The sequence below is a fragment of the Arvicola amphibius genome, chromosome 6, assembly GCF_903992535.2.
Source record: "Arvicola amphibius chromosome 6, mArvAmp1.2, whole genome shotgun sequence".
Lineage (NCBI taxonomy): Eukaryota > Metazoa > Chordata > Mammalia > Rodentia > Cricetidae > Arvicola > Arvicola amphibius.
This window is the reverse complement of record NC_052052.2, coordinates 35,512,768-35,656,946: the sequence shown is the minus strand read 5'-3', so window position 1 is coordinate 35,656,946 and position 144,179 is coordinate 35,512,768. Positions and strand designations below refer to the sequence as shown.

Sequence of the window (144,179 nt, the reverse complement as noted above, 5' to 3'; positions counted from 1 at the left end):
TAGCAGCCCACCTCTGTTTCCCCCCCTCCCTTGGTCTAGTCCCTTTGGGTCAATTTTCTCAGACCCTGCCTCATCCCTGAGTCAGTCTCGGTCCCATCCCCACTCCGTGGTATTTGGTCGCTCTGCTCCTATTACCGCCGCCCCTTTGGGTCAATCCCAATCACAAATCCACCCATTCAGCACACTCTGTTGCCCTCTCCCTATTTTGTGCCTTCCAGCGGTCAGATACCCCTCACCCTCCCCTGTGCTCCCATTCCCTGTTCCAACCATCTCTGCTAACCCTCAGCACCTTATGTGGCTGATCGGGGAGGTATCCAGCTACTTTTGGGCAGTAGAGAACTAGAGCATGGGTGACAGAGGATAGCACAGGCTACCTTTGTTGCACGGGACGATATCCCTGACTCCAGCCAGACCTTGTGAACTTTCTTTGAAGATATAAAATGGTAAAAAGTGCTCCACCTGTTTTAAAGAGCCCCTCCAAAGGCACATACCCCCAAATGCTTCCACAGAGGGAAGGGCTGAAGGAGCGTCTTTCTGATGCAGACACTATCATTGGGATGGAGAGATGGAAGAGTTTTGTTAAAGTACCATCCTCCACCACCACACACAGGGAGGCAAAGGGTGAAGAAGCCTTCTCTTAAAGCAGACAGACAGACAAGATCAATCGAAGTGGAGGTGGAGCCGGGACCAGAGAGGCAAGTGAAGGGTTGCTAGGCTAAGTTCCAGAGGCTCTTACTGTCAAGGTCTTGTGAGTACAGTCAACCCCTGAGAAAGTTTGGCTCTCCAGACTCCACCGCTGACGGAGTATGCCTTACTCCCCTCCAAATGACCAAAGCTAGCTTCAGGTGATCCGTAGCCTAGAATGTCGAAATCCGAACTCAGACATGGAGCTCAAGGGCTCCCCTCTTAGCTGTACTCTCAGCTGGTGACATCACCGTCACCACTGCTTAGGATTTTGTATTTGGTGAAGACTTTATTTCACTGGCATTTGAGCTTCCCTGGGAGATAGATACTCTTATCCCATTTCTTGACTGCAGAAAGCAAAGCTCTGAGAGGTTAAGTAGTCTACCTAGCCTCACACAGCTAATAGCAGCAGGGCGGGAGTAAAACCCATCACCACTCTTCGAACCCCATCCCTTTACAGTGGAAGCTTTAGTCAACTGTGATAGCACACACGTTATCCCAGCACCGAGAGACCGATGCCACGTAAAGGCTAGGCTAGGCTGTACCTTGACACTCCATCTCAAAACTAAGCAACCAGCTGGGGGACTGCTTGCTGATTGAAGCACTTGACATGCAAATGTGAAGCCCCGCCCTCAGAAACTCAGTCCCCACCTGAAGCTGGGCTCAGCAGCGCCTCAGTAGTCCCAAGACTTGAATGGTAAGATAGGAGGTAGAAAAGAGAATCCGCAGAACCGGTGGGCCAGCTTGCTTACAGTAAGCAGTGGTGAGCAAGAGACCCTGTAGAAGGTAAGGACTGACACGTGAGATTGTTTCTGCCTCCACACAACACACACACACACACACACACTCCTACACATATACACATCATTTACATGATGTACACACACAAAAGAGGAAAGAAAGACTTCAGAAATAAATTACAGTTTGCCCCTACTTTAACTGCTAACCTTACTTCCCTCCTGCTCTCTATCCTGACCCGCTGGTCAGCAGATCCAGCTGTTCACTGGACATAGCCACACGGATGTCTAAGATATCTCGATTCCATGTTCTAAATGAACACCCACCCCATACACATGCAGCCCCAGCCTGCCATCCTATCAACGTCCTAGATCTCAGCAAGTAGACATCTGAGTGAGTCCCTACACGCAGGCCCCTGCCACATGCTGTCAAGGCCACACGGATCCTAAATCAATTTCTCCTTCACTTCTGAGCTTGGTTCAGCCTGCTTCATTCATCAAGGGCTTCTGAGCCAGGCCTTTTGCCAATGCTCAGAGCAAGAGAGAAATGAGACAGTCTGGTGGAGAGATGGACAATTGCACACTGGGAAGTGGATGGGGTGGAACCAAGGAAGCAGAAAGGAAAAAAGAAGCAGATCTAGAGACAGTGTCCCGAACAAAACAAGGACGCTCGTATTAGGACAGACCCTGTTCTTTCTGCCCTCTCCACCCTTCATCCTGTGTCAGCACAGAACCCAAGACAGTGCAGTCACACAACACAGCTCACCACAGAAGAGGGTAAGAGAAGCCACTGTGGCAGCAGAGCATGGCTTCCAGAGCTGTGGGGGTAAGGCCACCTCTTGTTCAAGCCTGTTTTTCCAACCGCCAAGTGCAAGCAATGATACCTCCATAGAAAGGGATTGTGTAGAGGGCCTGGCCTGCTGTGGAGCTTGATGTTTGGTTGGTTGGTTGGATTTTTCCTATGTTAACCTGGGGATCAGGAGAGAGCACCTTTCCAGCCAGGTACAGTGTTATCTGCAGCTGGACTCAAATGCAGAACTAGTATTGATGGAGACTTCCCCTTTCTCACCTTAACTTAGGGATGAAGGCTCTCCAACAAAGCCCCTGCCATAGTCTCTGTGTCGTACCTCCAAGGAGGAAATGGCTGTCATTGCACATTGCATCCTATGACTGACTGCAGGTTTTTTTTTTTTTTTGGAGGGCCCTGAGATTTCCCTGGTCATGTGTATAGTGTGGTACATAATATATGTTCACTAAATAATCCTGATTATGTGGTTGGCTATGCCAATTCCGAGAATAGTGGGGATGAGGAGCTAGACCAAAGAGGTGAGAACCCAGACTTTGCCAGTTCTTTGTGCCTGTCTACCCCCCCTCCATTGGGCCTGCTTCCCAGAGTGGAGCAAGCTGGTGTCAGGGGGCAGCCCAAGGGCTAATTCGTGTTTTCAGCGTGGCTGGGCCCTCTTTTCATAGGCCCTGGGCCGGACGTGATGCGGCTGAGCATCCGGGCATAAGACGGTCAGTGAAGGTGGCCCCTTTCTCATGGGCCTGGATTCCAGGCGGCCCAGAGTCTGAGTGGAGCCCCTGGGGCGGGAGGAACACAGTAGCTGGGCCCAGCAGTCCTTTGTCTGACCACACTGGGTGGATATTCGGGCTGGCAGGAGGGATTAATGGCCAGGGATTGGCCCTGGGGCTGGCCTTCCCACTGCCCTTTGGAGGCCAAAGGCCCAGGTCAGGGCACACACAACGTTGATGGCTCTCTAGATAGGAGTGGCAATTCCCACCCTTGTCCAAAACTGTTTGCACTAGCCTCTAAGGCCCTCTGCCCCAGCCCTGGCTTCATGTGGCATCACTAGCTCAGATAGACTTGGAGGCAAGGAATGGAAGGTGTGGCCAGAACTTACCAAGTGCTCTTGGAAAGAGAGGGCTATGTCTGAAAGTTATTTCAGGTCCTTCCTCAAGATTCTCATCCCATAATTGCCCATCCAGAGCTCTGGGAAACAGCTATATTAGCCCAGAGAGATCCCCAAAGCCCATCAGCACTATTTCCAGACTCTCCTCCACCCTCGAAGACTTCTCAGAATGTCCCCCCAAAGACCCCTGGTTTGAAATCATCTAGTATTTATTTCAAAGCTCTCTGTCGTGCCTGGAGATATCCCGGAGCTCAGAGGCAGCAGCAAATCCAAAGCATCCTCAAACCATCCCTGGCTCCCCAGGTTTCCAACTAAGAGCTATACAGGATGTGGCTTATTCCTCGGGCCTGTAGCTGGGGGGTCACCCTTTCTGACCAGGATGCTCCTGCACCAGAAGAGCAGTATGCCGGGTATCAACCTCAAGGCCTGGCTCCTGAAGGGCTGAGCTGGCTGTGATGAGCAGCAGTGTGGACACGCCTGGCAGGAGCACAGAGGGAGGGGTGAGAAGATGCCCGTCTTTGGGGTTCTTCACGCCTCAGGCTGTCACTCCATGTATCCCAAGGGTGCATGACCAGGCTCCCTGGATGCTGGGTTCCAGTGAGGAGTTAGACTTTCCTCTTCTTCACTATGCCAAGGAGGAGGTAGCCAGACAGATGTTCTATGAACCTGACAGAGAGAGTAGGGGCAGCAGGAATACAAAAGACGTACCTCCCTCAGCTTGGCTGATTCAGGCTTCCTGGAAGGGGTGGAGCTCCAGGTGGCCAGGTGGGGAAGAATGGAGGCTGGATTAGGGAGTCACCCTCACCCCATAATACCTCTGTCACTACACTTACTTACTGTGTCTGTATCTGTTACCTTCACTGGGCTTTGTGTGCACAGAGGGAACATACCAAGGCTCCTATTTGGGTCCTGGCAATTAGCCAAGTGCCTAGCACTTGATCAACAGATGTCTGTTGGATGGCAGGCCCAGACAGAGAACTGAGGCCTGGAAGCGAGAACATATGGCCCATCCCAGGACATGAAAGACTTCATGCTTTCCTTAGCATCACTAGAACGGCCAAATGTGTATGTTCTTAGAGCACAGCCTACATACGCTAGGGCTGGGGGACCATTGCCTGTTACTGTTATTCCCCATGATGACTGCTGTCCAGGGTCACGGGACTGAGATAAAAGAGGCAGACAGGTCAAGTTGTAGCTGACTTTTTGTCCTATTAAGGGAACTTTTAAAAAGGTTCCAGCAAGTAGTCCCCAACACTCTTATTTGGATCCCATAGTATCAGAAGGGATGGGCTTGAGAATGGAGGGCTGCCCTGTGCTGAGCTGTGCACCCAGGCAGCGGCAGTAAGGGAACAGCAGACACTTTGTTCCCGTTGACTCACTAGAGGGAAGACTGGAGCTGTCCATCTACACACGCGTGGGTACACATTCCAGAAGCCACCACCATCCTTGCTCCTTTTTCCCTCCTCCTACAGCCTCTTCCACTGTCCGAGATCTGTCACTTCTCAGAGCTTTCTCTCAAACTCTTCCTGGGTCCGCTTCCACTTCAGTGTCTCCATCTCCATTTTGGCATTTCCTCTGCTGGTCACTAGACTGCCTTGCTAGTCTCTCTGCCTTCCTTCTCTTCCAAGGAGGGGGAGCCATACCTCAACTGCGGTTGCTTAAACATCTGCAGAGGGTCCTTCTCTCTTGGAGTACCATCAGATAAGGATTCCACAGGACAGACCTGTGTGCCCAGACGGGGTCCCCTCTCCCTGCCCTGCTTCCTCACAACACACACACACTGCCGCAGAGCCAGCTGGAGCTCTTGTCAGTGTTGGAGCCAGGTCCTTCTCTACTCTGAGCAAGACAAAAATCACAGCAGCCGAGTTTGGCAGCTGAGATACAAGCACAGCCTCTTCTGTTCTTCCTGAACGCCCACAATCTCCTACATTCTTCCTCTGAAAACCTCCCCTTCCATGGCATCAGATCCCCAGCAAATAAGCATGTGAAGCCCTAGGGGCTTCTCACCCAGGGGCAGAGGAGAAAGGAATCAGCTTTGCCACTGGCCTTCTGACCAAGAGATGCCCTTCTTTCCTGACCTGCTAGCACCTTCCTTTTTTGTTCCCAGAGAGCTACCCTTAGAAGATAGCCCTTTTGTCTTCTAGAAACCATTTCCCAGGTCATTTCTCCTACTGATACCTCTGGCTTGCTAATATTCAAAGAGACTTCTGCACTTGCTCCATGACCACCTCCCAGGGCAGAAAGGTATGGGTCTGGAGTGGGGCTAGGTCATTCTTTCTCTGACGATAGGGCTGCACAGTTTCTCAGGATGCATTTGGTGAGCCCCTTGCTGAATGTAAGAGGAAGAAATGACCACCCATGTCCAGACAAATGAAGGGCCCCTGACTTCCAGCCAGGAATAGCCCTGTCCCTGCTGACATTCTACATAGACCTGTACCCAGGGCCTGAGATCCCACACACAGTCCTGTCTTAGAAGGGTCTATGCTCAGCTCAAGCTCAGATGAAGTTGGCTCAGCCCTGAGGGTGTAATTCCAGCTGCTCCTAAACCACACACACAGCATCTGAAGTGTGTTCTGTGTCATGTGGGACCTGTCAGCATTCTGACATCTACCTCGCCTCTGCAACCTCATAGCCTCAGTGATCTCAGGCCTCGCCTGGTTCTCGTTTCTGGGGAAGCTAGGGGTGTGGTGCTGTCTACTGGGCTGGCTGAGCCATGAGAGAAATAAACTGGAGCCCAGATTGGAGAAAAGTGAGTTTGAGCTACCCGTCTACTCTCCTGTGTTCCATGCAAGTCACCCACCGGCACAGCCAATGTCACCTGGCGGATCCTGGGATGATCTAGGCCAGGGATTACCAACCTCCAAGCCCCTTAGCTAACGGCATCTGGAAGCCATGTGGTACCCAGTGCTGCCTGTAAGCTGGATACACAGTGTGCCCCCCACACCAGTACAGTTGTTTCTCAAATGCATGTAGATGCTGCGGTGATGGATAAATATAACCACATTTAAAGGCTTTGCAGTTGTTTTTGTTTTTGTCATAATTTTAAACCCATCAATGGATATTAAAAGCACAACTACTATCGTATGGGGTAGCGAGGAGGTTGTTTGCAATCCGCATTCTTAAACCACTGCTGGAGTGCAATGTGCTTCTTTATAGTCTCGGACACTGAGGTCCAAAAGGGGGGAAAGACTCAGCTGAAGTCTAAAAACAAGTCAATGAAAAATCAAAAATGAGGCCTCTGACACTCAGAACCTTCTTCTTGCATACATTCAACAGTCCTTATACAGTTTCCAATTAGTGTGGGTTGGACTGGGCATCATAGCCAAAAATGAAGACCAGAGGTCCTCCCTTACCTTCAGGGGCTGGTAGTGGAGTAGGGGGTATCTATGAATTGGAGAAAAAAAGCTGAACAGAGATTTATCCTAATCACTAAAAGAAGCCGTTGAAGAACTTGTGGGGGAAATATAAGGTTCCCATTGCACAACAAGCCCTCAGTTGCCCTGTGGGGCACCGTCTGGAAGTGCTTATCACTTAAGATGGCTTGGCCACATTCAGTAGACAACATAAAGCAATTAAGCTGTAGGGGAATGAAGTTTCTCCCTAATAAGAGGTCAGAGGTAAGGTAAGACAGATAGGATTAGGGTTCTGTCTCAGCTTTCCTTGATGCTCTGGGCTATCCTTCATGAGTGAACCTCATCTTCTGGCTGACACAAGATAGCAATACCCAGATCTGCAGCTCTTGAGTTCAAGAACCAGGCTATCCCTTCCATGGCAATTTTTCAAGAGAGGAAAGTTCCCATTCACTACCCCCAAATATCTCAACTTCCATTGGCAGGCATGTATCAATCTCCCCCTCTTGGACAAGTCCCAATAAGGAGGAGTGAATGACTTGTTAGCTTAGGGCTTTCTTACACCTGGGACTGGGGCTGGGTCATTTGCTCATAAAGCAAGGTGCTCTGTGGAAGAATCAATAGTGACAAGGGAATATATAATCAGGAAAGAGGTAAAGAAGCCCTCAGTGGTGTCTAATACTGCGGGAGAAATGAGGAAGCCAAAAGCCACACTGAAGTTGAGTCAACAGGGAGGTTTTCATGGTGCGCTCATATCTGCCATACTTGAGGTCTTGCTGCTCCGGCTCACCTGCCTGGCTCTCAGCTCCTGGGGAGAGGGCCAAGGACAGTCATTGTGAACCTAGGATGGATCGTTGAGGAAGAAAAGGCAGCACATATCCTCAGTAGAAAGCACCTCCTTCCATTGGAGAAGAGTTCTAAGTAAGGACTAGTGATAATATTCCCAGGAGATTGTCTGAGAGCAGCTGCAGCAGTCACCCCGTTAGGAGAGGACAGTCTTATTCCTTAGCAACACTGACTTCTCCCAAAATAACGGAGTCTCTATCACCTTGAAGAGCCAGAGGGTAGAGGTCATGCAAAGGTATTAAGCCAGGGAGAAGGGCGGTAGAAAGCTAAGAACCCGTGAGTGAGCCAGTCCCAGCTACCTTTTGAGAGTGTATACATCTCACCTGGGCTCTGCTTTTGATGATCTCGTGTTGGTAGTTTGAAATGAACCACATAGGGGTATTCATACCACAAAAATTGGTAAATGCTAAAAAATCAGAGTGCCCCTTACCAAAGATCTAGCTGTTAAATAGTCACCAGCTCACCCCTTGACAATAAATATCCATCAAAAGACTCAAGATGAGATGATACTGAGACTCCTCCCATCCAGCTCAGTGGGGCTCCAAGGGAAAGGCCTAAGGAGGGCTTTGGGATGTGGGAGAGCAGACTCCTGTCCTTTTTCTTTGGCTGCTCAGGCTCACGTTCACAGCTGGAGCATATGTCCTGCCTAGGGTTAGATCAGAACTTGAAGTAATGTCTTGAGTGCTTTCAGCTGCTCTGCTCGTCAGGCCTGCCACTCTTTCATACTAAGCTCCAAAGGAGACATCTGACTCTGCTGGTTATGTAATTACACCATACTAGAAATTTATCCTGGGCACATGGTTAGTAATATGTGTCCAAGAGTAGTAATTTACTGCTGTTTATCACGGAGGAAAGTCAAGCCCAATATCCTGTAGTCAGGATGGATCTAGTCCTTAGAACATTAGGCAAACATTAAAAAGAAAAATCAAACAAAAACTGCTTTTGCCCTGCGTAGCAGCACCTCCTTTAATCAGCATTGGTGAGGCAGAGGCTGGCAGATCTCTATGAAGCTGAGGCCTGCCTGGTCTATATAGCAAGCTCCAGGCTACATAGTGAGACCATGTTTCCCAAACAAGAAATAAAATAACTATTTTTATTAGTTCTTTGAGAGTTTTGTATGTGTTTTGATTGTATCCATGGCCTCTTCTCAAATTTTCTAAGATCTACCCCTTTTCCTACCCTCCCAACTTCGCACACTTAAAAAAAACTTTTAAGAATATTTGGGCTGCCCAAATATTTTTAGATATGTGGTCTTCCATTGGACAGTGGTCTGCTTATTAGGGGATACGCCCTTAGAAAAACTATCTGAACCTCTCCCAGAAGTTACCGCCAATAACTCCAGGGCCCAGGGTGGGGTAGGATGTCAAACCCCCCTCTCCATGCTGGGATTTAGTCTGTCTTGGGCTTGCAAAGGTCTTATGTGTAATGCCACAGCCACTGTGAATTCATATATTCATTGTCCCGCTGTGTGCAGAAGACGCAGTAGCGTCCATTGCCTCTGGCTCTCAGATGCTTTCCACCTGTTCTACAATAGTCATCAAGCTTGGAAGGGGCGGGGGTGGTATACATGCTCCCTTCAGGGATGAGCACTCTGCGGTCTCTTTTTCCCTGCACCTTGGCTAGCTGTGGATCATTGCGTTAATTATGAGGAATGTTTAATGATATGAGGAAATGTGTCATGATAAAATAGTATATCTTAAAGCTATAAAAACTATACACATGGTTGGAAAAAGAATGAGAAAAATACACTGAAATCACAGTGCATTTTATCTCTGGATGATTTAAATTTTTAATTTGCCTAAGGAATTAAAGCTATAAACAGGAGGCTAGGTAAGTAGCTCACTAATACGGCAGTCATGGATTGATCCCCAGCATTGAAAGGAAATCTGCCTTCAAACTATGAACATAGTTCACCAAACTGTGCTCTTGTAACATACACACTTCACTATAAATACATGAACAGTGCCACAAAAACTTTCTAAAACTTAGACACACACACACACACACACACACTATAGCAGATACTCAACAAAATGCCCCCTTCTGGAAAGAACACAGGGTGCTTATTTCATAGTCCACTGACTGTGGTGGCACAGTCTGATGTCCTAGTTACTCCAGCCACTGGAGCGGAGGGGGCTGTCCTGTGCCAAAGACAAAACAAAATACGAAGCAGTAGTTAGTAGGGGACCTTAGCCCTGTGCTGCAGTATTTGCATATCTGAATCTGGGGTCACATTTAGTGTACACCCATTTAAAAGTGACTCGATTCAGAGCTGGAGAGATGGCCAGCAGTTAGGACAACATACTGCTCTTGGAGAGGACCTGACTTCAGTCCCCAGCACTCACGTCAGGCAGGTCACAATTGCCTGCAACTCCAGCTCCAAGAGATCTGACCCTGTCTTCTGGTCTCTGTGAGTACCTGCTCTCACACGTGTACATAGCCACACACAGACACACATGTATGCATTTTTAAAGAGTCTTTTTTTACGTGGTTTGTTTCAATTTTCAAAACATAAACATTAAGTCTACATGAATTAATTAACTAGAAAGAATGTCTATTTTATAATGATCTTCAGTTTACAGATGAGAGTGAAGGTTCATGGAGATGCAAGGAGGTGCCCAGAACCTTCAGCTAGAAAATGGTTCTGACTCCAGGCCTAGCCATTGCTAACACCACTAAGTACAAAGCTTTGACTCTGCAAATCCTGCTTCCCTAGAGACTTCCCACCTGACCAATCAAGAAACAGGCTGAGCGATGGTGGTGCACGCCTTTAATTTCAGCACTTGGGAGGCAGAGGCAGGTGGATCTCTGTGAGTTCCTGTCGCAAAAAGAAAAGAGAACAGGAGAGAGAGAGAGAGAGAGAGAGAGAGAGAGAGAAAGAGAGAGAGAGAGAGAGAGAGAGAAAACACCTAAGTTTTGAGCCCATATCTTTTGGCCCCTGGTACCCAGGACCCTGTCTTACCACTTGAGCACCTCGGCTACCACCAACCTACCTTAAGGCAAGGACGGCCTAGACTGCCCCATAAGGAGGAGACAAGGCAATCGCTTGCTCCAGGGCACACAGTTGGTTCTACATCTCCCAGAAGACGAGAACCCCAGGAAGTGTGCAGAAGCTTGTGTGGCGAAGAGGGCTCTGCCAGAGGCTGTAGGCAGTATGTGGAACAGCTGTGCCTGTAGAGAAAGCATGCAGTCATTAACAGGGCTTTGACATGTTTGGGGGCCAATAACTGCTTGTTGACTCCAGGGCCCACTGTGAGCAGCCACTGCTCAGGATGTAATGAGTAGCTTTCCTACAGGGGAGGGGCATGTCACGCTCCTCCCTGCCCTCCTGCCTGCCTGCACTGCTCTTATGCCGCCTGTTTGTCTGGTTGGCATTAGTGATGCCTGCTTTCCTATTTTTAGACTTATCCCGTGGTCCTGGGACCAGCTGTTACATGCCACTGTGGGTAAGGGTTCCTTGAATGGGCTAAGGACCAGCCTGGTGGGGGTAAGAACCCTCCAATCCAGTGCTTTGCTGTGGCAAAATCTGCTTCCTTTTCTCTCCAAGACTCCACCAAGGGATTTGTCCGTCTCTTCCCCACCCCCATCCAAGAAGCCAGGAAGGAAGAAGAGAAAGCCTAGAAGTGTAGAGATAAGCTTGCAGCTTTATCTTTCTTGCTCAGTCTTTCCAATCTACCTTCTCCAGGAAGCTACCCAAACAGGGATAAGTGTCCTGACTTTGCCACGGTAGCTGCGCGTCCCTCTGTCACAGCTGTTGTCCCTTGAGGATGCGTGCTCAGCACCCTCGCCTCTCCGAGTGCATCCTGACAACTGAAGATGTGATTATTCATCTAGGAAGATTCCCAGTGTCCAGCATTGGACCAGTGACAGAAAGATGTACAGTAACTACAGGTTAAATGGCTGAATGGAGAAAATGATGAATGATAGACTATCAGGGATTGAAAGGGACAGGGCAGGACCACATTGCTTCACAGATAAGGAAACTGCGACGTTGAAAAGAACAGAGAAGGTATTGTAGGAGTCACAGTTTGCAAGTGATAGAATGTCAACTCAAGTAATGAGAAAAGGGAGACAGGGACATAGATTGGCCGTCCACTATGGCAAGGATGGACGTAACCTCAAGGGTGTGTGGGGTAGAGCTCTTGTGAGTCCTCTTCACGCCCCCTTTACTCTCACAAGCTGCCTTGTTCCAGCTGGGGCCCTGGCTGTGAGGCGCTCCCTGTTTCTGAGGAGAGGAGATGAAAGAGCCTCAGCTGGGAGGAAGGCTATGAGAGGCTCCTAGAGAGACCCACACGCTCCTCGGACTCAGCACCAAAAAGGTGGCAGCTTCCAGCCGGCAGAGAAGCCAGTTCTCCAAAACACATTGAAACAGCATAGGCACAAGCCTTTGGGGAGACCCAAGGGGACTAGAAGCCTCCATAACTGAAATCTACCAAGGTCCCTAAAGTTCTTGTTGCATTCTGTACTCATGAGCTGCTACCATCTACACTGCCTCTCACAACGCTGGGGTGCGGGTTTGTTTCTACTATTTTACAGACAGGAAAGCCTGAACTTTAAAGGCTACACACAGGTTTCAGAGAATTACGGGCTCCAACAGGATACTTAGTCCCATCTCCTTTGTATACAAATGAAGAAACTCCAGCTTCAAGAGAGTGGAAACATGCCTGGAGTCACAGAGTAGCTCAGTAGATGACCCAGGATTGGAAAGAGAATTTAGGGACACCTGACGACAGCTATGTACCAGGCATCTTCAGAGCATCTATCCTACTCATGATGGTTTGGTTTCTCTTGAAACCACCCACACATCCATCCACACAACTGTGGGAATAACTGCTACGAACTCTGTGTGTGTGTGTGTGTGTGTGTGTGTGTGTGTGTGTGTGCGCGCGCGCGTGCGCAAGCACACAGCGTATATAGATAGGTCTGAGCTTTAAGTCAAGAAAGAACCTCCCAGAGCCAAGCCACAGGGAACTATAGAGTCTCGATATGCTGGCCCACTCCCTACCCCATCAGTCAGTCTAGTCCCCTGGCGCTGTGGGCCATCAGAAACCTGAAGGCTTCAAGGCCAACAGTGCTGGGCCACGACAGAATCAGTCTAATTTTCTGTAAAACAGTGTCCTCAGTTGACCCTGATAACCTCCACAAACTTGCATTTACACGTAGGGTGGTTAAGGGCCCCACCCCATACCATTCCCATACTCCCAGTAAAGGGAGACAGAATGTTGAAAGGCCTCATAAGAGAACGGTAAGGAAGCCAGTTAGTTTACTGAGTACCAACAGTTGCCAGCTCCAACGGACTGTTCCATTTGCTCCTCCCAGCAATCAGAGGCACTAGCTTTCCTGGTTTCCTTTTCCAGGAAAAAATAAAAATAAAAAAAAAAAACAATGCTCTGGCCCCAAGGTAGCTTGCTCCAGATTCTTGTCCTGGAGGTAGCAGAGGGGGCAGCATACCCATTTTGCAGATGCGCCCTTGGCGCTGAGTCCTGCTGCTCCTAAAGAGGCTGCAAGGGCAACCTGAGCTTCTCCAACACAGTTCCTCTCAAGGCCTCATGGTCCTAAGCCCTAGCCTCTCACACACAGCACTCCAGGGCAGCTTGCACACTGTGCCTGGCCTCACTCAGACCAGTCTCACTGCGCCTGCTCCCTTCTCTACTCACTGTTGGTCATGGGTGCAGTTATCTAGTCTTGTGGGTGATTATCCAATATTTGCTCTGTCTATGAACTGTTCCATCCTTATTGGTACCCCCATTGTTCTACAGCCAGTGTTTCCTTGCAGCCTGCTCCCATGAACCCTCTGTTGTTAGTGCCCCCTAAGGAAGCAGACCAAAAACATCCTAAAGTCCTGGCATCCTAAAGTTCAGAGGAGACACCAACTTCTGAGACAAGTTGCAAATTCTGAGCTAAAGAATGTGAAAAGAGGTAAGGGGCGTAAAGATTGACCCTGTCTCTGTCTATTCCTGAGGCCTGTGAGTTCTGGCTTACACACACACACACACACACACACACTTCATGACAAATACATAGTTAGTCCAAGGCTAGGTTGTACTACATGAGACCCTGTGTCAAAAAACAAAATACAACTGGGCACTGGTGGCATACACCTTTAATTCTAGCACTTGGGAGGCAGAGGCAGGAAGATCTCAGTGAGTTCAAGGCCAGCTTGGTCTACAGAGTGAGTTCCAGGACAACCAGCACTGTTACACAGAGAAACCCTGTCTCAAAAAACAAAACAAAACAAAATACAAAATACAAAAATCTACATTTTAAATCCCTGATGTGTAATCATAAACTATTCAAGTACGTGCATGAGTGTCTGTCTGTCTGTCTTTCTGTCTGCCTCTCTCTCTCTCTCTCTCTCTCTCTCTCTCTCTCTCTCTCTCTCTCTCTCTCTCTCTCTCTCTCTCTCTCCCTCTCTCTCCCTGCCCTGTGATGTTGGGGATTGAACCCAAGAGGTTGTATACACTAGGAAAATTCGCCATCCCTAAATTACATCCCCAGCCCAACTATCAATTCTTTTCTAAAAAATATTTTTTTATTTTTAATTATATGTATGTGTATGTGTGGTTCTGTGCATATTGGTGCCGTGCCCAACAGAGGCTAAGAGAGGGCACAGGATCCTCTCGAGCTGTGGTTGCCGCTGGTTGTGAGCCACTCGACCTGGGTGCTGGGAACCAAGCTCAGACTGTCCAGGAGGAGGATGCAGTCGACCACTGAGGCATCTCTCCTGCCAACTACCAAGTCTCAACACAGTGATCAGAAGCAGTGACAATAAGTGTTTTTGTGAACTAAAATCATGTGGTGTTACTCTGTGTCACCTCTCCAGTGTCTTCCCAGATCAGGACAAAACAACCCTCCCTGTGTCCTGTTTAGCTCTCCTCCCTCAGGCTGCACCAGCTGCCTGGCTATTCCTGGAGGATAGTAAGGATCATGGCTTCTACTTCCATACCTCTGAGGTAGTTCCTCCCACCAATTAGAACACTTTCCCCTCGTGTATCCACGTGGGCACTTCTTAATTTTATTTTTATATTTTTTTAATTTTTGAATGTGCATTGGGGTATTTTGCCTGCACGTATATCTGTGTGAGGGTGTCAGGTGAACCACCATGTGGGTGCTGGGTATTGAACCTTGGGTCCTCTGGAAGAGCAGTCAGTGCTCTTAACTGCTGAGCAATCTCTCCAGCCCCTGCATGGGCCTTTCTTGACCTGCTTCAGTGCCCTTAGTGAACTCCCAAAACAAAATTAGTCCCCTCCTTTTGTAACCCTTCCCTACTTTTATTTCTGTCCCTAGTGCTTGTGCCCTTCTGAGACATATCTGCTGTGGTCAGCATTTAAAGGTCTCCTACAAGCTCTTGTGTTTGCATACTTTGTCCCTAACTGTTGATTAAGTTTAGGGAGGCTGTGGGCTTCTCTGGATGAAGTGGCCACTGGATCGGAGCTGTCTGTGTTATGGCCTGCCTGGATTTCCTCTCTGCTTCCCGGCCCACTGAGATGCAGGGAAGCTGTACCTTATATCCCTCATGCCTTCCCTGACAGACTGTATCCCCTGGACCAGGAGCCAAGATAAGCCTCTCCTCTTTAAGTGACTTCTTGTCAGGCATTTAACTACCGAACAAGAAAAGTCAGTATGTTAACACCATATTGTAAGAATCCCTTTATTTATTTCTGCCTCCTGTCTGTGCACCTCCACTAAGAGATGAGCTCTAGGGAACAGGAACTTTTGTGAACCCCAGCCCCACCCCTATTGTTTCAAACATTTAGCCCAGTGCCTGTAGCATAGCGAGTGCCCAGTAGTAATAATTGTTGTTGTGTCCAGCTAGGGACAGCATTTATGTGTGTCCCCGCCTGCTCTTTATGCCCTTTTAGCTCAGATGTTGCAAGCAGCCTCGGAGGTTGGCATCTACCCTGATCCAAGCCTTCTTGGGGCTTTTGATTCACCTTCCTGTAGGCACGCCAGCCGTAGAGAGGAGGAGCAAGTCTACAAAACAAGAAAAAGAAAAACCACCTCTGCCTGCAGAATGTTCAGAACAGTATTTGGCTGGGGTCAGGCACTCTGCGGGAAGAGTCCTGGGTTCCAGGGAGCCAAGGACAAAGCAGGCCAAGAACTCTTTGCCTTAATTTGTTGCCTCTAAATTCCTCCCAGAAATGAGGCGTGTCAGTCTTCAAACTCTGGGTTTTATGAGGTAATTATAGCGATTACTATAAATCTCCTGTGTGTTGTTTTCAAAGGGGCAATTTAGTGGAGGAACCAGGCACCATTTTCGTTTCTCATTAAGTGATTAGGTTTGTTTGGCAAATCCCAACACCAATGGCTGGAGGCAAAATCTGCTGGACTTGGCTGGGGCAGTTCCGAGCCTGCACACAGTTGAGCATCCAGCACTTCCCCAGTGCCCTTGCCTCTCAGCCCCTAGGAGCTGGAAGACGCCTTTCATTAGGCAAAGGAGGAGGAAACTGACTGCCCATATTACACGGGAAGTAGAGCCAGATCCTGCCTCAGAGCACGTCTGAGCCAAAGCAAAACCTTGCCTCCTTTAAACTGTCCCTCGTATGTATTTGACCCTCAACAGAAAGTCGGACTGACACAGTGAGGTTCGAGGAAAGGGCCACAGCCCTTGGCCACCAGCTACTGCCCTAGGCCTAGACGTGCCCTCTTGACTTGGTGGTAAGCAAATGAATAATGTCCGGGAAGATCAAGGCCAATGTGAAAGTTCAGAACAGGGAGCAAATAGGATTAGAAGAGTTGAGACTTCAAGTGGACCTTGAAGACCCTTTCCAATTCTCAAACTTCCACATCAGGCACTGTCTGGTGCAAGTCCCATTCATGCTGCCACCTGTCGTGGATGAGCCTCTAAGAAAGTTAGCCCGGCAAAACCCCACTTTCCTCAGTGTGAGGGAGAATGGTGACAGCTGCCTGTGGCTTCACGCTGAGGTTCCGGAGATGTGAAAGCCACAATCAGACTTTATCCTGAGGAGGAACTGATATGTGACCTGTAAATCTATTGTCCTTTTTCAACCCTGCTGTTAATTGAGACAAGGGAGGGGAATCCAACCTACTCTGGGCATTCCTGGAGTCACACTGGGATCCCTGAGGGAAAGATTCAGCTGCATCTATACATCCAGCTCCCATCCCATGGGTATTCAAGCAGAGCTGGAGGTGGGGGACAGTGAGGAAGGCTTGCAGACAGCAGTAGCTGGGCTGTCCATCACAGTTCAGAGATGAGGAAGAGCTAGGAGAGCACTGGTGTTCAAGGCTAACCAGGACCCTAAAAAGTTAGCTTAGAGTAGCTAGTACCAGCAGCTGTTACCAAAGCTTCCTCTGTGGAAACTAACTTAGGGCTAGACAGACAGGGGACATGTCCTCTGCAGCTAAGGTAACAAACTTACACTTCTAAATCTTTCTGGATTTAGCACTGAAATCCTCAGACTTAGACAGATCGGGCTGATGGGCCATACCCTGACTTCAGAGGATCCTTTAGGCATGGCCATCTAGGACACATGGAAGCCTGCTGTCCCATTCTTGGGGCATCATCCAGCCCAGCAGATCTGTCCATGAAGCTCTGTGAGATACAGCACTATCTCAGGGTGACCAGGCTTTATGATTCCATGAACAGGAAACAGCAAGAAGCCCTCAGTGGCTGCAGGTTGTGTAGCCCAGTATAAGGACAGAGGACGGAGAGCCAAGCACTAGTCCTTTCCAGTCACAGGTCTCAGCCCTTTGGCAGAGTCAGCTTTGGGGTAACTGGATGTTATTTTACCAAGCATTCTGATGCCTGAGACTATGTTGGGATTATGTTCTGGATGCATCCAGCCAACAGCAGTCTCAGGGTACAGTTCTTTCTGGAGAACAAGTTTTTAAAGGTGAAGGAATGGTGCTTGGGGGAGCCTTGAGTTGTCCCTAGAGAGCCACCAGTGGAATGAAGAGAGAAGAAAGATCTTTGGCCCGTGCCCTGGCTGTGCTAAACCGACTGCTTGCTTTATCACCCTTCCTCTTGAGAGCCTCCAAAAATATTTGAGGAATAAGGAGGTGTCCTGGTTAGTTTTAATTTCCAACTTGACATAATCTAGTGTCATCGATTGATCAGACTGGCCTGTGGGCATGTCAGTAGGCGGGGTGGAGGTTGTCTTCCTCTTCGGTTAATGCAAGAGGACCATACTGTGGGCAGCACCATCCCCAGATGGTCCTGGACTATATGAGAAAGTTGGGTGATGGATGACTCCAAGGAAACAGTGTCCTCCAGACACAAGACCCACACACGTGTGAACTCCCAGAGACTGCAGCAGCATGCACAGGACCTGCACAGGTGCCAGTCACAGGGGTCCCAACACTGAGAAGGGAAAGTGGACAGAGTCACAGAAGCTATCTGCAGTAGGTGCTCACTGGCTAAGGAAAATTTGGTTTTCTCCAGTGCAAGGTATCTGGATATATCAACTCCACTTCAGAGTAGCCAACACTAAATGAACTCAATGGTATTTTGTAGAGTCCTTTTTTCTCATTTTGCTTTGTTTTTGCTTTTTTTTTTTTTTTTGGTTTTATTGGTCTTTTGCCTGTTTTTGATTTTCATTTTTGTGTTTTTGTGGGGTTTGTTTCTGTTTCTTGCTTTTTGTTTCAAAAAAGAGAGAGGTGAAGATGAAGATGAAGATGGTGGTTAGAGAGATAGGGAGGATCTGGAAGTAGCTGGGGGAGAGGAAACATAATGAGAATTGTATGAAAATAACTAATTAAATAAATATATACATTTAGAAAGAAGGGGAGAAAGGGAAGGAACGACCGAAGGAATGAAGGAAAGAAGCTAAGTATGAGCCTATGAACAAGCTGGAGCGTTAACCAGCAAGCAGTATTCCTCCATGGCTCCGGCTCCAGGCTACCGCTTTTGAGTTCCTGCACTGACTTCCCTCAATAATGGACTATGACCTAGAAGTATAGACCAAATAAACTTCTTCTTTCTCCAAGTTGCTTTTGGTCAGAATATTTTATGACAGCCACAGAAAGCAAGCTAGAACAGAAGGGTACAAACTCATAACAATAAAGACGGTGGGTGAGGAGGCCTTAGTTGACAAGTTGTTGTAAGAGATTTTAGGATCATAACAGCGGGTGGTTTCATACAGGAGGGCGGGGTGTCTGTGTCTGCTGTGGGTGCAGAGAAAGAAAGATACAGCTAAAAAGGGGTAATTGACCTCCCTGAGAAGAGCCACAAAGTCCCCAGCTGTCCCCTGAATTAACAGTCTGTCCAGGTAGTCCGTTCTCCTATGCACAGAACACCAACGGATCTGTATTGGCTCTCAAGGGGGGGGGGGATACAGGCTTCTGAAGAACTTGACCGTCCACAGAAGACCTTCCCTGGGTGGGGAGAGGAGAAGGAACTCAGCTGGCAGCTGACAGGAGGTGCAGTCACCAGCTCGAGGAGTCTTGACTTGAGCATTGACTAACAAAGGTGACCACACAGTAGAGGAATGCCTCCAACCCAAAGGAAGACAAACACACGAAAAGACCTCAGGAAACAATGCAAGATGCAGAAAAGAATAAAAGTAGACTTTTAAAATGCTATTAATACCCTCACAGAGGCTCAGTAAGAAACTGGACCCATCAAATAAAAACTATACGGCATGGAAGAGAGGAGAAGTAGCCAAGAATACTTAAAAATGCACACATTTTAAAATTTAACACAATGTTTTAAGACCAAATAACCTTCACATGAAACTTATTTTTAAACACACAAAAGCAAAGGAGGGAAAAGCTGTGTATGGGTAATCAGAGACTGACATATCCTGCCTGTGTATGGGTAATCAGAGACTGACATATCCTGCCTGTGTATGGGTAATCAGAGACTGACATATCCTGCCTGGTGTAGTTGTTTTCTATTGTTGCACAGCAAACCACCAGCGGCAAGCAGCCCCAGACAGCATCGGCTCATTTCTCACTGTTCTGCCTGTGACAAGTTCACTGGATTCCACTCACGAGAGCCCAAAGGCAGGCTTTTATCTGGAAGCTCTGCGGAAGAGTCCACCAGCAGGCTCACCCAGCTACTAGCAAGAATCAGTTCCTTCGAGGTATGGCCGGCTCCCCCTGAGTCTTTGCTGTCAGCTGCAGGCCACTCTCAGCTCCCAGACCTTCTCCCTTCCTGGCACAAGGCCCTGTCTGTCTTCTAAGCAAGCAACAAACAAGTGTTTCTTGTGCCTGAATCTCTTTGACTTTCTTCTCTCCTGCCAACTAGAGAAACTTCTGGTTTCTAAATGGGCTCTTACGGCTTGATTGGGCACAGTACGATAATTCACTCTTTGCCATAAAGCAGAATCGCACGCTCAACGCACACTCAGAGGGGAAAGGACGCGTGAGGGTAAGGCCTGGGCAGAGTTCTGTCATGAACAGACGATCACCCTTAGATATCTCCCTCCTCTGAGAACTACAAGGTAAATGGGACTTAACAGTTGCAGCTGAGGAACTGGTCAGATAACTCGAGATGTGGAGATACTGAGTCCAACCCAATACTGTTACCTGAGCCATTTAATTGAAAGCTGAGAATTTTGTCCAGTTGGCAATAGAGGTAACAGACACAAAACAAGAGGAGGGTTCTGCCTCCTTTGCTGTGCTTAAGATAGAAGGGCACGTGGAAAAGACCTGAAAGCAGCCAAGAACACCTGATGATCATCACTCAGCAAGGGGATGAGGGCCTCTGCCCATCAGCCATAAGGAAGAAGGTTGCAGGTGAATTGCCCAGGTCCTCAGGAAGAGCCTGGATCAGCTGACATCTTGATTTCAGGCTTGTGACACTGTGGGCTGGGAAGCCAGCTAGCTCTACCTGGACTTCTGACCTGTAGAACTTGAGGTAATAAGCGGGTGTTTTAAGTCACCTAGTTGTGGTGACTTATTGTGAAGCCATAGAAACCAAACAACCCAGTGTGCCTTTGGCCTGTCAGTCTCAAGCCCATCCTTGGTTTATGTCATAAGAATCATTCTGGACTGGCGGTTAAACTTTGAGGCCACAGACAAGCAGACCTGGGCTTCCTCTGTGAGGATCCACGAAACAGGGACGCAATACCCATTCCTCAGCTCTCCCTCCTTCAGCCCCACTGCTCCTGAAAGTTCCTCGCAGCCACCTCTACACTTGGTCTGCTGTTGTGTGTCCTGTGCAGTACTGCTCGCATGCGCACAGCGGACCTTTGCATCTTTGGAAGGGCATCACTCTTGTGTTTCCGGAGTTGTGCAGGCCCCGGTGGGAGTGTCCGTTGGAGGAGAAGTCTGAGCTATTTAGTAGGAGGCAAGAGTGCTTCTGCCTGAGAATCTAAAAAACATCAAAGGTTTCATGACTTCTGTTCTTCCTGTCCCTACCTGGGGTGGGGGTTCATATGTGTATATGAGGTGTGTGTACCACAGTGCATGCGTGCAGGTCAAGCAGCCTCATCTTGTTTGAGACAGGGTCTCTTTGTTCATTGCTGCATATGCCATGTCCTTGAGCTTCTGGGGATTTTTCTATTCTGCTCTCCTTTCTCCCAGTAGGAGAGCTGGGATTACAAGTGTGCGCTCTATCACACAGTGCCTCTGTTTAGGTCCTCAGGAGACTCAGGCCCTCAGCCTTGCACAGTGAGTGCTTGACCTCCTGAGCCATCCCCTCAGCCCCTACCTTGTGCTTAGAAACTGACACCTGTAACCCTGAAACACAAAAGGCCTGGTGAGTATTGAAGGCTAGAGTCCTCTTCATCCTGATGGGGTGTGTTTGTGTGTGTGTGTTTATGTTTGTGTGTGTGTGGGGGGCTGTATTTGGATGGGCACAAGCTTGTGTACTCCATCACTTGAGTGTGTATTAGTGACTCTGGCAGTTCTGCAGTCTGGGAGAGGCTGGAAACCTAGTGAGTTTGACAACTGCTTCCAGAGAAGGGTTAGGTAGGAGTTATATGTCTATCAAGATGTGGCAAATCCACTTATGTAAGGTGCCTTGTTCTACTGGAGGGGACTTTGTTTCTGTGGTATGTTACAGGAAGAAGTGCAGGGGACACTGGGAAAAGTCAGGGTTGAGCCCACAAAGCTCTGCCCAGAGAATGAGAACAGGAAGGTGCCGGTTTGTATGTGTACAGAAACTGGAAAGTGCTCTGGAAAGCGCAAGGTAGATGCAGAATGGACCCTGGGCGCCCCTTGGTGGCTACATTGATAACTACACCTAACCCAGCCTAGACACAGCCTGAGCCCCTGACAAAGTGCTTCACTCAATTTCCAATTGTGAGTACCACTCATTTATACAGGAACATTACTCATGTGACTAGAAAAAAAATTTTGTAAATGCCTGTGGGTTTGGTGGTGTGTATCTGTGTGCCTTTGTTGCCCAGATATGTGGATGTTTTCAAATACATATATGCGTGTGCAATTTATGTTATGTACCTTGAGAGCCTGTATAGGTGTTTAATGGGGCTTGTGTGAGAGTTGTGTGCAAATATGCCCTAGGTGCTAGTACGCAAGCATGGATTTGTGTGCGGTAGTGCCAAACCCTGCGTGTGTATGCACTATCTGTTAGTATGATCGTTTCTGTGCTTGGTACACTAGCGCCAAACCCTGTGTGTGTATGCTCTATCTGTTGGTATGATCGCTCATGTGCTTATGTCTGAGCGCATGTGTTAATGTAACTTCTCAGGGCTTGGCTTTCTTTTCTGTTACACATTGAAACAGTTAAGCTCCATAATCTTATTGTTTGTTTAAAGTTTGCTCTTGGATGACGGCCTGTTCTAGAATAACTAGCAGATGCAAAAAGCATCCATTATGTATTTTTGCAATTAGCCAAAAACCCAGAAACTTTTCTTAAATAACAGACACAATTCTGTGGGTTTCTTATTGCTGGGACCCACCTCCTAGCCAGCTTGCCTTGGGCCCAGCCCCAACATAGGCCAAGCCAGAGAGGGTTTTCAAAATGTCCCAAGTGAGATGGAAAAACCCATTAAGGGTTTCAGAATAGAATTCAAGGGAGTTTACAGGGAGAAGGAAGAGAGGGGAGGTGGTGGAGGGGGGTAGAGGAGAAGTGGGGAGGAGATAAACAAGAGAAGTGCTTTGTGGCACTGACTCATACAGCCTACGAGCTCCCCAGCTTTCTAGTCTGGGCTCAGCCACATAACCAGAGGACACCTTCTGCGCACCTTGACCTTTTACTAAAGACTTCCCAGTGCACTCACCTTTGCCGGCTTCCTCTTCACGCACGGACGTTCGCTCTCGCTGCCAGGGGGCTCTCCCATAGCCTTCTTCGCTGTCTTTTTCCAGTGCTAGTTTTCTATGGAAGCACACAGTTCCTCTTCTCCATTACAAAGTTGCCTACCCCCAACCACTAAAGCAGCCTTCCCAGAAGCCTTTGCTGAGCAGGCTGCCCTGGGAGACAGGAGAAGCCAGGGGAACACCTCAGCATTTAGGCTCCTATGAGAAGGCACACATCCCCCTGCTGTCTTGACTCTTTCCCCCACTTCTATAGCTAGGGAAATCCTGCGTCCTAGATCTCAAGAAGGCCTGAGAATATATCTGGGGTCCCAGGTGGACCTCAGACTCAGCTACAACTCAGACGTGATCGCCACTGAACCATGAAACCTCAGAGATAGAAGACTATTTGTATGTGTTTAGGGTGGGGGACCCATATCCTCAAGAAGCTCAACTCACTGCTGGGGACTCTTAGGCCTTCCTTGCACTGCTTCCGAACTATCACTCTGTCCTCAAGCCATGCTCAGTACATCAACTCCACCTCCCTTCAGAGTTTTGGGGTCCCTTGTGCTCTTCCAGCCTTTATCTGACATCCTTTGGGCAACTCCCCTAGTGGAAGAACATCAGAGACCCTCTCACAGCCCTTTCCCAAGTCCTGGAGCTTCTGGAATGGCAGACTAGGCAACTGTTTAATTTGTGAGCTTTCATTAAGTGCCTGCTGATTGTCAACCCACTCCCACTGAGAACCTCCTCTGCCCTGGGCACTGTGGATAGACTTGGCCCCTTGCCCACGGGGCTGCTTCTATCTTGGTTATCTTTAGTACAGAGATTCTCAGAGTACTAACATCATCTAAAAGTTTGTAAGGAATACCAGTTCTAATGTGTGAGTAATCCCAGTGCTGGGGAGAAGGAGACTAGTGGGTCCCTGTGCTCACTGGCTGCTAGTCTAGCCGGCTTGCCAAGTTCCTAGCCAATAAGCGACCTCTCTCAAAACGCAAGGTAGACAGCACCTGAGGAATGATGCCTGTCCTTTGTCCTTCACACGCACGCGTGCGCACATGCACACACACACACATACAGAGAGAGAGAGAGAGAGAGAGAGAGAGAGAGAGAGAGAGAGGGAGGGAGAGAGAGAGGGAGAGAGAGAAGTGAGAGAGAGAGAGGGAGAGGAGAGAGAGAGAGGAAGAGGGAGAGAGAGAGGGAGAGAGAGGGAGGGAGGGAGAGAGAGAGAAGTGAGGGAGAGAGGAGAGAGAGAGAGAGACATTCTTGATCATACACTAGATTGACTCAGAAGCCCACATTGTGGGACACATTCTGGGTTTAGCAACCCTCACAAATATCCTGTTTGAGAACCACTGGTTGGACTCATCCAAGGAGCCTTTAAAATTAAATTAGATTTCCTGGAGGTGGAGCCTGAGGCATTGGGCTTTGTTTTAAACATGATTTAAAATACATAAATTCAATAAATGCTCATGAAGTCCCGTTACACAGTAACAGCAGTTCCGGAGCATCATGGGATGACTGCTTCCAAGTCCTTCACTGGAAGGTGGTAGAAAAAGTGTGCTGGTGCTGGAGGAAGAACCAGCAGACAGGAGAGCACAGTTCTCAGCCCAGCTCTGGTTCCAGCTATCTGGACAGCCTTGAGGACGCTTCCCTCTTTCACTACACAAAAGCTTACTAAGAGTCTGCCCTGACCCCCACCCTGTCAGGAAGAGAATATGCAAGACATATAACTCATTCTTTTAAGCATCTTTCCACACTCAACAACAGAGCAAGATTCAGTGTTTGGGGGCTGACTACATGACTCAGCTGGTAAAGGAAGTAGGTGTCAATCTAACAACCTGACTTGAATCCCTAGGACCCACACAATGGCAGAGGAACAACACTGTACATAGTAATGCTCACCCCCACTCTATAAAGAAATAAATCTATTTATATTTATAGATAAATAAATAAAAAATTTGAATAAAAGGATCACAATGCTAGGTGTTGGAGACATGGCTCAGAGGTTAAGGGAGTTCTTGCTCTTCCAGTGGGCCTGAGTTCAGTTCCTAGCACCCTCTTTGAGTAGCTCACGACCCTGAAGCCCCAGCTCCAGAAATTCTAACTCCACCCTCTCTGGCCTCCATGGGCACCTGCACACATAGAGCATACATGCAAACACACATACACATACATTAGTGTTTAAAAAAAATCAAGCCAGGCAATGATAGCACACGCCTTAATCCCAGCACGCAGGAGGGAGAGGCAGGTGGATCTCTGTGAGTTCAAGGCCAGCCTGGTCTATAAAATGAGCTCCAGGACAGCCAGGGCTGTTACACAGAGAAACCCCATCTCAAAAAAAAAAAAAAAAAAAAAAAAAAAAACCCCAAAATAAAAAAGAAATAAAAGAAGTGCTACCTGGGCATGGTGGTAATCCCAATACTCAGGAGACAATGGCAAGAGGATCATAATAAATTTAAGAGTAGCCTGGTCTACATATGAGTTCCAGACCAGCCAGGATTCCATGGCAAAATACTGTCTCAAAACAAAACAACAAAAATAAATACAACATAACATAAAGGACTAGATAAAGAGAGTTCAGCAGGTAAAAGGTCTTGCCAACAAGGCCAATGAATGACCTGAGTTCATTCAGCAGGGCCACGGAGTAAACGGACACAAACTGTCCTCTAACCTCCACATACATACATGAGCACGCCCCCCCCCCCATAAATTTAGTGTAATAAAAACAGAAACACCATGATGCCTGACTCAAGAGAGCAGGCTGCAAGCATGCCGGTCGGTTATTGCCTAGTTTCAATAAATACAATCATTGTTAAAGCCCTGAGGATATACTATAATTTTATAAGGTTTCAAGCAGACATTTGTACTAAATGGTTTCAACTCTAAACATAAAGCAGAAATTTGCCTTTGTACAGCAGAGATTTTCCATGTCCTAACATAGTAATAGCGACATAGAGGTGTGACGGGTCAAAACGAACTGACCAGTGAGATGGCGGGTCAGGCACTTGCCACGAAAACCTGACCATCAGGGATGGGTCACTAGAATTCAGATAAAGGTGGAAGGAAAGAGCTAACTCCACAAAGCCGCTGGCCTCCACATGTACACTGCGCCAAGTCCCAGTCTCTCTCTCCCTCTCTCTCCCTCTCTCTCTCTCTCTCTCTGTCTCTCTCCCTACCTCCTTCCTCCCTCCCCCCCCTCGCTCCCTCCCTCCCCTCTCCCTCGCTCTCCCCCCCTCTCTCTCTCCCTCCTTACCGTCCTCCCCCCCCCCACACACACAATACATTTTTAAAAAATCTAACATGTATGATATCTGCCAGAATGGAGTTTTCTGGTCGTGGTTCCTTTTCTTTTTTTAACCTCTGAGGGTCACATTTGAAATCTTTCTGAATTGTATGCTAAAAGCAGAGTGGAGCTGATGGTGTCCAAAGTCCACTTCCCTTTCTGCTCCTACTTTATGTCCAACCACTCCCAACCTTCAGGGGCAATGACAATAAAATCCCGAGGGGATCACAAGCAGACCCTTCTGGGACCAAAGTTCAGACATGAACCTCGAAGCCACAGCTACTGCCAATCTAGTTTTCTTTTCGGTGTCTCCTTTCCAACAGTATTAATTGAGTGCCCACTATGAACTGTGTTGGGTCCTGAGAGACAGGACTTATAAACTGATGTGAGTTTGGGGTGTTGGTTTTGTTGTTGTTTTGTTTTGGGGACAAGGTCTCACCATGTAGCTTTGGCTGATGTGGAACTCACTATGTAAACCAGGCTGGCCTAGAACTCACAGGAATGCACCTGTCTCTGCCTCTCGGGTGCTGGAACTAAGGCATGCACCACCATGACCTACCATAAAACTGATGTTTTTGATTGTGGCATAAACATATGGAACTTTCAAAGAATAAAAAATACCAAATAAAAATAATAAAAGACTGGTACCTTTGTTCTCCTGGCTCTTAAATCTGGCATGAAGTCAGCAATAAGGAAAAAAGTTACATCTAATGGTGAAACACATAATAAAGGAATAATACACTAGACCCCATCTCACAACAACACAAGAAATGTGAGATCTTTCTTGGACCGACAAGATAGCTCAGCAGGCAGGGGCAATGACCTCCAAGAATGATGACCTGAGTTTAAGCCAGAATCTACACGGTGGAAGGACACACTGGACTTCCAGAGGTTGTCCTCTAACTTCTACATAAGTTATGGCAGTGTGTGTGTGTGTGTGTGTGTGTGTGTGTGTATGTATGTGTGTGTGTGTACAGCACAACTAAGTAAGACTGTTATTTTTTTTTGAGAGTTTCACTATAGCCTTGGCTAGCTTCAAACTTACAGAGATCCACCTACCTCTGTCCCCTTCCCTGAGTTCTGGTATTTAAAGTCATGCATTACCATGTCCAGCATAATATGAAAGAAAGAAAGGGAGGGAGGGAGGGAGGAAGGGAAAGGGAGGGAGGGATGGATGGAGGGAGGGAGCCAGGCATGGTAGCTCAGGTTTATAATCCCAGCATTCAGAAGGTAGAGGTAGGAGGATCAGAATTTGAGGGTCAAACTCAATGATATGTTGGAATTTGAGGCTGGTTTAGACTACAAAAGACCCTGTCACTCAACCAGCCAATGGGAAAAGATAGAAGAATAAGGGGGTAGGTGGGCAGTAGGTAGAAGAGGAGACTCAAGGTGAATGCATCAATTGTACCTCAGTTCCAAACCCCCAACTGCCCACTTGTTCATTAGGTAGTTTACTTGGATTTCTGGGCCTCACTTTAATTGTTGATTCCAAAGTGCCTCAGAAGTGCTAGAAAAACAAAATAAGACCGTGGAAGGAAAAGCCAGACAGCATTAAAAGCAGACTGGCTGGGTGTGGCAGCTCACAACTCAGGAGGTTGACAGGAAAGAGGACTGCAGCAGACTGGGGTCAGCCTAGGCTACACAGTGAGTTCCAGGCTAGCCTGGACTACAAAATGAGAACTTGTCTAGGAAAAAAAAAAACGAGGGAGAGTGACTCAATGGATAAGGGACTTACATGAGGATGGTTTCAGAGCCCCAGGACCTAGGTAAAAGTCAGAAATGGTGACTGCCTATATTCTCAGCACTCAGGAGGCAGAGATGAGATCCCTAGGGCAAGCTCCAGGGTCAGCAGGAGCTGAGAAAAACCCATCAGCTTCCCACTTTTGCAAGCATATACACATGTGGACAAGCATCCTCATGTATATGAACCCCCTCACATGAGTATGTCTAAGACAGCATTTTCAAAAGTGTGGTTAAGAAACCACTGGACCTGAGTTTGTCTGGTAAGCTTGTAGGGACTGGGTACAGCTGATGGTTTTATCTCTTTTTTTTTTTTGAATGAATAGCAGACCAGTTTTTGTAGCATGAAAATTTTGGTGCTGTTACCATCCGTTGGAACCAAGCCTCGGGACCAACACCCTGAAAACTGGCTTGTGAGTGACCAGCTAGCCGAAACTAAGAGGGTATACTTTTGTTATGAATGTTATTAGACTGAGATAATCAAGCCTATGTGTATATAGTTATATGTGGTCACATAAGACAATGGTTTAGCTCTAAGTAACTACTTTGAGTCGAATTCATAAATATCCATACAATCACTCAAAACATAAACTAAAGAGAAATGAAGACAGACGGTGTTAAGATGAAGTACATTCCTGAAACAGTTTTTGTCACTAAACAGCCAGGAAAGGGGTGGGAATGTGGTCTACAGACACGAGCATTTGGAGGATAGAACAAGAAGTAGTGTCTGGTGAGTGACACTGGGAGGACAAACCAGCCCCAGCAAGGACCGTAATGTAAGTATAGTGGAATAAAATTTTACTCTCCTTGCCCAGTGCCATTCCAGCTCCCGGATTTTGTGTTTTTCCATTAGCAAGCAGCAGCAGACTCAAGCCCATGCCTGGTATTCACCTTCCTTTCTGAAAGAGCACTTATCGAACCCAAGTAAAGGCTCTTAGCAGAGGAAGGGATACACTCTGCTCAGTCATGCTGGACACTGTGTATGACACATTCGGATACTATTTGAGGTAGCTGGCTTTATTGTTCAGGCTTGCTGTATTGCTCAGGTTGTCCTCCTGGACTCATTTGATCCTTTCCTCTTGCCTGAGTCTCCAATATAGCCAGGATGATAGGCACCTGGCTATATATACCCAGCTGTTTTAACCCGGTCATTTTAGTATTTAGTTCTTGTGGTGCTGGAAATTGAACCCAGGACCTTGATCATGCTAAATAAATGCTCTATTACAGCTACACCCTCTAACTTAGTCATCCTAAAGTCAAAGAACTCTCTCCCAATCTAAAAGCTAGGCAGCTATATTTTTACCTTCCACATAATGTAATGAATGTGTCCATTTAGACCGTCACCCCAAATGAGGACATGGCAAGGACAGCATTTGCTGTGCTCTTGGTAGAGAGCAAGCGGCTTGACATCATGAGGCCACTTTGGTACTGTCTTACCAACATCAAGTTCTACCAGGTTCTAAGAGCTAATAAAAATGCTTCTTTATAAAGCCTATAACAGCTCATGTGAGCCAGGGCATGTAGCTTTGTGCCTTTTAAGGTACTGATTGTTGAACCTGGCCAATAGCTTTGCCCTCTGGCCCTGGAAGTCCTCAGAGCCAGGCAGTTGGCAGGAGGCCACTTCAGCTGCATCCTTACAGTGATCCAAGAGTTTAGAACTTCCAACATAACTTAATGAAAAAGTTTTCTTGGAAGCGCATCTTAAATTCGGGAGTCAGGAGTGATGGTGCACCTCTTTTATCTCAGCACTTACTTAGTAGGCAGAGGCAGGCAGGTCCTGTGAAATCGAGGCCAGTCAAGACTACATAGTGAGACATTGTATAAAAAAGAAAAAAAAAATACTGTATGAGTATTTCCAAAGCTCAGAAACATGTTTTTAAGAAAGAAAGAGAATTCTTAACTAGGCAGTGGTGGCACACGCCTTTAATCCCAGCACTCAGGAGGCAGAAGCAGGCAGATCTGAGTTTAAAATCAGCGTGGTCTACAAAGCAAGTTCCAGAACAGTCAGGGCTACAAGGAAACCCCATCTCAAACAACCCCCAAATTTTTTTTATTTATGCATGTGTATGTATCTGTGTGTCTATGCATCTACAGGGTGGTGTGTGTGTGTACACACACCTGTTCACACATGGAGGCCCAAAGAGGAAACCAGATCCCTCAGAGCTGGAATCACATTTGCAGAATGCTAGGATCCAAACTTGTGCTCCTTTCAATAAGTGCTCTTAACTGGTGCTGTTCATGAGCATACTAAAGGCTAGAATATGGTACTGTATTTGGTGACCTACCAAGAAAGACCTCTTTGAAGACAGACTCAAGAAAAATGGGTTTTGCTCTGACGGGCCTGGTAGGCAAGGATCTGCAAAAGCCTGAGCCTGGCAGCCTGGAGCTAGGATGGTTAACCCTAGCATAAAATTCAACTTGAATTTTCCTATCTCCCAACAACAAGAAAAAATGGTGAAACACAGGGTCTGGAGAACACCCAGATTATTACATCAGCATACAACGGCACCTATACCTACACGCAGCTTCAAGGATGAGAAAGGAAAGGGACGGGGGATTAGAACTATTGTTTTTCTTTCTCTTTGGCACATAAGCTTCCTTTTTACTAAAAATAAATGATTAGAATAAAGAAATATTTGATTTAGCTGAAGATACGGGGCATTAGGATACCTGAACTAAGTAACAATAACTGAACCAGCGTGGTGGTACAGATCTATGATCCCAGTACAGAAGAGGCTAAAGCAGGCGGGGGGTGAGTTTGAGATCAGCCTGGCTATACAGCTGAAATTCTGTCTCACAGGAGACAAAAAAAGGTAGAAATTAATATATCTGAACACCTACATCAGTGTTCTAGACAGAAAAGCAGAAGGCAAAAAATGGCTTGTGTCATTAGTACCCATTTGAAGGTGATGACCCAAATCTCCAAGGAAAGGGTGCTAACCTATGGTCTAATCTTTTAATCACCACTATCTCCAGTTACTTCTTCAATGAAAGCAAATACTAAAATGATAACATAACCAGTCTACAAAATGCCCACATTTTGAGACACTCCCTGCTATAAAGTTCCATTCCAAGAGACAAGCAAGAAATGCTTCCCACAGGTGGTAAAACAGGTTCCATGTGCTCTGCCCAGATCAGCTATTGAAGAAATGGGATACTGTTTCATGTTCTGTTTAAGTCCAGACACCCAAACACAAGGCAGAGCAGAAAATTCTGCCCTGAAGTCTGCTTCTGCTGTGTGATGGCTCACATGTTATACTGTCTCATCTTCAATACCCTTAAGAGGACAGAAATTAGGACCAGCAAAGACAGCAAAGGCATCAGCACATTTATTGGGATTATTAAATAATTCATATACACTCAACACTAATAATCAAAATGACATTAACTTTTAAGATACAGCAATGCTCAAAGTAAGGTCCTTCAAGAATCACAAAAGCTTCTTAGTGCATCTTTAACAAACGGAATGACTACACTAGCAATGTTAGATGCATCTCAATCAACTCTAACACTCGATACTGTCAACATGTTTTCTACTTAAAAAAGCAAACAAAAAAGTGCTCATAATTTAGAAATGTGTTTTTTGGTTCGTCTGCAAATGCCAGGGAGATATTTGATAAAGGAAAACACCTAGTCCTCTCAAAACCCAAAAAGGGTGTTCTCGTAGTCATCAGTAAGAATATTTACATTCCCAGCTGACAGATTTCTTCCCTAGCATGAACAGGAAGTCTCACAAGTCTGTACCCTCACCTCATTTCATAGCTGTGTGATTAACCAACAAAGCCTCTCCTCTACTGGGTTAAAATACTAGACACACACTCACTATAATCACCCAAGAGCCAAGGCAGACCCAATGTCAGTTGTGATAGGCAGTCACTACTATATAGTATACTACTGTATGGAGGGATACTTGGTTTTCTAATGACAAGTATGTTGAAATTGGTCTCATTAGTAAGTGAATTTTGTAAGACACATAGCAGTGTATTATTAAAAAAATCTGTTTACATGTTCCTACTCTTCTCAATAAATTTAAATATAAAATCTAATTATGCAAAGTCTGTGTTCTATTTAACCCTGTGTACCAAATAATGTAAATGCCGAAAATGAGGAACATTTAAAGAAATCTCTCTATAAAGAACCTCAGATACAGGGCTGAAGAGATGTGAAGAGATGACTCACTCAGATCAAGTGCAGAACATTTGTTACTCTTGCAGAGGATCTAGGTTGTTCCCAGCATCCACATGGCAGCTTACAACTTTCTGTAACTCTAGTGGCAGGGGATCTAACACCTTCTTCTGACTTTTGTGGGCACCAGGCATACACATGGTACATAAACATTCATAAACATAATTTAAAAAAAAGAACTTTAGGTATCACTCAGCTTTAGGGATAGACAGGACAAAAAGAAAAAGAAAACACATTTTTAATTTTTTTAAAGAAAAACAATCATTCAGACTCTCAGACTTCATTGAACAAAGCAGGCAGGAAGGGAATCAAACATTTATAAGATATATTTATTATTTTTCTGACCAAAGTGCAATGATTTTTAAAATCTTTTTAAAACAAGTAACCATGAAACAATGTATTCCAGAAAATAAAATACAAATGGGAATTTTAACTATTAGATTGTTTTTCCTAATTTCTTCTAACTCTGTATTTAGTCTAAGAAACAAAACACAAAAAACCCTGAAGTATTATTATAATAAGGATGAATCATATCAACATAAACTAGCACATGCATGTCGGGGGTCTACTACTAAGAACCGTGTTAACATCAGTTAAATAATGGCTAGCCCTATGTCACAGGGCACAGGAACACAAGTCATTTTCCCTTACCCCACAGATTATGTCAGAAGAAAGCTGGCAATCTTGTCAGGCTCTGAAGCCCCATCCCGACTCAAACCTTGAAAGCAAAGACTATGCCCTGTCATACATCTTTGCATATGCTGTAATAAGTCAATGCCTAAGTTTTAACTTTCGACAAAAAATGGTCAGTCATTTGATAAATACATTTCTAGGAATCCATTTTGTGAGTTCGTTTACTAAATACCTTGTGCAAGAACTGACTAGACATAAAGTTCCTTTAAATTTGGTCCACGGATTCACTTAACAGGTTGGAAATCTTAATGTGCAGCAAAAGAATTTCCAAATCCTAACACGGTGCAATTACAAAAGGGATATACATGCATACTAAACAATTTTGCTCACAGAAGGCACAAACAGAAAAGGGACAGTCTTGTAACACAAACAACAACTAGCTGAAACCCTTCATTTGGTGAGCACCATAATACCTAAGATGATCAAACCTGAATTTACTGTGTACTGTGACCACAAATTAAAAATAACACATAATTTGTCTTACTATATATTTCTAGACATTAATTGAGATGTAATTTTGAAAGAGTAAAATTGCCTTAAAAGGGGGCTGTGATAGCAGCTATAAAGCAATATTCAAGCATGATTTAAAGATGTTTTCTCAGGGTTAGTTAGCCTTCTTTGTCAAAAATCTTCACAACTTCACCAAAAACCTATAAAGGAAAAACACAATTTTAAAAGCAGATATTGTTAAAAAGCACTGTATAGCATATGTGAGATCCTGAGTTCAATTCCCAACATCAAAATTAAAGTAAAACAAACTACACATAAAAGATTGTACAGCTAGGTTCCTGTTGAAAACATCAGTTTTATATTAATTTTAAACATTATAATTTCTTAATCTATTTTACTTTATCAATAATACAAATGAAGCACACAAAATTATGAACATGTTGCCTTCAATTTTATTAATGCTTTCCTGACAAAATGCACTTCTTGATGGGCTGCTAGTAGTCTGGTAAAGTGTAAATCAAGAGGCCAATCTCATTTTTGACTTTAAAACTCTAAGTCCTCTCACGTGCTGCCTCACCACTGTAGGAAGTGCCAATGGGTGAACTACTCAGTGAGCCCGCCTCTGGGCCTTGCTTTTCTGTCCCTTGATTACAAGAGGAAGAAGATGGAGAGGATCAGGGGAAGGGAGAGTAGATGAACTCAGAAGCACTAGGGATACCTGCCGACAAATTCACAGACACGGAAGCACAAGCATGAAGTATGAGCAAGACAGAGGCCAGAGTCCTGGGAGCCCTGTACCTCTGAAGCTCTATGTTCTGGAAGAGAGAATAGCTGGGCCCTTGGCTATGACATGCCAGTTGCACTACAGATCTGAACAAACACGATCAGTGTACTGAAAATATCAACCTTCCACTGAGGAAAGAGGTTTGGAATTAATAAACCACCCACTTTTTCTAAAAAAAAAAAAAAATCAGGTCTGAAGTTGTAAAATCCATTTTAGACTTTTAAAAATGAAATGGGGGAAAAACAAAAACAAAAACAAAACAAAACCCAAAATCAGAAAGACTACTAATTTCACAGTTTGCCTCAAATGTTTCCCACCTACCCCATGACCATACTTCTCACTTCTTTGTGCTACAAAGGCAAGCTTGGTGCACTTACTTCATCAACAGACCTAGAAGCATCTATTTTCTTGACTTTCCCCATTTCTTCATATAAGTCAATAATTGGTTTTGTTGACTGAAGATACGTCTGAATTCTGCAAATGAAACATGTATTTCAAGATTGTAGGTAATTTGTCCTTCCTCTTCCACATTATAGAAGATGACGACAAAGTCTGACTCAAATACTTTTCTTTTTACAAGCCACCGTGCCTATACAAGCATGATGTTCTTTTCGCCTATACCAGGACTGAGGTAGAATAAAATCTGCAAAGTACCTCTTTTCCAGGCTCTCTCTGTTGTCGTCACTTCTACCACTGCTTTTTCCCCTTTCAAGACATCGTTCAATACAGATCTAAAAAGAGACAGAAGTAAAAAATTATGCTTAAAAAAACTCAAAAGGAAATATTTTGAAGAGACTAAAACAAAACAGAAAAAAAACATCCTACATTAAACTCAATGTGTCTAACTCATTAATCAACATGCAAATCTTTTTAAATTTAAACATGTGGTTCAATTTATATAAACTAGGTTAAATAAGTACAGATCATAATAAGGATTCATTCATGACTCAGTATTTCCTGTGTATTTTTTTTCAAACTGCAATGAAAAGAAGCTCTGTGTGGGTGTGGCTTCATCTAGGACATATTATTAACTCATTAGGTATGAATTACGTTCCTCAAACTTTGTATCATTTTTGGTTACTTTATAATAACTCCATAAATATCCAAATATTTGAGTCAACACATTTGAATAAAGCATTTCTTATTAATCGTGAATAAACATTCCTTAGTTATAAAGCTGTGGTGACATTCTAAAGTTAACTTTGAAGAATAAGTGAAAACATATTTTTAAGAGTTGGGAGAAGAGAGTTACATTTTTAAACAACTCAAAGCCTGTGGCAAGTCTTTACCAGAGGCACATGTACAATCCAACCTAAGAATAGCCAACTTCCTTCAAGGCACTACTTCAGATTCAGACTGTTGGCATTAATTTAATGAAATTTATAGCATAGTGGTTGTCAGAGTCAAGCTTTTTAATTAAATGGTTCTGAGAAATTTACTTACTCAAAGGTATATCTGGGTATGCTATTAGAAGTGTCGGCGGTGGGGGAAGGATATGTTCTTACTATTTCCTAGTAATTTTATCCTTAGAAGATAAATTCTCCTACATTTCTTTAAAATAGTAGGCTTCTCCACTTTTCCAGATATGTATCTTCTAGTAAACAATACACTGTTCCAAGTGTAGTGCAAACTTCAGCTTACTTGACATTACTATGTATGTCAATGCTTACTAAAACAAAAGTCAACTCTTATTATATTGAAAATAGAGCAAGCCTTAGGGTCGCAAAGCAGCCAATGCCAAGAGCCCTCAATATTCTATTAGCAAGAAGGGCTGCTCTGCCCGCCCAATCTTTTCACTTACTAAATATATATACTGCTGCCAACAAAAAATGTAAATTAAAAAAATCAGTTTTTCTCTAACCGCTGATCATCTATAGCTTGAAGCCCATGTGGGCAGATGAAGATGTTTATTACCTCATTATTACAGTCAAAAAACAGAACAAAAGATACATCTGCCTTCCCATCCATGGTCTTGTTCCAACCTTGAAGGTTATCTTGATTTCTTGGGAATCCATCAATCAAGAATTTATTCTTCTGAGCATTGGCAGCCATTGTTTGGTCCATTTCCTAAAGAAAAAAAGACTTAGGCTCAATACTGTATCACCAAACGACAATTTCTTAAGCAGCATAGTGGGCACAGGACTATTTGCTATTATTCCTAAGACACAAAAGTGGAAGGTACATAGTAAAACAGACTAGACAGAAATGAGCCAACTTCTTGACATGGTTGCCTCAGCTGGCAAGACTACAGCATGTGCTCCCCTATTCTCGCCACCTCCCCCTCTGCAGCTTTTGTATCTTATGAAACATATCCTATAGTGTACCTGTTGATTGTCCTCTGAAGGTTCATGTGTTTGCCAAAAGCTTGATCTTTAGGACAGTGGCCTCACAGATCATTAGGAATACATTTCGTTTTTTTTTTATTTTCAACTCAGTTTATCGCCCAGATTTTTTTTTTAATCTTAGTGAGCCACATTGATTTTGTTTGTTGCTTTTGTTAAGATTTATTTATTTACTTTATGTATATGAATGTTCTATCAACTTTATGCCAGAAGAGAGCATCAGATTCCACTACAGATGGTTGTGAGCCACCATGTGGCTGCTGGGAATTGAACTCAGGACCTCTAGAAGAGAAGTCAGTGCTCTTAACCATTGAGCCATCTCTCCAGCCCCTGGGGAATAAATTTCTAAAGAGGACTGTGGGATCCTGGCCCTTTTATCTCCTTACTTCCTGGCCAAGAGGTAAACAGTCTGCTTCACCATGTATATTACTGCCATCTAGCACCAGGAGGCTGAACCCATGTGTCTACCTAAGGAGAATGATGGTACATTGACAAATGATCAGCACAGTGAATACCACCTTCTCATGCAAATTCCCACTAACCCAGAGCTTTGCTCCAGCATCTGGAGATCCCGTGTTGCCCTCCTGCTTCCCTCTCTAAATCACTGTGCTGTAGGAGGTGCAGGCAAGGACTCACTATGTAACTTGGGCTGGTTTCCAACTTGAAATCTTCCTGTCTTAGTCTCTTGAGAGCTAGGGCTATGGATGTGTACCACCACCCACTGCTGAAAGCACACTCCTTCTATAGGAGCTCAAATTCACTATACTTCAGATCTAACAGTCAGAAGCTGGGAAAGCTCTCTATTACTGCGCAATATACCCAGGCCTTTTTTTTTTTCTTCACTTCTCGATTGTTTTGAGACAGGGTCACAATTAATTCTCCAAGTTGGCTTTCAACTCTTTTGGTAGCTCAGGTCAGTCTTGACTGAAATTCCTCTGGCTTTGGCTTCCTGAGCACAGGCCTGTGTTACTAGGCCTGCCTGGTTTGTTAACATTATTTAGGATTCAGTATCTTAAAAAAAAAAATCTGGCCAGGTGTGGTAATGCATGCCTTTAATCCCAGCACTTGGGAGTCAGAGACAGGCGGATCTATGAGTTTGAGACCAGCCTGGTTTATATAGAGTTCCAAAACAAAACAGTCAGTACTATATAAACGAACAAACAAAGTAGAAAAAAAAAAAAAAAAAAACCTCAAACTAATTTTATCTAAATGGAATTGGCTGCACCCAAACACAGACGCACAAGATGTAATACATTCAGAAAGACTGCAAAAACACTCTCACCATCCTTTCCCAAAGCCTGAACTTATGCAGAATATGGGAATAACACGAACAGAAGATGTAATCTCTAATCCGTCTAAATCCTTGGCACCTTTGCCCACCAGCTGCACACCTCTGACAAGCTTTAGAGGGTTCTTAGTCCAAAGCAAACTGACATGCACTGCTCTCCAGGCGCTGTTTCCTTGTTCCACAAGAACATTGCCAGGGCCTATTTTCTTTAAGAGTTAGCTTTATCTCAGAATCTAGCTGCTCTAATTTCACAAAACTTTTACAGTGTTAAATTCCTGCTACAGAATTTCTACCCCAATTATGATAGAAGGCCTCTAGAGAAGCCACATCAAACATGTTCCCTTAGTATACATTCATTTGAGATCTACTATCAGAGTGAGGTCACTGCCCTGGCCCCTGGAGGGTTCACAGTTTACTGGGTAACAACTACATATTATAACCTGTCAAGTCCTAGGACAACAAAGGATGTTTTTAAAATAAGAAATACAAAGTGCCTAGAGACTATGAGAAAACTTGACCAAAGAGCTGGCAGTGGAGTTGTTTCCTAGAGAGTAAAGCAGCATGCCAACAGGGATGGATCACTTAGACAGCTGGAAGCAGGGATATAAAGGTTGGGAATGAGAAAGCATGACGGCTTTGATGAATCTGAAGCAAGCTGGTATAAATGAATCTTAGGGCATGCATAGAGTGGTGGGAGATAAGATGGAAAGGAAAGAGGGTTTAAAGGCTCAAGTGATGGTAGAGATAGACAGGAGATGAACAGGAGTGGATGAGAGAGCCTCTCACTAAAGAGCTGGGTAGTTAACCCAACCAATAGCCAAGACAGGCATACTTTAAATGACACAGTTAACCTCTGGCATGACTTTGACACATATATGAGAAGTTCAGATAGAGGCCTGATAGAAACATACCTAAAACCTAGAACAAAGGTTTATGCGTACTGTAGAGTTCACCAGCATTGGCACAGTGAAAACATAAGACATAGTTCAAAACAACCCAGCAAGGAATATATGAAATGAGAGCTGAAGAGAACCAAATTCTAAGAAGCATAGTGATTTAGAAAACTTGCAAAAGGGGGGAAAATCAAGAGGCTGAAAACAGCAGCTCCTATAGTAGGAAGAGAATGAACAGATGATGTTATAAGAAACGGGTAGAGGGCTGGAGAGATGGCTCAGTGGTTAAGAGCATTGTCTGCTCTTCTAAAGATCCTGATTTCAATTCCCAGCAACCACATGGTGCCTCACAACCATCTGTAATGAGATCTGGTGCCCTCTTCTGGCCTGCAGACATACACACAGACAGAATATTGTATACTAAACAAACAAACAAACAAACAAATAAACAAATAAACAATTTTTTTTAAAAGAAACAAAATTAGTTTCAAAGAGACCTGCTTTGTTTTTCAAGACAGAGTTTTTCTGTGTAGTCCTGGCTGTCCTGGGACTCTCTTTGTAGACCAGGCTGGTCTCAAACTCAGAGATCCACCTGCTTCTGCCTCCCTTATGCTGGCATTAAAGGCATGAGCCATCACTCCCAGCTTGACAGAGACATTTATTAAGATTTAAATGCTACAGGAAAAATAAAGACTAGACGAATTTTCTGGGCTACACAGGCAAGATCACTGATACATACAAGAAGAGTTCTGCCTGTAATCACAGCTGAGGTTGAAAATGAGGTTGGAAGAGTCCAAGTTTAAGGACTACCTGGGCTACAGACTGATGTTCAAAGCCAACTGGGCCACCTGGTAAAAGCCTGTCTCAAAGATAGCAGGTATAAAAAAGGTTGAGGACATAGCTCACTGACAGGGTGCTTGCCGAACATACTCAAAACCCTATATTCAATCCCCAGTACTGCACACAAAATGAATAGTTTTAATGGAGATGTCGACTACCCTTTAATAATGCTCACCACCTATAATGCATTGGAGCCAGACGACAGGACTGAAGATTTATTTACTCTTGAAAGGAAGTTGTTCTCCAGACTGAGGCAAGAGGCAGACTATGTAAGAGCCACTCTATAATGGTCTGCTCTGTCCCTTTAAGAGACAAGCCACACCCATTCCCCCACTTAGGCAAGCTGATCTTCAGCTTCCAGCCTGAGTCCTTCTCCCTCTCAGCCTGAGTCCTCCCTCTCAAAGAGGCAGCTTCTGTCTTCCCCCACTTCTCCCCTTCTGTTTCTCTCTCTCTCCATCCCTCCCTCCTTCCTTCCCTCCCTCTCTGCTCTTCTCCCCTTCTCTCTTTCCCCTCCATAACCCACTAAATAAATATGCAACCTCACTCTGTATGGTGTGCCCATCCATGTCTCTGTCTCTCACCCTCCCTGTGGCTCCCTGCAGGGGACCAGCCACCTTTGGAGACCTGGGGTCTTGTGACGTGCCCATCTGTCTGTCTCTCCTTGTGGGACTGGCTGCCCCATCAAGGTCTCTCACCCACCATGCGGCTCCCTGCCTGGGACTCGCTGCCCCTTATGGCCCCCTGCAGCCACTTGGGGACACGCACTGTCCCTGCCTGGGACTGGCTGCTCTTGGGACCCGCTGCCCGCTGCCCCTCGGGGACCTGCGGCCAGCGTTTTTACTTAATCCATTACACACTCTACACCCCAAGTGTCTCCAGTTATTCCCAGGATTCACTACTGGGATCTGCTTATTGCTTCCTGTTTCTAACACTGCAATTCTATCTCACTGGTTCTTTCATGTCAAGATACTTGTTACTGACTAGTGTTGGGGATCTACAGAAAAGCACTACCCACCAACATGTATTTTTTAGATCTCAGAGTGAAAATGGCAATGTGTTCATCAAGTAAAAAAGGAGACTTCAAAACAGAGAACATCAACAATGAGAAAAACACAAGTGGGAGGTAACGAAGGAGAGAACAAAGATTTCCAGGAAAACAGAGGAAAGTGCAAGGAAAAGGGGTAAATAACCCAAATGGAAGAAGAATAACTGAATAACTGAATGCTGGGACGGATGGGTCAAGTACCTGTAATCCTAACAGGCAGATATAGGAAGATCCTGGACGGAATAACTTCCAGGCCAGCCTAGGCTACATGAGACTTTTTCAAAAACAAAAAATTCTACAAGTACCTTAGACTGGATACAGCTAGTCTTAGACCAAAGCAGAGAGTACATGCTACTGCCAATTTTGTCACAGTGAAAGCAGTTCCCATCATTTTCAAAGACCACAACTACCTTCCATAATCAAGAAATTTAACATTCTAATTTTTTATTATACAAATGAAGGTAGATTTAGCTTCTTGTATCCTTGGTAGTTCCTTACCCTCTTTAGTAAACTGATGGTTATCTCAACTGGCACAATCTTTCCTTCTTTAATGTACTTTTCAATAAGTTCACCATACTGTGAATCTGGATTCTTCCTTTCATCACGAAGAAGCTCTCCAGCAGAAAGGTGTGTGTAGCCATATTTCTGGAACAAACAACATATAAAAATATCAGAATTCATTCAATTCAGTGATAGGAGTACACATAATTTTGTGTTAACTTCTATATTAGAATTTCTCTTCAATAAGGTAGTTTTGCTTATGGGGCAAATAATACTAAGAAATAATTTAAGAGATTTCATACAGTCCAGTTTGCCTATTAGTAAATAGCCTAGCCCCTTAATAACCATGTCTGCACAATGAAATTATCTCAACATTTATCTAACTAGTCGAAGCACTGACATCTCACTATATTCCTTCACAAACACAAAGTTTAAATGTAAGAATGAAAATGTCTACCAAAAATCTGAGGCTCAAGTCAAAAAAGTCAAAAAGTCTAAACTGAATTCATCTCCACTTCTCCCAACTTCATTCTTCTGTCCTCTTTCTTTTCCCGCAAACAGCTCATGGCCACCTATATACCAGGAGAGGAGCTTCTTGACTACTCGGAACACCTAAACAATCTGTCACACCACTCAGGCCAGTCTCTTCAAATCTATTTCCTAACTTTGTACTCCTAAGTAGACTCAATAATAAAACGAGAATATAGATACCTATTTTGTAAGCTTGTGGTCATGGCTAAATAAGATAATTTATATAAATCACCTAACATATATTATAAAAGGATAAGAGCCATCAATTGCTTCCTTGCCATCATAATTACTGCGCACACGAATCTGTGTGTGTGTGTGCACACGCGCACGCAGGTTAAACATGCAAGTGGTACACACATCCATGTGTAAGCTAGAGAGTATATAGACTAGAGAGACCTATCATACACATACATTCTATGCATTCATGTTTACCTTTTCTGCAGCAAGGTTCTATCTACCTTGCTTTCTGGGACAGGGTCTTTCACTGGCCCGGAGCTTGCTATGTAAGCTAGGCTGTCTGACCAGTAAGTCCCAGGGATCTGCTTGTCTCTGCCTCTCCAGTGCTGGGATGACAAACATCCACCATTATACCCAGCTTTTTTACCTGGGCTCTGGGGATCAAACTCATGTCCTCATGCTTGTACTTTACACTGACCAAGCTGTCTCCCCAGCCCAAGATACTTAGCTTCAAATAATGTTTTTATATTATACAGTCATATACCTCATATCAATTATCTATCTTAAATAAATTTTTGAGACAAGGTTTCTTTGTGTAGCTTTTGTTCCTGTCATGGAACTAGCTCTTGTAGACCAGGCTGGCCTTGAACTCAGAGATCCACCTGCCTCTGCCTCCCAAGTGCTAGGATTAAAGGCGTGCGCCACCACCATCACCCGACTTAAATAATATTTTTATATTATATAGTCATATACCTCATATTAATGTTTTGATCAATAAGAACCACATATACAATGGTGGTCCCAAAATATTATAATGGAGCTACAAATTCCTATCACCTAGTGACATCTAGGCTGTCATAGCACAATATACACTCATATACTGTAGTGATGCCAGTATAGATAACACTAATGTACTGCCAGTCATATAAAACTATTGCATACAGTTAGGAACAGAGCATAATACTTGATAGCAAATGCTCTATTACTGCTCTTTCTGTTTACTATACTTTTATTGTTATTTTATATTGTTATTATACCTTCTAATTATAAAATGAAGAACTCCACTGAATAATAGCATGTCACATTACTCAAGCATCAGACTCATGTATCTCATGCATTTCATTTACTGCAGCAAGGGACCACATCAAGTATTTGCCCTATCTATCATATGGGTTTGTACAAGTTCAAACAATCTTATGATGTTTGAACAAAATAGCCTAGTGGTGCCTAGCTCCATCATGAAATGACACACGCTATAAGAACAAGGAGAGAACGGAAATGTTGCTGAGTTAAAACCATAAAGTATATCTATAAAAATTAAATGATGGAACCAATCGAAGAGAGGCAGGAGGGAATATATGAGCAAGGGAGGTCAAGATCATGATGGAGAAATCTACAGAGACAGCTGAACCAAGCTCGTGGAAACTCAGGAACTCTAGACTGACAGCTGTGGAGCCTCCATGGGACTGAAGTAGGCTCTCCATATGTGGAAGACAGTGGTGAATCTTGGACTATCTGAGGGGCCCCTTGCAGTGGGACCAGGATCTATCCCTGGTGCATGAGCTCACTTGTTGGAGCCTATTCCCTATGGCAGGATGCCATGCTCAGCCTTAATGCAGTGGGAAGGGGCTTAGTCCTGCCCCAACTTAATGTGCCAGACTTTGTTGACTTCCTAGGGGAGTTCTTACCCGTTGGGAGGAATGGATAAGCAGTGGACTCGAGGGAGGGGAGAGAGAGGAGGTGAGGGTAGGAGGAGGTGTGGAGGGAAGAACTGTGAATGGAATGTAAGACGAAATTAAAAAAATAAAATTAAATTCTTTTAAAAGGAAAAAAAAGAATAAAATTAAAATGACTATAATACCACTAGGTGATATGATCTTCTGAGGCTAAGTTGTACATGTGGCCTTGTGACTAACTGAAATTATAATGTAGTACACAGATATACACACATACATACACACTAAAGGTTTTACTAAAAAAAAAAATCAGGCAATGGGCTTCGGTTAGACAATGTCAACGGCAATGACAAAAGACTCATAATGAGATACTAGGGGAGAGTGACAACTATGCTAAATCACAGAAGAAGGTATTGAACTGTGCTTCTTTGTTTTATTTTTGTTTGTTTGTTTTTGTTTTTTGAAACAAGGTCTCTCTGTAACAGTTCTGGCTGTCCAGGCTTTGTAGATCAGGCTGACCTTGAACTCACTGAGATGCTGGGAAAATGGGCACTTCCTGAGTACAATAAGGAGCCAACAGTCTTACGTGAAGATCCTGAATAAGGAAAAGCTTCCCCACAAGAATTTACATGTTGGGGGCTGGAGAAACAACAGCTCAGTGGTTAAGATCACTGACTGCTCTTCCATAGAACCAGGGTTCAATTCCCAGCATCCACATGGTAGCTCACAACTGTCTGTCTGTAACTCCAGTTCCAGGGAACACAATCTGACTCCCATGGCAAAACACCTATGCACATAAAATTAGATAAAACAAATTAAAATAAAATTTAAAAAAAGAATTTGCCGGGAAGTGGTGGTGCATGCCTTTAATCCCAGTACTCGGGAGGCAGAAGCAAGTGGATCTCTGTGAGTTCAAGGCTAGCCTGTTCTACAAGAGCTAGTTCTAGAACAGCTAGGACTGTTACAAAGAGAAATCCTGTCTCAAAAAGCCAAAATAATAAAAAAAATTTACATGTCTACTATTAAACCAAAAGAATGACACAACCTATTCTCAATATTAGGATATTCATACTCAGTACATATTCATACAACACATCTCACTCCAAATCTTAAGACCCCTTCAATGAGGTTTTATCTTGCATATATATAACTTAAATGAACATTAGGGTGTGAGGCAGCCCCCACACTATCACCCAACTTGTGAAGTGTCAGTGTGGTAGTATGTATCTGTAATTCTAGCTACTCAAGAGACTGAATCGGGAGAACACTGAGTTTAAAACGATTTTTTTAAAAAAGCATTTCAACTGAATTTTTAAAAAAATCTCCCAATGGGGGGCTAGAGGGATGGCTCAGTGGTTACGAGCACAGGCTGCTCTTCCAGAGGTCCTGAGTTCAATTCCCAGCAACCACAACCCCAGTGGCTCACAACCATCTAGAATGAGATCTGGTGCCCTCTTCTGGCATACCAGCATACATGCAGACAGAACACTTTATATGTAATAAATAAATCTTTAAAAAAAAAATCTCCAAATGACCAAGGTTATAAATGAGCTTTCCAATACATCTTTATTCCCATTCCATTTCCCAAAAGTGTTGGCTAAATTTCTTGCTCTCAAAATAGTAAGGTAGCAATAACACTGTCAGCAAAGGAAAATAAACTTTAAACAGGATTTACTAACTAAACTTGGATATAAAGTTGGATGAAAATAAATAAAAATCATAGTATCACGTTTCTGTCTCATTCCTTTAAATGTTTCTGGTAAGAGAAATTATCAGAAGTATTAAAATTGCAATTGGTTTAAAAAAAAACTCCCATTATTCACAGAAACTAGAAATATAAAATTGTTCAATTACGTCCATACTGGTTGCTTGATGTCTACTTGATCACCCAGTATACAGGCGCAGGACGTTATGAAAAACAAACTGTGACCTACTTTCCCACTTACTATGTACAACTTTCAAAAAGCATTGTGCAACTACCGTCCACAGAACTTTAAAGCAGCTTCAGTGCCCACTCTTTATTTTGGCTTTTACTTGGAAGCCCCTGCTTGCCGGATGCTTTCTTCTGGACTAGAGCGTCTGCACATGGTGATACTGAACAAAGGCAGAGGCCAGCAGCCCTAATGATGGCAAGTGCTCAGTGACAGCACCACAGTGCCAACCATCCAAGTTCAGAAACCTGGCTACTGACACTGGAGAACTCAAACTGGCAAGATTTATATTGTCTTAAAATGGGATTACATCATTTTTTTGGAAAAAAAACTAGCTATAAAGCAGATCTACAGATATATATATGTATATATATATAAAATATGCAGATAAATAGTATTTGTAAAAAAATTTTTAATTTTATTTTTAATTTTAAATTTTGTGTGTATGTGTGAGTGTGGCTTTGTGTATGTGAGTGTTGTACCTGCAAAGGCCAGAAGAGTGTTGGATCCTCGTAGTTGATGTTATAGACGGCTGCCAGCCAGTCAACATGGGTACTAGAAACCAAACTAAAGTCCCCTAGAAAAGCAATAAGCACTCCAGCCACCAATGTAAGAAAACTTTATAGTTTGTCTAAAGAAGAAATACCATTTTCTACAAAGTCAAAGTACACAAGAAATATAACGGCATAACCATGTCAACCCTGCGGGCCCGTGTTTCACTTCCTCGTGGATATTCTATTTTGCAGTCTATTGAACAGGTTTGTTTGTCTACATTCTTCATACAGATTTTGCAGAAGCCATCCTCTTACCGGAGTTTCAACAGCAGCAAAGTAACTGTCACTTAAATACTAGTTACCATGGCATTTTAATAATAACTGGGCTTTAAAAGGCACAACTTTCAAAGCATTCTGCTATCATTAAGTTCGCTATGCCATCTTTAAGAAAAGCAAGAATAGATATTTCCAGTCTTAGCCATTTTTTTCTCACACTCTCTGTGATTTTCTGGCAGTTAAAATCGAGTGGTTCTCACAGGCAACGCTCAAAAGCACATCAGCTTATAAATCCTATAGATGACAAGGACTGTAATTTTAAGTTATTGTTCAAGATAGTTTTCTAGTGACCAATAACCAAGCCCAATTTATTGAGGGTATGTGTCTAAGCTTTAATTTTTCATTTTTCTTCTTTAAGAAAATGAAAAGGGGGTTGGTGAGATGCCTCAGCCATTAACAGCACTCGCAAAGGACCTGGGTTCAATTTCCAGCCCAATATAGAGGCTCACAACTGTCTGACTCCAGCTCCAATGGATCTGATGCCCTCTTCTGGCCTCCACAGGCACTGCATGAATGTGGTACACAGACACATAAATTTTTTTAAAATAAATTTAAAAAAATGAAAAAGCCAAGCGTGGGTGAGAGTATAGCTCAGTTGGCAGAGTGCTTGTCTACCATGTGTGAAAGCCAACATTCACTACAGAATGTCCTGTAAAAACAAGGTATAGTGATAAAGGACTCTAATTTCCACACTCACAAGGTGGAAGCAGAAGAATCATAAATTCAAGGACATCCTCAGTAAGTAACAACTTTGAATCAAGTCTAAGATACATGAAACTCCGTTTCAAAAAAGCAAACAAAAGGTCAGCTTATGACGTGGCTCAGTGGGTAACAGTGCTTGTCATCAATCTTGCAGACCGGAGTTTGAATCCAGGATCTACAAGGTGGAAGGAGAGAACCAACTACCACAAGCTGACCTCTGAACTTCACGCATGCATCATGTGCAAACACACATACACACACACACACACACACAAGTCGGACATAGAATCACTTACATTTATAATCTCAGTGCTCAGGAGAAAGAGGAAGGAGAACCACTACAAGTTTGAGGCTGACTTAATTACAAACACAGTAAGACCCTGTCTTAAAAAATAACAACAAAAATTAGTTGAAAAGCAACATTTATGAAACAAGAAACAGGGTTCAGAAAGATGAAAACGCACCATGGTCTCAGTAAGAACAAAACAATATTCTCTTTTACCAAAGCAGGCAGATGTCAATTTATGGCATGTACTCAAACCACTATGGCTTAGTCACTGTCTACTGCTGTGAAGAGACACCATGACCAAGCCAACTTTGTTAAGAGAAAACGTTAAATGAGGGCTCGCTCACAGTGTCAGAGGGTTAGTACAGAATCAAGGCAGGAAGAAGAGAGAGAGGCATGGCATTGAAGCAGCAGCTGAGAGCTTTACATCCTGAGGTGAAACCTCAAAGCCATTCCCAATGCCACACTCCTCCAACAAGGTCACACCTCCTAACCCTTCCCCAAATAGTCCCAACTAGGGACTAGACATTCACATGCACGAGCTTATGGAGGCCACTGTCACTCAAGTCACCACACATTTTGATACACATTTCTCACTTTTTAGCAACCGCCTTGCTTCCCTTTAAATTTAGGTAATGTTGGGGCCTGGGATGTTCTTCAGAGGTACAACACTTAAGCTGGCATGTACAAGGCTGTGAGCTCAACCCTTAATACCACACACTCACACACAAACATACATACACACAAAATCTAAAACTTGGATAATATAGTTCTATATAAACCACAAAAACAATCAAACTAAAAAAAAATTAGTTGTATACACCTGTAATCCCAGCACCCAGGAAGCAACAGAAACAGGAAGGATCCAGAGTTTGAAATGAGTACTGGCAATATAAAAACACTGTCTTAAAGGAAAAAGAAAAAGCCGAGTTCAAGGCACAAATGATGGATAAACACAAGGACCTTGAAAGCAGGAAGATCCAAATGCCAAGCACCTCTTCTTCCTGATAATGTGGGATTTAGAAAGTGCCACTAGATTGCTACAGGGCCTCTCAATTACACAAAAGAAAATCAGCAGAAATATAAGCTACAAATAGAGCTTTAAAGCAACTGAGCAAATAAAACTATTCATTGTCTTAAAAAAAACAAAAAATACTTCTTGCTTGATATAGTTGTACACCCCTTTAATCCCAACACTTAAAAGATAAAAACTCAGTTGGGCTCTGTTGAGTTCAAAGCCAGTTTGGGCAACAAAGAGAGACCCCCATCTCAAAAAACAAACAAACATAAACCATTTATTATATCTCTATATATGTATGTGGCAGGTGTGTGCAGATCAGAGGACAACTTGTGAAAACTGGTTCTCTTCTTCTACCATATGCATGCCAAGGATCTAACTTGGGTCAGGTTTGCGAGCAAACACTTTACCTACAAGCCATCTCTCTGACCCTCAAGTCCTTATTATTTTGGGGTCTGGAGAGAAGACTCAGTGAGCAAGTGCTTGCCTTACCATCAGGAGGACCTGAGTTCAGATCCAAAGTACCCACATAAAAGTGGGGCTAAAAACCCCACTACCATGCAGAGTCTATAATCCTAGCATGGGAACCAGAAGGCAGTCACAGTCTAGCCAAAACGGCAAACTCTAGGTTCAATGAGAAACTATCTAAAAAGAATAGGCTGTACTCTGAGCATGGTGGCACACACCTTTAATCCAGCACTTGGGAGGAAGAAGCAGGATTTCTTTGAATTTCAACCATCTTGGACTACACAGTAAGACCCTGTCTCAAACTAAAATCAAAACCAAACAAAAGTCGCAAAAAGCCTTAAACATAAAAGTTCCAAAAACTGGCATCATAAATATTTTGTCTTTTTGTAAACAAACAAAAAACATGAGACCCAATGAGAATTTATTCCTCTTGTTTATATTTTCTGTTTATTCCTTTCATAGATGGTTCAAGAGCTCTTCAATGAACTAGCAGTGATTAATCAGAAACTATTCATCTGGAGAGGGGAGCAGTGAGTTGGCTCACTGGATCCTAAGTATTTGCTACACAAGCCTGACAACCGGGGTTCAGTCTCCAGAGCCCATGCTGGAAGGAGAGAACTGATTCCTAAGAGCTATCCTTTCATCTTCACACTTAGGTCTTTGGATTTATGCTACATATGTGCACAATTGTTTACCCCTGTCACACACACACATACCTTAATAAAAAATAAAAAAGTTAAAAGAAAATATACATTTAAAAATATCTCATTAGAGCCAAGTGGTGGTAGCACATCCTTTTAACACCAGCACCAGTGGAAGCAGGCAGATCTGAGTATGAGGCCAGTCTGATCTACAGAATGTGTTCCAGGATAGCCAAGGCTACACAGAGAAATCCTATCTTGAAGTAAAAAAACAAGACAAAACCATTTCATTAAAACAGCAATAAAAGAACAGTGAGATGGCCCAGTGGGTAAAAGTGCTTGCTGCCTGAAGCCCTGAGTTCAATCTCTAGAATCCACTCAGTGGAAGACGAGAACCAACTCCAGCAAGTTGCCCTCTGATTTCTGCACACAAGCACACAGACATAAATAAATTTTAAAAATGTGATAAGAATAGTGATTAAAAAATTAAATTTAGGAATAAACCTAAAATGTACTGTGTAAGAATTACATGAAGAAGCCAGGTGGTGATGACACAAGCCTTCAATCCCAGCACTCAGGAGGCAGAGGCAGGAGGATCTCTTTGAGTTCAAGGCCAGCCTGGTCTACAGCACAACCTCTAGGACAGCCTGGGAGTGCTTCATAGAGAAACCCTGTTTTGAAAAGACACACACACACACACATACACACACACACACACACAAAGAAATTACATGAAGAAACAAAACACTGTATTTACTGGCATGAATAAAAGCCAAATCATAAAAGGAGCATTCTCCAGCAGCTGATACCGCACTCCTGTTCATATGGCAGCAAGTATATTCAGTAGACTACTCAAAAGAGAGGGGACATGAAGTTGGGAAGGAGATGGGTTAGGGGACTATACCAGGAAATTGAAAGGAGGGAATCAGATACATTGTATACATGTGTGAAATTTTCAAAGACTAAAGAAAGAAAACATTCTGTATCCTAGGAAAGATTCCTACTGAAGCATTTGGTTTTCTTGTTTTGTTTTGCTTAGTTTTCTTAAATAATGAAAAAATTTTCCAGGCAGTGGCGGCACACGCCTTTAATCCCAGCACTCGGGAGGCAGAGGCAGGTGGATCTCTGTAAATTTGAGGCCAGCCTGGTCTACAAAGCAAGGTCCAGAACAGCCAGAGCTGTTGTTAACACAGAGAAATTTTTTTGTCTCCAGAAAAAAAAATTACCTCCTGCTGGGTGAAGGCAGAGGTGATGGATCAATATGAGCTCCAGGCAAGTGACGGCTACATAGTCAGACCCTCTAAATAAATAAATAAAATTTAAAAAGTAAAAATCTGATTAGAATTGTCTATGCTTGTTATTTGGTGCTGGGGATCAAACGTAAAGCCCCTGAACATGGTAGGCAAGGGGCTCTGCCACTGAACTAGCTGCACACCAGCCATGTTTGTTTATGAAAAGAAAAAAAAACCTGGTGAGTTTAGTGTCAGGTTAATCAGAAATAAGCATGAGTAAAATATTCAAAATTGAAAATAATAATAGCAACTACAAATGAGGACTTGCCTAACTACATGAAATAAAATATTATACACTACAATAACCAAAATAGTGTTACTGGTATATAAAGTAGGCATAAAAATGCAGTCCTGAAACAGAACCCAAAAACAGGCCCAACTACAAATGGGAATTCAGTAAGTGATAGCCAACATCCGAGATACAGACAAGCATTGCTAAGAAAGCAAAAAGCTATGGTTTGTGTTTGATCCCAGAAAAACTTTTGAACCAAGCAAGGCTTCAAAAGTATAAATAATTTGCTGGGGGTATGGCTTATGATTGCCTATGATACCAACACTCAAGAAACTGGAGCAGAAAGATCAATGGTTTAAGGCTACAAAGCAAGAATGTGTCTCAAAAAAGCAAAATGAGTTTGGTGTGTTGGCTTATAACTATAATCCTAGTCCTAAAAAGGCTGAAGCAAGAAGACTACCTCAAGTTTGAGACCAGCCTGTGCTACCTAGTAGGCTCAGGTCAGCCTGGGCTAAAAAGTAAGTCCCTATCTCAAAATAAAAGCAAAAACAAACAAACAAACAAACAACAAAAAACAAAGGATAGGTAACAGCTTGGAAGAAATTTTATATACAAGATATATTTACTATACAGTACAATATATACAATGTATATAAAGAAAAACTAGTAATAAATTAAAATATTATATAAAATAGGCAAGCTGGTAATGTGCCATCCACCTATAATCAGAAGCTAAAACAGGAAAACCACTTCAGCCCAGGGTTGGAGATCAGTCTGGGTCTTTAAAAGAGGGAGAAAGGGGGAAGCATTAAAAACAAACTATTCATAGGAGAGTTAAAATACAAAAATAAAAACACGGAGCTAGGTGGTAGTGGCAGATGCCTTTAATCTCAGCACTCAGGAGGCCAAGGCAAGTGGGTCTGTGTGAGTTTGAGGCCAGCCTGGTCTACATAGTGAGTTCCAGGACAGCGAGGACTACTCAAAAAAACTCCACGCCACTAGTAATCCTGAAAATGCAAATTAAGACAAAATGATTCCAGTTTCTACCCATCATATTGGTCCAAGTATTTTAAAAAGCAGTAGTGGCAAGAACAGGGAGACACTAATATCAATATAATTTGTACAAGTATTCAAGCTTTAAAGAGGGTCAGCATGTCTAAGGTTCAGTTTGCACATTTTTTTTTTTTTTTTTTTTTTTTTTTTTTTTGGTTTTTTGAGACAGGGTTTCTCTGTTTAACAGTCCCGGCTGTCCTGAACTCAATTTGTAGACCAGGCTGGCCTCGAACTCACTGAAATCCATCTGCCTCTGCCTCTCAAGTGCTAGGATTAAAGGCGTGTGCCACCACCGCCCAGTAGTTTGCACCTGTTTTGACTCAATCATTCAACTTCTGGGCTGGTGAGTAGGCTCAGCAGTAAAGCCACTTGCCGCCAGGCCTAAAGACCTACCTGTCTATTCAGTCCCTAGCACCAGCACGGTAGAAGGAAAGAACCATCTCTTGCAAACTGCCCTTGACTTCCACATAACCACACCCTACACAATAAAGTGCTTTTAGAAGTTAACAGCTCTCTCACAGCAGCAAGTTCAGCTCACCAGTGTTCAATGGTGCATCCCCAAACACCACCTGATTCCCAGAGAAACGGAAAATGAGCCTGCACAATGAAAACTTACTTCAAGGTGAAAGCCGATTATTTAGAAAATGACAGCTTCAGGGTCAGAGAGATGGTTCAGCGGTTTAGAGTATGGTCTGCTCTTGCAGAGGACCCAAGTTCAGATTCTAGCACCCACATGGTGGCTCATGACTTTCCTGAACTCCAGTATCAGGGGATCTGACATCCTCTTCTAATTTCCAGGGGCACCAGACATGCACATGGCACACATGCATATATGCAGGCAAAACACTTACACATTAAAATAAAAAAATAAATACAACTTAAAAGAAAAGAAAATAACAGCTTTAGAGAAAGGTCTCCATGAACTTCCCCCAAACCAAAAATCAACTCAAATGTTTAGATAAAATTTTCTCTGAAAAGTGATCCATCCCATAAACAAAGGAGAAACCAAAGTATAATACTGCCACACAGGAACACACCACATGGGCGTGGAGTCAAGAGTTACAGACAGAGACAGAAAACAGTCCAGTTTCACAGCCCAGAAACAGATGAAAATTTAGAATTCAGATTACACAAAGGTTTAAAAGGAAACATATTCAATGAAGCCTGACTCCAGACACTAGAGTTCAAAACTATAAACAAAACATTTGAGAAATACCATGTGTATGGAGTGGACAATATACCCACACCACCTTAAGCTCCAAAATGACCTATCAGAACAACCGTGTATTGTCCTAAGCAACCTTTCTCAACAACAACAAAATAATCAAACCCTACTTAGACAGTAAAGAATCACCTTCACTTTTCGTTCAAAACCTCTTACCAGAAAGTATGAAAAAAGTCATTTGGCTTTGAGAAACTGTACATATTTACCTTCATAAATACATTTTTTCATTCTAAAATTAAAGTCAATTTAGAAATATATGTTTTGTTTTGACACAAGGTGTCAACATGTAGCCCTGACCATCCTGGAACTCTCTATGTAGACCAGGCTGGCCTGACTCACAGCAATTCACTTGCCTCTGCCTCCCGAGCGCTGGGATTAAAGATGTGCACTACCATGCCCAGCCTGGGAATATATGCTTTTGTTTACACAGCAATCAGTCCTAATTCAATCTAGGATCTAATGTTGAATATAGATAACTTTGTCTACTTTTATACTGCAAACAGGTTCTTGATTGGAGTCTCACTTCATCAAGTGAAATGCCATAAAGTGTGATAAACTCATAGAAAATGTTTTCTATAAAATTTCCTTCCATGGTTACACACTGAAAAGATCTCTGGAAACCATTTGTGAAATGGACACCATCAAACTGATCTGACGTAACTAACTTGAACCTACTCTACCCCCTCTTCCTTTCTATATATATTATCCCTTCTCTATCTGTCCCCAGCTCCAACACAAACACTTATCAGTTATTATCTCCTTTGTAGTCCTGGGCTAACTTATCAAGTTTTTAGAGCCTGCATCACAAGCAGAGAGGCAGAGAGAGAGAGAGAGAGAGAGAGAGAGAGAGAGAGAGAGAGAGAGAGAGAGAGAGAGAGAGAGAGAGAGAGAGAACCCGCAGGATGAGATCATGTTTTACAATTTAAAATTTTAAGTGCAGCAATGGTGAGATGGCTCAGTGGTTAAAGACACTGGTTGCTCTTCCAGAGGACCCGGTTCTATTCCCACCACCTACATGGCAGCTCACAACAGTCTGTATCCAGTTACAGGGGAACCTGAGACGTGCTGATTTCCTAGTTAATACAGGGAAAATTTGATTCAAGTCTCCTGACCTCCATTGAGTATTTTTCCTTAATGGACCTCAGTGGTGACCAATGCAGATATGTAGTCTTTAGCCTTCAAGCTTCTATAACCTGGGTGGGAATTGATAGAAGGAAGGAGGGAGGGAGGGAAGGAGAGGAGGGAGGGAGGGAGAATATTTACTGAGAAAGAAATCCCAGGAGGAAAGCTTCCATAAATGAAACTAGGGTTTATGAAAAGTCCTTCCTGTGCTTGGATGATACTTCTGGTACAAGTGCTAATGCTGGTTTTAGCACCTAGCAATAAGTTCCCAGACACAGGAAAAGAATCAAGAATGAATTAACCAGAGTAGTTCAGGGATTGTTCTAGAACTCCATTTAACAACTTACCTTTCCAAAGGAGTTTGCTTCCTCATCATTAATATTGTACTCATACCTGTAATGCACAGGTGAGACCAATATACACTCTGTATTAATACAGTAAAGCCCTTAGCAATGAACTGTCTGAAAGAAGGTGAACCCTCCCAGTTGCCAAGCTGTGCATATGTACTACTCAAGTTTGGCTAGGTTCTTAGTTGACAATCCCCCAAACTCAATGGCATAAAATAATGAAGTTTTATTTCTTGCTCACACTACCTATCTGCAAAGAATGGATGGGTTGCTATGACATTTGGATCACAAACTCTGCTAGTGCACATTTAAAAGGGACTTAAAAGTCAACAGAAATGTGTGACATGGGGATGAACCCAAGAACTCCACCCACACACAAAGAACCAGGTGTATTTGACCCATGTTGATCCTGCCAGACTCTGGACAACCTCACTGCTTCTGGCCAGTCTCCTCATTTGTTTCATTCTTGCTTTTCTCCACTTCTGAAACACAGACATCCCTACTTGCATTGCCCAACAGACGTTAAATTAATAACAGAGACAATCTTCCACCATCTGATAATCTAGATTAACCATTAAGTCAATTACATGATCAAACATCTTCTAAAGTGCCTTTATGCTCCCAGCAGACACCAAGAAAATGGAAATTCATATTCTTAATGACCTAAACCATATGTAACTATGTAAGTAAATCCTGTGGCTTTAACACATGCACTTTTCAATAGTACACACCAACGACTATCCATTCTGGAAGCTCCAAACAAAGTGGGAAGGAAGCAGTCTTCCACCCACCCCAATATGAGTACATCTGCTTATTAGTATGGGATATACTCTAATGGTGAATGGAACCAACTTACAAATCTTTTGGAAAAGACAGACAGAAACCAGGCATAGAGCGTACGTTTCACCACGGACCTGTCCACTCAAAGTGACAGATTCTGGGAGTAGTAAACTACAACTAGTGCTTTTTCTTTTATTCACCTGATGTTTTGTTAGCTTTATTTTCCAGGCAGAACAAAACTGTCAGCAGAGTCTTTCAGGCTACACCTGCTCTCTATTAACTTTCAAATGCTCTTATCACATGTTTAGTCTGTAAAAATGTCCTTGATTTGACAGGTTAAAGCAACTGAATTGTTACAGTAAATACACTTTCATGTAGCAGCTGAGCTAAGGTATTAGCTTAAAAGTAAGAAGACCTGGAACACAGCATAAATAAAACAGCTAGGCTCTGCACTTGTGCGCTCTCTCTTTCTCTCTCTCTCTCTCTCTCTCTCTCTCTCTCTCTCTCCTGGTCAAGAGAGAGAAGAGAGAGATGTCTAGAGTGATTTCTTTTCCTTTTTTAAAAAAGTTTATTACTTTTTATTTCATTTGTATCAGTGGCTGCTAGCACACGTATGTGTGTGCACCATATCATGTGGCTTCTTGGCCTTTATAATTTTGAGTAAGTTTCCCAAATAAAAACACTTTTATATGTTTATGTCTGTATCTATCTCTTAATAGCCCTGCTCCTCTGGAAAATTCAAATGTTTCCCCCAAGTTATCATAACTAATTATCAATTAAAATAAAATACATAGTTTGAGGAAACAGTCCACTTTTAAAAACCCTATAGACAAAACATCGATATGCAAAATTATATTTACAAGTAAGCTCACTGAAACAGTTAACATCAAAACCACCCCTAGAAACTGTCCTAAATAACCACCAAGTGAAATGGTTCAACTATGCTGTGACAATATCCAGAATAGTCTGCAACAACAAATAAAAATCTATTAAATATGTAGGAAAAGCACCGAAAGAATAGACATGATTAGTTTGAAAAAAACTAAATAGTGAATAACCTTACCAGATATAAAAAATTTAGCTGGGCGGTGGTGGCGCACGCCTTTAATCCCAGCACTCGGGAGGCAGAGGCAGGCGGATCTCTGTGAGTTTGAGACCAGCCTGGTCTACAAGAGCTAGTTCCAGGACAGGCTCTAAAGCTGCAGAGAAACCCTGTCTCGAAAAACCAAAAAAAAAAAAAAATTTAAATTTGTGGATTTTGTGATATTGAGAATGAGGAGACTAAAGAGATGGCTCGGCTCATTTGCTACTCTTGTAGAGGACCCCAGCTTGGTTCCAGCACCTACAGGGCGGCTCACAACTGTCTATAATTCTAGTTCAAGAGACAACATTCTTCTGGACTCAAAGGCAGCAGGCCTGTATGTAATACACATATATACATGCAGGCAAACACTCATCATACACATAAAAATTAAAACAAGAAATAGAGATGGGAAAGCAATTAATAACTATAACCTCCAGATGAGAAGAACTGAGCTTGTCTCAATAGATATGTGACTTTTTTTAAAATATTTATTTATTTATTTTGTATACAATATTTTGTCTGTGTGTATGCCTCCAGGCCAGAAGAGGGCACCAGACCCCATTACAGATGGTTGTGAGCCACCATGTGGTTGCTGGGAATTGAGCTCAGGACCTTTGGAAGAGCAGGCAATGCTCTTAACCTCTGAGCCATCTCTCCAGCCCCGATATGTGACTTTTGTAACTTAAAATGGAAAGAAAAAAAAGTATAGTAGATAATCTGAAGCTCTTCTGGTCTCTTCTAAAAACCCTATGTTACAAGCATCCTTAAAGAAATAGTGGTTCAGCACAGGGAACCACTTCCTAAATAGAACCCCAGCAGCACAGACACTGAGAGAAACAATTAATAAATGGGACCTCCTGAAACTGAAAAGCTTCTGTAAAGCAAAGGACACGTCAACAAGACAAAACGACAGCCTACAGAATGGGAAAAGATCTTCGCTAACCCCACATCAGACAGAGGTCTGATCTCCAAAATATACAAAGAACTCAAAAAATTGGACACCAAAAGATCACATAATCCAATAAAAAAATGGAGTACAGACCTAAACAAAGAACTCTCAACAGAGGAATCTAAAATGGCTGAAAGACACTCAAGGAAATGTTTAACATCCTTAGTCATCAGAGAAATGCAAATCAAAACAACTCTGAGATTCCATCGTATACTTGTAAGAATGGCCAAGATCAAAATGATGACAACTTATCCTGGAGAGGCTGTGGGGAAAAGGGTATGCTTCTGCATTGCTGGTGGGAAGGCAAGCTGGTACAACCCCTTTGGATATCGGTATAATGATTTCTCAGAAAATTAGGAAACAACCTTCCTCAAGACCAGTAATACCACTTTTGGGTATATATCCAAAGGATGCTCAATCGTGCCACAAGGACATGTGCTCAACTATGTTCATAGCAGCATTGTTTGTCATAGCCAGAACCTGGAAACAACCTAAATGCCCCTCAATCGAAGAATGGCTAAGGAAAATGTGGCACATTTACACAATGGCGTACTACTCAGCAGAAAAAAAATAACAACATCTTGAATTTTGCAGGAAAATGGATGGAGCTAGAAAACATTATTTTGAGTGAGGTAACCCAAGCCCAGGAAGACAATTATCACATGTACTCACTCATAGGTGGTTTTTAGACATAAAGTAAAGAAAGCCAGCCTACAAACCACAATCCCAGAGAACTGAGACAACAATGTGGACACTAAGAGAGACTCACATAGATATAATCTACATGGGAAGTAGAAAGTAGAAAAAGACAAGGTCTCCTGAGTAAATTGGGAGCATGGCGACCTTGGGAGAGGGTTGAAGGGAGGAGGAGAGAGGCAGGGAGGGGAGCAGAGAAAAATATAGAGGTCAATAAATATCAATAAAACAAACCAAAAAACCCCAAAAAACAAAAAAAGAAAATTTTTTTAATTTATTTATTTTATGTGCATTGGTGTTTTGCCTGCATGTCTGTATAAGGTTGTCAGATCTTGGAGTTACAGACAGTTGTGAGCTGCCATGTGGGTACTGGGGATTAAACCCGGGTCCTCTGGAAGAGCAGTTAGTGCTCTTAAACGCTGAGCCATCTCTCCAGCCCCCGAAATAGTGGTTCTTTAATAGAGTCAAGTTTTGTTGCTTTTTAAATTCACACGGGTGTTTTTCCAGCATGTATGTAGGTGCATGTCTAGTGCTTGTGGAGGACAAAACAGGATTCAGATCTCCTGGAACTGAAGTTACGGATAGTGTTAGCACCATGTGGGTACCAGGAATCTAACTGGGTCCTCTGACCGTGCTCTTAACCACAAAGTCATTTCTCTATCCCCAAGAGGCAAGTATTTTGTAGGCCATATCTTTTATAGAGTCTTTAAAGCTTTTAAATTGTCCTTTAAAAAATAAATCTTTAACTATACCCTCCCAAGAAGAAAAAGTCCTATCCTTAAAAGGCCAGACCTTAAGGTTGACCAGACTTTTCCTAGATCATTTCTTCTGAGGGTACAGGATGAGTTCCAGATTTTGAAACTGAAAGTTCTGCTCAGCATACTCACCATTCATTCACTCAGAGTAAACAAAAGCACCCCAAAGACGGGCTTCATTCATGCTTGAGGTCCAGAAAGCTACTTGGGTGCCCCCTAGGATCAAATTTTTAAGATGTATACAGTTTCATGTATATGTATCTCTATCATCAATATTTACTCAACAAGTACCTACTATATGCTAGGTACAATGTTCAACAACAGAGACAAAAAGATAAATAAAATCAAATTTCTGATTTCTGATGCTCAAATTCAATCTCATTCAAAACTTTTTAAAGCATAGTATGAGTCATCCATTCAGATAATTAAATATTCTCTCCAAAAAACAATGCAAAACTGTGGATGTATTTTTGAAGAGAAGTTAGGTTACAGAATTCTAATTTTTTTTGAACCAAAATAATATAAAGCTTACTTTTTAAAAATTCACAAATGAGGCCTGATGACCTGATTCCCATCCCTGAGCTCACATATAAGTTAAAGGAGAAAAGCAACTCCACAAAGTTATCATCTGACTTCCACACATGTGCCATAGCATATGCACGCATACACATATGTATACACAACATAAGGAAGTAGGAAATTTTTTAAATGATACAGCATCCCTGAGTTTTAGAAATATATCATTATTCAATAATTCCACCGAGTATTTAATTCAAATAAAAGTATTACACTGACTTAGAAAAGGGCTAATTAAAAAAAATAGTACAAGAGGACATGGATTTCAAAATAATTAGAAAATAAAAATTAAACTGAAAAGGACCATTACAAATAAATGAGTTAAGTCAATTCCCAAAGCTCCCTCAAAATTTCTCTTCCAATTAGGAGATACCTTAAAAGGTTCTCAATCAGATCTGTTCTTTTCTGCCTGTGGAGCATTAAAAAAGTGGAGTGACTCAGAAAAAACTATCAGTTTCCCTCCAACACACCCCCTTACCTAACTCCAATCCTCCATGACACCAGGGCAAGATACCCTCAGACTGTGAATCCCTAAAACCAAGCTGTACTTCTGACAGCACCCGGCAGCACAAATCCTAGCAGGAGGAAGGCTGAGGCAGGAGAACATAAGGAGACCATTCCTCAAATTAGACAAACAATACAGCACAACTTCTGGCAACCTGAGTCAGAAACCAAAATAACTTCTCTCCAAAAAACAATTCTGTAATCGGCCACATTTCAGGTACCCTGTGAACTAAATTCGCTTTGGCATGATAGTTGGAGAATTTAACATAGAGTTATATAACCTTTTCCCTACAGAAAAAAAAATTAATTTTAAAACTTGCTGTCTTTGGGGATTAAGTCCATAGCTGCCTACATAATGAAACAGTGAGTCAAAATGCAGACTCACAGAGGGGAAAACACCTGACTTACCCAAACCACAGGCATTCCAGTGTTTATTTAATCAGCTAAGGAATAGTGACTCTTAAATTATACATTTGAAATTGGCAGATTATCAGTTGAATGTTTATGGCAACTAGAATCAACAGCAAACACTTCAAAAGAGTTTATTCTAGATGGTTTGGTAGAAGAGGTCTATAATCACAGCTATTTATGAAGTTGAGCCAGGAAGACCACAAGCTCAAGGCCTGCTTTGGTTACAGAGTAAGTGCAGGGACAACTTTTTGAGAACTTTAAAGTAAAAAGTACAAAGAGAGATGCTCTGTAGCAGAGTGAATATCTTTCATGTTTGAGACCTGGGTTCCAAAGCTCATATAGCTGCCATCTTAAATAGTAAGTAAAAGAAGCATTCAAGAAAAAAAGAACAATCTCATCATAGACTCTTGTAATTGATAATGAGCAGGTTTAAGTATTGCCAGCTATCAATTCATGAAATAGAAATACTAATTACTGAACACAGAGACTTTGAATCCAGTAGAGTAACTGGGTAGTTAGGCTGAGTGTGGCCCTTTAAAGACACATTATAAACTCAGAAACAAAGTATCTGGGTGCACTCAAAAATGAAAGTAATATGTCAAGTTTTAGAATGTTAACGCACTTACAAAATAAAAATTACCAACTTCAGATAGTACTCTTATTACTGCCCAGCCTGCTGCCCTTACAGTGCATTAAATAAACCTGTTGTCTTTCTAAAAATAAATGAAATGACCAATATAATAAAACCAGGAAGCTTAAAGGAGAAAACATCTACATCTATGTGCCAGGTGTCAGGCCTCATTTAATAGTCACAAATACAAAACAGATTCTATTTTCTCCATTCTTAAAAAGGAACTCAAGCTAAAAGTAACTTCTCTGGGGTTAGAAAAACAACAGTAGCAGAATCAAGCCTTGAACCGTTATTTATTTTGACTATAAAGTTCCTGCTCCTTCTTTTACCACGCTATTTATATTTTAATCATCGTGCTCATTTATAACGGAAACCTGAAACTATCCACTGGTCATTTTGCTTTTAAAAAGTGAAAACCAACAGAAAGAAAAATAAGGAGGAAAATGCCATGCACTTTTTGACAGAGCTGGTTTTCAGAAGGTGCCTGTAATTATAGACCCAACTTTTAGAACACACTCTATTTGTGGGTGTTCTTTAGAGAATAGAGTATAGGACAAGAGTTGAATGCATGAACGTGGAAAAATCCAAAGCAAATACAGGCCATAACCTAGGAAAAGAAATTATTTATCAAGTTCCGGGTCAAAAACTTTTACCAAGCACTCCATTTAACGGTGAACGTTTGGTGTTTCACCCCAACTCTGGTTGCCTGTTGTTTCTAACTGCTTTGTTTTCCTTCCAAACACTGCCCAAGACTGCCCATTAAGCCTTCCTCACCGTATCATTACTGCTCCCAGAGGATAGAAAAACGGGGTGTGAACCCAATACCTGTCTCTTTCCGGTACATGCCAGCCAGACCTCAAATACTAACAGAATGGAACTGGCAAACTTATGTCAAAACTTTTATTGTATTAATTTATTTGTGTGGGCAAACTCTCAGCCACAGCTCTAGTATAAAAATCAGAGGACAACTCGCGGGGGTTGGTGCTCTCCTTCCATGTGGGTCTTTAGGATGGAACTTTGTGGCAAGCGACTTAACCCGCTGAGCCATCGCACCAGTCCTACAGCAAACTTTTTTTTTAAATAAGGAGATTTTAGACTTGGGTGGTGTCTTACTTTCTCAGTTAACATGAGAGCAGAGTTTCTTATTTGATTAGATAACTAAGGTTCAGAGAGCGAGTGACTCACTCACGCAAGGAAAAGTGTGAGCTGGCAGTTGGGCCAAAGGTTAGCACCTCGGCTCACACGGCTCCGGTACTTTAACTACCACAAGATCCGGGTTAGGTTCCTCGAAGCGGATTAGCCGAGGACTGACAGGCCGGGACCGAGCGAGGAGACCCCGGTCCCGGGAGTGAAAGCAAGAGCGCGCGGGAACAAAGCGGACAACGCGGCGCGCGCCCGCAGACTCGACGCCCCTCGGCCCCGGCGCGCGGTGGCCGTCGGGATTCGTAGTCCGCTGGCCACGGCGGGGGGCGCGGCAGCCAACGCGGCAGCTCCCGCTGGCCCGGGCCCGCTCAGCCCCGGAGCTCTCCGTCGCCCTCCCGCACGGCCTCACCTCGACAATGCGCGCGCACTGGGTCCCCTTGCCCGCACCGGGCCCGCCCAGAACGAACACGACCAACGGCTTCATGAGGTGGCCGGGACAGAGCCGCAGTCCACGGGTCAGCGGCGGGAAGCTCGGGACCAGGACGTGCAGCAGCCGGCGACGACAGCTGCTCAGCATACACCGCGCCTCTGACAGCGGCCGGCGCGGCGGGGCGGGCGGGGCAGCAGAGAGGGGGCGGGCTGAGCGGGCGCCGGGCCCCGCCGCCAGCTGCGGGCCGCCGCAACCGGAAGGGGCGGGGCCTCCTCCTAGGCGCCAGCTTCCGCTCGCGGTTCCGGTCCTTCCCAACGTGTCAGGAAACCCGGAGTTTTTGGGTATTGGATGCTGGGTGAATCCATAGCCGGACCCGTCGTTTTGTCGTTCAGAAGTTCCCTTTCCCACGAGATGTGGCTGAACTGAATATAAGCAAACACAGGAATCAATAGGAACAACCGCACTGCTGGGAACGAAACCAAGGGAGAAACAGGAACAGATTGGTTGAAGTCTGCAGAGATGGCCTCTGAAGAGGTGACCTTGGAACCAAGACTTGGAGACTGGGAAGAGCAGAGACTAGGATGCAGTGGCCCACCAAGAAAGGAGGGCGTGTGGGAAGGTTAAGACTCGATAAAGGGATTGGAAAGTGATAGATGGAGAGTTGAGCCGGCTATGGAAAAGCATTTAGGTTACATTCTAGCCGCAGTGAAAGCCTTTAAGCATAGCCCTGTTACCCTGATCCTGGCCATCAGGGAAAAATCTTAACAGAAAAGGAAGAGTCTAAAAAGTGAGTCTGGATGAAGACAAACCTTTGAAAGTTGGAAACAACAGTGGTAGCGTTTTCATGAGGCTTTTATAGCAGAACAAAGCTATAACTCACGGCTTTTTTCAAATAAGTTAGTGGAGATGGTTTATAGCAAAGCTGGTAATCTCTACCATAGGCCTCACGCTATAGGATGGCATTCCTAGCGTTTGGGTTTGGAAACTAGGGTTCTGTTTGTACATTACAAAAGGACTTACCTAATAGTCACAAGAATGTTAGGTCACACAAGAGGTGGGCAATAAGTGGCTGTTTAGGGACTAAGATAGCCTGGGTTTGGCTCTGGACCTGCAGCAATCCAGTTCTCCAAAATCACTGAAGTTGTTAGCCTTGTAGAATGTTTAACACAGAAATACCTCTTTTTCTTCAGACTTCTGTTGACAGGAGGAAAATCTGGAGAATGTGGTGTTCCCAAAAAGCTCATGTGGGGTCTGAGACCATGAATTCACTTAACTGAAGATGTTTGGTAGTTCCGTTGTAGGTAGAGAAAGCAGATGGTTATGTTCTTTCAGGGTTGAGTTTCCAAGGTAAGTACAACAGAGAGGGTCCAGAGGTTCAGAGAGTTGAGGGTGTTTATGATAATGTTTAATGGAAAGCATACAGGAAAGCAAACAGTGGCATTTGTGGAGTGGGAGTGGAAGGTGGCAGGGAAAGGAACCAGGATATTTGAACATTGGCTAGGAAGTGGATACCGTGGCAGGTGCTCAGTCAAGTGAACTAGCGGCATAGAGGCCAGCGATCTGTACAGGATGTTGGGAAATGAAGCTTCAGAGATTGTGAGTTTGTGTGGTGTCCATCCAGCGTGTGACCATGTGACTAAGACTAGAAGGCTGAGGAAGAGCTCGTGTCCGTTTTTAGAACCCAGTGACCAGGGTGGGCATCAGCTTTATCGTCCAGGTGAAAGGTGGTATCAGTTACTGTTGTGAAAAAGGTGCCCAGAGGTTGAGCGAAAAGCTGGCAGGCGTGAAGGTGGCAGTGCAGCCCTCTGATTACCCTCTCTCTTTGTTCCTTCTGTTGCCCCTTTCTCCGCCCTATTCCCCGGCCTCCTACACCGCTCCTGCTGTCCTTTCCTGCCTGCTGTTCCCTGTGTTTTGTTCTCCCTGACTTATTCCCTTCACTCTCCTCGTCCCCTTTGTGACTTTCTGGCATCCTCCCTCTCGCCTTCTGTTTTCCCTTCTTCATTTCACTCTCTTATCTCTTTCCTTTGGTGTTGAGGCCGGGACAGACTATAACCTTTGTTGAGCTTCTCCACCAGAATGGAGGTAAAGTCTATAAAAACCCAAACGCTTGTTACTAAACTTCTCCAATACAATTAAGATTCAAATAGTTTTTTAAAAAGTCAACTCAATCAAAAATTACTTCAGAATTGGCTGCTTCTTTGATGACGCAGGAACATTTAAATATGGCATGCACTCAGTGCAGAGATTTGGTTGGTTAGAAAGCAAATTAAACTTCCAACTTTCTCAAAAAAATTACAAAAGGCAAAATTTGTGGGATTTGCAGAGAGGCTGGAATCTTCAAAATTAGGCAGCTGAGGATAGCAGTCGTGAGGTGATTAGAGATCCAGCATCCTCCCACAGACGCTCTTCTGTGCTCCTTTCTTCCTACTCTGCTCTTTGTGCGTCTTTCAAGTTTCTTCCTCCCTCACTTCCACGATGTCTCTCTTTTCCTTCCAGCAAGGAAAGAGGAATGGGATATTCCCATTTATTGCCAGAGAAGAAGTATAATTAATACTTTATTGTTGATATTTCTCCAATATATGTCATATTGTTTATGGAGTCCTATCATCGCTAAATCTCATGGATAGCAACATGACTGTTGTTCAGTAAACTTATCTTACAGAAGAAACCTGAAGTTAAAAGCTGAAGCAGAAAGATGATGAGCTTGAAGCAAGAACCCTTTATATTCCCAGGACTCGGGAGACAGAGGCAGGTGGATCTCTGTAAATTCAAGGCCACCCTGCTCTGGTCTACACTGTTAATTCCAGACCTGCTAGAGCTACATAGTGAGACCTCCATCCCCAACTGGAGAGCTTCATACACAATTGTAACAGCTGGGAGATGGAGGTAAGAAAAGCAATTCTTCAAAGCTACCTTCTATTATATAGCAAGTTCCAAGTCAGCTTAGGTTACATGACACCCTGCTTTAGGAAAATAAAAATCAGCAGTGGTGGTACAGGCCTTTAATAATCCCAGCACTAAGGAGGCAGAGGCAGGTAGATCTCTGTGAGTTTGAAGCCAGCATGGTCTATAGAGGAAGTTCCAGGACAGCTAGGACTATACAAAGAAACTCTGTTTTGGAAAAAAAAATTAAAAAAAATCTAAAGCCAAAATCAGCCCAAGACTATTTAGCAATAAGAAGCTAGGAGTTTCTAGGTCTGTGTCTGTGTTCGTGAAAAAGCAGAGCACATGAAACTTGAAAAAAGCAAAACTAAGTCCAGACTCTTCGTGTCACCAACAGAAAGTTGGTGCCTTGTCTGGGGCATTGCCCACTTTTGTACCAATTTTGGGGCAGAGAGGATGACTGGAGAAGCAGCGGACCAAGAGCGTGAGGCGTTGCTTTAAGTCTATTGCTACTAGTTACTCACTCTGGCCTAAGAGAACTACTTTGATGCCCTGCACTTCAGTTTTCTTTAAACTGGGAAAAGTAAAATGAGAGCTTTCTTGTCTAGAGCAGTGATTCTCAACCTGTGGGTCGTGATTCCTTTGGGGTCAAGTGACCCTTTCACAAGGGTTACCTCAGATCATCAGAAAGCACAGCTATTTACATTAATGATGAATAACAGTTGCAAAATTACAGTTATGCAGTAATAATGAAAACAATTTTATAGTGGGGGTCACCACAGCATGAGAAACTGTAGTAAAGGGTCGCAGCATTAGGAAGGTGGAGAACCAGTGCTCTAGGGCCATCGAGAATGCTCAGGGCGTAGCCAGGCCATGGTGACATACACCTTTAAATCCCAGCACTCAGAAGGCAGAAGCAGGTGGATCTCTGAACTTGAGTCCAGCCTGGTCCCCAAAGTGAGTTTTAGGACACCCTGTCTTGGGAAAATAAATAAGGTTCAGTGGGGAGAGGTCCCTGCCTCCAAGCCTCACAGCCTGAGTTCCATCCCCAGATCCCGTATCATGGAAGGTGAGAAATGGCTCCTGAAAGTTGCCCTCTGAACTCTACTTATGTGCCACACCCAAAATAAAAGTAAATTAGTACTTGTAATTTTTTTTAGACTGGACATAAGGCATACTACTTAATGTGATAGGGTGGGGTATAGGAGAGCACAGTGGAAGCCCTCAGTTCAGGGTCCACCGCTTGTCCAGGGGACCATGATTAGGGATATATTTGACTCAATAGCTGTCAAGGATGAGCAGCTTCTCAGCTGCGATGTCTTCAAATTAGTATACATTAAACATGGTGACACCCAGCTTCTTTAAGATGGATCTTCTGGTGTCCAGGAAACTTGAACTTGGCTCTAGGCATGACTTCATTCACATGTTCCTTATTCTGAAGCTTGACGCAGATGGACCGGATGACCTGGCCAGTGTGCACTGAGGCTTTCCAAAGGCACCCTGCCTGCGTACCTGTCTAGAGCCTAGATTGGGAGTGGCATTGCGATCAGAGATGATAATAGCCACCCGAAAATTGTTCCCAAGGTCCCTTAGAAAAACTGAATAGGCTATGATGGGCTGTGTACTTGCCCATGGAGCCTGCTGTTTGCAGACACTGCACACCAGATAGATGTCATTTTTAAAGGTTAAAAAAGAAAAAATAATATGGTCTAGATGGCCCCTTGGGATTAGACCATGTCTGGGTTTTTTTTGTTGTTGTTGTTGTTTTGTTTTGTTTTGCGTTGCTTTTTTAGAAAAGGGGCCAGGCAGTGGTGGTACACACCTTTAATCCCAGCACTTGAGAGAGAAGCAGGCAGATCTCTGAGTTTGAGGCTAGTGTGGTCTACAGAGTGAGTTCCAGAACAGCTAGGGCTACCTAAAGAAACCTTATCTCAAAGAAGTAAATAAGAATAAGTCTTGACTTGTAGGCTGTAATTTTACTGACCAATTGTGACCTAGAACACCTGTGGGAAATATAGTGATATATTATTTATGTTTTAATAAATAAAGCTTACCTGAGGATCAGAGGGCAAAGTACCACACTAGTCCAGGCCAGGGAGTGGTGGCACACACCTTTAATCCCAGGACTTGGGAGAGGCAGGCAGACCTCTGTTAGTTCAAGGCCACTCTGATTGAATCTGTCTAAAAGAGAAACGGTTCACACAAAGGTGATTTTAGCACTTTGGATCATACACCTTTAATCCCAGCATTAGGGAGGTGGAAACAGGAGCGATATGGCTAGACAGAGAGGATTATAAGGGGGAAGAGTCTTCAGGATTTGTGCAGACAGGATCTCACCCATTTTTGGTCTGAGGTAGAGATAAGAGCCAGTGGCTAGCTGCTTTGTTTTTCTGATCTTCAGGTTGAACCCCAGTGTCTGTCTCTGGGTTTTTATTTGTGCTATAGGGAAATTCCAATACAAGCTCAGAAGGTTCCAACCCTCCAGCTAAGACAGGGATTTCTAAGAATAAGGACAACCAGTCATACTAGAAAGAGGTAGCAGGCCATGTTGAGCTGAACATGGTGAGCCCTACCTGTGATCCCACTTCTCAGGAGGTAGAGACAGAAGGATCAGGAGGTCAAGACCATCATCAAATAATGAGTTTGAGGCCAGCCTGGGCTACATATGACTCTTAAAGACTTGCTTGCAAAATGGCCTTGACAATAAAGGTACTTAACTGTGCAAGCCTGGAAGCCAGAACTCCGTCCCTTTGGAATCCACAGTGGAAGGAGAAAAAGTTGAAGGTTGCCCTCTGACCTTCACTTGTGTGCTATGGCTTGCAAACGTACACATGCATAATACAACGAATGGTTATAGCTCACCATAGTTCTAGGTTCTAGGCTGGCCTAGAACTTGCTATGTAGATTAGGCTGACCTCCAATTCACAGAAATCTGCCTGCCTCTGTCTCTGGGTTGCCTTTTTAAAAAGTTACTTAGGCAGCCGGGCGGTGGTGGCGCACGCCTTTAATCCCAGCACTCGGGAGGCAGAGGCAGGCGGATCTCTGTGAGTTCGAGGCCAGCCTGGTCTACATAGAGCTAGTTCCAGGACAGGCTCTAAAAAAGCTGCAGAGAAACCCTGTCTCGAAAAACCAAAAAAGAAAAAAAAAAAAAAAAAAAAAAGTTACTTAGGTCCAGTGAGTGTTTCAGCAAGCTAGGCTACTTGCGGGCAAACCTGGTGACTTGAATTCACTCTGTGGAGCCACATGGTGGAAAGACACAATTAAGAAATGTTTTAAAGAATATTTTCCTTAAAATGGAAATAAAAGGATCATATCAAAGTAAATGGCCTTTCTTTTGTGCATATTCCCCTGGGTGACTGTCTCTTCTGGTGACTGGAGCTAGCTTAAGGGTGTGAGGTATGTGAGGAGTCTAGGACGCCACTGGCTGACTTGTAAGGAAGACCTTGTGTCAAACATAAAAATGCTTTATTGTTTTCATAGTAGAACACCAGAACAAAGAATTCCACACAAGGCTTTGGGTCCAAAAACTTGCTTGAATACTTACATATGTCAAAATGTAGTGGGTTTTTTGCTGTCTCTCCCTGAATGGTTAACCAAATACAGTAAATTGAGTAATGGTTTCACATCCTGCCTATTACCTGCCAAATATGCTAAGCAACAGAAGAAAATAATATTTTATGTTGAAAGACAGAAAAGAAACCCAGATGCCTGTCTCTGACAAGGGTTTTACAAGGAGTCATTTCTAGGAAAGATCAGTCTGGCAAAGGCATACTTCATTTCTAGTTGGTTCTTTGAGCAGGTTAGTATCTTGCTATTTAGCAAAAGTTAATAACTTAAACTGTAAGAAAAAATTTACTTAGGACCTCAAATTTGGGTTACATCTTATCTTTGTTCCATATAATATCAGTTAATTTCTTCCAAAAAGGCTCATTCACATGACTGATAATTTTATGTTGGCTTCTCTCCAGGTGCTCTGCTAGAACTGAGTTTCACCAAAAGTTGCTTGGATTTCTTTCGACCACGTGATGGCTGGTTCTGATAGTAAACATTCTAAGCAGTGGAGAATGAAAACTACAAGAGTTTACAAGCTGGACTCAGGAACTATCACAGTAATACTTCCACCACATCCAGTCTACCAGGCACAGAAGCCTCACAGAGAGAGCACATAGATCTTTCTTGTTGATAGAATAGCATCAGAGAATCTTTACCTGTGTTGTTTTCTTACTCTCTTTGTGCATGGATGTGTGTGTGCAATGTGGAGGCCAGAAGTTGACATCAGGCATCTTCCTCAATCACTCTCTACTTAGCTATTTATCTACTTATTTTTTTTTAAGTCCTAGATGTATTGGAACTCTGTATAGATGGTGCTGTCCTCAAACTCACAGAGATCCACTTGCTTCTGCTGGGATTAATGGTGTATGCCACTATACCCAGTGCTACTGTATTTTTTGAGGCAGAGCCTCACTAAACCTTGAGCTCACAAATTCAGCTAGACTGGCTAGTCATTGAGCCCCAGGGATTCCCCCCAGTTCTGGGATTACAGGCAGGGTACTGGCAGTTGAACTCAGTTCCTCACACTTGCATAGAAGCACTTTATTGCCTGGGCCATCTTTCCAGTCACAAACCATGCTTATTAAAGCTGCCACAAGTTCCGAAACTGTGGTACCCTGGCTTTGCTAAGCTGTGCTGGATTATGCAGTATGTAGAGAGATCCCTTGTGTAATCAGAACAGACTCAAAAACCTTCCTTCCATGAAACAAGATTCATGAGACACCAGCACAGGCTGGTGCTTAATATTTAAGCCATCTGCTTATCCACAGTGAAGGGTCAACCTCAGCACCTTAGTCTTAATCTGTCCCCAAAGAATCCATATTCTCTTACAGATCCCTTTTATCTCAGTCTTGGAGAGGAAGCAGTAAGCTAAGTGCAAACAATTAGATGTGCAGTAACGTTAGTACCAAATAAATACAGAATAGATGAGTGTCCCTCATAAAGGGTCATTCCCTATCTAAATCCATAGGATAAAGAGGGAGGGAACTCTGTGATCAAGTCAGATTTATTAATAAGTGCCAAACAATAAAACCCACAATACAGAACGAAGCTGCTGCCACTACAGATTCTTCACCGTTTCCGTAGTCACTGCTCGTTCCCAAAGGGGATCAGAACCCAGCTGCCAGCCAGCCATGCATGCTCTATGACTCGCTGCCAACTCACCGGCACCCAAGAGCATGTACCTCTTCTTTCCGGATTTTATCATGTCATATACTTCCAGAGAAGACCACACCCATTGGGCCAAGCTACCCCAATACCATTGGCTTATAGGACCTAATTCCCACATTTCCCTCTTTTTGTCTAATTAAGAAGGTTGTAATCCTAGCATAAAACTGTATGCAATAAGAACTATTACCAAATATTGTCCGGTAGAAAGAAAAGGTAATAACCTAAACAAAAATGAAACTACAAACAAGAACAGTATCAAGTAGGAAACAAATTCTAGATGTCTAGACTATAGGTAATTGGCAAATTATAGAGATATTTCAATAGTTCTTTTATGAAAAATCTAAGTTTTCTACCTAAGATGTCCTTTGCTAAGATTTGGGAGAACTGTGCTGGAGAGGCAGCTCAGTGGTTAAGAACACTGGCTGCTCATCCAGAGGCCCTGAGTTCAGTTTCCAGTAACTACATGGTGGCTCACAACTATCCATAATGAGCTCTGGTTTCCTCCGATACGGGCTGCAGTCATATATGCAGGCAGAACACTGTTTTCATAATAAATAAATCTTTTATAAAAAAGATTGAGGCGAACAGTAACTGTAGCTGTCTTCAACCCCATCAAAGACCTGAGAAGGGAAATAATATTATCTGAGTAAGCAGGACGTGCCAATAGCAACTTCTAAAAAATGCAAGAAATGATAGAAGTATCAGAAACAGCTGGCTGACTGGAGAGTCACCCAAGGTTTCTTTGCAATGTTGGGACATTAAACTTTGGCTATAGGCCTAGAATATCTGACAGACCATTTTCAGAAGCAGGAAATTTTAAAGGATTTTTCTACCCTGTCTTGGCAAAGTTTGGCAGTCTCTTTTCTTTGTGTCCTGCTGGCCCAGATTGGACACTGTACTTAACTGTCAGCAGCCAAAGCAAGGGCAGTTTCTTGCCCAATAGGACAGTTTTGCCAAAAGAGAAACAAACTCCATATAGAGTATCTTTGGTGCCCAATCATCCTCTTGGAAGTAGATTGGTGCTGCTAGGAGCAAACATGTCTCACATCTAAAGAATTCTAGCCAGGCAGTGGCACACACCTTTAATCCTAGCACTTGGGTGGCAGAGGCAGGTAGATCTCTGTGAGTTCTAGAACAGCCTGGTCTACAGAACTATTGCCAGGACAGGCACCAAAGCTTCACAGAGAAACCCTATCTTCAAAAACAAAATGGAAGAATTCTAAGTTATTAAAACATTTTAAATGCCATATTCTGTAGGTCTTTGAAGATCACCTGTCTATTTGGAACATATCTCTGTATGCCTCAAAACCGTAACTACCACGACTTTAAGTGACAAATGGGTGACCATTAACCTGTAGTTCTTATTAACCTATATAGCTTAAGGACTAAAGCTTCACATAACAAAATTAAACAAGCTGGAGAGGTAACGCTTATGCAAAAATAGAAACAGATGGACAGTATAAGGACAATAACTTGGAATTTATGACAATATACAAAAATATCTTAACCAGAGGTAGAAATAACTTTAGTTTGGAACAATATGCAAAAATATCCTAAACAGAAACATATACAGTATAACAAAAGTAATCTTACATTTGTATCAATATACAAAAGTATCTTAAACAGAAGTAGGGACATATCCCACAACAATAATTCATAAATTGACAAAAATACACTTGAATATTTTTGAATACCCATTACATACCAGCTACTTTGCTTATGTTAACTATTTCTGAAACATAAACTATACTGAAACATAAAATATTAGTTGGGCAGTGGCGGTACACACCTTTATTCCCAGCACTTGGGAGGCAGAGAGAGGCGGAGAGTTTGAGGCCAGCCTGGTCTACAGAGTGAGTTCCAGGATATGTTCCAAAGCTACACAGAGAAACCCTTTCTTGGAAAACAAAGCAAAACAAAAGCCCATGAAATATTAAAACAATCAGGATTCTGTCATATTTCTGTGACAGACTTTTTCTCTACCAGATACTCTTTAACTGCTGAGTCATAGGAAGGTCCAAAGTGCAGAGTGTAGTGGTGTTGGCAGCATTCTTGAAGGAGCTGTATGTATATCAATCCATACATAAATGTCTGCATTTTAGTTGTTTTTGAGACAGGGATTCTGTATAGCCTGGCTGCCCCGGATCTTAATATTTAAGTTTAGGGGCATTTTCATTCAGATCACCACACTCTTCATCTCAAGATGGGGCCCTGTGCGATTTCTACTGTGTTGGCATATCAACTGGCGTTTTCATTGTGCAGCTCTTGTCTAGGTGACTATATCTTTTGAGATTTTATTGGTGCCTCTTCCCTGTAATATACACGATTTTATCTCACAGCAGACCGCCTTTTGGCTTTTACAGTCTGTCTCCCAGCCCTTACTTCCGTGGTGTTCCGAGTCCTGTGGTAGGGTTGTGTTGTAGGTGTGTCAGTTACTGTTGAGCACCCGGTACAGTTTTCTCAGTATGTTGATTAGTTAGGGATTCCTGTAAAGGTCTTGGTCGGCTGAGAAAGGCTTCCTTGGTGAGGGGTGAGGTCTACACTTACATGTGGATATAATAAAAAGTACTTAGAATGCAGTTAGAAAGTATATCGGTTCAGGAAAGAAGAACCTCCCATTGAAGCAGGAGGATGAAGAGATCAACCCAATCCAGGAAGACTCTGTATCATACAATAACATTTTAAAAGGGCAATGTAGCAGTTGCGTTTATTGTTTGTTTGTTTGTTTTCCAGGACATGGTTTCTCTGTGTAGCTCTGGCTGTCCTGAAACTCTCTCTGTAACCAAGCTGGCCTCGAACTCAGGGATCCACCTGTCTCTGCCTCCTTAGTGCTGGGATTAAAGGTGTGTGTGTGCCCCAATGGCTGGCTTGCTTTTTTTTTTTTATTACAGTGTGTGTGTGTGTGTGTGTGTGTGTGTGTGTGCGCGTGCGTGTGTGTGCATGTGTGTGTACACATGGGTGTACATGCCACAGTGCAGGTATGGTCACAGGACAACTTTAAGGAGTCATTTGTCTCCTCCCAACATCTGCGGCCCAGAGATCAAACTCAAGCCGTTAGGTGCGGTAGCAGGTGTCTGCCCACTGAGCCATCTACAAAGCACAAGTAGTTGTTTTTTAAAAAGCAGTAGTAAAACTTAGAAGTCAAAACTGAAAGGGGAAAGTTGGGTGTTGGAGGTTTAGAAGAGTGCATAAAAGAACACAGAAAAAGAAAAATCATTGATTCCAACTTCCTCTTTCCTGATGGCAGACGCCTTTATTCTCATGGTGAGAGTACCTTCAGATAGAACACTTACCTGGTCTCATCATGGTGACCATGCTACAGATATGTGTATATGGTTAGGGCTGACCACTTGGAACTGGTGTCTGTTCTAATCTGCCTCTCTGCTGCTGTGATAAACACCAGGACCAAAAGCAACCTGGGGAGGAAAGGATTAGATGCAGTGGCGCATGCCTTCAATCCCAGAAGGCAGAGGCAGATGGATATTATGAGTTCATTGCCGGCCAGGAATACATAGTATGACCCTGCTTTTAAAATGAGCAAAAAAAAAAAAAAAAAAAAACAGAACAGTGGTGGTGCAGGCCTTTAATCCCAACACTTGGGAGGCAGAGGCAGACAGACCTCCATGAGTTTGAGGCTAGTCTAGCCTACAGAGTGAATTCCAGGACAGCCAGCAACACAAGAAAATTGTCTAAAAAAATAGGTAAATAAATAAATGGATTTCAAGGCTTACACGACACAACAGCCCATGAGCAAGTGAAGGCAGAGGCCGGAACTAAAGCAGAGGCCATGGAGGAAAGCTCTTGTGGAATGCCACTTACTGGCTGGCTCAGCTACCTTTCTTCCAACCCAGGCTGACCTGCCTAGGGATGGGACCACCCATAGTCGGCTGGGCCCTCTTACCTTAATTAAGAATTAATAAAATTCTTCACAGACATGGCCTCTGGCCAAACTGAACAGAGCAATTATTTGAATTTCCTTCTTTCCAGGTGACTGTAGGTTAGTGTAAAGTTCACAGCTAAAACTAACTATGGCAGGATGAAAAGAGATTTAAAAAAATTCTTAGCTAAGCATGGTGATTCGGGTATTTAATTCCAGTCCTTGAGAGGTTCGCTGTGAGTTTGGGGTCAGTCTGGTCTATATATGACAGTGAGTTTCAGGACAGCTAGGGCTACACAGAGAGACCCTGTCTCAAAAAAGAAAAGAATTTCCAAACTGGATATAGCAGATACATGTCCATAAGGAGGCAGGAGAAGCAGCTGTTTGAGGTTGTCCTGCATCTGTTTGAGGAAAGCCTGAGAAAATCCATGCTCCAAAATCCAAAGCTAACTGATGTTAGTATCTTTGGCCATTTGGGCCACTATAATAGATACCACAGACCGGGTAGCTTTTAAATTATGTTTCTCATTTATGGAGGAAATGAAACCTCAGATGATGGCACTGGCCAATTCAGTATCAGGTAAGGGCCAGTTTCCATGTTCTTGTGACTTCAGAGGTTACCAAGGAGAAGGAAAGTACTCTGAGGATCTTCTGTAAGAACAGGACTCCTCATAAGTGCTGTCGTTCACAGTCTATTCATCTGTCTCCTGCCACCACACAGGAGGCTAAGATTTCACCGCTCCTTCACCCCAGCACTTAGGATGCAGTAGCAGGCAAACTCTGAATTTCAGGCCAGCCAGGGCTACGTAATGAGACATTGCTCAAAAGACATCTTTTTAACATGAATTTTGGCTTGGACACAGTTACTCTATATCAGGGTATAGAACTGTGGATGATTTTCCCCTTTATAATTAGCCTTGTACAGTGTATAATTGTAATACCTTATGTATACAATTAAAAATTATAATTTGTATTTTAGTTTTTGTTTTTTATCCAGTGCTTCAGCATTTCTGGCCTCATGCATGCTAAGCAAGTCCTGTATCACTAAAGTATACCTACAGACCAAATTAATACATTTTTAAAAGTGTGATGCACGTGGAATGGTTCTCTATGAAGCAAGTTAAAGCATGAAGGCAGTCTTTCTCTGTAAAGGTCAGGAGCCATAGGAATGCCAGCGTCTCGATGGACAATGCATATATAGACAAGGATAAAGGAACAGCACAATATGAAGTCATTCTGTTTAACCTGGCAGGCAATCCACGAATAATTCCTATTGGTTTTGGATAATTACCTCCTATTACCTAGTCTATAAACAGTACTTTCCTTGTTTCACTCTTGCCACATCATTTAAACGTCCCCTATCATTTAACACAGGGCTTCGTGCCTAACAGGTTCCTGGTAGCATTTGTAACTCTTATTTCATTAAATTTCTGCCTTTTCTAACTTGGCAAATCAGATCGCTTAATCTCTGCAAATATAGGATGGCGTTGCTCCTTTATTAGTAACGTTCACTACAGTGTACCTAGAGTAATAGCATCTGGCAGCGTTTTACTGACACACTCACTCGGTCATGATAGTGTACAATATGGAGACAAAGACAATGAATTTCAGAAAGACTAAATGGCACAATTGGGGCTTGTTGCACTATACCATTACTCTAAGAAAATGTCTAAAAAATACCTGGAAATACAAGCTTTCCTAAATATAAGTAGGGTCATCCCATTTCTAAAATAAAGCTATTATTAAAATTTTTATTTTTCAGAAGCCTTTTATTTGGCCTCATTTTGCAACACAAGGGGGCAGCACAGAAGAGTGCCTTCACAGTTGATTCAAAAACTGAAGAGACTATCCTGGTTATAGAGCAAGGAGGAGTGTGGGGAAGTGGCATGCAAAGGAAGAATTATATTGGCACCAGTCACAACAGTATTTCAAGTTCCACCAATCACAGGCCTCATTTTGCACCAATTATAAGCTTTCTGCTTAGCCATAGAGGAAATGCCTCCCCATATGACCTAGGTGAGCCAGATCTTTGGTGTTCTCTGAGGTTTGTTTTAAAATATCCTCCAGGGCTGGTACAGGTTCTCTGGTGCAGTCATGCTGGAGAAAAGCTCTCTGTGTTTTCCAGAGTGGCAGAAAATAATCTAAAAGAGATGGGCCAGATGGGCATGATGAAATATGCCAGGAACACAGCCACTCAGGAGGCTGAGTCGAGACTGCAAGTTCCGGCCAACCTAAGAAATTTCCCAAGATCTTGTCTCGAAACAATAAAAAGGGGCTGAGGACAGAGCTAGCGCCGGAGCACTTACTTAAACATGCCCAGGGTTCCGAGGCCAATCCCCAGGACTGTAAAGAAAACTAAGTAAATAAAAATGAGCAGCATGGCTGCCTTCAGGGCAGTCTTCTTGTTTGCCAAGGATGATCAGTTTTCATTTTGGTCAAGAGTATTTATGCACTGGGGCTGGGTATGTAGCTCAGCAGGCAAGAATGCTGATATACCATTTACACTAGCCCTAGGTTTGAGCCCCATAATGGCATAGACCAGGCATGGGGGCCCATGCCTATAATCCCAACACTTGAGAGGCAGAGGCAGGAGGATCTAGATCATCCTTGAGTAAACAGTGAATTCAAAATCAACCTGGGCTATATGAGACCCTGTCTCAAAACAACTATTTATGCATAGCATTAAATACACATTCTTCTTAGAAATCCAGTGTTTTAGTTGTTCAAAAGATAGTAATATGCTTCAGCTCCTCCTTTATTGCCATCTATCTGTCTGTCTGTCTATCTGTCTGTCTACCTATCTACCTATTTATTTATTTATTTTGGTTTTGCAAGGCAGCTTCTTTTTGTGGCATTGACTATAACTAGCTCTGTAGAGCAGACTGGCCTCGAACTCACAAAGATCCACTTCCTAGTGCCTCTGCCTCCAGAGTGCTGTTAAAGGCATGCACCACCAACACCCGGCTTTTCTTTTTTTTTAAAAAAGATTTATTCATGTGTATGTGTGTGTTGCCAGTCAGGGGTGGGGGTGCCCAAGGAGATCAGAAGAGGTCCCCTGGAGCTAAAGACAACTGTGATCCACCCAGTCAAGCCCAGGTCCTCTGCAAGAGCAGCAAGTGTCCTTAACCACTGAGCCATCTCTACAGCCCCAGATTTTACATTTTATTTTGTTTTTTTTGAGACAGGGTTTCTCTGTGTAGCTTTGGTGCCTGCCTGGCCTCAAACTCACAGAGATCACCCTACCTCTGCCTCCCAAGTGCTGGGATGAAAGGTGTAAACCACAACCACCTGGAAGATTTTACTTTTTAAAGTGTTTACTTATTACGTGGTGCTAGTGACTCAACCAAAGACTGCGTATGCTGAGCAGGTACACTACCACTATGTTGCATAGCCAGTCTGCATTCCAAAACACTCTCAGATTTACAGGGGAAAAAAAGAAAAAAAAAATGAGGATACAACTCCTCCCAACCATTTCCCCCTATTTTTAGCATCCTATATTAGTATGTACATATGTTTCAATTAATCCAATATTGATACATGATTGTCTACAATCTTTAATGCATTTAGGTTAGTTTTCACCTGCCTTTTAAAAGATACACAAATCTAAAGTTTAATGTTACATGAACTAATCATTAAGCACATGCTTGCTACCTTCCCCTAACATTATATATTTTCTTCTTTTGATCTTTAGATTTTTATTACAATGCCTGATCATCTCTTAAAAATAGCCAATATGGAGCCAGGCTGTGGTGGCGCACACCTTTAATCCCAGCACTCTGAAGGCAGAGGCAGGCGGATCTCTGTGAGTTCGAGACCAGCCTGGTCTACAAGAGCTAGTTCCAGGACAGGCCCCAAAGTTACAGAGAAGCCCTGTCTCAAAAAACAAAACCATTATCAAAATAGCCAACATGGACGTCTGGCTTCCACGTATGAACACAAAGGTACACGCACACAAATCACACACCACCACTGTCCCCAATATTATTAGCACCGGAAGTAAGTATAAATTCCACAGGTTTTCTTGTTCAACGAGAAAAATTTCCCAAAATAAATGAGTCTACTTAAGAAACAAATTGAAACAGACATAACCTTCTTTATTCTTATCTCTGTCCATTAAAGGTCTTGAAAACACTTTTTTAAAAATTCTTGAGACAGGGTTGTAAACCAGGTTGTTCTTGGATTTGCTACGTAGATGCTTTGAACTGCGTGCAGATCCTTCTGCGTCCACCGACCTCTTGAAGGCTGGGATTATCGCGGTACACTACTATAACCGACGCTAGTCGTTTTGAGGCAGGGTCTCTAAAACAATCCAAATCTCAGTTTGTCTGGAACTCGCGGCGATCCCCCTGTCTCAGCACCTGACTCCAGAGAGTGCAAGAATAACAGGAATAGAACCACCAAGTTCGGTTGAGAGGATCCTAGCCATTAGAGCACAATCAGTGCAGGAAGCACTTCTAGCTAGTCAGCTGGGATTTTTTTTTTTTTTTTTTAATTGCGCATGCGTTTGGGTTTGGCCAACCCATCCCGGAACTTAACCGTTGATGAAATGCAGGTTTAAATCCTCGGAGTTGTGATCCCATTCTTTCGTAGCGCCCTCGGTTCTCCAAAGAGCCTTGGGATTGGGCAAACGAATCCCAGGCCTGGATCCGATTGGTTGTCACAGCAGAAGGCCGCAGAGACGTTGCGTGACGCTATTAGACCGCCCTGTCGCGGGACTGGCCGGGCTTCTAGCCAATCAGCAGGCGCGGCGCGCCCTTCGGTTTCCTGCTGCTGGCATTTGCCGCCTGGGTTCCCGCGACCCCAACGTCCCAGAGGCGGGGCCACAGTCATCTGGGACGCTTCTTGGAGCCGGCCTTAGGGTGCCTAGAAACAAACCCCGGCTTGGCGGCGGCCGTGACGTTAGCCACGGTGGATCTTCGTGCTCCTGGTCCCCTGAGGCGCCCGCCGGGCCCGGGAAGCACGGTGAGTAACTAGCGGCCTGGGAGGGACGGTCCGCGTTAGCGCGCTGGGACTGGTGACCACAGGGCGCCAGGGGAGAAAGAAAGCGGACGTCAGAACCTTGCCTCTTGTCTGCTGAAGAACGTGAAAGAGGTTTACATTTGTGACGTGCCTCAGATTGCTTTCACTGTAAAGAATTTCTTGGGGACTGAAACCTTGATCCTTGTCCTTGCATTCTTGACGTTATCTGGCCCGGACTGTTAGTGTTTATAGTCGGTGATCTACAGGAAGTAGACCTCTGTCAGAAGCGAGTTGTGAAATACCGTGTCAGAACACAGGGGCGGTGATGTCACCATAAGGGATTTAACATTCGAGGTGGAAGTTGGATAATAGGGTTTAGTAGGAAATTCGAAGTAAACGGGGAGGACCGCCTGTGCAGTCCTATCGATGACTGCTGATAGATGGAGGATGAATGACGAGGAGTTTCGGGTGCAGATTGGGTAAGGCCTAACTAACTATGAAGGCCTTTTTAGTCTGTATATGAAGAAAAGCCACTGACTTTCTAAGCAGGAGAAAACCTGTTGTTCATAGACACATTTGTGTCTGCACTGGAGGGACTTGTCCTTGAATCCGGCAGGCTGATGTGGTCAACTAAGGGGGGAGGTTGGAAAGAACTTACTCTGGGTAAGAGGGAGAAGAGGTGAGGACGGCCTAATGGTTCTTGTTTGCTGTATGATAGCATCTACCTGAGGAGAGTATTTTTATACTCTATTTTATAGAGCTAGGTATATGTTTTGTGCAGTTTTGGCCATTAGCTTTACATAATACTGTCAAGGTAAACTAGTTTATCAAATCTCATTTGATCGTTTTCAAATGAAAAAGGCCTAATGCATGAAAGGAGAGACAGACAAGGCCTTTAAAAACACTCCTGTTAGTGAAGGAAAGTGGCACTTTATATACTTTGTGGAGGGAGAGTTATCAGTGTGATTATTGTTGCCATGACAACCAAGTGCTAAAGAAAGGCTCTTCCTCTTCTCCTCCTCCTCCTCCTTCTTCTGTTAAAGCTTGTATTTCAAGAAGCTGAAATATCTCTATGGGGGACGTTTAGTTGTTCTTTAAAGGTCATATACTGCAGAATTTTGTTCTCTCAGGTATTTTCAGCCTTGGATGTTATGAAAAAGGTATCTTCTAAATGACTTAACTTTTGTGTTAGTAATTGAGTCAGATAATTCCTTTAAAAATTCTTACTAGAGTTTAAAATTTACTCTGTGTGTGTGTGTGTGTGTGTGTATGCCTGTGTACCGCTCGCATACTACAGTGTAATTGGGAGATCTGAGGATAACTTGCAGGAGTTGGCTGGTACTCAGGTTTCCAGTTGTTTTGGCAGCAAGCACCTTTATCCTCTGAGCCATGTTATTTGCCATAGATTTTTATCTATTGTTATCATTACTGTTGTTGTTGTAGTTGTTGTTGTGTGTGTGTGTGTGTGTGTGTGTGTGTGTGTGTGCGACATGTGTATGTGAGAGCAGGAAACCATGTCCCACAGAGTCTGTTCTTTGTTTCCATCTCTCAACAGACTCATTCTTGGGACGATAAGCAGGAAATCTCTGTCCCCACAAACTGACTTGTGAAAGAATCTGTGTTCATAGTTTGGATCCAAATGCACACTTGCTGGGTATTCTCACTAATATTTTGTGCCCTCTCATCCACACAGCAAACCTTTAGTTTCTGCCTCTCTTGGGTTTCAAATCCATATATCTAAAAAAATCCTACTGGATAGTTTAATTAATTACTAATGAAGCAAAGAACAGACTGTCTAGTCCTTTCTACATAGGTCAGCATTTACTATTTTGCCTTTTTTTTTTTTTGAGCAGGGTCTCTGCATAACACTGTGTCTTGGAACTCACTATGTAGACCAGGCTGGCTTCAAACTTACAGAGATCCATCTCTTTCTGCCTCCCAAATTCTGGGATTAAATCCTGTGCACCGTGAGACCTTGTTTTTGTTTGTTTGTTTGTTTGTTTTTCAAAACAGGCTTTTCTGTGTAACAGCCTTGACTGTCCTGAAACTCACTCTTTTGACCAGGCTGGCCTCAAACTCACAGAAATCCACCAGCCTCTGCCTCCCAAGTGCTAGGATTAAAGGCATGTGCCACCACCACCAGCAAGATCTTGTCTTAAAAAAAAAGAAAATGATTTTGGGATAAAATATGTACATCGTTTAATGAATATGTATACCTAATTAAATATTAAAGTTAGTGTATAGGCTGAATGACTTAAGTATGAAAGCAATCAAAACCTATTACTGACATTTAATCTTTTATTTTTCTGTGTATTGAACATAGGACCTTGCATTTGTAGGCAAGTACAAATATCCCAAGACTTACAGTACTTAATTTTATTATTCCATAGTTACTTTTCTTAGAAGCAGCTTAATTTTGTTATTATGTATTTAAGTAATGTTTCTTCTTCTATGTTTAACAATATCCTTTTATTTTTGTAGGGTACTGAGTGCCAGAAATTGAATAAATCACTCACCAAGTATAGAGCCTGTAGTTCCTCTATAAAAAGTACCAGATGAATACCAGGTATAGACACGTTATTTGATTGATTATGTATTTAACTATTTCTTTTTATTTATATGTATGAGTGTTTTGCCTGTATGTATGTATTTGTACCACATACATGCTTGGTGCCCAAGGAGGCCAGAAGAGAGGATCTGTTCCCTTGGAATTGGAGCTACAGATGGTTGTGAACTGCCATACATGTGCTAAGAATAAATCTGGGTCCTCTGCTATTTGAAGCAAGAACTCTTAATTGCTAAGCCATCTCTCCAGGTCCAATTTTGTTTTTTTGAGTCAAGGTTTTGATATATAGCCCTAACTGGCCTCACACTCACCCAGTTCTTCTCCTTCATCCTCCCAGATGCTAGGATTAGAGGCATGTTTCACTGTGCCTGACTGCTTAGTTATTTGAGATGGAGGTCTTGCTGGGTTCCTCAGGCTGGTCTTGAAATGCGGGACTCATTTAAATACTCTTTCCTTAGCCTCTCAAGCTGTGGGACCTCAGGCACATGCCCCCATGCGGGCCTTCAAAATGCTTTTCACGCAGTGTTTTACTGCAGCTGCCCAGGTTAGCTTGAGACAGAATACTGGAAGAGAAAGGAGAACACAGTCTTCGGAACCAGGAATACCTGGTTCTACTTTAATTAGGTGAATCCCTTGATCTCGTTCATTTACTGTAAGATGAGGATGGGGATCACTTTTTAATCGATTACCAGGAAGGTATTAAATATGCTGATTAAACTAAAGGAATGGGCATATAGTAAGCACTTAGTAAATATTAGCTCTCTTTTCTCTCTCACTTAATGACATTGATGTTTTATTGGTGAGAAATCACTTGAACTGAGGTTGTAAATTAGAAGATTGCTTATTTCCATCTTAGAGGAATGGAAAAGTGTTGGTTCCTTCTGTCTGAGCACTGAGTCCTTGCAGGTAACCATCTCACATTGGTTATCCCAATTTTCCTCATGTTTTCCTAAGCGGAATAGGAAGGAGGAACTGGCCACCTGTCCCTGCTTTTCTTAGTCTGTTATTACATGGAGGACCTGACACACTGACTTGGGTGATTTAGTTCTTTGGATCATTTTATTGCCCCTAGAGAGGAACAATTAATGCTGGCATATGGATTTTCTTTTTCTTCTAAACTACAGTTATGCCCATGGGTAGCTTTTCTATTCTCTGTTGCTTCCTTTGTGCCAGATGTTCTTGATAAAGACAATAGGAAACATGATCAGGAGGCTATCATATTCCTTTTACTTTAATCTTGACCCTTCTGTCGTATCACACTACTAAAGTATTTTTATTCGTTCTTTCTGTCTCTCTGTCTCTCTCTCTGTGTCTCTCTCTCTCTCTCTCTCTCTCTGTCTCTCTCTCTGTCTCTCTCTCTCTCTCGTATTTTGAGATTTTGAGCAGAGTCTCCCTACATAGCCCTTGCTCTGTTGGAACTTACTATGTAGACAAGGCTGGCCTTGAACTCATAGACCTTCTTGCTTCTGCTTCCCAAGTGTATGCTACCATGCCTGGCCCTATGCAGTATTTTTTAATTAATAAACTACAACATAGAGGTATTGATCAATCTGTTATATAGTTAATAAGAGTTATAGTTGGGATTTCAGCTGGCATGACCCTTTCTTTACTGTGCTGAGGAAAGAATTATTATAGATTGATCTTTAAAGGTCCTGTAGAGTGGAAAATGAAAGAAAAAGACATTAAATACTTATCAATGAATTAGAAATTATTTTTGAAGCATTTTACATATGTGTTCAACATTCAACATAACTCTTCAGAGAAGGTTCAAGACCTTCACATTGCTCCCTTCAGCTGTTTTTTAGGCTGGCCTGGAATTCCCAGTCTTGGCCTCTTAAGGACTTGGAATGCCTGGCAAAGAGAATTAACTGTTTCTTGTAAAATTTATACTGTTTGCTTTTCCTTGTACTTTAATTTTTTTTTAAGGTTTTCTTCAAGCAAGATGGTACCTTTTCACTTCCCCCCATCAAAACTGGCTCTTTGGAACCCAATGCCAATTGGAGATTTCATCTGCTTGCATCTCTGTTACTACAGGTATGGTTCTCTTTTCAAATCAAACCAGTATAGCATGAATCATTAAAGAATATTAAGACAGACTTGATTGTTATTACTAATTATAAGTTGGATTGCCTAAATCCAAAAGTCCACTGTTTTTCCTTTTGATTTGTGTGTGTGTGCACTTGTAGAAGCCAGAGGTTGGTGTCCAGTGTCTTCCCCTGTTGCTCTCCATTTTAGCTTTTGAAACAGGATCTCACTGAATCTGGAACTTGTCTTTTCAGCCAGACTGCTGGCCAGCTTACCCCCGCTCCCCACTCCTCCAAATACTGGGTGATACAGATAGTGCCACTGTTCCCATCTTTGTGAGATCCAAACTCAGCTCTTTCTGCTTGCCTGGTAGGAACCATTTCCCCAGACTGTAAAGTCTGAAACTTGGACTGAGAGATGGTCGAGCTGGCAAAGGCACGTGCCCTCAAAATCAGAAACTTGCTGACTGTCAACAAGATACTAAAGTGCTCCATTCTGCATCCTACCCATGTATAAAATACAGCCGTATGAAATTACCTTCAGACTATAGGTGTTTATAAACATAAGTGAATCTCATATTTAGATTTGAGTTCCATCGCCAAGATTTTGTATATGCAAATACTCCCAAACCTGAAGTACTTGTGGTCTCGATGATTTTAGATAAGCTACGTTCAACTGTATTCATTTTTCTTTACTTTTTCACTAAAAGCTCCTATCAGATAAAAAGTCCATCTCCGTGTTAAATCTTCCATATATTTTTGAGAAGGAATCCTAATTTCATGGTTAAAATGTTCTGCAAATGTAAGGTTCTAAATATCGTAGGAATTGTCTCTTGTGCTTCAGCATCGCATTTGTGTGGAACACGGAACTGAGCCGGAATTGATCAGGTTAGAAGGCATATAATATAGTCCTCTTTGGGACCTTTTGGAGGAAATTTAAACTTAAAAGCAATAGTAATCAATTGAGATGTTATGTCTAAGGACTTACTTGCTAAAAGAAGTGTCCTCCAGCATATAGGTTATAGTGTAGAGAGCCAGATCTGTCTGTCTGTAGGTACTTATCCGTAATCATGGGCTGGTTTTGTTTTGTTTTTTTTCAAGACAGGTTTCTCTGTGTCCTGGCTGTCCTGGACCTTGATATGTAGACCAGGCTGGCCTGTGCCTCCAGAGTGCTGAGATTAAAACCATGTGGCACTGCCACCCATCTTAGATTTTGCCTTGGTGATTTAAGGTATTCTCAACTGGAGTCAGGCTGTCTGGACCCTCAGTTCCTGAGCCTACCAATTTTTTTTTTTCAAAACAGGGATGATCCTAACCAATTCTTACTTAAATAACTTCAAAAAAGTAGTCAGTTATCAGTTTACTTATTTATGAAATAAATTTAAAAGTGCCATGAAAGGATCACGTGTAGCCTTTGGAATGTTTCATGTACTAAAATAAACACTCTCCTATAGGGGCAACATATGATCCTTTCCTGGTACTTTAAATTTTTTTTCCAGACAAGATCTTACTACACATCCCCAGGTGGCCTGGAACTCACTATGTAGACCAGACTGACCTTAATTATTAATTAAGCTCACAGAGATCTGCCTGTGTCTCAGGGTGCGTGCCACCATCCTGGTCTTTTAGTTTGTTTTTATGAGACAGGATCTCACTATTTAAGCTAGAGTTGAACTTACTCTGTAGCTCAGGCTGACCTTAAACTTTGATCTTCTTGCCTTGGCCTCTTGAATGCTAATATTATAACATGCCCCACCATTCTTGGCCTCATAGACTTTTACGAAGATTAAATGAGAAAGGCTTTGTAAAATAGTTAGCACAGTACCTGGAGTATAAATTACGAAATAGTGTTTATTATATGTAATAAGAATAGTCAGCAGTATTCAGATCAGAAGAAAAAGTAAAACAAGGGTTTTGTTGTTGTTGTTGTTGTTGTTGTTTGTTTGTTTTCTGAGACAGGGTCTTATGCAGCCCACGTTACACTCGTATTTTCTATGTAGCTAGGATGACTTTGAACAGTCTCCTGCCTGTCTTCCAGATGCTGGGACAGGCATATGTCACTATACCTGGCTAAAACAAGGTATTTTGAAAACGTTTTATGGCATTTGATGATTGATTGGAGAAAGAGGATATACAAGTCAAAACATTCAAGTTCTGAAGAAGTTTGCAGGGAAGAATGCTACCATTGACAAGAAAAGAAAGGGCTTTGACCCAGTGGGATAGCACAATATAAGAGCTTTTGCTCCCAAGCCTGATGACCTAAGTTAGATCCCTTGGACCCACATGGTGGTGGGAGAGAACTAATTCCTGCAAATTGTCTTTTCCCCCCCTCCTTACACATTATATTAGATGTGCAGGACCACCCCTTCCCCAACTCCACAAATAAGTAAGTGTAATAAAAAAATTAAGGAGGGTCTTGGGGCTAGAAAGATTGCTCAGTGGTTAAAAGTACTTGCTGCTCTTACAGAGGACCCTGTTCAGTCCTTAGTACCCGTATCAGCAGCTCACAACCCTCTGTAACTTCAGTTCCAGGGCATCTGTTGCTTTATTCTGGTCTCCATGGATACCAAGCATACACATGGCTCACAAATGCATACAGCCATTCCCACACACGTAAAAAACAACCTGTAGACGTTTAAGTATTTGTTATGCTTGCCTTCCCCCATTTTCTTTTTCAAGACAGGATTTATCTCTGTAACGGCTCTGGCTGCCCTGGAACTCACTTTATAGACCAGGCTGACCTTGAAATCACAGAGATCCACTTACCTCTGCCTCTTGAGTGCTGAGACTAAAGGTGTGCATCGCCACCACCCAGCTCCCCTCATTTTTAAACCTTTTGTCAGATTTTTGTGCTAATGTATTTTGAATAATTTATTTTTAGTTCTTCTGATTTTTCTCTTTAGTTGTGCTTTATACATACATTGTGCCTTACTCTCTGTTTTTCTTGGCATCTTAAGTATTCCACCCAGAGCCTTTACAGGCTAAACAAGTGTTCTACCATTAAGTTTTTGGTGGCTTTTTTTTCTTTTTCTTCTTTTTTTAAGATTATTTGTTTATTTATTTATTTATTTATTTATTTATTTATTTATGATGTATACAGAGTTCTGCCTGCATAACAGAAGAGGGTACCAGATCTCATTACAGATGGTAGTGAACCACCATGTGGTTGCTGGGTATCGAACTCAGGACCTCTGGAAGAACATCCTGTGCTCTTAACCTCTGAGCCATTAGGTTCAAAGCCCCTTAGGTTGCTTATTAAATATGGAAGTATATATACCATATGTATGAAGAAATGTTTATAATATATATGTATAGTTTATCAAATAATAAACAGTTGTATACCTGTTTCCAGTTGATTATGTAATCCTTTGAATTTTTATTTTATGTGCATTGGTGTTTTGCCAGTGTATATGTCTGTGTGAGGGTGTTGGGTCCCTTGGAATGGGAATTACAGACAGTTGTGAGCTGGGAATTGAACCCCAGTCCTGTAGAAGAGCAGTCAGTGCTCTTAACTGCTGAGTCATCTTTCCAGCTCCAACCCTTTGAATTTTTAATCAATTTAATCTTTTATTTCTATAAGTTCTGAATGATTCTTTTTCAAGCATGTCTAAACTTGGCTGGGGTGTTGCTCATTTGGTAGAGTGCTTTCTTTACCCACGCAAAGCTCTGGTCAATCTGTAGCACCACATAAAGCACCTGCTGGTGCATGCCTTAATCTCAGGAGGAGGCAGGAGGATCAGAAGTTCAGGGTCATCCTTGGCTACACAGGGAGTTTGATGCCGGTCTGGGGTATAGATACCCTGACTCAAAAAATTAAAATATGAGAGAAAGAAAGTAAAATAAACACTATAGAGTTCATTTGTTTAGGACAGGGTACTCACTCTGTAGACCAGATTGACCTTGAATTCAGAGATCTCTCTGCCTCTGTCTCCTGAGTGCTGGGATCAATGGTATATGTAACCACTGCCTAGAGATTTATTTTATTTTAATCATGTTAGTGCTCATTTTTAATCCTGTTAGTGCAGTTGCCAGAAGAGGCTAGATTGCTTGGAACTGGAATTACAGGTGATTGTGAGCCACCTGATGGTGCTAGGATTGAACTCAGGACCTCTGGAAGAACAGTATGATCTCTTAACCACTGAGCCATCCCTACACACACACACACACACACACACACACACACACACACACACACACACACACACACACACACACACACACACACCTTTTTTAAAGATAGGGACTACATAGCTCTGCCTGGCCTGAACTTACTATGTAGACCAGCTTGGCCTCAAACTCACAGAAGTCTGCACCTCCTGAGCTCTGAGATTAAGGGTGCATGCCACCATGACCAGCTCTCTTGTTTTAAATATATTTATTTATGCTTGGTATTCAGGAATATTGTTATTGGACATAAATGATATGTAAACAAGTGAATGTGACTATTTCTCTTAAACTTTATTTACAGAAACCTGTTGGCCTCTTGGTTTATCAAGAGCCTGGGGATCGTTTGTACCTTTCTTGTCTGTTTATGGCCAATATGGTTTTCAGGTGGCCTTGTCTATTATAGGGTTTCTTGGCAATAACTAGGGATCTCCTGGTGGTAATCTTTGTATACAGTTTTTGATTCTGTGTTATATTTTAGTCAGTCCTTTATAGAAGGGTTTTATTTTTAGGGCATCAGGTATACCCCATTCATAAGACACTTTCTTATTTTTCAGAAAGCCAAAACTTGTGGTAACTGAAAAGGCCATCCGACTTGCTTATCGTCATGCTAAGCAGAATAAAAACAATGTGCTATGCTTCTTACTTGGTTCTCTTACAGTGGATGAAGGTAATATGTTGTAAAAAAATATTGTGTTGCTATTATAGAATTACATTTGTTTCAGCCAGCTGCTATATATGCTTTTGCTAATATCTTTGCTACACACCATGGGTATGAAAATGAGTAAACTACCCATTACAGAATTCATGGTGTAGTCATCTGTAGACTATAAGCAAATCATTTTTTTAAATGTAAGATTTTAGTATACTACCAGTATGATCAAAATACTTTGCTAAAATGTGGTTTGGTTTGGTGTCTTCTGTGTTTAGTTAGCATGCTGTGTAATGGTTGATATTGTGTCTGCAGATGAAGAAGGTGTGACACTGACAGTGGATCGCTTTGATCCTGGCCGAGCAGTCCCGGAGGGCTTAGAAAGAGCTCCTACTGCATCTCTTCCTGGAGATTTTCTGATCCCCTGCAAAGTTCATACTCAAGGACTTTGTTCAAGAGATATGATAGTTCATAATGCAGATGACTTCAGTTCAACTTTAAAGGTGAAATTCACTCATAACATTTTTATAATAATTTTTATTTTTTGAAATTATAATTGCATCATCTTCCCCTTTCCTCCCTCCCATGTACACCTCTCTTGCTCTCTCAAATTTATGGCTTTTTAAAAAATTATTTTACAGATCCCACACACATAGACACACACAACTTCAACCTACTCCATCTGTATAATGTTATCTCAGGGCCAGCCACTTAATATTGGATAACCAGTTAGTGTCCTCTTCCCTGGGGAAGACTCCCCCCCCCCAACATTCTCAGTTGCCTGTAGCTCTTTGTCTAAGGTTGAGGCCTCACGAGAGTTCTGCCTTCCCGACAGCATGTTCACTGGTGGTGGTGTCATTCTGTCGGACTTATTAGGTGACCATGTTGGTGAGACTTCATTTGTATAGCCTCTCTGACATTTCTAGTAGAGATAATCTCACAGCAAATGTCCTGTTTTCTGGCTCTTACAATCTTTCTATCCTCTTCAACAATGAACCCTGGGCCTTGGGTACAGGAGTTGTGTTATAGAAGGACCCATTGGAACTTACTCTCTGCATTTTGATTGGTTGTGGTTTTCTGTAATGGTCTCTTGTTACAAAGACAAGTTTCTTTGATGAGGGTTGAGAATTACAACTTACCTATTTGAGGAAGGATAAATATTTAGATTGTACTTGGGAATTATATAGTTCAGTAAACTTGAAGGTTTTCCAGAATCCATGACTTTTCTATCCCTGGGCTCTTGGCCATGTTTCCAGTACCAACATCATTTCTTTCTTGAGTGGGTTTGAAGTCCAATTAGAAAGCTGTTGGTTACTACCTTGATGTGTGTTCCACTAGTGCTTCTGTATGGTTAGTGTGCCATGCTTCCTTGTGGTTCATAGGTGTCATAGGTGGGTAGGACTAATTGCTTGCCTCTCTTGGAAGTTTGCATGGCACCTCTGGTAGTGTGAAAGCTGGTCCTCTGGGAGGAGGCTTTGGGTCATATCCAGCTCAGGTCCTCTGGGTCCTGTGTCTGAAGTGCAGATGACGTTTTTAATTACGTATAAGAATCGTACTGTGTGTGGTTTATGGTATTTTAATAAGTCTGTAATGAGAATTATTTGTAATGATCTGTGATTGAATTATTATGGACATAAAAATCCAAGGTAATGTGGTTTCTGAGGCTAGAGATATGCATAATATTCCAGAAAAGGAAGAGATGTGATCAAGACAGGAAAGTTCGGGAAGTGCTCAAGGTTGCTAGTAGTATATAAACTTTTGCTAAGGGCTATTAGACTGGAATATTTGTTTAGTCAGATTATAGAGAGCTTTTTCTAGGTAAAGGAAATTTTTGTGTATTTAGTTATTAGAGGTTTCTGAAAAGACGATTCTGTCAAATCTGATCAAGAAAGCTGACTGACGTCAGAGAGAATGATCTAGGTTGGATGTGTATTAGGTGTGTGTGTCTGTGTGTTACACTAATAATTTGAATATTAATGAAAAAGGAACCAAAAAGGAATGATTGAGATTCTCTAAGGCTGAGTCATAATTAATTTACATACTCCACCACCACCTACCCCCAGTATAGTAAAATTTATTAGAGGTGATAATTGCCCAGCAAGAATTTGAAGAGTAGTTAGGCAGTGTTAACACATGCCTTTAATCCCAGCACTTGAGAGGCAGACAAACCTCTGTGAGTTTGATATCCAGGGCTGCACAGAAAAACCCTGTCTCAAAAACAAAAAAAAAAAAAAAAAAAGAATTTGAAGAGCTGTTAGACATCCAAGTTGGAAACTTCCGTTGGAGCTTAAGACTGTTGGTTCAATTACTCACATAATCTTTTGATCATGTGGAAGAATTGATAATTGAAATGTTAATTAGAACTAATTTAATTTTGTCATTGTAAGATATTACAGAGGTGTCTATAACAATGTTAAGAACTTTAAAGCTATGGATACATTTCATAGTTATAATTTTATGATATTGGTTCCTCAGGCTTTACAGTACCATGTATGTAGCAAAGATTGCTTGGACTGCGGAAAGCTGCTTTCCCTGAGAGCTCAGATCACCCCCAGGGAGAGTTTGGATGGTGTGGATTTTGACTTGCATTGGGCAGCAATAACGCTAGCAAATTCCTTCAAATGTGTGCCTGTGAAGCCTATTCCCATTATTCCTACAGCTCTGGCAAGAAACTTGAGTAGTAATCTGAATATTGTTCAAATTCAAGGAACCTATAAACATGGGTAAGTAAAAAAAAAATCCATTAGTCTAAGCTCATAAATATTGATTGAATTAATATATTTCTCCAGATACCCACATAGTACTAAATTCTGTAGTCTTTTTCATGTCAGAGATCCAGCCATTTGGTCAGTAATAAGGGGAGATAAAATTACTTATTTCTTTTTTTTTTTCCCACATGTGATTTTTTTTATTGTTTTATAATTTCATTCACCTGCACAATGTGTTTTAATCAAATCCACTCTCTACTCCATCTCTCCCAATTCTTTCACTATCCCACACACCACTTTTTACTTCTACTCTCTTTTTTCTTTTTCTTATTAAAAATTTCCGCCTCCTCCCCACCTCCCATTTACCTCTCCCTCCCCCCTCCACCCCCTCCCTCTCCTGTCCAAAGATCAGTAAGGGTTCCCTGCCCTGTGGGAAGTCCAAGTTCCTCCCCTCTCCATCCAGGTCTAGGAAGGTGAGCATCCAAACAGGCTAGCCCCCTCCCCCCAAAGCCAGTATGTGGAGTAGGATCCAAATCCAGTGCCATTGTCCTTGGCTTCTCAGCAGCCCCCATTGTCTGCCATGTTCAGGGAGTCCGGTTTTATCCGGTGCTTTTTCAGTCCCAGTCCAGCTTGCCTTGGTGAGCTCTGATTAGATCAGCCCCACCAACTCGGTAGGTGGGAGCACCCCTCGCAGTCCTGACTTCCTTGCTCATGTTCTCCGTCCTTCTGCTCCTCATTTGGACCTTGGGTGCTCAGTCTGGTGCACCAATGTGTGCCTCTGTCTCTATTTCCATCCATTGCCAGATGAAGGTTCTGTGGTGATATGCAAGATATTCATCAGTATGACTATAGGATCTGGCCTTTTCCGGCTCCAGCTGCCCAAGGAACTAGCTGGGGGCATCTCCCTGGATACCTGGGAACCCCTCTAGAGTCAAGTCTCTTGCCAACCCTAAAATGGCTCCCTTAATTAAGGTATATACTTCCCTGCTCCCAAATCCACCCTTCCTATAACCCAACCATCCCATTCACCCAAGCTCTCCCCATCCTCCCCTTCCCACTTTACTCTCTCCATCTCCCCTTATCCCCATCCCACCCCACCCGACCAAACCGGACTCTCTGAATGTGGCTGACGGTGGAGGAGGACTGAGAAACCAAGGACAATGGCAATGAACATGTACTCTACAGCATGGACGGGCTCACTGAGAGCCTTGTCAGTTTGGTTGCTCACCTTCCTGGACTTAGGGGGAGCTGGGAGGACCTTGGACTAAACATAGTGAAGGGAACCCTGATGGTTCTTTGTCTTTGGAGAGGGGTGGAGTGAGGGTACAGGTGGAAGGGAGTGGAGGGAAGGGGGAGGAGAAGGAGAGGAGATGGAAATCTTGAATAAAAAAATGAGAAAAAAAATTGAAAATTACTTATTTCTAAATATTTGTTGTTGGGTATTGAATCCACGGTTTTGCATATGCTAAGCATGCAATCAGCTGTTGTGGTATAACAGTTTTATTTTTGTTACACAGTTGTGCTTCACCCTATAAAATGTTGGTAATTAAAAAATTAAATTAAAGTAGATTTCAGGGCATGATGTCAGGCTCCTTTAATCTCAGCATTTAGGAAGCAGCAGCAGGCATTTCTGTGCATTTGGGACCAACCTGGTCTACATAGTGAGTTCCAGACATAGCCAGGGCTACACAGTGATCCTCTCCAAAAAAAGAAAGAAAATATTGGCTGTGGAGTTAGAATTATGGCTCACCGATAATGTACTTGTATGTGTAAGTCTGAGTCTAAATTCAGTCTCCAAGTCCCCGACACCACACAAAATATATCAGTTGATATATAATTTGATTTCTTTAAAAAAAAAGTGGAGGGAAAAATAAGTTGTATTATGCCTACCTTATAAGTTATTTTCTTTTATTAACAAAGATCTGATAGAACTAAAAAATGCTGGAGAATTTATGCATAGTGTGTGCTTTAGCTGTTGGTAATGGGCACTGCAGGTAGAGAGCAAGGCCAGGAAAGATCTGCAGTGCTCCTGCTCAGCACATGCTCACCTGCTGAGGGGTGGCCTTCCCTTAAGTAGCAGAACAGACTTCTGTGACTCTGTCCCCGAGTGTCCCAGGTCAAGATGCATGCTTTCTGATCCTCCGCAGGACTGCTTCCCTGGATTGTCATTTACTTAACTTCTACTGAGCAGGGTTCCACATTGGAAATACTTGGGCTTGAAAGTTTGAGCAGAAGTGGCTGTAAGCATTCATTACACTTTTGGCTTTATTTCCCATTGACTCCACCCTAGTTCCGGTTAGGTTTCTAGAGCCAAAACCGCTTGCCATGATACGCTCTACTGTTCTACAGAAGAAGAAGAAGAAAAAAAGGACTTTTTCCTTTGAGTAGCAAGGACGTCTTATTTTGAATTCACATTCTGACTAGAATCATGCCTGCTGGTTGAAATGGCACAGTAGGAAATGTATTAATTATATTACAAATAATCAGAAGCCACAATGACCAAAAACTATTTGAATGAAGCATTTATATCTTCTGGAATAATAAAGTGTTCTTTAACATGAGAATTTTTTCTTTTAAATTGACCATCAAATGATTTTCCTTTTATCTGTGCTCCTGTCCATTTGCTCACACAGAATGAATTGTCTTTGCATTACCCATCTGCAATCTCTTGGTATTCTGGTAGCAAGCAGGACATGGGATATTCAGTTTTAGTTTGTTTGTTTTTAATTATGTATGTTTGTGTATCTAAGAGTAGGTTTGTATAAGTCAATGCAGGTGCTTGAGGAAGCCAAAGGATGTTGGATCCTCTGGAGCTGGAGTTGCAAGTGTTTGTGAGCTGCCCAGCATGGGTGCTGGGAACCAAACTTGGGACCTTTACAAGAGCAGTATGGGCCCTCAATCACTGAGCCATCTCATCAGCCCCTCGCTTAGTCTTATATCCAGCCCCAGGTTTTAGAATGTCCTCTTGGGGAAGTGGGTTTTGAGTTTTGTTATCATATGCTTTGGCAGTGGCTGGAGGCGTGTGTCTGGAGGATTCATTATCTGCAGTCTTCTCCCTGAGAAGTCACAGTTCTCTTACCAAGTTGCGGGATATTTGCACACTTCCAGTAACAGGAATTTCACTTTTCCCAGTAACTTAATAGGTTCTGAGATTGTCCTTTTTAATATTAACATTATTTAAAAGTAGCATGTAAGTAATGTTAAGGAGTAAAATATTTTAAGTATGAAATCGTAAATGACTGTTTTAATAAATGGAAAGTTTTACATATTGTCTCTGTGGTCTCTCTTTCACCTGTTACCTAAAATATGATTCAGGACTCAGTTTGCCTGTTTTGGGGTGAAAACATGTACTTAAAATTATTCTTACATAAGTCTGTTCTGTTTAGATATATCACCATGGATGAAACACGAAAATTGTTACTTTTGTTGGAATCTGATCCCAAGGTTTATTCGCTACCATTAGTGGGAATGTAAGTATTATACTCTTAAGAAATCCTTTCAGCCTGGTGTGTATCCAGATGATAAGAAAAAATTAAATGTATTATGAATATTGAGCTCATCTTTTGTTGTTGGTATTTTTGTGTTTGTTTCTTTTCTTTTTGAGGTAGGACCTTTCTATGTAGCCCTGGCTACCTTGGAACTCACAAAGATCCTCCTGCCTCTGCTTCGAGAGTGCTGGGACTAAAGGAGTATGTCACTGAGTCTGGCTTGAGCTCATTTTATAAAGCCATAAAAGCTGCTGATTCTTAAGCTTCTATATTTTACTATTAGAATCAATTAAAATACAGTATTTCTGAATTCTAACTGAAGTTGAAGGTCTCTAGTCTTCTCTTATTACCTTGTCTTTATGGTATCTTGAAGAATCCAGGGCTCAATGTAATAGAATTAAAATTTCTTGATGTGTAGTTGAACAGAAGTTCCTTTAGTGTTAATATTTTTTTCTCTACAGCTACTGGGTTAATGACATTGAGAAAGACGATTCAGAAACTCAATCTTTCTATTACATGCTTTTTGTGTTCATAGCATGTTTAATTGTGTTAGGGTTTAAAATCCCTTTATACTCAAACTGAAGTGCTAAGATATTTACAAATAGAAAAAAATAGACAATAATAAAGTATATGATTTACCTATGAAATGACCACTATAAGAAATAAACACAGTGTAATATAAGTAATTATGTCTGGGTGGTTGTGGCACACACCTTTAATCCCAGTACTTGGGAGGCAAAGGCAGGGGGCAGTTCAAGGCCAGCCTGATCTACAAAGTGAATTCTCCAGGACAGCCAAGGCTATAGAGAAGTCCTATCTTCTTTTTTTGTTTTTTGGAATTCTTGTGGCATTTGTTTATTTGTTTTTCAAGACACGGTTTCTCTCTCCTGGAACTTGCCCTGTAGACCAGGAACTTGCCCTGTAGACTAGGATGGTCTTGAACTCAGAGATCCATCAGCCTCTGCCTCCCAAGTGCTGGGATTAGAGTTATGTGCCACCCTGCCTGGCAATTGTGGGGATTTTCCTATAAGTATCTCTATATTTTGGGCTATCTCTATGTATAGTTATAGCATTTGATCATCTTCAATTTTAATTTTAAGCCACAAACTTTAGTTTTCTCTAATCTCTAACTCAACTCTTTTCTAGTCCAGGCTAATTTATTCTGACATCCTACTTTTTCCTTTTTTTTCTTTTTTTTTTTTTTTTTTTTTTTGTTTTTTTTTTTTTGAGACAGGGTTTCTCTGCAGCTTTTTTAGAGCCTGTCCTGGAACTAGCTCTTGTAGACCAGGCTGGCCTCGAACTCACAGAGATCCGCCTGCCTCTGCCTCCCGAGTGCTGGGATTAAAGGCGTGCGCCACCACCGCCCGGCTCTGACATCCTACTTTTATCTCCACAACCGGTTTACAAAGAGCATGTTCTCATCTCTTTATCTATGTAGATGGGATATGATAATGTTGCCTCTGTATTATCAATGTGGTTTCTTATTTGTGAAGCTTTGAATGTGCCGTTGTTGAGCATCAAGGCCCAATCTTGGAAATGATGTAATCTAAAGCATGTTAATTTAAAAATTTAAAAATAAATTTCCCTTTATTAAAACAAAATTTTCTTTTATTTTTATTTTGTTTTTATTTTTAGGTAAGATCTGCCCTAGAATTTGCCTCAGCCTCCAGGTGTTGGACCACAGGCATGTGCCACCATATTTGACTGATGATATACTTTGTCTTTTTCTTTTAGTTGGCTTTCTGGAATTATACATATCTACAGCCCTCAGGTCTGGGCTTGCTGCTTGAGATACATGTTCAGTTCTTCTATTCAGGAAAGGCAAGTGATATTTTATCCTTTAGTGTTTTAGTTTATTTCCCTGCTTATTTTGTATTAGTTTATATTATAATGAATCGTATAATACATAGACTGCTTTAATCTTTTATAATACTTAATAAATGCATACTTTAAGAAAAATAATCCTTAGAATGGAGAGATGGTTCAAAGGTTAAGAGCACTGACTGCTCTTCCAGAGGTCCTACATTCAAATCCCAGCTTCTACATGGTGGCTCACAACCATCTGTAATAAGATCTGATGTTCTCTTCTGGCATGCAGACAGAACACTATACATAATAAACAGATCTTTAAAAAAAGAAAGAAAGAAAAATAATTCTTTTATTAAATGAGACTACAGAGAGGGGAGGTAAGTTGTAGCTATCGTGGGTAGGCATAGGCTGTGTTAACTCCAGAGGCTCCGAATGAAAGATCACACTTAAGGATGCTAGTCTGGCCAGACAGAAGGACAGAGAAGCAGGATATGAGCTCAAAACAGGTAAGCGGAAAGCCTTTGTTTGCTTTCTCTTCAGTCTTTTGACACATGGTCTTAACCTCTAGCCAAAATGGCCTTGAATTCACTGTGTAGCCCAGACTGAATTTGAACTCAGGGTAGTCTTGCTGCCCCGGCCTCTGAGTGTTAGAACTGCAGGCATAAGTTGCTGTTTCTGGTGTCTTGGGCTAGTTTTTCTTGGATTGTGCTTCTTTTTCATATATTTGTAAGGTCATGCACTTCCCTCCTTTTTCTCTTTCCCCATTTCTCTCTGCCCACATAGCATATAAATACTTAGAGCAAACCTTTCTTCCCTTGAATTGTTACTTCACTTCATTTTAGTTACAATATTTTCCCCCAACTGTATTCTTCTTCCTCATTGTGCTGGGTCTCCAAGCCAAAGCTTTGTACATCTCTGACCTATACTGAAGCTTTTATTTTGTGGTGTTGTGTTGGTTATTTTGTTCTAAGTGTGTTTTGCTTATATGTATGTCTGTGTACTGTTTGCATACTTGGTGCCCACAGAGCTAGAAGAAAGCCTTTAGACCAAGCACTGGAGTTCCAACTGGCTGCAAGCTGTCAGCTGGGAGCTGGGAATCAAGCCCAGGGCCTCTAGAAGAGTAGCAGCTATAGCACGAATTCTAATTGTTCTTAATAGTAGAAGTAATAATAAAAATGTCAGCTATCAGCGTGAAAGCTGAAGGAGCAGAGAAGCAGAGTGTCCAGCCACTAGACCTTTTATTTCTACCGATGCTCAGACCAAAGGAGTGATGCTGTCCTCAGACTGCCTCCTCAGACTGTTGCCTCAGACTGCATCCATCTCTACCAAACCTCAGACTGCATCTGAGCTTCTTTCTCCTCCTGCCTTATATTTCTTTCTCCACCCAGGCATATCCCTTCCTGTCTCCACCTTCCTAGTGCTGAAATTAAAGGCATGGAACTCCCAAGAACTGGGAATAAAGGTGTGTGCCACCACTGCCTGGCCTCTAGTGGCTTAGCTCTGCACTCAGATCTTCAGGCAAGCTTTATTTGTTAAAGCACAAACAAAATATCACTACAAGCAGGTGCTCTTAATGACTGATTCATCTCTAGGTTGAACCCCAAGATTTTTTTATTTTGAGTCAAATTTACCATTTTTCTTTCTTGCTTAGGCTTTTCCCACTTTTGGAGTATTACTAAAATAAAAGAATTCCTTTATTTTTTCAGATGCTTTTATAATTATACTTTTTATATGTTCTCCTTTCCAAGTGAATTTTTTCCTTTTTTGGGGGAGGGGGGTTACTAAAACAAGCCAGACATAATGAGGCCTACTTTACCTATAATCCTAGCACTGGGAGGCTAAGGCAGGAAGACCAGTTTGAGGTTAGCCTGGGCTACATAGCAAGTTCCAAGCCAGCGTGTATTATGTGAGTTCTTATCCCAGACAGAAAAAAAGAGAAGAAGGGTGCTAAATATTTTCTTTTTTAAAAAAAAATTTATTATTATTTATTTTATGTATATGGGTATCTCTATATGTATGTCTATGTTTCACATGCATTCCTTGTGTTCATGGAGGCTAGAAGAGGATTTCCCGTACAGATGGTTGTGAGGCACCATGTTGGTACTGGGAATTGAACCTGATCCTCTGGAAGAGAAGTGAGGACTCTTAACCACTGAGCCATCTCTTTAGTCCCAGGGTGCTAAATGTGCTTTGTGGGCTCTTTTCTGTGATTTAGTACAATTTAGCTTTATTATCAGTTACTCATCTTTTTCCCCCCTCTGGGTTTTCAAGGCAGGGTTTCTCTGTATAGTCCTGGCTAGCCTGGAACATGCTCTGTAGATCAGGTAGCCTTGTCAGATCTGCTGCCTCTGCCTCACAAGTGCTGGGATTAAAAGCGTATACCACCGCCACCTGGCTATCAATTACACATCTTGTTTTTAAGTTTTGATAGACAGTAAATATTCAGTAAAAGCTCAGGTGGGTGTTGAGCTCCTGGACTCAAATGACCCTTTTCCACTCTTCCGTGTAGCTGTAGGTGTACACCATTGTGGGCATAGTCTTGCTGTGTGTGTGTGTGTGTGTGTGTGTGCTCATTTTTGAAAAGGAAGTTTTTTTCCATTTTATACATATCTATTTTGATGTTTTGCAAAGATTGTTTATATATTTTATTATAGAATTTTTTAAAATTTAAGAACTTTGGGGGCTGGAGAGATGGCTTAATGGTTAAGAGCACTGACTGCACTTGCAGAGGACCCTGGTTTGATTCCCAGTGCCCACATACTGGCTCTGCACCTCCAAGGGCAACCGGAATGCGCATCGTGTAGGTGCATACATACTGACAAACACTTATACACGTAAAACAAAAATAATCTTTGGGGGCTGGAGAGATGGCTCAGCAGTTAAGATGCTCTTCCAGAAGACCTGGGTTCAGTTCCCAGCACCCACATGCAGCTCACAGCTGTCTGTCTCACAACTCCAGTTCAGGGAATCTGACATCCTCATACTGATGCACATAAAATTAAATATATTATTAAAAAATAAACAAATCTTTAAAAAAATAACAACAAAAGGTAAGCACGTGTACTTTAAGCAGTTTGTTGACCAGATTGGGAAACTTTCCTGGGAGATCTTTCAGTATAATATCTTTAGCACTAGATTTTAATTCAATGCCTTTTTTTTGTTGTTGTTCAGGGTTTTTTCAGAATCTGGAAATTTCATCATAGTTCTTTATTCACTGACGCATAAGGAGCCTGAATTTTATGAGTGCCTTCCTTGTGACAGTAGGAAGCCTGGCCTTCAGTTTCAGTTACTAACCAACAAGGAGACTTTGCATCTTTTCAATGTAAGTGCTCAGACTCGCCTGTGTTCCTGTTATTTTGCTCATCACTCTGAGCAAAGAATGCGAGCTAAATAAGGAAGCAGAGGTTTCTTAGGTCTCCCAGTTTCAGAGAGCTCGGGCCGTGGTAGGTTGGCCTCATGTGCTATAGCAGAAGAACATCATGGTAGTAGGACTGTGTGGTAGAAAAGAGCTACTCACTTCATGGCTAACCCGGAAGCAGGGCAGCAGAAATACAGGTGCTTCACTGTGTCTTTTTTACACCCCTTGCTTCAGTCAGGGCTTCAGCACATGCGATGGTACCACCCACATTCTGGGTGCGTCTTCATCAGTTAGTCCTCTCTGGAAACACCTTCACCAATAATATGCAGCGATGCCTCATCCCTATAGGTGAATGTAAGTCTAATCAAGTTGATAGTAAAGATTAACCATCATTTCTTGTTTTTCTAGTCACTTCGTCAGTAATTTATACATTGTATTATTTTGTACTGCTGAGAATTAATTTTTGATGTTAGTGTTTTCCTTGTTACCACTTATTTTTAAAATATGTGGGTGAATTAATATATAAAAGATTTTCTTGGGAGCTGGAGACATGACTTAGTGGTTAAGAGCACTGGCTGCTTTTCCAGAGGACCTGTGTTCAGTTCCCAGAATCCCCATGGTGGCTCACAACCTTTTGTAACTTTAGTTCTAGGAGACCCAACAAAGTACATAAAAATGTATCTAGGAGCCAGGCGGTGGTGGCGCAAGCCTTTAGTCCCAGCACTCGGGAGGCAGAGGCAGGCGGATCTCTGAGTTAGAGGCCAACCTGGTCTACAAGAGCTAGTTCCAGGACAGGCTCTAGAAGCTACAGGGAAACCCTGTCTCGAAAAACAAAAACAACAACAACAACAAAAAAAATGTATCTAGGAACCAGGCCTAGTGGCTCAGTCTTTTAATCCCAGTACTCAGTAGGCAGAGGACGGTGAATATCTGTGAGTACAGAGGTCTATGTAGTGAGTTCCAGGACAGCCAGACCTGCATTTTACCTTTAAAAATAAATGCTGCAGCATCTAGATGACCATTACAGAGAAAGTTAATTAAAATTGGCATATAAAAACTACATTTAAAGGATAAGCCAGATATGGTGTCTCATGCCCAGCACTCGTGAAGCAGAGGCCGAATCAGACAGATCTCTGAGTTAGAGGCCATCCTGGTCTACATTGTGAGTTCCAGGCTAGCCATGGCTATATAGAGGGGCCCTGCTCAAACAAACAAACAAACAAACAAACAAATAAAAGAGTAAAGAACAACCTCTCCTTTTTGCCCAGGCTGGCTTCAAACTCCTTTCCTCAAATAATCCTCCTGTCTCAGCCTCCTTGAGTACCTCGGACTATATGTGTCTACCATTGTTTCTGGTTTAAACACTACTTTTTAAAAATTAATTACTGTTTATCTTAGGTCTTAAGTAGCAAAAGTATATTCAGTATTTTATTATTATAAGAGTACTGAATAACTCCAAATAACCATGTGGTTCCACTCATCTCCACTTGTTTTCTTTGAATTCATTTATAGATTAAGTTCATGAGTTTTTTTTTAATGTTTTTACATATTGTTACATTCACCGAGTCCATGGTTACTGAGTGAGTTTCATAATACAGGGTTAGGTTTTTATTTTCACGTACAAAGCAGGAAGCCAGGCATTCTACAGAAGCAGGTCACAGAAACTGAAAGTGTTCCTTCTGGCAGTGATCCAGAGCTACTGTTCAGATAGAATTCTTTGGTATTGTAAATCAGATCTCAGAATATGACCTACTCCATTTCAGAATGTTGAACCTTCTGACAAAAATCCAATCCATTTCGAACTAAGTGCCGAAGGTCAAGATGCAGAGGCAGAGTTTTTTGGCAAGATTTCCAAGAATCTTTCAGTTAAGAGGTAAAAGATAATCTTTATTACTATGTATATCTTTGTTACTTATTAGTTTTTATTGAGTAATTAAAATATTTTCAGGGCCAGTAATATTTACTCAGTGGGTAAAGTCACTTGCTGTTGACCTGAGTTTGATCCCTGGATCTCAAATATAGCTGGAAGGAGAGAAATGACCCTAAAGTTGTTTTCTGCCCTCTACATGTGAGGGCATGCAAACCTCTCACCCCAAAATAAATAAACATAGCTTTTTTAAAAAAGACCTCCAATTATTTTTGGTAAAGTTATTTGATAAACTCAGTTCAAAGCTGTCTTTCAATGCTGGGGATCGTTTGTTTGTTTTTTGTTGAAATCTTAGTTTGCTCAGTGATTCTTTAGTAAGAAACTATTTTTTTAAATTCTCCTAGCAGCTGTCTTGTCTGTTTCTTGAATTTTTATTCATTTGTTTAGTAGGAATACAAAATGATACGATTTATGGATGTTTTCACACACGCATGCACTGTTTTTTGCTCATATCACACTGCACTCCCCTCCCTCTTCCTGTAAATAGTCCTCTAGTGATGTTTTGTTTGTGCTTTAACAAAGAAGGCTTGTCTGAAGAGCAGAGAGCAGAGTGTAGAGGTGAGAACACTCTAGCGACTGTCAGCTCTGCTTCTCTGTTCTCTCAGCTTTCAGCCCCTAATATATGACTCTGGGTTTTAATTATTAATAGGAATTAGAATTTGAGCTACATCTTCCCACTTGGTTTTTCAGGCACACACGTGTATAGCTAAATCTATGTCCTAATATCAGAGAGAACATGTAACATTTATCATTTTGAATCTGGTTTATTTCAGTTAAATTATCCTCTGTTCTGTCCATTTTCTTGAGAATGTCGTTACTCCATTCTTTGTGGCTGAGTAAACTCATTTTCTTTATTCATTCTTCTGTTGATGGACATTTAGGTTGTTCTTATTTTGACTGTTGTTACTAGTGCTAAGGTAAGTTTTGTTTTATAATTTGATGATGATGATGCAATACCAGGGATCAAGCCGCCCTGGGCCTCTTAGATGTTAGTCAAGTAGTCTACTATTGAGCTACATACTTTTTTTTAATTCAAAAGATTTATTTATTGTATATGTATGAGTGTTTTGTCTGCGTGTCTTTATGTGCACCATGTGCATACAGTGCCTTCAAAAGTCAGAAGAGGGCATCAGATCTCCTGGTACTGGAATTGTAATGGTTATGAGCTGTCATATGGGGACTAAGATCCAAAGGAGCCCTTTACAAAGTAACCATGGAGCCATCTCTGCAGCTCCTTAGCTTTTTAAACTGAAACCTGAACCTGCCTTTCAGTTCTGTTTATGTTATGTGTTTAGAATACTGCATGAGAAATAAGCTGATACAACGAAAATTTTCATTGATTGTTGGAATGCTTTGGTTTTATTGAGAAAATGGCTGGTATCAGATCTATCTGTGTTCAAGTATTTATTTACAGTTCTGGGGATCAGAAATTAAAAATGGTGTTTGGATCTAAAAACCAAAGTATTAGCAGGTTTTGTTCATTCTGGAGTTTCCTTCTATTCTGGGGACAATTTATTTTTGGTTTTGTTTGTTTGTTTGTTTACTTTTTTAGCTTCTAGAAGCCATTTGTATCTTGTCTGAAAGCTCCTTATATTATTTTCAAAGCCAACAGCATATCTTCACATCTTTCCCTCTCTCCCCTTTTCCTTCTCATCTTCTCCCTTACACTTAAGATTATGTTATGTTGTTAGACAGCAATGGCACACCTTTAATCCCAATTCTCGGAGGCAGAGGCAGGAAGATCTTTGGGTTTGAGGTCAGCCTGATCTACAGAGTAAGTTCCAGGACAGCCAGGGCTACACAGAGAAACTTTCTCTCAAAAACAAAAAATAAAATAAAATGAAAAATAAATGTAGTAAAAGTATTCCACAGAGAAACTCAAGTATGCAAAGTAATGTGCCCTGTTTTTCTTCATGATTGAACTGTCTACCTTAAACCTCTATTCTGCTTGTTCTTTTATTCTGTTCAGATTATAGGCAATTCACCATCTTTGTATCCCCTTTCTTCTAAGATTTTATGTACAGGGGATTAATGGTGTATGGTTACTGGTTAAAAAAAAGGTGGCATGATTCTCATTTGTCTGTTCTGCGGTTTGCTGAAATGTGTCCATTTGTATCTAATCTTTGACAGGTTGATGCAAGTTCTTTTTTTAAATTGTCACTCTCTCTCTCTCTCTCTATATATATATATATATATGTGTGTGTGTGTGTGTGTGTGTGTGTGTATTTAAGATTTATTTTTTTGTATACAGGTACTTTGTCTGCATGTACGCCTACAGACCAGAAGACTCTGGTTAGACTCTTCTGATTGTGATCTACCATGTGGGTTCTGGGAATTGAACTCACGACCTCTGAAGAGCAACCAGTGCTCTTAAGTGCTGAGCGATCTCTCTAGCCCTATTACAAGTTCTCTGAGCCTATTGGGGCACTGACTTTCCGTGTCATGAGCAGCCTTCACTGAGCACATGGAATATCATTGTGTAGTCCACATGTCCCTGTATGTTGTAGGAGAGCCGAATGGGGCTGATACAGACCCTGCCTATCTGCTCCAGCACATCATGCAGACATTGTCATTGCTTTGCTACAGTATCTTGCACAGAAAACATTTGTGACTGTTTCTCTCCCTAGACCACCAGGATTTGGGAAGGTCTTGTCTTCTGTAAGAGCTTCAAATCTTCTTTGTGGTTTCTTACTCTTTTTCCTTTTGAGGAAGAATTCAACTTATGTAAAACAGGATACTTTTTAGGTATCTCACTAATTCTAAGCTCTCTTACTTTATTATTGCTCACTTTTCCCTAAAGCATCCTAATGAGACTTTTTGTCTTTTTAAGATGAAACAAACAACAACAAAACCCTTATGCACATACATTCTAAATCTTTACCCCGCCCCCAAACACAAAATCTTTGATCTTAAACCTTAATTTTAGCTTTTGATACTTGGAGCCAACATTAAAATTTTTTCTTCCCTCCTTCCTTCTCATTAGTGCTGGGATTGAGCCCAGGGCTTTGCACGTACTAGTCAACCACTTTACCACTGAACTATATCCCCAACCTTATCAGAGTTCCTTTCTTTGGGTAGAGCATGCTCTCTGGGATACAATTACAGCTGACTAAATAGGAGGTGTACTCCATTTCTAAGTATGTTCCCACTGTATATATTAGCACACAGGAAAAGGGGATGAGTAAAAACTGGTATAATGACATCTATATGAAAATGCTATAAAATAAATTATTACTTTGTATAATAACTTAAAAATTAATTTTAAAAAGAACTTAGGAGCCAGCAAGATGGCTCAGTGGATGAAACAAGTTGTGGCCAACTCAGATAATGTGAGTTTTGATCTCTAGGTTTTACTTGATGTGAGAGAACCAATTGTTGGGCAGTGGTGCCTCACACCTTTAAATCCCAGCCCTTGGGTGGCAGAGGTAGGCGGATCTCTGGGAGTTCAAGGCCAGCCTGGTCCACAGATTGAATGCCAGGGCAGGCTTCAAAGCTATGTAGAGAAACCCTCTCTCAAAAAAAAAAAAAACAAAAAACAAAAAAAAAACAAAACAAAAAAAAACAAAGAGAGAGAGAGAGAGAGAGCAAGAACCAACTTCTGAAAGTTGCTCTGTGACTTCTGTGTGTTGCACATACATACACATGATGCACAAATAGTTTTTTAAATGTAATAATGCTATTTTTTTGTGACAAGTAAGTTCTTACATTGCTTAGCCTGGAAGTCACTATGTAGAGCATAGATATCTGCCTTCTGTGCTGGTATTAAAGTCATGCACCATCCCACCCACCTATGTTTTCTAGAAGTACACAGAAAAACATAATTCAGTGGTTTTCCTTGTTATAACAGTGGATATTTAATAGTATGTTGAATATTGTTGGAGTGTGTCTTAGTTACTTCTGCTATTGCTGTAACAAATAAAATAGCTGATAGAACAGCTATTAGGTAAAGGTTATTTTGGCTCATTGTTTCAGAGTGATTTCAGTTTTTACTGGGGAGGCATGGTGACAGGAGTGGCTCCACCCAACGGCGATGGGACTTCACATGGGGGGCCAGGAGACGTAAGGCAGGACAGTATCAGAAGCAAAGGTGACATTCAAAAGTCTGCCCTAACCGACTTATTTCCAACAGCCACTACCTCCTGAAGGTTCTGTGGGCTTCAAAATACTACAAAAGTACTATGGAGTACATTTCACGCTATAATGCACATTCTTTCTATGTTGTTGAGTGTGGTCAACCAGAAGGTGTTCAGTGACCACTGATGTACTGTAGCATTTCAGAAAGTAGGGCTACTTCGAGTGATTGGGTAAATGGGGCAGTTAATAACTAACCCTGGGTAGACCAGCTTTCCTGGTAAACTAACACTGATCTAAGAAAGTCATCTGCAGCTGTCAGGTACTAAATTGTATGTATTAGTATTTACTAAATGACATTGTCACATTTCAAACAACCCTGGCTGACTGAAGGTTTTTTTTTTTTTTTTTTTGTCTCCTCTTCTACTCTTTAGATCTCCTCAAAAAATATCTCCTGGGAAAATACCCACAAATAAACATGATGCTGACTTTGAAGATGACTTTTCTCCAAGACCGATTCCCAGTCCTCACCCAGTGAGTGAGAAGGTAGTGCTCTCAAAATGAACTCACCTTCAGCTAGAAATCTTACATAGTAAAACACTTAAATACCACCGCATTCTTATATATGGATCGTCCTAGCTATTATATGATTATATCTCTATGTAGGAATGTATGTATATATCTCACAGGTACATATAATTAAGTAATGGTATATACATCATATATTCACATATAGATAAGAATGTGTATGTAAGTATAAGGAAACGGAGGTTTCAGTTGCTTAGCTGTCATGATCACACACTAGTAAGCAGACAACTGGGATTGCCATTCTGGGGCTTTGGCTTCGGCATTGGTGCTTCCAGCACACAAATGGACTCTGCTTTCTCCTACCCGCTCCTGACGTTAGCTTTGTTATTGTACTCAGAGAAAACATCCTGCTTGCATTTAGAAGTGCCAGTAACTCTTGCTATTGCTATCTTGTCATTCTAGTGAGCTATTTTAGAAACATTTACCTTAATTGGACTTAAAGGAAAAGAAATGGAAAAGATTTTTAAAAATTAGTATGGTTGGTGACTTTCCCTTGAGAAGTCCACACCCACGCTGTTGGTGTTTTAAATTTCTTCCCAAGCATCACTTTCTCCCTCTCTCTCTTTTTAAAGGTTTATTTATTAATTTTTTAATGTACATTGGTGTTTTACTTATATATATTCTGTGTGAGGGTATTGGATCCTCTACAACTGGATTATAGACAATTGTTAGCTGCCATATTGGTGCTGGGAATTGAACCTGGTCCTCTGGAAGAGCAGCCAGTGTTCTTAACCACTGAGCCATCTCTCCAGCCCTTCATCTCTTTCTCTTAACCCTCAAGCTTAAAATTTGTATTGCAATTTCCAACACTGCTTCAAAAAAATTGTAACAGATTTTATGTTAGCTCCCATCTCTTTTATTTAATATAAGTAAAAGAACTAGTCGAATGACTTCAGTGGAGAGTATGCTGAAGTATTTATTGGAGTAGGTTTTTTGGTTTGTTGTTCTTTTTTGATTGTTTGTTTGGCTTTTTTGTTTTTGGTTTGTTTGTTTGTTTCTTCTTTTGGTTTCTCTGTGTAGTCCTGGCTGTTCTGGAACTCTCTTTGTACACCAGGCTGGCCTCAAACTCAGAGACCCACTGCCTGGCAGAGTGTTATTTCTTTAAGAAACATTACATGGGCTGCTGTATTTGTTGAAGCATTCTGCCTGGTAATTTTTTTTTGGCAGAGTGAGGGTAAGGAAACTGTAGTATAATACACTTTTTCATGTTTTTGTTCTGTAATCTAGACAATGTCAATTAGTGTCATAATAAAGGAGTTCCATTTTAAATAAGTTTAGGAGCCTGGGGTAAAGTAGGGGAGTTGGGGATGTGGCACATGCCTTTAATTCCAGCGGGAGGCAAAGGCAGGTGAGTCTCTTGAGTTAGCCAGCCTGGTCTACAGAGTGAGTTCCAGGACAAGCAAGGCTATGTAGAGAGACCTAGTGTTTTAGTTGGGGTTTGTATTGCTGTGAAGAGACACTATCACCATGGAACCTTAAAAGGAAAACATTTAACTGGGGTGACTTGCTTGCAGTTTCTGAGTTTCAGTCCCTTCTCATCATGGCTGGGAGCATGGTGGTATGCAGGACAATTTTGCTGGCTCCATCTTGACTTGCAGGGAACAGGAATTTGACTGTGACACTGGGCAGTATCCTGGTCATAGGAAACTCAAAGCCCAGTTCACAGAGACACACTTCCAGCAAGGCCATACCTACTTCAACAAGGCCACACCTCCTAATAGTGCCACTTCTATTCAAACTACCACCCCTGTCTCAAAAAAAAACTCAATAAGTCAAGGGAATATTTTTCTGTGTTCGAGGAAAACAGCCTTGTTTATTCTCACAGTTGTATCTCTGCCATCCAGAAAATATTTGTTGTTTGTCTAAATAATGAATAAATCTTAATATGTAATTGGATATCACTTGGGAAATGCGTGTATAAAGGAAATAGAGCAAATAAGTTTCCTAAGAATTTCCTCTTTGCGTCTATTTCCAGATTTCTAAGATCCAGCCGTCTGTCCCTGAACTCTCGCTTGTGTTAGACAGCAGCTTCACGGGCTCGAGTTCCCAATCTAACCCGCTGGAAACAATGACTGTGGAGAATCCTTTGTTGATGAGGCCATTGCATCCTGAGCTTTGTGATTACAAACACAGCTCAGAAGCTGACACTGCGGAGCCTTCCCTGAAGGGACAACCAAATCAGCTAAACCAGGACGCTGTTCTGAGACAGTCCAGAGGGAAGCAATCACCTACCTGCAAAAAAGAAAGGCCCCATCTCGGGAACACCAATGTTAAACCATTTCTTAATGCACTGTCTCCTGAGGTATCTGAGAAACTTCCAGCAGTTTCTGCTGGAAGCATACAAAAAGAAGACTATCCTGTGAGACCCTCCACAGTGAATTCTAGGCAGCCCTCACTTGCTTCACAAGCCCACCCACACAATTTTATTTTTTCACCTCATAATTCAGCAAGACCAATGGAACTTCAAGTACCTACGCCTTCACTGCCATCTTACTATTCCACAAACATCTGCAACTGTTGTCAACGTCACGGTCATATTCAGTATAGTACAATAAATTCTTGGCAGGGAAATACTGTAGGGTCCATTCAAGACCTCCAAAATGAAGCCCTTCCAAAACATGCTTTATTTCCTTCAAGTGGATGCCCATCTCTGTGTCATAATGCCATCTACTCTTCCAGCAGCCCTGTGGCCATGAAACCTCAGGAAGGCTTGGGTGGTTATTCTCCCCACAACAATGGAGAGCCATCCCCTGTGGCAGGACCTTCACATATGGACTCATGTGTGCCACAGACTTGTGCCATGTGCATGCACACACCCAGCACGGTGCCAGACAATGGCATGATGGGATTGTCTCCTGATGCGTATCGCTTTGTCACAGAGCAAGACAGGCAGCTGAGACTGCTGCAGGCACAGGTTCGTGAAGCTTTCTTGATACTCTTAATTTTTTTTAAAGATTTATTTATTATTCTGCTTGCATGTATGCTTACAGGCCAGAAGAGGGCACCAGGTCTCATTATAGATAGTTATGAGCTACCATATGGTTGCTGGAAATTGAACTCAGGACCTCTAGATGAGCAGCCAGTACTCTTAACCGCTGAGCCATCCCTCCAGCCCCCATGTGCTCTTAAATTATTAATATATTTCCTTAATATCTGGCAACTCTACAGTGAGTTATACTTTATAGCAGTGTAGAATACTAGGACCAGAAAGGCCTTAGAAGCTGAATTCTAGTCCTTCTTGCTTTACAGATAAAATGAGGATTAGAGAGAATAATTTAACCCTGCTCCGTTTTGCTGGTTAGTAGGGTAGGATCAGAGAACAAGCCTTCTGTTTGTAGATCTTAACCTATAACTTAATTTCATTTTCTTTCCGTTTCCTCTGATTCTTTATATACAGTTGAATACAAAGGCTGGCATGTCTCTAGTTTGTCAGCCAGTATATATACTCACCTTAGCCAGTGGGTCTTTAGGACCTTGCTTGCTACTGTATTGAGACCAGTTAACAACCTCTGTGTGTCTGCTTGTTTTTATTTGTGTTGGTTTTTGATATACAGTCTCATAGGGCCTAGACTGGTCTTGAACATTTAATCCCTCTGCACACACCTCCAGGTACTGGATTACAGATGTGCTCCCTCTGTGCCTGGATAAGACTTGTTCCACTCATTTTGTTGGCAATATTTCCTTTCTTCAGGACTTTTAATTGCAGGGTTCTTAATATTATAATACAGCTTTATTCAAAGCTTAGTCTGGGTTTGCCTTTCCCCCTCATTTCTCATCAACATCCCTCTTCTACATAAATCTTCCAAACCAGTTGTTCTCTTTGCAGCCAGTGCTAGTGAAAATAACTTGATGTTTTTTCTTGGCCCTGTAACTATACAAACACATGAGTGCTACGCATATTGTGTAATCTAGGGAAATCGTTGTTTTAAAGTCTTTTGAGGCCATCCCAGGCTAATATTCTGTCTTTAAAAAAAGAAAGATAGGTGGAGAGATGGCTCAGTGGTTAAAATAAAAATAAATAACATTTAAAAATTTTTAATAAAATTGCATTCTATGAAAAAAGACAAAGATTTTCAAATCCTACTTCAGATTCTTTGGATAGGACCCCCTGAGAAATTTCTACTTTATTTTATTTTTAAATGACATTATTATTATTTTTTTTTTCGAGACAGGGTTTCTCAGTAGCTTTGGAGCCTGTCCTGGAACTAGCTCTTGTAGACCAGGCTGGCCTCGAACTCACAGAGATCCGCCTGCCTCTGCCTCCCGAGTACTGGGACTAAAGGCATACGCCACCACCGCCCAGCTTAAATGACTTTTTAAGTGTATGTGGATATATACCCACAGGAGTTTATGTGTACCATATGCATGCCTGTGCCAGAGGCGGCAGAGGGCATTGTATCCCCTGGAACTAGAGTTATAGGTGGTTGTGTGCCACCTGATACAGGTGCTGGGAGCCATCTCTCCAGCCCCAGCTTTTCAGTTTTGTTGTTGTTGTTGTTGTTTTGTTTTGTTTTAATTGTTTCATTTTTGAGTGCTGGGATTAAAGGTGTGCGCCCCACCACCACCACCCGGCCCAGCTTTTCTGTTTTTTAAATAGAGGTAAATTTTTGAGATTTACATAAATTTTTATTTTAATAAATCATTAAATACTAAACCAAAAATGTTAATATAGTTAAATAACTAATATTTTACATTGAAAATAATTATTATTTATTTTGTCATGTTTTAAAAAAAGGTTAATCAACCTAAAGAGATTCATTAAGCTATTTAAAAACATTAGCTACTTATACTGTATACTTACACTGTGAGCTATCATCTAGATTATCATTACACAAAATAGAAATTTTTCTGTAAGTACACATTATTTTCCTCATAATTTCTTTTTCCTTTTTTAAGGAATCTAGGTATGGGTGCACATGTGTGTGCATGCATATGGGGGCCTAGGGTCAGCCTTTCATGTTTTTCCTCAGGAGCTGCACACCTTGTGTTTACCATTATTATTAATTAGTACTGTTATTCTTAATGACCAAGAAGAACAAGAAATAGTTTGCATATGATAACAATTTCAGAGTAATACATATAGGAGTGGATTAAAGCCTTATGCAAATGTGTAAATGTTCATTGAAGGAACAGGAAACACACAGAAGAAACATGGAACTATGGATAATAGCTTCCTCTAGAAAGGATTTGAGATATCTCAGGAGGATAATAAGGTGACGAGTAAATATGTTTTGATGTTATTGATGCATATAACACAATGTAGCTGTTTAAAGTGTACAACTCAGTGGTTCTTTGTGTGTTTAAAATGTTTTTGAGACAGTCGCTCAGTGGGACCTAGGACTTAGGCTGTGAGTGAGCCTGAGGGTTCTGCCTGTCTCCACCTTCCCAGTGTTCCCATTACAGATGCACATCACATGTGACTCTTACTTGGGTGATTGGGATCAAGCTCAGGTCCTCATGTTTGCAGAGCAAGCACTTTACCAGCTAAGCTGCTTCCATTGTGAGTCCATAGAGAACTTTATTGTTTTGGGTCATTTTCTCAGAGTACACGTGGGCTTTCTAATTGTTTTGTTCTGTTCTGACAACACTTCCAACTTTGTTCTGTTGCAGTCAATGCACCAGTGGACATCCTGATACTCGTAGGTTGTTTTTTCTCCACTGTATTTAACTTTATGTATTTTTTACATTTTTTGCTTCTTTCGCTTACATACTTATACACAGCTGAGCCATCTTTCTAGCCCACTTACTTGCATCTTTTATTCACATTTTAACTGCATATATGCTAATAGCAATGTGCTGTAGATTCCTAGAAGAAAACTTAAAAATTTTTATTATGTGTGTGCACGGGCGCTTGTGTGTACATGTGTGCTTGTGTGTGTGTTCCTGTTGACCATGGTATGCAAGTACAGGAGTCGCTCTCTCCTTTCACCATTTGGTCTTGGAGAAGGTCATGAAGCTTGACAGCAAGCATCTTCACCCTGGGAGCCGTCTCCCTGGTTCTCCAGAAGTAAATTGTGAAGTCAAAAGAAATGTTTATCTAGAAAGTTCAGAGATACCCAGCCTCGGGCTAGAACTGTAGCTCAGAGGTGGGGCCCTTGCCCAGTCTACCAAAAGATACCTAAACTTGCCCCTCCTCTGGCATTCACAGTAGTTTTGGTGTGATACTGAATGGAGTGGCAAATGAACTGGATGGGCAGATTCCTTAGATTACAGTTCAGTTTCCAGCCAATGTAAGTTATGTAGCCATGGAAAAGCAACCTTATTGATAATTATATTAGTTCACTAAAACTAACTAGATTATTTAATCATAATTGTACCATTTATAGGAAAATAGAAAATCAAAATATTTAGGGAAAAAAACAAAAAGAATCAACAACAAAACAAATAAAAGGAAATGTTCCTCACTCCAGTATATATTCAAGAAAGTGAGAAGCCTTGTAGAAGTGTGCTGCTGTGGCGGCACAGCCAGGAGATGCAGGGGGAGGGGAATCAGGCTGGGACCCAGCCTGAGCGGTAGAGCGAGGCTAGGTCAGCTGGGACTACTTAGCAAGACACTATCTTAAAACAAGAAGACAAAATCAAAATAAAACAAAAAACTCTGTGCATAAATGTCCATAGCAATATCGTTCACAAGAGGCCAAATTGTAAACAGCCTGGTTATCCATCAGCTTGATAGATGGATAAACTCAGTGGTCATATCCATACAGTAGAATATTCAGCAGTCAGAAGCATTGATAAATGCTTAAAAGCTTTGTGTAAAGAGAAAGAAGCCAGACTCGAGTCTTAGTTCTATCTGTATGAAATGCCCAGAATCAGCAAAAGCAGAAAGCTAGGTGTGTTAGTGTGTGCAAAGGGCAGGAGAGAGAAGTGGTAAGGAATGACTGTGAATGACATAGAGACTTTTAGGGTTTGAAAATGTTCTGGAATTAATAGCAATTATTGTTTCATATTTTGTGAATATACTATAAACTTCAGAATTGGTAATTTCTAAGGTTCATAAATTACCTCTCTGTTTGAAAAGGAGGAGGGAAGACTTTTGGTGTTTGGAGCTCAGTTTTGCTACTTGTCAAAAATCTTTTTTTTAATGATATATTTATTTTTATTTTATGTTCATTGGTATTATACCAAAGTCTGTGTGAGGGTGTCAAATCCCCTAGAGCTGGAGTTACAGACAGTTGTGAGCTGCCATGTGAGTGCTGGGAATTGAACCTGGGTCCTCTGGAAAAGCAGACAGTGTTCTTAACCACTGAGCTATCTCTCCAGCCCCTTGTCATACAATCTCAACAGGTAACTGTAATGTTTCAAGTTTTTCACCTGTAAAATGAATTTTAATAGTATACCGTTGACCGAGCTTTCTGTCCCACCAGGTCCCACATCTGTTTAGTCCTGAATAAACATACAGAGGCCTACACTAAATATAAACTGATTGGCCTATTAGCTCAGGCTTCTTATTAACTTTAATAACTTATACTAGTCCATAATTCTTGTCTGTGTTAGCCACGTGGCTTGGTACCTTTTTCATCAGTGAGGCATTCTCATCTTGCTTGCTGTGTGATGACTGTGGACTGATTCTTTCCTCTTCCCAGAATTCTCCTGTTCTCATTACCCCGCCTCTACTTCCTGTTGGTCGCCTGCCTCTACTTCCTGCCTGGCTACTGGCCAATCAGCAGTTTATTAAACAAGTACAAGAAACAAATCTTTACAGGGTAAAACCATTGTCCCACAGCCATATACACTTCATGGAATTGTAAAATTCACATAAAATCTGTGGCATAGGGCTAGAGAGATGACTCAGCGGTTAGTAACCCTTGCTGCTCTTCTGAAGGACCCAGGTTCAATTCCTAGTAGCCACATGATGGCTCACAGCCATGTTAACTGCTTGTAACTGAAGCCTCAGGAAATCCAATGCTCTCTTCTGGTCTCCATGGACACCAGGCATGTAGGTGGTGCAGACAAAACACTTAAACAGCTAAAATAAATAACTTGTGGTACAAGTGTTTTGCAGACAAGAAAGAACCAGTCAGTGTCAGCTCTTGTTTGTTACTATTCTGTTTCAATGTGGCCAAACATGAGAACTTTTGACTAAACTTCATAGAAAGCATCTTGTGAAATATGCTCAGTATTTGGTGCATGAAGCTCAGGGTATGCCTCCGTCTCCATTCTTACTTGATGTATAATGAAATAGGAATAAAATGCATTGATTTGAAGTATTTGACTAAAAAGTATGATTTGAAGCCATTCAGACTTTTCTGTGTGTGTCAATTTATGAATACTAATCTAACCACCTGTGTGTTTTACTTTTAAATTTATATCAGTGAAAGTGGCTTAGGAACTACGATAATGGCTGTGTGCACTGAATAAGTCTGTGCTATGATTTAATTGTATTGTTAGAAAATGTAAGTTAAAAATCATCTCTAATAACTAGAGTATTTGAAATTTGTTGCTAAACTCTTCCACCAGTTTTGTTGATTTCTTCGTTGTCTGTTTATGCATGTATTTAATTGATACAGATTCAGCGCTTATTAGAAGCCCAGTCTCTAAATTCTGGCTCCCCTAAGACCACCACTGTGGAAGACACTGTGAAAGCGGCAAGACAAGTGGAGCTGGTTTCCATGGAGGCACAGTCTTCGCCTGGCTTGCACACGAGAAAAAGTGTAAGCATCGCTGTGGGCACAGGTAACTTTAGTCTTTAATGCTTCTCACGTTTGCCTTTGGAAAGAAAGCCATGGAGGAGGGGATGAGGAGATGCTTAGTACGGTGCCTGCCGTAGAACCATAAGGATATGAGTTCAGCCCCCAAGTAAAAAGCCAGGTGCAGTAATTACATCTGTAATCCTAGTCCTGGGGAGGCTGAGACAGGAGGACCCCTGGGGCTCTCTGGCTGACGAGTCTTGCCCAGCCCGTGAACTGTAGGTTCAGTTCTCAAAATACAGGGTGGAGAGTGGTGGAGAAGGACACCTGACAGGGACCTCTGCTATCCATATGTATTTGTACATATGTGTTCACACCTGCATACACACATGTCCACACTCACATATACCAAAGGGGAGAAAGTGTAGTGTTTTTCTGTCTTATAAACTTTTTGGTTGGTTTGGTTTTGGTTTTTTCAAGACAGAATTTCTTTGTGTATCCCTGGCTGTCTTGGAACACTCTGTAGACCAGGCTGGCCTCAAACTCGCAGATATTCACCTGGCTCTACCTCCCAAGTGCTGGGATTAAAGGCATGCACAACCACTGCCCAGTTCTAAAACAAATTAATAGTCATTTGAACTAAGAGACTTTTAGAAGCTTATTTATTTTTTGTATACTTAATCTAAAGGTAATAGAATAAGCAGGACCTAGTGCAACTTTTTAAAATGCTTTTTTCCAAAAAAAAATATGAGTACAAAGTTAATCCTTGATCTTAATGATTTATCTCATAAAGTCACTCAGAGTGGAAAATGTTTTCATGGTGGTACATGCCCATAGTCCTAGTGCTGTGGAGAGTCTTGAGTTTGTGGCCAGGTTGGACTCTGTACTTTGTATCAAAAATAAAAGGAAAGGAAAGGAAGAAACCATTTCAACTTACATTTTTTTTATTTCTTGAAACCATTGCATTAAAAGTTACATGTATCATGGTACAAAAGATTATTTGAGGTAGTGTACAGATGAGCATCTTATTTTTGTAAATCTATTTTTTTTATTTATGTGTATGACTTTTTTTTACCTGTGTGTATATATGTATGTTCGCCAGCTAGATGTCTGATGCTGGCAGGGGTCAGAAGAGGTCGTTAAATCCTGTGGAACTGGAGTTAAGGATGGTTGTGAATCACCATATGAGTGCTGGGAACCAGTCCCGTGTCTTCTGCAAGAACAAGTGCCCTTAACCAGTGAGCCTGTTTTCTAGCCCTAATTAATTTTTCTTATGTGTAATAGAAAAGGAATGACTAGCATACCAAACCTGTGACTTCACAGAAATAGTGAAGCCAGGCAAAAATAAAGTGAGTTTATGTAACAAAGTATAAATGAATAGTATGTAGGTTGGCTCGGAAAGCATGTACAAATGGCTCATTATGTTAGAGAAGCACTGGGTGTTTGTTTTTGGTTTAAGCATGTATGTGTTTTATGTGCATGTGTGCACGTGTGTGTACAGGTGTGCTGAACCTTGTGGGCATAGATGCCAGAAGTTGACAGCAGTCTGTCCTCTCATTTGCTTCTCTGCTTTATTTTTTGAGACAGAGTCTTTCTTAGACCCGAAACTTGCCGTTTCAGGTAGGCTGCTGGCCAGCAGGTGGCATTTACATGGGTATTCAGGATCCAAATTCAGGTCCTTGTGCAAGCAGTTCACACACTGATCTGTCTCCTTATCCCCAAAGCACTTGATTTTTAAATACCTGCCTGCCAGTGTGTGCCTTGTACACCTCTAGCACAGTTTCTTAGCACACTCTACTTAGGGTCAAACCAGAAAACCTGTGAATTTACAGATCTTTCTTCTGCATGTGTACTCTTTTCTCCTGAGGTATTTCCATTTTACTTTGAGACAGACTACCACTAATGTAACCCACATTGGCCTTGAACTTGCTACATAGACCAGGCTGCCCTCCATCCAAGATCCTCCTGCCTCAGCTTCTTGAGTGCAGAGAGAGACTCCTCTCGAGCAAGCAGGATACAGGATATTCCCTTTCCCTTTGCCACTGGTTTTCTCTCTTCCTGCCTTTTACCTCTTTCTCTTTGTGGCATTTCTTTTTAATGTAATTTGAAAGAGTGTAATTTTGTTAAGATAACTAGATAGTCTTTACAAGCTTTTACATTTATTTTTTCTAGTTGAATCTTTGTTCTAGTATCTGAACTCATTTGACCTCCAGGTGCTAGCTTGTTTTGGAATGCAGACGGTAATCATCAGGAGCCCCACTCACAGCTAAAGCAAGATGACACCAAGATTTCCAGTGAGGACATGAACTTTTCTGTTGATATTAATAATGAAGCGGCAAGTCCTCCTGGTAGCGCATCTTCATTAAAAGCAGTTGACATTCCCAGTTTTGAAGAAAGCACCGTTGCTGTGGAAGAGTTTAATCATCTGCTTCCTGAATCTAAGTAAGAGCCTTTCATTAACTGTTTCACCCTACACACACACACACACACACACACACACATATTTCTTTTTTGCAGTGCTAAGGATTGAATATATTTTATATTTGGGGGTTGTGTGTATTTTTTTGGGGGCGGGGTTGGTTGTTTTTTGTTTGAGACTGGGTCCCTATGTAACCCTGGCTGTCCTGGACCTCATTATGTATAGACTGGCCTTGAACTCACAGAGATCTACCTATATCTGCCTCCTGAGTGCTGGGATTAAAGGTCCATGCCCCTTTGCCTAGCTTAGGATGGGATTTCTACACTTATATACATAGTATAGAATACATAAATCTGGCAATCAAAATTATGACCTCATATACTTTTTGTGGTGAAAACGTTTAAAATGTGCTCTGTAATTCTGAAATACAGAAATCACTATTATTTATTTTAGTCACCAATGTGTACATTTTCTTCCTCTTTGAGAGATTCATATATTTACTGTATTTTCATTAATGTCTGTGTAATAAGTGTCAGTATAATAGAGAATTTTCAACTTTCTTCAACTATATTCAGCATCTGGACATATTAATCTGAATGAATCACAACATCCAAAGAAAGCTTCAGCATTCTCTGTACTCAGACCTTACCTCAGAGAGTCTGATAATACAGGGTTCCAAGTGGCAGTGCAATTATATTTGAAAGTGACAACTCAATACTTACATATAAAATATCATTTTATATGTTTGCTTCAAAATAATAAATGAACTGACTAAATACAGAAACAAAACAGAATTGATAAGATGGTAATTTTTGCTGGTTTTGTTTTGTTTTGTTTTTCAAGACAGGGTTTCTCTGTGTAACAGTCCTGGGTGTCCTGGAACTCACTTTGTAGACCAGGCTGGCCTTGAACTCACTGAGATCCACCTGCCTCTGCCTGCTGAGTTCTAGAATTAAAGGCATGCACCAACACCAAGGGCTAAAATGGTAAATTTCAAAACACTGTATATAGTGTTAAACAATTTTCACTTATTTGAAGTTTTTCCATTATGAAATTTTCTACTAAATTAGAGAAATTTAGATACTCAGTAAATTTGGCAAAATATAGCAAGTGTTCTTTGAAATAGCATGGGACAAGCAGCAGATTTTTTTTCACGTTAAAAGCCTTGTGATACTAATTAGTATTCTAAACTATTGATTATGTAATAGTTAAATCCATGAATATGTACTTCTAAAAAGCTAAGAGAAATGTGTTTTTATTTTATAACACTGTTTTAAATCAAAGGTTTTAAATTAAAGGTTCATATGAGTAGCGGTTTATTTAAAAACCTTTTGCATACATCTCCCCCGCAAAATTGAATTCCTGGGTCATATTTATTTCTCTGTCTTTAACATAATATCTCCCCATATTAGTAATTCATTCGTTTATTCAGTTCAGCTGACCTAGAACTTGATATGTAGCACAAGTTGGCTTTGAACTCGTGATCCTCCTGTCTCAGCCTCCTGAGGGTTGGGATTATAGGTATACACTACCACGTCCAACTCATGTTAGCTTCTAAATAAATGTTTCCTGACAGAAAAAGCCCCAAGTCTGTATACATTTTATTTCAAAAAATGTTAGAAACTCAAAGAATGAACCGTGATTTACCTTTTATCTGTCTTGAATTAATTCTCTTTTTTAATTAATTAATTTTTATAAGTGAATGTTTTACCTGCATGTATGTATGTGCATCATATGCTTGCAGAGGTTAGAAGGGGCATCGAATCCTTGTAGACAGACGTTTCTGTCCCACCTGGTCCCACAGCTGTTCAATCCTGAATAAACACACAGAGGCTTATATTAATTATAAACTGTTTCCCTATTGCTCAGGCTTATTACTAACTAGCCCTTGCAACTTAAATTAACCCATAACATTTATTTATTTTGGTTTTTAGAGACAAGGTTTCTCTGTAGCTTTGGAACCTATCCTGGAACTAGCTTTTGTAGACCAGACTGGCCTCGGACTCACAAAGATCCGCCTGCCTCTGCCTCCTGAGTGCTGGGATTAAAGGCGTGTGCCACCATGCCCAGCTTAACCCATAATTCTTATTTGTGTTTAGCCACATGGCTTGGTACCTTTTCTTGTGAGGTATTCTCTCGCTGCTTCTGCGTCTGGCCAGTGACTGCCTCTCTCCCTTTCCTCTTCCCAGAATTCTCCTAGTCTAGTTGTCCCGCCTATATTTCTTGTCTGGCTACTGGCCAAGCAGTGTTTTATTACCTATATGAGTGACAAATCTTTACAGTGTACAAGAGCATTATCAGCAGGTCCTCTGGAATTTAAGCTACAGATGATTGTGAGCTGTCGTGTGGGTGCTGGGAACCAAACCCAGGTCTTCCAGGGAAGAGCAGCCAGTGCTCTTAACCACTAACCTATCTCTCCAGCCCCTTCTTTTACTTAATTCTGTAACTAATACTGAATACTTTCTAGATTGGAAATCTGAAAATCTCCAATCCTTTGATAGTTTCTAACTTCAGAAAAGGAACTAATTTAACTGATAGTCTGAGGCTAATTGCTTTTTCAGAACAATTAATCAGCTTTATTGATTGTAACACCTAACAAGATGTAGATCTAGTCCCCTTTTTTCAGCATATAATATATTGATTTAGAATCAATACTATCTCTAGGCCAAATATGGTGGCACTTAGAATAGGAGGCAAGACAGTCATGAGAACAGGCCAGCACAAACTAAATAGAAAGACCCTGTCCTAAAAAGAAATCATTTCCAGCTCCGTGCACAGTGGACTTGTGTTTCTCTGCACCCTGGCTGACTGCTGGCTTGTGCTGTGGCTTTCGCTGCTGAGTATTCATTGGTGGCACTTAGCTCCCTGTGCTCTGGGCCCCCTTGAACATCTGCTTGATCGGTCTGTGTGGTGTTGGAGCAGTCTCTGAAGATAAGTTTGTTGGCTGTGCAGCTTAATTGGTTATTGATTACTCTTTCCCAATGGAAAGTGACGGTATACGGCATCTATTTACAGCAGTTCTATGAAGCCATGCTTCGGGTGCTTTTGGATGCACTAACATATTTTTAACGTTACATTTTTGTTTTCATCTTACATTTTTTGAGGTTTAAAGTTTTTCCATGTCATTTTTTCCAGCTTTTATTTTTATTTACTAGTTTTGACACCCAGCTAAATCTTTTTAAATTCTTGAGCACACAGTGTAGCCCATTGATTATGAGCACACTCTGGTTTGAGCAGAATAGTTGATACTATAGAAGACAGAATCTTCAACTTTTTTTTTTTAGACAGGTTTCTCTGTGTAGCCCTGGCTATCCTGGAACTTAATTTATAGACCAGATTGGCCTTGAGCTCAGAGATCCACTGGGATTAAAGGTATGAACTACCATGCCCAACATATCCTCAACATGTTTAAGAGTTGAGTCTTTTGATTTTTAATGGTCAGTGCTGAGAACACCACTGCACATAAACATATAATATAAAATGACAAATATATTTAGGGCCATTTCAAAATCAACTCTTCAACACAATACAATCCAAAAATATACTAATTTAATACTTACACGTTGAAGAAGGATAATAAGAAAAGTCTTTGTTTAAACCATTATGTTTCTATAGGAACAGAAAACCTTGTATATACAATACAAACACTGTAGTTTATGACATACAGTAATCTTGGGTCTGAGCCACAGCATTTCAACAGCTTCCATTGAAGTAACAAGGTGTGACGAGTGTGCACAATGCAAAGTGTGTGTGATGTGTCCAGAACAAAGACCTAAGTGAGGTCACATGATAGACAATGGGCAAACACTGCCAGAAACAACTCTGATTTTATCTTGGGATGGTTGTTAGCCACCTGGAACTCAAGATTCTCTTGTTTCTGTCTCCTATGGGACAGGACTACACCCATGGGGGTTGGAGAGATGGCTGAGAATTTAAAAATTCTTACTGCTTTCTCAAGGATCTGAATTTGGTTCCCAGCACCCATGTCAGGCAGTTCACAAGGGTCTGTAACTCCAGCCACAGGAGGATCCAGTGGTGGCTCTCACGTCCACAGGTGCCCATACACACATGCACATACCAATACACACATATACACGTAATGTAAAAATAACTCTTTGGTGTCTCAGGAGTTAAGAACACTAACTGAACTTGCAAAGACCCTGGTTTTTTTCCTAGCTCAGACATCTAACAATATCTAGAATTCTAGTTCCTTGGGCTTTACCTCCTCTGGCCCCCTTGAACCCCTGCATGTACATGGTGCATATAAACTCACAAAGACATACAAACACAATTAAATAATTAAAAGTTCCAGTCCTGTGCCACCATATCTAGCTGCTTTTTTCTGTTTTCTGCAAGAGCCACAGGCTAGTGTGCTAACAAGAAATGAGCTTATAATGCTTCTTCCAGACATTTTATTTTTTTAATTTTGAAGGTGATAAATGCTCTAAATAAAGTTAAAGCATAAAGAAGAAATGCTATCAACTAAATAATGTGATTAATAATTGTGGTGTGTGAACCTTGAGTTGACAAGGATCAATTTTATTTTAAAGTTCGAAGTGAGCAAATTATATATTTAAAATGTTTAGATATACTAAAAGGTTTTGCTGCATCTAATGTAGAAGATATCACCTTGTTTCTGGCCTTCAATGAAAGTCATCTTAATTGGGACAACATAACTTAATAAATTGGTAACAGGTAACTTAATAAAACAGTACTGTGGTCTGGTTTATGAGAAGCCTGTCAAGACGATATTTATTTGCCTTGCTAAGAATTGAATATACAGCTGGGCAGTGGTAGGAGTGGTGGCACACACCTTTAATCCCAGCACCCAGGAGGCAGAGGCAGGCAGATCTCTGGGTTTGAGGCCAGTCTGGTCTACAGTGCAAGTTCCAAGACAGCCAGAGCTACACAGAGAAACCCTGTCTCAAAAAAACAAACAAATGAACAAACACAAAAGTTCAATATACAAACCAAGTGCTGCTTAGGTCTTACTACTTTCTTCCCTACGCGTCCTTTCCAGCAATACTTCAGAGCAGAGCAAAGAACCTGATGTGCCTGTGTTCTTCCCAAATGCTTTGCTGGCCGAGAGTGTGAGCATGTGCTTACAGACTGAGCCAACAGAGGGAGCCAGTAGCAGCGCTGACTCACCACCAGAAGGACCGAAAATTGAGCCTGACTTTCTAGATAACCAGAAAATTTACCAGGACTTGTTGGTAAGTGTAGCCCATTTCATCTTTTGTGAGGTGGCTATTTAATAGAGGAAATACTCGTTAAGCTTTTCCTAGGTTTAAATTGATTGAAACCTTGAAATAGAATCACTTTAGACATATTTAACAATATGTAATTTTTCAGCTTTTCATAAATTTTGATAACTATAAGCTTTGTAGTCATTAGATACTTAGAAAAAAAAGCAATATTTATTTTAAAAATATGTGTTACTATTCTGCTAAATTCCTTCTATAGTTGGAAGTAGGGGATAAACGACAAGCAACTTAAGTTCGTGAGGAATTTGAAAATAGTGGAATATTTATGATACTATTAACTAATTTTAGTTCAGGTAAGCAGATAATTAATAAAAATTTAGCTTAGTTTAAGAAAGGAGACTAAGCTAAGTAGGTATTCTAGCAGTGTAGTCTGTGCCTTTGAGAACAGAGGGGAAATTCTAACAGGGACACCAGTGACAAGCGTGATGGGTTGAGAAGTATAGTAAAGCAAAACAGAATAAATAGATCTTTTTAGCTAACTTAGAAGGTGAGTGGGTTCTTTTTTCTTTTCTTTCTTTTTTTGTTTTTTGTTTTGTTTTTCGAGACAGGGTTTCTCTGTGTGTAACAGCTCTGGCTATCCTAGAACTCACTTTGTAGACTAGACTGGCCTCAAACTCACAGAGATTCACCTGTCTCTACGTCCCGAGTACTGGGATTAAAGGCGCACACCGCCACCACCCGGCTGTGAGTGGGTTCTGAAGGTTCACTCCCAGCTGGGAGACTTGGAATGTTTTGTTTCCCTGTTTGCAGCTGATGATTAGGTAACATATATGAGTGAAGTTCTGCATAGTCATCAGCACACTGTATGTGATGTTTGCCCGCTGGGTCCTAAACTAGTGCTAGCTGTATGCTAGCTCGAATGTCATGAATTCAGGGTACCTTAAGTCACTGGTGTTTTATAAAATGTGAAAAAGAGCCTAACTGCAAAATCAACAAGAAAGTCTGTCTTATAACCTGAAGAGGCATATTGCCAACTTGCAAGTGCGTGATTTAAGTATATTAGAAAATTTTTTATTTTGCCTTTTTGTTTTATTGTAAATTTTGAGGCCAGAGGACAGGGTTTTACTATATTCTGCAAGATGACCTTGATCTTGTGACTCCTGTCTCAGCTTCCTGAAGACAGATTATAGGTGTCAACTCCTAGACTTGTTATTTGTTAATAATTTTTTACTTCATTCTTTAAGAATTTTATACAAACCAAGTGTGGTGGTGCACTCCTTTAATCCCAGCACTTGGAAGGCAAGAGTCCAGTGGATCTCTTTGAGTTTTTGGCTAGCCTGGTCTATATAGTGAGTTCCAGGATAGCCAGAGTTATATAGTTGTCTCAAAAAATCAAAATAAATAGGGGCTGGAGAGATGGCTCAGTGGTTAAGAGCACCGCCTGCTCTTCCAAAGGTCCTGAGTTCATTTCCCAGCAACTGCATGGTGGCTCACAACCATCTGTAATGAGATCTGGCGCCCTCTTCTGGCATGGAGGCAGAATGTTGTATACATAATAAATAAATAAACCTTTAAAAAAATCAAAATAAATAAATAACTTCATATAGGTTTCATGTTCATCCCTCACTCCCGTCTTCATGGTTGGCTTTTAAGTGGATCTCCTCTTTCCTGTAAGATCGGACAAAATCATTAGGATGGGCTCCTATTTAAAAGTAAACAAAAAGCCAGCTGCTGTGGTGGCTTATTCTTGTAATCCCAGCACTCAGTGGGCAGAGGGGGTAGATCTCTATGAGCTCAAGGTCCGCCTTGAAATTTTGTCTCAAAAAAAAAAAAGGAAGGAAGAAAGAAAAGACAAAGAAACTTGTATAATTGCAAGTATACTAGACACTTTATAGAAATTGACAAGATAATATTTAGCCTTCCTTGTGGCATTATCCTAAAATCTTAAGGTTGAGGGCTAGAAAGGGGGCTTGGCAGTTGAGAAAGCTTGCTCTCTGAGAGGACTGGAGGTTGGTTCCCAGCACCACCAGGTCAGGAGGCTCATACCCACTGACAGTCCACCTTTGAAGGCGCCCATGCGCACACAGACATACATATAAATTAATGAGTAAATTATTTTTTAAAAGACCTTAAGATTGTTAGTGATTTTTAAATTTTTTAGTTTTTATCCTTTTAATTTTTATTCTTTTTCTTTCCACAGGGTAAAGTGAACCACCTACTAAATAACTCCTCCCAAGAAATTGACCAACCACCTACCAAAGCAGTAGTTATCAACCATGAATGCACCAAGACCCAAAATACTCACCATGTAAGAAAAAAAAAGCACAATTCAGGACTGGTAGACAGAGACTGTGTGCTCAGTGCAACTATTAAACAGCTAAGGAGCCTGGGAGTGAAAATTGATTCCCCCACCAAAGTGAAGAAAAATGCCCAGAAAGTGGACCATGCCAGGTAACTTGAGTTTTAAAGGATGAATGCATGTGTTTCCGCAGTCCTGGAGGGCGTGTGCTGCCCCTCGGTCCGCTGGTTTGTCATATGTTGAGAGCCCGCTATACTGGAATGCAAATATCATCTTTATATTTTCCAGTCTTCTAGTGGGATGAGGTGACATAGAAAAGTCACTTGAGGATGGTTGCTCTATTGATTTATTCTTTTAGTGCTATCTTTCCTAGATAAAGTTGTCAGCAGAATACTGGAAAAGAGAAGTGAGTTTTATTGGCAGTCTGAAAGTCTCCCTGGAGGTAGTGGAGATGCGCCAGTTCCCGGTGTTCAGCCGTACACACTGCTGGTAGAAAGCATGGGCATTCCTTTGGCAGTGTGCAGTCAACTGTTAGACACTTCTGTCTAGATTCTGCTTTACCAGAGACAACCTCAGCATATACACACCTGTTAAAAAGAGGTTATGTAGCGGGTTTTCTCTTGGGCCACCAACCAGCCCCCAAATCATGGCACGGAGACTTATTAGTTATGAATGCTCGGCCTTATCCTTGTCCCATTCGCTCTTATAACTTAAGTTAAAATTAACCTGTTTCTCTTCATCTGCATTTTGCCTCGGGACTTTTTACCTTTCATTCTGTTTGTCCTACTCCATGTCTGACTGGAGCTGCCTGGTTGACTGACCCTGTGGGTCTCCCTTTCTTTCTCCCTCATTCTCTCCTCCTACTTATTCCCTCTGTCCACCAGCCCCACCTGTTCAGCTTTTTATTAGAACAGTCAGGTGCCTCAGCCAGGCAAGGTAAAACAGCAACACACCTTCACGTGGTTAAACAAATGTAACACAGCTTTGCCTAATTAAAGCAATATTCCACAACAAGGATGAAATCTGGAAATTAATAAATAAGCTAGTAAATTTTCTGATAATTACTTTTGTTGCTAGAAAACTAACAAAAATTTCCTAGTTTAAAAAACAAGTGGTTTTTTTGTTTTTTTTTTTTTTTTTGTTGTTGTTGTTTTTAAAGCAGTATGGGGCAATATAAGATAAAATACAAAAGCTCCTGTTCCCTCAGACTCTTCAGTCTGTATCATTCATGGTTACTTTAAGCATTTATTTTGTATTCTTCTAGAACAGATATTTAGGTGAGGGCTGGGAACTGAACTGGGTCCCTGGAAGAGCAGCAAATGCTCTGACCACTGACCCATCTTCCAGCCCCTTTCTCATGTTTTTGATAGCTGTATAATACTCTGTTTTGCACATGTACTGTAAGATACTGAACCTTCATCCTTTCTCACTGGACTTTTAGGTCAAATCTTCTGTACAATTTAAATCGATACTAAATAAATATCATTCTGCAAGTACTTGTTCAAATTAAAGTTATAATAATAGATGTCTTACCATTGCTTGCCAAATATTTATATTTATTTTAATACTTGTCAGTATTACAGGAGAATGAAGCTAACATTTTTGAAGGTTTTCATTTTTTAAAAAAATACATTTATTTACTTATTTTTATTTATTTATTTGCTCATTTTCTATCCCCCCCCCCCCCCCCCGTGTGTGTGTTTGTGTGTGCTGGTGTGTATGTGACCAGGGAACAGCTTGGAGTCAGTTCTCTTCTTCCGCCGTGTGGTCATTAGGTTCAGCAGTAAGTGCCTTCACCAAGGGAGCCATCTCAGAAACCCTGACAGTTTTATTTCTGGACATCTGTGACCATGTTTTCACATTTTCTCCAGTTCTAGGAGATCCAGTGCTCTCTTCTGGCCTAGAGTACCAGGCACAATGTGATACACATATATACTCACAGACAAAACATTCATACACATAAAATTAAAATAAATCTTTAAGGAAAAAAGCATGAGAAAAAAACTACATATACCCTTTGGAATCCACAAGTTTCCCATGCTTTCTATGCACAGCTGTGTTTATTTGAGCAACTCATTATGCAGCCCAGGTTCATTGTTCTCTTGCCTCAGCCTCTTCCTGATTACAGGCATGATTAATACCCCATTAGTGGGTAACTATTAGATAATGTAATAATGTATTTTCTCACTCTCTTTCTTTTCTTTGTTTCTTTCTTTCTGTTTTTGCCTTCTGTTTTGTTATACTTTTTGACAGGTTTTTCTGTAGCCCAATCTTGAACTGATTATCCCACCTCAGCTCCCCGAGGTCTGGGATAGCAGGCCTGCAGCACCACACCTGGCTTGGTAATGCGTTCATGATAGTCATCCTCTGTGCATGCTGTCAGTGTAAAACACTGAACTGGCCAGCCAGTAGTCTGCATTCAGTCTGTGAATAGGGGTTACCTCCCAGTTATAATGAGTACCCTGAATGTGTGTCTGTCTGCCCATGAGGACTTAAGTCTGGGTAGCCAGTAAAAAAGCCCCAGTAAGCTTAAAGCTGAAACCTTTGTTACTTTTGCAGAATGAAACTCTTGCTACTTAAAATAATAAGGTTAAAAGCTGCCTTACTCTTTGTGTCTTGCAGTGTTCTGGCATGCATCAGCCCGGAAGCAGTGATCTCTGGATTAAACTACATGTCATTTGCTAATGTTGGCATGAGCGGCTTCAGCCCCGCTGGCGTGGATTTGAGCATGGAGGCAAATGCAATAGCTCTGAAATACTTGAATGAAAATCAGCTGTCGCAACTGTCTCTCGCGCGATCAAACCAAAATAACTGTGACCCATCTTTTGGCCTTCTACATATGAATTCAGACAAAAGCAAGGTTGGCCTTAGCTTAGTTTCACCAAGCAACATGTCATTTGCAACCAAGAAGTACATGAAGAGATATGGGCTCTTAGGAAGCAACGACAGCAGTGAGGATGAAGAGTCCTCCGGCCACACAGACAGTGAGGTGGATCCTGCATGCAGACCTGCGCAGTTTGGCCATCAGAAAGCGTCTTCCCAGAATGCCTGTGAAATAGCTCAGTGTTCTGACTGTGGCTCTGAGGACACGCACCCAGATATGCCAGTGTTGAGAAATATCACAAATGAGGCTGTGCAGCCAAGAGCAGTGGAGCAGCTGAGTGAAGACCCTGCTTTTTCATTCAGGAATCTTAAGCCCGATGCTGCAGTGAGCCTGCGGACTGGAAAGGCAGAGTTTACTCGACATCCTGAGAAGGAAAACGAAAGTGACATTGCAGTTTTTCCTGGGACCTTGCAGCCTCCTGGGACCTTAAAGCACCTGAGTAGTATGAATTCAGTGGGCACCTTCTTAGATGTGAAGCGTCTCAGGCAGTTACCGAAGTTATTTTAGCTCTGCCCCTCCTTTGTGATGTGAGGACTAGGTGTGTATTGACAGCACTTAAGAAAGCCAGACCTTTGGGATCTCTTTTGCTTGTTTGTTTGTTTGTTTGTTTGTTTTTCAAGACAGGGTTTCTCTGCGTAGCCCTGGCTGTCCTGGAACTTGCTCTGTAGACCAAACTGGCCTCAGACTTAGAGGTCCATCTGCCTCTGCCTCCCCAGTGCTGGGTAGGGTTAGAGGCGTGCACCACTGGCCGTGACCTTTGGGGCTTCTAATAACTGTAAGAGCGAGTCCCGTTAGCAGCTGATTATAGTGGCATTTATAGGACCCAGTTATGAAATGGCTGCTTAGCGGGAAGGCTGGGCTCCTTCTGTGTCACCGAGCCTAAAACAAGTAAAAATAACCCTAAGATCAGGTATTGCAGCAAATCAAGTTCAAATGTACCCCCTGTACCCCAGGCCCTCCCGTGTACTAATGGGCTCTGTTACTGAGCCCCACCTCTGAGCTACATCCTCAACTGTAGGGTTTTTTGAGACAGGGTCTCAGTATGTAGGCTAGGCTGGCTTCAGATTTCACCTTCTGCCTTCCACATCTGGCTCAGGTATGCATTTTACCCAGTGTCTCCCGAAGATTTCTTACATGGTCATAGTAAGTTTCAAAACTGAAAAATGACTTTAGGCACGATACTGACTAAACCACAGAACTTTTCATTGCCTTTGGTTGTTATTTGGTGGGAAGAAGCAGGCTGGGGGTTGGGCCCAGGACCTCACACCAATTCTCTTGCACTGAATTTTATACTTGAGTCCATGAGGTATACCATTGATTTGCATTTTTTTGTGTATACCCATGAAATTATATCACACGATTTCCAGTAACCTAAAACCCTCCAATCTCTACCCTTGATAGTCCAATCATCAGAATGTTTTTATCATTTAAAAAATGTTATATAAACAAAACTGTACTTTTAAAATATCTTTTTAAAACATTTTACTTTTTGAAATTTACTGCCTTTCTCTGAATAATGTCCTGAGAGCTATCCAAGTGTTGAGTGTGTCAGTAATTCTTTACTTCTGCTTCCCCCAAGTTGTTTTAAATTGGTATTTCTAAATATAAAGGAAAAATATCCTTATTCACTTAAAGATGAAGGTTTCTGTTGAGGTTATGATGAGGTTGTCTTGTATTAAAGTTTGGCTCTTAAAGGAAGACTTTTGTTCTCTGAATGTTTTTCTAACCCAGCTGTGGCTTCCTGAGACAATACTAATAGAGAACTATTGCTGGTTAGTGGAGCCAGGGAGCAGTTAGCACCCCTTCCCCACCCTTCATTGCTGCAGTTTCAAGTCACAATAGACAGAAGTGACGGCCGGGTTCCCTCTATGTTCTAATTGGAGTCTCCAGTAACTAGCAGAATTGCCAATGCTCGTTTTCAATTGAGCCTTCAAGTTCTACCCAAAAAGGGAATGCGGGTGCCATTTGTACTGCACTTTGAAAACAGGCATGGGCCAGAATATTAAAACAGGTATGGTGGCCCATGCCTTTAATCCCAGGGAGGCAAAGGCAGGTGGATCTCTATCGGTTCTAAGCCAGCCTTATCTACAGAGCAAGTCCAGGACAGCTGGAGCTACAAAGAGAGACCATGTCTCAAGGGGGGAAGAAAAGAACTAGCAAAAAGAAAAAATGTTAATGGATTAATCAACAGCCTCAACAACTCTTACTGTGAATCTCTCATTTTTATGTCAAATAAGAAGCTGTCTGTTAGGACAGTACAAGCAGCTTGAGTTAGGAAGAATTTAATTTTGTCACCTGATTGAATGCTTCTGCTAAGATGTTTAAGCAGTTTTCAAAACTGAGTTTAGACCACAGATTACTTCAACAAAGTGTCTCTTTCTACTTGGTGCTTGCTAGGAAGGACAATTGATAAAGCCTACCCTAGAACGTTCTATAAGGAGCCCTTTACAGGGGAAGTTAATTCCCTTGGGTGTCTTTGGCAGAAGAGAAACTAAAAGACTGTAGACGTTTGCCCATCAAGTGGCATTTCTCAGAATTTCTATCTCCTAGTCCCATGACTTACTGTCTATAAGATCATGGGTGCAATTTCAATTGGAATAAGAAAATGGTGGAATTTAGATTATCCAGCTCCTGGGAGATAAACCCACTCGTCTGAGTTCTGGCCAATTGGCCCATTGTCCTTCAAAAGTCCCTCCCTCGACCTCTTAAGAGCCCTGCTTATTGACTGTAGACTGCTCTTTTCACGTGTCCTCCCCTACCCAGTGCTCAGTCCCTTGGAAGTAGGGATAAACATGTTACATAAGTCTTGTAAAAGCTGCAAAGATTCTTTTTGTTTTGTTTTGTTGTTTTTAATAATTTATTTTATGTGTGAGTGCTCCATCTTCATGTATGCCTTTATGCCAGAAGAGGGCATCAGATCCCACTAGAGATTTGTGAGCCACCATGTAATTGCTGGGAATTGAACTCGGGACCTCTGGAAGAACAGTCAGTACTCTTAACCTCTGAGCCTTCTCTCCAGCCCTCGTTTTGTTTTTTCAAGACAGGGTTTTTCTGTGCAGTCCTGACTGTCTTAGGACTTACTCTGTTCTCTGCCTCCCAAGGACTGAGGTTAAAGAAGTACACCACCGCCTGGCAAAGCTGCAGAGATTCTAGAGGTTTCTCTGTGTAACAGCCCTGGCTGTCCTAGAGCTCCCATTGTAGACCAGGCTAGCCTCCAACTCACAGAGACCTACCTGCTGAGTGCTGGGATTAAAGGTGTGAGCCAACATGGCACACTGATCGCTTCTATCTTTTAGGACATGCTGTGTGATCATGACTCTGCTCCAAGCACATCCTACTTCTTTGAATCTTCTGGCAATTCCTATTGTTACCTTCAAGAATGAGATAGTCCCACTTATCCATGTAAATTACTGTCAAAGATCTAGGTGTTCTGAAGTCACGGGGAAAGAAAGTGCCCCTGAAGCCAGAGAAATCTGGGAAGAGCTAGCTTTCTACTGGACAGGGATCTGGAGCTGGATTCAGATCCTACTGTCTGATAGATAATGCACTGTCCAAGCTGCCCACTCCACTTTCCTTCTGAACGGATTTCTTACCTGCTGGCCAAGAGCAGTAACCACCATTTATTGAGTGTCCTGAGGGAGGCACCCTTAGCTTTGGGCAAGGGTTCCACTAATGATTACAGCGTTGAGCTAGCACTGAACCTGTTCAGGGGCCCGAGGTTAGCAGAATCTGCGCCATCCCTGCTCTCCAAGTGTCCTCACAAGGGCAGGACCCTTACTAGTCTCCCAGACTGAGATGTCTTTTGTCTACACACTCAATCTCAGGATACTGCCTGGAACTTGCAGACTTTGCTTTCGAAGTGTTTCCCCAGGTATTTCACTACAACCTGTACAGCAGGCATGCTTAAGGCTTCTTTACAGAAGATAAAATGTACCAACTAAAACTGAGCCAAAGGCAACCGCCTCATGTCCGTCCACAGCCTCTAGCAACGGCCCCTCTACCCTTCCTCTACACCAGCACTCTTTCCCCCTCAGTACTCAACAGGTGTGTGGATCCTGCTAGGTACTGATCAAGATGTTGGACTCAATGACCAACAAGGCAACCATGCCTTGTCAAAGCTCAGTGATGAGGGGCTGATGCAATCAGGTAAACATAGTAAAGCTAGAAAAAGGTCAGCGTGGTAGAGAAACAGAGGGAGGCTGTTTTCAGAGTATTCTGGGGAAGTGACATTTTCCCAGACTTTTGGTATCAATAAGAAAGAGAATGGAAAATATTCTCTGTGATAAAGTATTGGCAAGGTGAACAGACCACTTTGGAGGAAGGGACGTAGGGTGGGGAGCCAACAGTAGGAAAGGCTGCATTGGGAGTCAGCAACCACGGGCTTCTTGTTCCTGTGCCCCAAACTCAACACTAGGTTGGTAACTTAGAGGTTTTAGTTCCCTGATTTTGTAGATGACAGGGTAGCCCTATGTGACATACTGTGCATGAAATGTTGGTACAAAAAGACATGAGCCAGGTATGGTAATGCACACCATGAATCCCGGCACCTGGCAGGCAGAGGCAGGTAGATCTCTGAGCTTGAGACCAGCAGGTCCACATAGCAAATTCTGGGACAGCCAGGGCTACTTCTTAGACAGACCTTGTCTCAAACAAAACAAGAAAAAATCCATGAGGGGACTGGAGAGATGGCTCAGAGGTTAAGAGCATTGCCTGCTCTTCCAAAGGTCCTGAGTTCAATTCCCAGCAACCACATGGTGGCTCACAACCATCTGTAATGAGGTCTGGTGCCCTCTTCTGGCCTGCAGGCATACACACAGAATTTTGTATACATAATAAATAAAATAAATATTAAAAAAATCCATGAGCAGAGCCAAAAAGGTCTAGAGGGAGGAAGGGCTTTCTATATGAGAGCAAGTGGTGTCAAGTCTCACCCTGAAAGATCCTAGAGGGTTTCCCCAGGTATAGATAAGAAAAGATTTCCCTCATTTTTAAAATAATGTTTAATATACTTAACAGTAAAAAAAAAAGAGTTACTTTTCCCAACAAAGAAATTGTGGAGGAATGCTGGCTGAAAGAAGGCCACCATGTTGGCTCCACATCTCACACATTTCCAAGTGAAAGAAAACCCCCACACTAAAAAGTGCCTGGGAGTGTGGAGGCCTGGGTGATGCCCCTACACCCCCATCTCGTAACCGGAGCCGTCTGGATCAGGGGAAAGCATCCTCAGAGGAAATCCTGCTTTTCCATTTCCTGGCCAGAGGCTGAACTCCAGGAAAAGGATGGATTTGAGGAGAGCTGTGTCCTGCCTCTTCATGGGAGGTCTGGGGCCAGGACAAGGGTGCTTATCAAAAACAACGGGAAGGATGACATCAGGCATTCGTGGGAGTCATAGTTGTGGGGTCCTAAAAAGTCACTTGCTCTCCATTGTACACCTGAGGACACAGCCAGAGGAGAGCAGGGACTTGGTCTGGATCACAGTGCAGGGTGCACCAACTGAGATGAACTCAGAGCCGCAGCCTCCACAGCATGCCTTCATCTGTTTCCGTCTGAGCAAGTTCGCGATCAAGCAGTCCAACCCAGGCCCTCAACTGAAGCCTGACATTCCGGAAAAGGAATAAAGGCAGTACACACAGTTCCAGATTTCTATCTCTGCTGTCGCTTCCAAACCACATTTTGGAGAACACTTCAAAACCTGGCTTATGTACTCCCCTTGCATCCTCTCCATCCTACAGGAAACCTGGAGGCCTCACGTGGGAGTACTGTTTTTCCCTCCTTTGTTGAAACTCCATAGCTCTTTCTCTGATCCTCTTGTCATCTTAAGCCATCTTGCATGTGTGTGGCTATGAGTACTCTGGTGTATGACCCCCCTTGTCCTATGAAGAACCACAGGTAGGGTAGAGGGCTGAGGCAGGCATTAACTTAGGTTCCCTAAAGCTCATGCCCTACCTTGATAAAGCTGCATCAGGACTTAGCTGAGGTTGGGAGTAGGCCACAGATGAGTCACTGCTGATGAGTGACTTCAGATTTCCCACCGGGACCTCCACCAGCACAAGACTGACTTGTGGAGTAAGCGGCTATGCCACTCCATGGAAACCTGCATTTCCCGGCTGCAACAGATGGGGCACCATTCAAGGCTAGAGTGACCACAATCTGAGATCTGTTTCTTTCCAGGCCAGACAGCATGCCCTTTTAGACAGCTCTGTGGCTGGTTTTAGAGCCAAGTCAACTAGACAGTTTCACTTCCTCCAAGTGAAGCCCAGGTTCCTGCTGGGTGTTTACCTTCTTTATTTCTTCTCTCTCTGGCTCCATCCTCCGCTGATTTCTTCAACACATAGTCTGTGATATGCTATATAAAGACAAGCCATGGGCGCAGTCCTATCTTTGGAGGATCTTTGTGCCTAGCACCATGCTGGGAATAATCAAGGGACACAGAGATTTCTGCTCTGCAGGAAGTTCAGGCCAACTTTTCTGCTGCTGCTGCTGCTGCTGCTGCTGCTGCTGCTGCTGCTGCTACTGCTTCTGCTTCTCCTCTGTCCTGGAAAATTTGCTTGATGCTTACCATCCTCTTCCCATCCCAAATTTGGTAAGGCTGATTTCCTCAAGGCCTAGGGAAACAAGATAATGATGGGTAGTAAGCAAAATGCCCACTTATACATCACAAATTCTCTTAAGCCTATAGTAGGCAGAAACCATAATGAGTCCCTGAGAACAGCTCAGATGGACTCAGTCCTCTCATACCCCTGGTGGTCAGCACAGAGCCACACTACTGCTCAAAATGAACCAACAGACAGAAGAGAATGAGGAGACCATTCCAAGGCAGGGGCAGAGGTGGCCCTCTGCCACCACTGATGTCAAGATTGCAAGGAAGCTGGAATTTCTTTTCTCTTTTCATTTAGACGGGGTCTATATCAAAGGCTGACCTGAAATTCACTCAGCTGAGGATGACCTTGAGGTGCTGATCCTCTTGCCTTCACCTCGCTGGTCTTAGCATCAGAGGGGTGTTCTATCATTCTTAGCTTATGGGTTGTTGCTGGGGATCAGACCCAGGGATTCAACATGCCAAGTACTCCGCCAACTAAATTATACCCAGCCCCAACCAGGGACTTATTTTCTTACATAGCCTGTTACCCAAAAAAGGGGAGCTTTCATCCTTGATATGCAGGCACCAGGACATTGTCTGGCAAAAACTAGGCTTGTAGTAAATGGAACACCAGAATGATCAAAGCTGGTTTTGTCTGCTTCATCCAGGCCCTCCATCCTCACAAATCCACTTCATACAACTTGAGCCACAGTCTCACCGAGTTTCTTCCATCCTCCAAAGTGCCTTCCAGTTCCTATGCTGTGTTTTTCCATTTGCTTCTTGCCTTTCCTACTCTGTCTCCACTACAGTCCAAAGCTAAGGGCCCCAGGGTAAAGGCCTGTCTGATAAGCAGCCTCTCCCGGATTCTCAGTGCTTTTTAACGCCCTCTCTAGCAGGACACACATTAGGCTGCGTGGTAACTCTTTGCCTCTGCTTCTGTTTCCTCCGTCAACGTGTCTCTACACCCAAATACAGGGTCTGGATAGAGTCAGGCTCATTAAAAACAGCAACAACAACACCTACCTGTTCCTTAAATGCCTAGACATGGTGCTTTTTACACAGCTATATCAATCAGTCTTTTCAGCAACCCTGTGAATAGTGATGTTTTTAGAGATGAAGAAACTGAGGCACAGAGTGTTTGAGGAGAGTTCAGGGTGCCCTGATGATCAGTTATTCACCCTTACCTATGCTAGAAGGTCATGTCACGGGGTCTGGGTTCAGGGCCAGCTACCCGGGACTATGTAGAGGAGATAGTTGTCTTCTGCCACAGCTTCTGGTGAGCCAAAGCTGCCTGGCAGAGTCCAGTCTGCCTGACGCCTCTGGGTCTCCTTAATGACACTTTAAAAGACCCTACCTTTCCTCCCACACACCTTTTTCATTTCCTCTCCTTCCCCACCCCATCCAGCGGATGACTGTCTCAGTCGGTGGGGAGTGTGAAGAGGAGATTTGGAAGCTTGCTCTCACAGTTGCCTCTGCGGAACGGGAGCTCTCACTGAGAACCCAAGCAGAGGCTACAGAGGAAGGAAGCAGACATGACAGATTAAAGACAGATGCAGAGACAAGGGCTTTATACAGGAAAGAGGAGCAGATTCAGGGTTTGTCCGAGCCTAAGATAGAGACTGGAGAAATGAAAAGCAGAGTGAACAAGATAACAGATGAAAGGAATGGACCCTGGGGTCCCCCACTGCATCCTTGTTGCAGATGGAAGACTGAAGGTCAGAGGAAGCAGTGCCCTGCTTCCTACGGATGTGCACATGATTCTTCCAAACACCATAGGTTCGGGTTCTCTCTCATCTCCAGCACTTTCCTCTTGGCCTTGTGCACTAGGGCTGAGCAGCCCCAGTGACGCTGGATGAAGGCTCCTCCTCGACAAGCTAACCCCGGGGAGAGGGAGAGGAGGAGACAATACAGACGGGGCAGGTTGACAGGGAAGTTTTTCTAGACTAGGTAAACTTGAAGAAGGGCACAAAGAATGTGTAAGCAGTTGTGTTAAGACATACTTTATGTGCAATAAGATGTACCATTTCAGTATCCAACTGATTGAGAACTGACAAACACATACACTTCTATAGTCGTTACCATAATCAACATGTAGAATATGTCTGTTATGGAATGTTCCTTTGTGTCTCTTTTGGAGTTGTACCCCCTCCACTATTGCTCTTTACCCTTCTGAACTTTACCATTGTGGATTCGTTTTGCTTTTTCTAGAGTTTTATGTACATGTAGCCAGATACTATAGACACTGTCTGACCTCTTTCACTGAGCATGCGTGGGGAGGAGGGTTTCTATGTTTTTACATATATCTGAAGTTATGTTTATTGCTCAGCAGTATTTAGTTTCATGCCTGTACCAATTTATGTACACACCTGTTGATACACTTTTGAATTATTTCTACTTTTTTTTTTTGAGACAGAGTCTCACTATGTAGCTCCGACTGTCCTGAAATTCACAGTATAGGCTAGGCTGGCCTTGAACTCACAGAGATCCACCTGCTTCTGTCTCCCAAGAACTGGGATTAAACTGTACGCAATTACTCCCAGCTTATTTCCTTTTTGCTACTGTGAATAAGGCTTCGTGTGCATATGTTCTTGTGGATATGTTTTTACTTCTCTCAGTAAGTATGTATGTATTAAGCAGACATTTGTAGGGAGCTACCAAAGTCTTCTCCAAGATGGCTGAGTAAGTCTTGCACTCCCTCAATCTACAAGAATCCCAGTTGAGGGACTGAAGAGATGGCTCAGCAGTTAAGAGTACTGGCTGCTCTTCCAGAGGACCCAGGTTCAATTCCCAGCACCCACATGGCAGCTCACAACTGTAACTCCATTTCAGGGTTTCTGACATACATGAAAGTGAGATACTAATGCACATAAAAAAATCTTTAAAAAAAAGAGTACAGTATTTTTAAAAAAAAAAACCAGTTGACCTCCATCCCTGTCAACATTTGGTGTTGTCAGACTTTCACACTTTAGCCGTTTTAATGGTTATGTCATGGTAGCTCCTTGTTGTTTTAATTTCTTTTCCTCTCGTGTAACTTTGTTTCTTTTTTATGAAAATTATGGCTTCTAAATTCACAAAGGATTTAAATTTAGACATACTACAATCATACAGAGTGCTCAGCTGAGGATTTTTTGTTTTGTTTTGTTTTTCGAGACAGGGTTTCCCTGTAGTTTCTAGAGCCTGTCCTGGAACTAGCTCTTGTAGACCAGGCTGGCCTCGAACTCAGAGATCCGCCTGCCTCTGCCTCCCGAGTGCTGGAATTAAAGGCGTGCGCCACCACCGCCCGGCTTCAGCTGAGGATTTTAAAGTAGTTCTCAAACAGGATGAAATGTCATATAGCCAGCAAGAGTGGAGGGGACAACAGGTCATGCTTTCCAGGAACAAACCAGCTAAGTGACCAAGGGTGAGCCTCTTTTTCTCACCTCCAAAGCGGCATCACCCCAGCGTCAGGGCAGGGCCATTGTGCACAGTCAGATGACAGGTGGAGATGTGCAGAATAGGTACATCTACTGTCTTGATGTGTCACCAGCCTGGGCACTGTCTTGGTGACCATCAGCAACTGCTACGGAGAGTTGGTGGCTGTGCATGCTTTCTAGCTATAATGGCTGGAAACCACTGCTAACCCTGGGTTTTGGAGTGCAGACAACCTAGGACCTGGAAGTGCAGAGTTCTGTCCCCACGTTCTTTTCTACCCCGACCGGACTCCAGACTCACTCTCTCCCTGAGTCCTCACCTCCCCACACCCGCGCCACCCCCACAGAGGCGCTCTGAAGTTTCCTGTCCGACCAGGCCCGGCTCGGGGTGGGTGGAGGAGGGCTGGCATTTCCTGGCCGCCGCGTCACTGGCTCAGGGGCGCTCGGACAAAGCGCTGACCGACAAGCACCAGATGCTATTTCGGGCGGCGCCCGGCTTAGCTCACAGTTTCCGTTTTTTCCACCGTCGGAAACAAGGAACGCAGAGCCTGTACACGTCACGAGCCCCCAGCCTCAGGCGGGGGTCCTGGGCCCAGGAGGGGCAAGGCTGCTGAGCTCTACGCAAGAGGCCTGTATAGAAGTGGGGAAGGGCAGACGCCGCACCGGCACCTTCTATCCAACCCTACTCCTTAACCGACCTTGGAAGCACTGGAGAAGGCCATTTCACACCCTGGAAAAGGATCCGGTGGTCATCGGTCATCGAGTTCAAGATAAAATACATAACCTTTCCAAGTCCCTAGGCCTTACCCTCCTCCCCTTTAAGTAACTGCCCCAGACGTCCAGAAACTCAAGGTTGCCTGGATTCTTCGACCTTACTCTCCACCCCAGTTCTTCCAAACTCGGTCATAAATATTACCTTAAATATTTCGCACAAAACATCCACACTCACACCCTCTTCCACCTCCTTCCTCTAAGAAAGATTAGAACAAGCTCTAACCCCTTTCCTTGGTCTCTGTACTGGTCCCAAAACACCCAGCCTTCATTCCCCTACTCTCACCCCCAGCCCCTGCTGCCATTTCAACCCAAGGGTTTCCTAAAAAAGCAAATCCTATCTTACATAGGACTCCAAGCCCTTATGTAAATAAACAAAACGGTAAAAACAAAACCTTCAGTTCCTCCACCCATACTGTACCATTTTTCTGTTTCTTACGTGAATTCTGCTTCAGCGCTGGTCCAGACTGGCTTTCTCTGGAAGCATGCCCATCAAAGCTCACCGGCAGTATAGGAATAGATGTCCTTTGCTTACAGGAGTTAGGACAGGGGTTCTCAGCCTTCCTAATGCTGCTGCTACCTTTAATACAGTTAGTGTTGAGGTGACCCCAACCATAAAATCATTTTCGTTGTTACTTCATAACTGTAATTTTGCTACTTTATGAATTGTAATGTAAATATATGTGGTTCCCTTATGGTCTTAGGTGACCCCATGTAAAAAGATCCTTTTGAGAACCACTGGGTGAGGAGCTGTTAAGTGACTTGTCCTACAGCCCAGGCAGAATGGGTTCAATCTCATAGCCGAACCTGTTCTCTTTCTAAACTCAGCAGTCAAGCACAAGGCAAGGGCTTTGTGGGGGATGGGTAGGGGAGGAACCGATATTTTTCTCAGTACACATTTCTTGGGAGAGATTTCTAGGGGATCCCATGGAAGTTGCCTGTACATACACAGCAGACGAACTCTCATCAGAGAACATAGGAACAGAAAGCATGGACCAGTGTACTGAGCTATATTCCATTTCATGTATTGGTCCTGAAATCTAGGAGGAACAGAACTCAGACCATGGGGGAGGGGGGCTGCACCTGGGACCAGTCCTAGACTGTGGCCAGACGAGGGGCTTTTACATTGAAAGCTACTGGAAGGTCAATGCAGTCTGCAGTCTGGAGTGCTGAGTCAGGTCATGGATTGGGAATTGGCCAACATAGCTTAGATGCTGGCTTTCCACTAGCTATAAGTTTTTTGGCCAAGTCACATGTCTCTGCCCTTTAATGCCCTTAACTTCTGTATGACAACCAGACAAGTGAAAATGATGTTACATTAGCTCACAGCCACCCACTTTTGAAATTATTTTTATCATTATATATACATGGCTTTGTAATTTAAAAATGTATTTTTATTATTTATTTAGTTAGACTTGCCCCTCACCACAGATAAGATTTCTCTGTGTAATTTGGCATCCTGGAACTCTCTGTGTAGACTAAGCTGGTCTCCAGAGACCTGACTGCCTCTGCCTCCCGAGTGCTGGGATTAAAGTCCTATGCCACCACTGCCTGGCTTTATTTAAGTCTGTTTGAGATAGGGTCCCTCTATGCAATTTTAGCTGCCTTGAAACACCATATGTAGACTAGGTTGGCCTGAAACTCAGAGATTCTGCCTCTGTGAGTGCTGGGATTAAAGGTGTGCGTCTTTTATTCTTTGAGAATTTCATAAAATATATGTTGGGCATATCCATCCCCCCCACTGCTCCCCTATCTCCTCACATCCCAGTGCTCTTCCTTCACTGGCTGCTCTTCCAGAGACTTGGATTTGACTTCCAGTGTCTACAGGTTGACTTACAAATACTTTTAACTTCTATTCCAGGGAAGCCTCTTCCAGTCTCTGGACACAGTACACAGACATTCATACAGGCAAAATACTCATCATACACATACTTTTTTTTAAGAAGAAAATTCAGAGACCAACTTATGACGGTCATTAACTCATGGGTGTGGGGCCATCCACTACAGGATGGTCTATGTACAGGGGTTAAACCCTTAAAAAATGAGTTCTTCAGAAGCCATCAATTGTCAATAGCTCTTCAGTTAGGGGTGGGACTTCCTGAGCTGCTTGCCTCTCGGTGTTAGACTCTGACTTGATCTTGTACAAGCAGCAGCAGCTGTGAGTTCATCACAGCATCCTTTTCTGATCAGAAGATACTGTTTCACTTCACTTCACTCAGGCCTAAGTGGCTCTGAAACTTGTTTTCCTTTGTTTCACCTCCTTAAGGAAGGGTTTATGAATGTGGCTGATCTGGAGCTCTATATGTAAACCAGTCTGTCCTCCAAGTCATAGACACCCGCCTGCCTCTGTCACCCAATTGCTGGGGTTAAAGGTGTGCACCTCCACAACCAACATTAGTCTCTGCTTGCTTTATTTATTTATTTATTTATTTATTTATTTATTTATTTTTGAGATAGGATCTCATGTAGCCCAAACTGTCCCAGGATTCCATAAGTTGTTGGGGATGACCTTAAAGTTCTGATTCTTTTGTCTTTACCTCCTGTACAGAATCCAGTTTCCACCCTTATGAAAAGATGAAACCAGAAACTCTTCAGCCCACTTAGTTTCTTCAACTACCTGAGCCTATGGACTTCAATGCCAAACCTTCCTTCAAATCAGGCTTCTGCCACTCACTAGAAATCAAACTTTGAGTTACTTTGGCATGGCCCTGCCACCTGCTCCCCCTAGTCGGTTTTATCACCTGTAAGAAAAGCACCATTTAGGGGGTGAGTTCGCTGAAGGGGAGGGAGTATCACTAAAGCACATATTGTTCTGTTCGAAGGTGCCAAAATAATATCTAATTGTATGCTAATTAAAAAAAATAAAAGTTGGGTCCTGGTGGCGCATGCCTTTAACCCCAGCACTCTAAAGAAAGAGGCAAGCAGATCCCTGAGTTGAAAGACAGCCTGGCCTACAGAGTCAGTTCTAGGACAGCTAGGGCTACATAAAGAAACCCTGTCTTGAAAAACAAAAACCAAAAGAAAAAGAAAAGAGCCAAGTTAGAGTTCACTAATTTATGTACTTATTTTTATTTTTGTAGTGCTAGTGCTGAGAATCCAATTCTTGGCGTTGCACAGGGTAGGCAAGCCCTCAGCCTCCGAAGTCTCTCCTGTCCTTAGGCATGTTTAATGAAAGCTAAATAGTATCTGTAGAGATACTCTGCTTCAGTACCAAGATTAAAGATTGTGTTAAGCAACAGGGCAGCGCGGAGGGAGGATGGGTGGGGGACTTCGTGGGTTCTGCTTTCATCCTGAAACCAAGCCAAAGGGACATTTTGTCTCTTTATTGATATTTCGTTCTGTCTCCCTTAGAGCTTGGATTTAAGCAACTCCAGTTTAGAGTGGTCAGGGGCCGCGCTGACCATCAGCTAGGAGCTGGGGGATGCGGTATAGTAATAAGAGAAACAGACCGTAGCTGTTCGGTTTCGAGGACACTGGAGAACGAATGAATGAAGAAGCGAAGGTTGGGGGTGATGGTTGGGGAGTCACGGTGGTCTTAAGAGTCTAAAGCAGTGGCCAAAGCCGCTGAAGGAGCATCTGGAAGGCGGAGAACTGAGTGCGGTTGTTTGTGGGGAGCGGGAATCCCGAGAGGCCGGGGTGGGGGTGGGGGGGTGGAAAATGGGGCTGGACCGGTTAGGTCCCAGCGTGCACGCTCAGCCCTCTCCGCTGCTCATTCCTGGGCTAGTCCAGCGCCGCAACCCGTCCCCGCTGCCTCCGGAGAAATTGCCAAATTAAAATGAATCATTTGGCCCATAATGGCCGAGGCGCTTATCGGGGCGGGCGGGCCCGCGGCGGCGCCTTATCTCCGCGGCGCACACGGCCGGTGCTAACGAGGCCGCGGGCGGGAGCGGGATTAGAGCGCGCGGCTGGGCGCGGGCGGGGGCGGCCCAACATGGCCACGCGCGCACCCCAGGGCGCAAAAACCTGAGCATCCCGGCTTTCTTCCCGGGGGCAGGCGATAGCCGCCTCCCGCGGAATTGCCGTCCGTTTTTACACTCCTTCCCCGTGCGCACTGAAGCCTGGGCTCCCTCTCCCCGGGCTCTTCCCGGGGGGGGGGGCACTTTCCACGCCGCCCCTCCCGCCGGGGAGACTCTCTTCCTTCCTTCCCCCTTTCCCTTTGCGCAATAGACAAAAAAGAGCCAGGCTCTGGCGGCTTCCTTTGCTTCTGGGCTGTGTGTGCGGGCGGCCGGGTTGAGAGTGCGTGCGTGAGCGGGCGGGCCGCGGTGGCTGCTCCCCGCGTGGACTTTTGGCGATAGGTCGTGTGCGGGTGGTGTGAAGCCCTCACTATTTAAGTGTGGGGATTTCGACCCTCCTTGGCCCTTCTGCGTTTTATTCGTTGTATGCAAATTACCCCGTTTCTTTCCTCAACAAGGTCGGTCCTTGTGTCGCGGTGTGTGGCCTTGGACAAAGTGTTCGGCTGGCTTCGTTGTGCCAGGCGGGTGTGATTCCCCACCCTATTAGGTTGTGTGGCTGTGTGCGATTGCGTGTGACTGATGTCGCTGTGTCATGTTGGACAGTGTGCCGGTCTGCCTGCTCCGGCTTGTGGGACAGAGCAGGCTTGTGCTCCTCTGCTTCCCTCCTCTGGGGCTGGACCATGTGTGGTCCTGTCCACCGAGAGTCCTGTGCCTGTGTCCTTTAGAGGTGCGTTTGCAAATCGCTGGGGGCGGGAGTGGGGGTAGGGCGAGCGAGAGATCGTGGTGCTGGTGGGGGCGTCGGCATGGGGGCGGGGAGCGGGATTTCACATTTTATTCCAAATTATGATGTATTCGGGAGCCAGTATTGGCTCGGGTGGGCGGACAGAGCCCAGTGAGAGGCAGCTTTGTCCGGAGGCCGTCTGTGCCTTGGTGTTGAGGGGGTCCGCTGGTTGAGGGGGGTGTCTTCCACGCTGGAAGCTGAACAGCGCTCGCCGAGGCCAGCGTCTTACCACCCGCAGAGCCCGTGTTTCGCCTTTTTCTGGTCAGTTTCGCGGGTGCGTCCGCAGCGGTTGGGGGAGAGGCCGGGAAGGACAATGGGCTCACTTTCCAGGTCTGGTGCCAGGGGTGGGGGTCCTCGGGATCTCCCCGGGGGACATTTTCACAGTCCCTGCCCCATTCTGGCAGGGTCAGATCCCCGGCGTGCGGGTGGCTGCCCTCAGAGTCTGCTTTCGTTGGAAGGACCGCGTCAGTGCCGCCCTAGCTGGACAAGAAATGATTGCATTTTCTTCTGTACTGTGATAATACCTTTGTCATCACCACCATCACTATTAACACCCCTATTTAATGAAAACACTCGAACAAAAAGCTCGGCAGCACCCTTCAGCTGCTTTGGAGGGTGAACAAAGCAGTCCCATCGTCGCCCCTCCCTAGCTCTGTTTTCCAAGTTGCCAGGTTTGGGGTAGGGAAAGAAAATGGAGAGCTGCTCAGAACGGAGATTCAGCCATAAAG

At 42.6% G+C, this 144,179-nt stretch overlaps 2 protein-coding genes across 2 annotated transcripts; one reads left to right on the top strand and one right to left on the bottom strand.

The window, feature by feature from the left end:
* Window positions 1-32,211: 32,211 nt before the first annotated feature.
* On the bottom strand, window positions 32,212-62,434 carry Cmpk1 (cytidine/uridine monophosphate kinase 1). Its single transcript, XM_038334984.2, has 6 exons — window positions 62,206-62,434; window positions 40,734-40,880; window positions 35,742-35,894; window positions 34,482-34,558; window positions 34,205-34,301; window positions 32,212-33,243 (listed from the first exon to the last, which is right to left on the bottom strand). The coding sequence occupies exons 1-6, from the start codon at window positions 62,371-62,373 to the stop codon at window positions 33,202-33,204; spliced, it is 684 nt and encodes a 227-aa protein (XP_038190912.1). The 5' UTR covers window positions 62,374-62,434; the 3' UTR covers window positions 32,212-33,201.
* Window positions 62,435-79,031: 16,597 nt separating this feature from the next.
* Stil (STIL centriolar assembly protein) lies at window positions 79,032-128,503 on the top strand. Its single transcript, XM_038334222.1, has 17 exons — window positions 79,032-79,168; window positions 81,647-81,731; window positions 83,658-83,765; window positions 88,477-88,589; window positions 88,887-89,074; window positions 91,047-91,294; window positions 94,666-94,749; window positions 96,502-96,588; window positions 99,748-99,898; window positions 101,698-101,807; window positions 106,367-106,478; window positions 108,496-109,434; window positions 115,031-115,196; window positions 117,364-117,592; window positions 122,590-122,782; window positions 124,974-125,224; window positions 127,695-128,503. Exons 2-17 carry the CDS (start codon window positions 81,721-81,723, stop codon window positions 128,461-128,463), a joined length of 3,759 nt encoding a protein of 1,252 aa, XP_038190150.1. The 5' UTR covers window positions 79,032-79,168; window positions 81,647-81,720; the 3' UTR covers window positions 128,464-128,503.
* The last annotated feature ends 15,676 nt before the right edge of the window (window positions 128,504-144,179 follow it).

Coding starts and splice junctions, on each gene's coding strand:
- Cmpk1 (XM_038334984.2), bottom strand. CDS start 62,373: ATGCTGAGCAGCTGTCGTCGCCGGCTGCTGCACGTCCTGGTCCCGAGC. Junction 40,881..62,205: donor AGTGCGCGCGCATTGTCGAG/GTGAGGCCGTGC, acceptor TGTTTGTTCCAG/AAATATGGCTACACACACCT. Junction 35,895..40,733: donor CCATCAGTTTACTAAAGAGG/GTAAGGAACTAC, acceptor TTTTTTCTTTAG/GAAATGGACCAAACAATGGC.
- Stil (XM_038334222.1), top strand. Junction 101,808..106,366: donor AAGAATCTTTCAGTTAAGAG/GTAAAAGATAAT, acceptor TCTACTCTTTAG/ATCTCCTCAAAAAATATCTC. Junction 109,435..115,030: donor TGAGACTGCTGCAGGCACAG/GTTCGTGAAGCT, acceptor TAATTGATACAG/ATTCAGCGCTTATTAGAAGC.